Source organism: Rhinolophus sinicus, linkage group LG17, assembly GCF_036562045.2.
Source record: "Rhinolophus sinicus isolate RSC01 linkage group LG17, ASM3656204v1, whole genome shotgun sequence".
Lineage (NCBI taxonomy): Eukaryota > Metazoa > Chordata > Mammalia > Chiroptera > Rhinolophidae > Rhinolophus > Rhinolophus sinicus.
The window spans coordinates 17011248-17155426 of NC_133766.1; the positions used below are offsets into that span (position 1 = coordinate 17011248).

The 144179-nt window shown below is 44.7% G+C and overlaps 1 protein-coding gene and 1 long non-coding RNA gene across 3 annotated transcripts in view; one reads left to right on the forward strand and one right to left on the reverse strand.

Moving 5' to 3' along the window:
* ATF3 (activating transcription factor 3) overlaps window positions 1-1054 on the reverse strand; it is a 12922-nt gene extending 11868 nt beyond the window's left edge. The window contains exon 1 of one of the 2 annotated variants that reach the window (XM_074322158.1): window positions 846-1054. The gene's annotated coding sequence lies outside the window, so the exon portion shown is untranslated. Of the gene's footprint in view, window positions 1-827 lie in introns of both variants that reach the window. The other variant, XM_074322157.1, reaches the window with a different exon arrangement.
* A 43998-nt stretch (window positions 1055-45052) lies between these two features.
* Window positions 45053-106341, forward strand: LOC141569358 (uncharacterized). Its single transcript, XR_012492900.1, has 5 exons — window positions 45053-45164; window positions 59090-59186; window positions 87822-87946; window positions 90263-90297; window positions 105928-106341. It is a non-coding gene; the product is annotated as an uncharacterized LOC141569358 (long non-coding RNA).
* Window positions 106342-144179: the final 37838 nt, after the last annotated feature.

The following is a 144179-nucleotide window of genomic DNA, read 5'->3' on the forward strand; positions in this document are numbered from 1 at the left end:
CACCTTCGCTTCCCCCACAGCGGGTCTCTAGGTACGAAAAGCAGAGAAATCCGCGAACCCGCCAGAGGAAGAGCCAGAATCACAGGTAAGGGAGTAACGCGCGAGAGACTTGGGACAGGAAATCTCAGACCCAGGAGTCCGACACCAGCCTGTCCCGGAGCCCTCTCGGTCTTCCGCCCCAAGACAGCTACACGAGCGCTGGCCACTTCTAAACTTATCGCAACGAACTTTTCGCGCCTGGCTCCCTGCGCTGAACTTGCTGCCTGGCCCTCCCGGGTGCGCAGGGCGACTCCCAGCGGCCGCTCCCGCCACCTCGGTTCGCCTGTCCAGTCTCCATTCATTCCGTCCGGCCCCTGGCGCAGCCCTTCGGCGAGCCGCTGGCCTCCGCTGCCCTCTGCGGGACCTCGGGAAGGCTGGGCTCGGCAGTGCCAGTGCCCGGGCACCAGGCGAGGGATGGACCGGACAGCGAGCAGGAAGGAGAGCCTCGGACATCCCCGCGCACCCACCTTCCCACGCTCGCTCCCAGCCTTGTAAGAAAGTCACCAGGGCGGAGAGGAGCAGTGTTCCCAGCCCGGCAGAGAAGCGGGAGCCCCACCTCTCGGTCACCGAGAACCTTTCGCGCCCTGAGTCAAAAGAGAAAGTGAGTTCTTTGCGAGAAACTTTCTGAAGCTCCGAGAAGCAGCGGCGGCTGGGAAATATTCAGCCAGAGTTCTTTCGAAGCAGGAGGCTGGGGGCCTGGGTCGGGGGTGGGCGCAGGGGTCGCGGGACTGGTTACTAGCCGGGCGCAAAGGGAAGGAAAGCGAGCCACCCTCGCCGCGCTCACTCACTCGGCTTCCAGCGCTCACCTCCGGTCTCCACTCGGGGCGGCCAGGGTCTGGAGGGCGGGCGGGCAGGGTCGGGGCGGGGTCGGGATGCCTGTCGGTAGGGCTGGCGGGCAAGCACCGGGGACGCACGGCCGGCGCGCGGGTTGGCGGGTCCGCTGGGGCGGCGACGCCAGGAGAGCGCTGTGGAGTGCGCGCCTCGCTGTGTGCGACTGTGGCTGAGAGTGCGTTGCATCACCCCTTTTATAGCGCTTTGGTTGGCGCCGCGCCCGGATTACTCCAGTCTCAGGCTGACGTAATGCTATTAATAGCTTCCTCCGAGAACCAGCCGAACTAGGCAGGGCAAAGGGAGGAGGGATGAAGGCGGGGCCATCGGGGAGGAGGGGAGAGGTGGGGACTGGTGATGCAAGCTCCGGGAGGAGCGGGCTGGGGCGCGTTCACTCGGTCTCGCGCGCTAGGACACACACCCGCCCGCCCTCTCTCTCCATATCAGGACCGGAGTCGCCCAGGCTGGCCGCCAGATGTGCGTACTCGCCTCTGCGTGTTCCAGGCATGAGCCAATGGTGCCCAAGCCAGCGGCATGACTCCACCGCGCTGGCATCTCTCCCTCGGATAGGTTGTGGGGGAGGGCGCTCGTGGGGGAGAGAAGAAAGGGGTGGGTCCTGGCTGCAGCCCAGACTAGGTGAGGCTGGGAAACGTCCTTTCTCTAAAATCCGTAATCATTTTCTGGAGTTTCAGGAAAATACCCCCTCCCCTGCCAAGCGCCTCCTTCGCAAGTAGGGGGTGGGGTAGGAACAGTAGCCTTAGCCTCTGGTGAGGGAGAGGTGCCCAAAGGCACCCTACGGTGAACCCACACAGTTACCGCCAGGGATGACCTCCGTGGCGGGAACCGCGAGAAGTCTTGTGGGTTAACCCCAGCGCGGAGGGCAGCACTCTGCGGGCACCAGGCGCTCGCAGCCCCTGCGCACCCTACAAGAGTGCACAAGCGGGCCATCCCTGGAACCGGTTGGGAGCCCGAGCCCGAGGCGAGGGTGGGACCGTATGGGCTAGAATTTTTTAACAACCACAAAGCGTTTGAAATTGACTGTGAAACGAACAAGACCCTGGAAAGACGAGAGACCTGGAGAAATCATAGGCATCTCTGAGCGACCAAGAGTGGGGCTGAAGCCTAGAGGCCAGGGAGAGGAGAAGAGAGAAGGTGCTTTGGTTTCTGCGCGCGGGGCTGGGCGGGGGTCGCCTCGCTATCCCGCATTGTTTAGGGAAAAGCCCTCTTCGGCTTTCGCGTATTTTTCTGCGCCCAGAGCGGATTGGGCTGGGACGGAACCGCCTGGACTGGGGCCGCAATGACCGCCCCCGAAATGAGGCGCGGTAGCAGAAATTCCTTCCGGGAAATTCCTTCCAAACCCGGGTGGCGGGAAAAGCTGGGTCCCGTGACCCCAGATTCGAGCCGAGGCTTTAGCAGAACTGGATTTGAATCTTTAAAATGAGGTTTTGGTTCGTATTCCCCGACTTTAGTTGTCTCGGCTTCAAGAGTGGCAGAACCGGGACCTTCAAAACGGCCCATAGACGAGTATGTGTGGACGCCAGTGTGGCCCTTGATGTTTCTGAACCTGCCTCCCGCGCCTCCTTGCGCGTCCGTGAGGTGTGGGGGCACAGCTGGCGGCAGAAACACCTGCTTCCACCTGCCTCTTAGGAGAAAAGCGATCGAAGATCATAGTTTGGTAATTTGGGTAAGAACTACAGGGTCTCAGAGACCGGGTCTCGCTCGCCCGCAGCCCCACTCCAGCGCACCTGCAGCCCTCGACTGTTACGGTCATGATGGAGGGTTCAATCAGTCTGTCTGTCTCTTCTTTACACACACACGCGAGTTTTGCACACACACCCGGGAATCTATGACCCTTTCCGCAGCCCCTCCGATTGCCGAGCAGCCTGGAGCAGAGAGACCCTCAGAGCTGCAGATAAAAAACTGTCTCCCGCACCCGGGTTCCTCTCCCTCCAACCCGAGCCTCACACTAAACACCCCGCTCCGGCCCCAAGCTTTGGGCTTAGGACAACGCGGAGGGCGGCCTCGGAAGTCCGCTCCGTACCCGGAGGGTTCGGGAGCCCCGGGGTTCCACGCAGGATCCGCCAGGACGTTTCCTGACAAGGTTTCCAGCGGCGTCGCGCGGGAAGCGTGGAAGCGTGGGGCGGTTGTTTTGCTTTACTTTTCGCCATGGTAACGGCTCTCCCAGCCCCACCTTCCAGCCCCCACGCCCACAGCCCGGCGGTCCCCGCTCCACACCCGCACACCCGCCCTCTTGAGGAAGCGTCCGCTGGTAAACCCCGGGGCAAGCTGGCAGGTAAACCCCAGGCGTCGGTACAACCCAGAGACCCTAAAGAAGGGCGTCTGTCAATTTAAATGAAAGTTGTTTGGGATTCTCCACTTATCTGTTGTATCTTCTTAGCTACTGCCTGGAAGAGACTGCGCACCATTATAAAGTGAAACAAGGAGATGGGGGAAGACATGTGAAATCTTGATCCCTCTGGGAAACTCCTGCAGAGATCTTCAACCAGTTTACATTTAAACTATGAGCGGTTCATACACGCAAGCCAGAGTTGTGGAGGCTGAGTCCTGTCCTTAAGGGGAAATTAAACTTCAGGCGTAGGGTAAACAAACAGACCAGCGTGCACAAACCAATGCAAGAGAAGGGTAATTAAGACAGAGAGATTCACATCCCACCCACCCCCACCCCCGTTACCATCGTGCCTCGGGTTTCTCTTAGTCCTGTTTCGGTCTAATAATTCTTGGTTTTGAATCTCCAAGTCACACCTGGATAGAAAAGTTCTCAGCTATTCATAGGAGTCGGAACCAGCGGGTCTCTCTGCCTAACTCTCCCACTGAAACTCTAAAAGCGTTAAGAATCTAGAAACAAAAGTTAAGTCCACCCCGTCGTGAATGAAACGCTTATCTAAGGAAAACAAAAGGACTCCTGCCTGCCTCCCTGCCCCCAACCCCCAAGAGACCTGCGTGTGAAATGCCTGGCTAATCGCAGAGACTGGGGAAGTGGAAGGGAAGAGCCCCAAGGTCTGTGCAGCCCGACGAGTGAGCAGTATGTGAGTCCTGTGCGTCCTCAGTTTACCCTGCCCTTAGTTGTTGCCACCCAATGTCCAATGCGCACACACTGTGGCCTCTAGAGGAGCAAGAACCGCTCCCCAGACCAAAATGCTTCCCTGCACCAAAGCAAACAATGCCTCTGCCTCCTGAGAAGGAAGCACGGGCTCGGATTATTTAAAGGGTTCATCCTCAGTGAAAGAGGGTTAAGCAGAGACTTGAATATTGTTGAAGCTTCACGCTGGAGAACCGCCTGGGGAATCTACATTCAGACCAGCCTTGGTGTGTTTTTGCTGAGTGAGATAAGAATTGGAAACTTCATGCTGGGGCATGTGCGAAAGGAAGGGAAAACAGTTAAAAGGGGAGGAGATGGAACTAGGCAGCTAAAAACAGTCCACTCGTGGCAACCAAGTCTAAACACCAAAACATTGCAGGGAGCCAAAAAAAAAAAAAAAAAGTTCAGAGATATTTAAAGATTTTAGCAGTTTCTTAGTCCAGAGAACAGTTCCTTCCCATTCCCTCCTCCACCCCATTACTCTTCCAACATTGTGTTTGCTCATAAAGCTCTAGAGAGGCAAATTAAACACAAGTTAAAATCAGTCATGTAGTCAATTTTAACCCACTTCACCTCAGAAAAAGTGTGGGGTGGGCTTTCTTCTCTGTTCTGCTTTCCAAAGCCCACACTATAAAGTCAGTTGAATGAGGAGATTACTAATTTCACAGTCTTCAGAATGGGCCTCCTCAGGAAATGGGAAGCGTGGCACAGTGGGCTCTGAAATGTGGGAAACGGTAGTTTGATTCTGGATTCAGCACTTCGCACCTGTATTGCCTTGGATAAGTCATTTCACTCTCTGGGTTTGAGTTTCTTCAGCTGAAATATGGCACTAATAGTAGTACCTAACGCATAAGTTTATTGGGACGATTCACTGAGAATGGGGCACACAACCAGTCCTCAGCAGTGGTGTCACTGATTATGAATCAAGGACGGCTTTTGGGAGATACCCCTGAATCTCTCCCAGAGCCCATTCTGTCCCCTAGTTGTGTGACAAACAATTGTGGACGAAGTCGAGCTATATTCAAGAATGACCATCTTCCCAGGATTGGGTATAAGACTCCACACAGAAAATAATGAGAGTGGTCCCTGTTCTCCACTCTCAGCAACTTGGGGACACACAGAGACTCTCTCAGTGCAGGGTGGACCAATGGCCCAGTGCAGGGGAGCAGGGGATTTGTGTTCTGGTCTGGTTCTGCCTTTGATATTCTTTTATTTTTTTAAATAATTTTTTAAACACATTAAAAAAAAAACCTGTTGTATTTATTTAAGTGTATTTTTCCAGGACCCATCAGCTCCAAGTCAAGTAGTTGTCTCAATCTAGTTGTGGAGAGTTCAGCTCACAGTAGCCCATGTGGGGATCGAATTGGCTACCTTGTTGTTAAGAGCACTGCACTCTAACCAACTGAGCTAACCGGCCATCCCGCCTTTGATATTCTTGAACAAGGCACTTCTCACTCTGAAATGAGGGGCCTGGGCTGAGCTCTGAGGGTTTTGAATGGAGACCTTCCACTGGAACCATCCTGCAAGCCCCTGGCAACCTCTCCTAAGAGACTAGGAGGGAGAGAAGGCATGGGGGTTGGGGGAGGCACTGAACAAGGACAGACCCATTTCCATCATCTCTTTTCCCCTCCAAAAACTGGAGTGGAGAAATGTTTTCCAACTTGACTCTCAAACACAGCCTGTGGTCCTGACAACCTTCTCCGTCTTTCTCTCTCTCTCTCTCTCTCTCTCTCTCTCTCTCCCCCCTTCCTCCTCCTCTTCCTCAACATGTCCAAAAATTTTTACCCATGGACCCTTACTAGAGAGGAGGCTGTAAAAGCACCCCAGGTGGGGATTGCATCTTTGAGGACCTTCTCATGTGGAATCCATCTTCAACAGCCATAGACACCCACCTTGGACCACAGGACCAAAGCCCAGGTAGCAACTATTCCCATTTAAGAGTGGGGATCCTGGAGCCCCAGGTACCCAAAATGATGTCATAGCCACCAGAATAGTAGCAGGACTCGGGAGACCTGAGACCCACTGGAAAGTTTTGCTTTAGCCACCCGAGTGGCTCACACAAATCATAAATGCTTCATCTGTGTTCTAGTCTGTAAAATAAAAATATTTAATATCATCTCCACCCAAAAGGTTATAAGAATCAATGAGATGACAGATGTGAAAGTTATTTGAAAATAATGAAAAGAATCATACTTTTAAATATTCCTTTGGGGGAAATAATATATATATATATATATATATATATATATATATATATATATATATATATATATATATATATACTTTTTTTATCATTATAAAAGAATGGGAAATAGGCAAGAGAAAAAAAATTACGCATAATCTCAACCCTGTTAGCATTTCAGTGTGTTTCTATCCAGTCTTTCTTTTCATGCATATGCTTTTTAAAAACACACTTGTGATTTGAGATGCAACTTTGAAATTTGTTCTTTTGCTGCTTATTCTGAATTGTATGAAGTCTTTATTACCATCATTTTCCTCTCAGAAATATTTTGTCATATTGTGAAATGTAGCATACATACAGACGATTATAGACTGTATATCTTCATTTGAGTAATAAAATAAGCATCGAAAGCCCACCACCCAAGTTCAGAACTAGACCACCCCCTCCAGTACTTAGAAGCCCCCTGCAACCATTCCTGGTCACATCTGCCCCTCTCCACCTCCTAGAGGTAACCACTCTCCTGACTTTTGTCACCAGTGGAGGTGGCACGATTTACTCAGCCATTTCCCTACTGTTAGCATTTAGGTGTTGCCAATATTTTGTTAGAGTGTTGTATAAATTTAAATCTTTATTATGGAGAAAAGGCATCAGATTTCATCATTGCCCAGGTTGCTTTAAAGGGGCTAGAGAACAGGTCTTGCTTCCTATCTTCGAGTGCTACACGAGGCATCGTGGAAAAGGGAAGGACTGTGACTGCCTGTGACTGTGACTGCCTGTGCCTTTTCCTTGTTTCCTAACATCCAGACAAAAATAGCCTGCAGGCACTTTACCCCCACAGAGCATCACCTCTAATCCTTCCCCTCGCTGCTTTCCCATCCCCTCTTAGTTTCTCTTTGTCCAGTCTGCGGCATGGGTGAGTGGTACAGGGGCAGAAGAGCGGAAGCAATGCTTCTGCCGTGCCTTCTGGGCAAAATGCTCACTGTGGCTCATGAAGCGTCTCAGCTCTGAAATCTCGGTGCCAGCTCCGAGACGTGGCTGGCATGGGTGATACCAGTTCGGTTGCCACCAGAGCAGGTTCCTGGAGTCTGGTGGTGCTGATTCTCCCAGCAACAAGGCGCCAGAGCCGAAAGGGCCGTGGAAGTCATAGACTGCCATCAAACTGAGTGTGAGCGTGCCCCTGGGTACACTAGTGCCCATCAGAGCCAGGAGGTAAACAGAGGGGATCTTGCTGGAGTGTCTGCCTTAATTAATAAATGTTTTAAATATCATTTGATATTAAATATGGATATGTTGACTTTAAATATGTCACACAAGAATTTTTAAGGAAGGGAGAAGCTATCAAATACATTTTGGGCTTGGGACAGGCCGCTGAAAGTCATACTCCTGGAACCCTGGGGGAAATAGTGCCATCTCTTCTGCCTCTAAGTGTAAAATAAGATCAGCAAATGCTGTTGTGTAGCACTTGCTGTGTCCAGACTGTGGGCTGAGCCCTTTACATGGAGTCAAAGCCTTTGATCCTCATAACAACTCTACAAGGTAAGTACTGTGAACATCTCCATTTTAGCAATGCGGGAACAGGCACAGAGAGGGTAAATAATTGCCAGAAGTTGCACAGCCCCCAGGCAGCAGAGCGGGAACCAAGCCCAGGGAGTCTGGGTGTGTAATCACAGTACCTACTTCCTCTCAGCTCACGGGAAAACTTGGGAAGCTCTGGTGTGGCTCAGGGTCCTCATTTGATGGGTGGGGAGATTGAGCTGCGAGAGGAAAAGTGGCTCTCAGAATCTTACACTGAAAGGAACCTTAGCAGCCGGATTTCTGGACCCCCATTTTGCCCTCTGCCCCAGAAGATGCTCCATTTGGGAAGATGGGGGCTACGGTGAGGAGCAGCTGATTGAAAGAGCGACTGACATTTTGGGGGCTAGTGGCCGGCCATGCGTAGCATCACTGGAGCTGAAAAGGTGAGAGATGGAGGGGTAGAAACCAGGGATGGCTGAAAGAACCTTGGACCTGCACTCAGATAAAACAGGGTTCAAATCGCCACACTGCCACCTCCTATTGGGCTTTGGGTGAGATCTGAAACCTTAGCATCTCCTGTAATATGAGGATAATACCTATCTTACCAGGTAATATTGAGGATAAAAGAACAATGCACCCTCAAGGCTTCCACATAGGAGGTATTTACTAAACGTTACTTTTGTCCTTCCTCACGCCTTACCTTTGAAGCTAACAAGTCACAAAGAACATTCACACATCAGAAATGTCTGGATCCAGTGGGAAGCTCTATCTCTTAGGCTGACTTACTGATTTTTAAAACAAAGTAAAAAAAAAAAAAATCAATATGAGGCCAGGTCATACTCGGTAATTACTATTTACTGAGCACATACTACATGCCAGTCACAGTGGGAAGCACTTTTAAAAATATCCAGTATCTTATTTCATCCTTATAATAACCCCATGAGGTAGGTATTATTATTTCAGTTTTACAGATGAGGAAAGCAAAGCTCAGAAAGGCTAAGAAATTTGCTTGTTGGCACTTGTTTCAAACCCAGGTCTGACTTAACTTCAAAAGTTTTAAGCTATATTGTCCCCCAAAGCTTAGAGAGCTTTACTCACGCCTTATTTTTCTTTGGCCCTCACCTTTGTTGAAAATGGGCATGCCTGCTTTACCAAAGACTCATTGAATGCATAGAACCTTCTAGAGTTGACCTTACCAGGAAATTCATACTCCTGAAGTCCCAGAAGTTTCCCACTTGACAAACTCCAGATCCCTGTGCCCTCTGTGATACTGTCATGTCTGCCAAATTTGCAATTAGTCCATAATTTGCTTTAACCACAACCTAAGTCCTGCTATTGACTGAGTAAACTGAGTAGGGCTTTTGGGATTTTTATTCTGTTTCCCAAAATATGATGAACTGAAATCATCTGATGATGAGCTTGTACTTGAAACTGGAGTGCCTGAAGGTGGAATGAGTCACTGTGAATTTATACCTGTCAGTCAATCCTTCAAATGGTGTCCTGTTGCCAGATCCTGATTAGCCATTTTGGGGGTTACAAGGACAATCAGTATAAGAGGGAGTTAGTTTAAAATCATGTTTAGGTGGCATGAAATAGTATCCAGCACATAGTAGGTGTTCCGTAAACATCTTTATTCAGCAAACATTTAATGAGCACCTACTGTGTGCTGGGTCCCGTGTCAGAAGCTGCAGAACACAGTGGGGCTTCCCTGCCCTGCAGGTGCTCACAGCTCATGGGGAGACAGATTTTGACAACAGACAGTTACAGGCTGATGTAATAATGGCTCAAGTGGAGCAGGAAGGCTCTTCCCAGGAGAGCTGGCAAAGGCTGACTTTTGAGCTGGATGTTGAGGGCTCATCATTTTATGGGCAGGAGAAGAGGGAAGGCATTCCAGGCATAGACAGAGGCATATGCAGAGGCTATGGGTGCCAGGAAGACGGGGGCTGGGCCCTGTTCATTTCTATGCTGATTCCCATCTCCTTGCACTACTCCAGGCCCATGCGAGGCCCACTGTAAATGTGCGTGCAATGAATAAAATATAGAATTGTGAAAACCTGTAGCACATTTGCAGGATGGTGATGCAGCTGCTGAGCAGGATTATGTGGGGGGTAGGGAGCAGGAGTTGGGGTGTAGGTGGTGAGGAGGGGACAGACTGTGATAGGTCTTGAAGGTTGTAATAGTCAGTTTGGATTGTGTCTCAAGGACAAAGCAGAGAGGTGGGTCCCAGGGTCTTTGAGCAGTGGATGGACACAAGGAGATGTTGAGGAAGACTGCTGGGGCAGGGCTGAGGGTGGACTGGATGGGAGAGGAAGGTGGGCTGGATGGGACAGGAAGGTGGGCTGGATGGGAGAGGAAGGTGGACTGGATGGGAGAGGAAGGTGGACTGGATGGGACAGGAAGGTGGACTGGATGGGACAGGAAGGTGGACTGGATGGGACAGGAAGGTGGACTGGATGGGACAGGAAGGTGGACTGGATGGGACAGGAAGGTGGACTGGATGGGAGAGGAAGGTGGACTGGATGGGACAGGAAGGTGGACTGGATGGGACAGGAAGGTGGACTGGATGGGACAGGAAGGTGGACCGGGTGGGAGAGGATGGGCAGAGGCATCAGGAAGCAGCAACACTGGTTGAAGGCCAGATGAACTGAGAAGACAGTGGTCCAATTTCTGTCGTTCATTTAAAATAAAAATCATCCACAATGGCGTCCGATGGCTCAGTTGGTTAGAATGCGAGCTCTCAACGACAAGGTTGCTGGTTCAATTCCTGCATGGGATGGTGGGTTGTGCCCCCTGTGACTAAGATTAAAAATGGTGACTGGACTTGGAGCTGAGCTGCGCCCTGCACAACTAGATCGAAGGACAACGACTTGGAGCTGATGGGCCCTGGAGAAACACACTGTTCCCCAATATTCCCCAATAAAAAATTAAAGAAAAAATGTATCCACAAAACACAATGCTCTTATGTATTGAAAGTAAAATAGCTTTTTTTCCCCTAGATCTTTTCATTGAAAAATTCAAGATTCCTTCATTAAAGCTGAGCGCCTCTCATTTGGGGGGATGCCCCCACTTTACCAGTGCCCTAAGCGGTTGCCTGTTCGGCCTCGGGAGTGAAGCAGTGCTGCCTGTACTGGGGTGGGGGGCAGTGAGGTGAGCAGGACAGGATGATTTGGGGAAAGATCCAGGCGGCCCTCTTTGGATTTCGGCACCAGCTTGGTGTCAGGACAGACTGAGAAGGAAGGGGTCCCCTGTCTCAGGTGTTACAGAGCAGAGTTGGGGATGAGGTGGGGAGGGAGCTGATTGATATTGTAAGAACTAAGGGCTGGAAGAGACTAATAGGTTTATTTGGGGACAAACACACTGTTTAGCAGTGGGATGTCAAAGGAAGGAGTGGTCCCTGGACATTATCATGCTGGGGACATCAAAGTAACAGAGAGACTCAGAGGAGAGGGAGGAGAAGGAGGAAGGGTAGCCAGGCTGGTTCCTAGGGCTCAGTGTAGCCTGTTCTAGATTATTGGGAATTTACTGCTAATTACCAAGTACCATGTAAATCTGCCCGCACTGGTGCAGGGCTCTCATCTGTATTTTCCCTCAGGCATTTGACAATAATATTGAACCTAACTCAACAATAAGAAAACAAACAACTTGATTTAAAAACGTGGTCCAAGAACTTTAACAGACACCTCCCCAAAGATGATACACAGACGGCATGTAAGCTTATGAAAGGGTGCTCCACGTCGTATGTCATCACGGAAATGCAAATTCAAACAACCAACGAGGCATAACTACACACCTATTAGAATGGCCAGAACCCAGAACACTGAGGACACGGAATACTGGGGAGGACGTGAAGCAACAGGAACCCTCATTTATTGCTGGTGGAAATTAAAAATGATACAGCCACTTTGGAAGACAGTTTGGTGGTTTCTTAAAAAAACTAAGCATACTGTTGCTATACAACCCAACAATTACAGCTCTTGGTATTTACCCAAAGGAGTTGAAAACACACATATTCACACAAAAACCTGTACATGTACATTTGCAGCTGGAAGTAACCAACATGCCTTTCAGTAAATGAATGGACAAATAAACTGTGGTTCATCCAGGCCATGGAATATTATTCAGCACTAAAAAGACATGGGCTATCAAACCATGAAAAGACATGGAAGAAACGTAAATGCATATAACTAAGTAAAAGAAGCCAATCTGAAAAGGCTACATATGGTACCTTCCTCTCAGTTTTGCTGGGAACCTAAAACTGCTCTTAAAAAAAGGTAGCCTTAATAAAATAATAATAATAATGTTGACCCCAGGTAGCTTTCTGATAAAGTGGTTATGAGCAATGTAGTTGTCACCAAGTAATTAGGAGAAGTCAATGATCCTTAGCCTGGCATATTTGAGAACTCACAAAGTAAACACTCATTTAAATAAGAGTCTATTTTTTCCCCCATATGCTGCTACTGTTTAAAAAGATGTTTACAAAGAACATATAACTTAGTGAATGCTATAGGAGAAATATAAGTTTAAAAAGATACATACATTGTAAATATGGAACAATCACACTCAGTAAAAACTATAAATAAACAACAAATACATGAATAGAGAAAAAAATAAATTGCCATAAAATTTTAAAAGTGTTTCAGTTTGGTTGGTGGATATGTGGGTAGGTGATTTTTGTTCTCTATTTATATATTTCAGAATTTTTCAACTTTTCTATAATAGGGGCATGTTAATTATGAAAAGATGAAAGTGTAAACTTTATATTATCATGAAGGCAAAAACTAGTATCATCCAATGCCTTTCAAAGGGTATAGTTGCCTACTTTTTTCCAGTCCGGCCTCTGAAGGATATTAAGGACTGAGATTCCATCCAAATCAAATCCTAGCTTAATCATATCAAGCACTTTTTGAATGCCTACCATGTGCCAGGGACTGAGTGAGAAGGGATACAGGAAAGAATAAAACAGTTTCTAAGGTGGGCAATGGGATGACTAACTCATTCTCAATAAACTTAGATAATTTTTGTCCTGCTAAACCTAGCATTGACTGACATCAAAAAAACAGAAAGAAGTCCAAAGTGTATTCATCTAGAATTAAGAATATTGGGTACGTGGAAATGACCTGGGTCTTGGGTTCAAGTCCTGATTCTGCATTAAGAATAACCGTGGGTACTTTTCTGAGGGTCAGATTCTTTCTGTGTTAATCAAGGAACCTGTGCTACGGAGATGGCTCCAGAAGGCAGCAAGAGTCCCAGCTCTGCACTCGCTGTCCTAGGACATTGGAAATGGAGCTAGGAAGGCCTGCTTACTTTCTTGCAGTATGGATAAGCTGGGGGGTGGAGGGGTCGGGTGGAGTGGGAAGGGGGATGTGTTTGTGTGTGTATGTGTGTGTCTTTGTGTGTAGTGTAACTTAGTGCCAGAATATAACAAATTATCCCAAACCGGAAGCTTCTAGTATTATAAATTCTGAAATTCCTTACAGTTCTGTGATTTTAAGCTCTGTGTCCGCAATCAATGATGATGATGAAGACGGCGGTCATGGTGGAGATGTTATACTTTAAACGCCCCTTTTCTCCTGTCAGCATTCCCTTTTGACCAAGGGTTCTACAGAAGAGACATTGATGTACCTGGTCGCTGAGGAGGCCCCATGTTGTCTCTGTCTGCCTCAGACATACTTGTTTGGACGTACCATCTCTTTCCCTCCATTTCCAGCACAGAGTCTTAGGTTCTGTTTCCTGATCTGAAAAGTTGCCACAGCCACATAGGAGTGCTGTCAGGAGTAAATTAATTCACTTATTCATCAGATAGTTGTTAAGGACTTACTACCTGCCAGGTGTTGTTCAAGGTGCTGGGAATTCAAGAATGAACAAGGCAGACAAAGGCTCCACACCTGCACTTAGGAGATACCCAAACATTAATTTCTCCTCTTGCATTTAATTTAAATTGAAATAAGCCTGTGGTGGAAAGCCAAAGAGATTCTCAATTCAGAAGAATGAGCGTTGTCTCTTTAGCATGGCTTTAAAGAATTTGGGTGCAGAATGTTGACTATCAGCTCATGATCAAGATGCTGGAGGAAAGCCACCATCTTTCCCCCCGCCCCCCCTTTCATGTTGACCCTGAAAAAGGACAGGCTAGGTGAATGGGGACCGTGTACTTTCATTCTGACATAGAAAACTTTAGTTGTAACTTTCAGATTCCCCACAGCATACTTCTATGGCATGTCCTGACACGTAGAACCAAAGGAAACAGCAAATGAAAATGAAACAATGTTCCACCTGAGTCACTGTCTGTGTTTCTCTTTTATCACCAAAGCAATGAACTCCCACACAATTGAGGCTTGTTCTATTTAAGTTTTAAAACGTCATCTTTGTAATTAAAGCACCCTATTATGGCTATAAAGTAAACAATCGGAAAACACGTTCTTAGAAACATCTCTCTGATTCATAAATATTTGGGTGGTGAAGTCACAGAGGTGGAATGTTAACTTTGCTAACATGCGGATGATATAGATCAGCAGATGCTAATATTACACAGTGAAAAGTTAGCCTAAGTCTGCAGTGGAAACGGAAGGTGGAAAACTGGGCAGTTTTTTTTGGAATGGTCATTTGGAATAATGTAAGTTTAAGAAACAAGTAATTTTTCTAATGTTGTAATTCACTTGACTTGTGTTTATTAATTCATTCAAACAATATTTATCGAGTGCCAGCCTCCTGGCTTGGTACACTAGGTGCTTTTCTGTCTCTGTCTTTCCGGTTCAGTGGGGGGCCGCGTCCCAGCAGCGCTCATAGCGCTCGCCACTTGAGGCGCTAGTGGTTTCATTTTTCTCGTTAAGTCTTTCACCTCACTGCGTTGTCTATACTCATCAATCTGCTTGAAATTTCTTCCTCCTACCCCCACCCCCAGCCCTCTCCATTTGGAAAACTGCTATTTTATCTTTCAAAATTCAGTTCCAAAGTCACTTCCTCATTGTATGTAATGTAATGTTAGTCACATCCAGGATTAACTATGTAATTTGTAATTTAAGTGAAAATGCGGATCCCTTTGTTCAAAAAACATTAAGAATTTCAATTGCAGGATTAAACCAAGGGTGGGATCTTTTAAGAGCGGGACTGCACAGATGGCAAGCTCACGACGCCAGCTGTGGTCACACCTTTTCTGTGTTCCCATCATTCTTAGTGGATATTGTTTCTTGACCGTTCAGCATCTATCCACCCGACCTGTAATGGTTTCCCGGTTTTCCTCTGGGAAGGAAAAGCTATTCCCCTCACATTCCTGGTCCTTGTGTACTGAGTGACCAGTCAGAGCAAACCATGCCATGGGCCATGGCGATTGGTCCAGGAATGGGCTGTGGACCCAATCAGAGCCAACCAGCTGCTGGAAGCATCTCACTGGGGCTGCTGGAGACCATCTCTCTCACTTCCCTGCGGGACTTGAATGTGGGGGCTGTGAGGCAGGGCTGCTGGGGTTGCCACATGAAACGAGAGATAAGGGGCAGAGCCACATGTACCGTGCAGTTTTTAGTTATGTGAGCTAGTAAATTCCACTTTTTTGCGTAAGCCATTTTGTACTGGGTTTTCTGCCACTTGCAAACAAAAGAGTCCTACAGGAAACACATCTATTTGGTCTTTATATACCAGTTTTTTTATGTGTGTTCCCCCGTTATTCTGTGAGCGCCATGGGAGCAAGCAGCCTGTTTTGCTCATCTTACCATCCCTACTGCTTGGGATAGGGTTACAATATCCTTTCGTTTTTTGTTAAATAAATAAAATGATTGTGATAGTAGATGATAAAACAACAGTTGACAGTCTTATCTCCGTGAACCTGATTTTCGTTGTGAAATTTAACTGGTCTGTACAGTCAAGATGACTGTGAGCCTCTGCGACACTTCCATTCATTTCAGTACATGCTAAGCCCGACTTCCATTCATTTCAGTACATGCTAAGTCCGGGTGACCAGGCACTAGATTGACAGGTTAATTCTCCTCCTGGGTGCTGGCAACTCTCTCTTCTTTCTCCCCTGTTAGAGGCCTGTGAGGGGCTTCAGCCTACAAAGCACATTCACACCCACTAGCTCCTACGAATCCCATACAACCCTCAGCTCAGACCCGGGCAGGCTGGGTTTTCTCCATTTTACTAACCAGAAGTTGAGGGAAGAGTCTGAGCAGTTTTGTCAAGACCTAGAGCAACGCTGCCCAATATGCTAGCTACCTGCCCCCAGTGGCCCTTGAGCACTTGAATGTGGCTCATCCAAGTTGAGATGGGCCGTCAGTGGAAAATACACAGTGGATTTGGAAGACTTCATACAAAATAAGAAATGTAAAAGAGCATATTGCTAATTTTTACACTACTTACATGTTGAAATGATGTTTTGAATATATAGGGTTAAATAAGATATATTATTAAAATGAATGTCATTTGTTTACTGTTATTAATGTGGCTACTAGGATATTAAACATTATATATGTGGCTCACATTTATGGCTCGTATCTTATTTCTATTGGATAGCTGATATAGAATCTAGCCTGCTGGCTCCTGCTCTGTTTCTATCTATAGACCCAAGCTCTCCACCTCTCTCCTGCCACCCTCATCTGAGGCTCTTCTGCCCCATTGTTTCTGCTCTGTCTTCTCCCTCCTTGTTCCTCCATCCTTTTTCCCTAATAAGGCAAAATGTGTAAGAAGTAGACTGACTTTTTAAGTCTGTCACTTTTTTGGCCTTTGCTAATATTTAAGGGCACAAAATAAGCACATCAGATCTGAACTTTGGAAAATTGTCAGTTTTTTTGTGTTTTTTTTTTAGTTCATATTCTCTGAATCTTTATTTTTTTTAAAATAACTTCTCTGTATTTAATTTTAAAAGAAAAACAGTGAGCCCTGGCTGGGAAGTTACAATAAAGTATATTCTAGTCCTTGCCGATCTTTTGTTATGTTCATGAAGGTACATGTAGTCTCCCTGGCATGTGTCTGAGCCTCGTCCATCATTTCTCCAGCCCCCATCTGCAGGGTCTGCTGGCCAGCTGCTCTTCAGCCCCACCGAGCCCCAAGTTAGGGGAAATACATGGAATTCAACTCCAGGAAGAGAGTGCCATTAGACAGAAGGAACACTCATTCTCAGTAATAGCTTCGCCCTCAGGACAGGCTATCAAGGCAGGTGGGCGAGGATTCCTTTTAGGTAGATCTCTGTGGCTCTGAGTGGGTACCCATTTGTAGGCAACTCAAGGACCAGCTGGAAATAGGGAACCATCTTGGGTGACATCTGAGAACTTAAGAATTCTGGGAGTGGCTATTCAGCATCACAGATTGAGTAGAGATGGTGGGGGAGTTTTGAGGAGCCTATGGAACAAATAGAAGACAGTTCCAGGACTGCACATGGTGACTAATATAAATACAGACACAGAGAGACACAGACACAGGCTTAGGATCACTTACAAAGACTTAAGAGCACTTATTTTTAAATGCGACGTTATAAATGGATGGATCAGACGCCGCAGCACCAGAACTCACGGATCCATTTTATATCCCTGGAACTGGGACCACCAGACACCATGGGACTCTTATTGTGATGCAATAGGTGGCACACAGCCCACCAAGGGAATTGAACCTGAATTTTCCAAAGCCCCTGATCTGACCATTGGTTTTCAGGGAATTTAGGGGATAGAGGAAATAATTCAACAATGCTATGAGGCTAAATCAGCCAAATCCAGAATGGGGGCATTCTATGGGACAAGTTACTTCATTTCTTCAACAAATAAATAGCATGAAAAAACAAACAAGGAGGAATTATCATAGATTCAAGGAGACTTAGGGGACATAATCAACCAAATGCAACATGTGGACCTTGTTTGGCTCCTGATTCAGCCAAATTAACCATACAATGACACTTAAAGAGATAATTTTGGAAAACATGAAGATAGGCTGACTAATTAGATGCTATTAAGAAATTATTGTTAATTTTGTTAGTGTGCTGTGATTATTATTTAACAAGTCTGTAGCAGTCTTTAAAAGGAATGGAATTCTGATACATGCTACAGTAGGGATGAGCCTTGAAAACATTATGCTAAATGACATAAGACAGACACAAAAGGACAAATATTGTATGATTCCACTTATGTGAGGTCTCTAGAATAGGTAACTTTATAGAGACAAAAAGTAGAACAGTGGTTACCCAGCGCTATGGTGAAGGGAGAATGGGGGGTTATTGTTAATGGGTATAAAGTTTCAGGTTTAGATGATGAGGATTATTCTGGAGATGGATAGATGGTGGTGATGGTTGCACAACAATGTGAATGTACTTAGTGCCGCTGAATTGTATATTTAAAGTTGGATAATATGGTCAATTTTGTGTTATGCATACTTTGCCACAATTATTCAAAATAGTTAGCTGTTAGAGGTATATCCTGAGATGCCTGGGATTTGCTTTAAGATACTCCTTCCCTCTCCTGTGTGGAAGGATAGGTAAAATAAGATCGCCAAAATACCAATGAGGATTTATGTGCACATGTTTGAAATTTGCCATAATTAAAAAGTGTTTAAATGACTGCAACATGCCTGACTCTTAAGGGTAAATGAATACAGTGCAAATGTGTGTACAAACGTAATAGCTCAGCTGATTGAAAGGAGCCTGAAATGGACAGGGAGCAGGGCTGTGGAGAGTACCTGCATTCTCCATGACTAACCCATAGGCCATTGCTGTCTAAAATGGGCTTGATTTTTCAAAACTGCATCCCTCAATGACAGTGTTTTCCTGACCTCTGCCCTTGCTGGAACATCGAATGCCTTTCTCAACCCGCTTGATGAGCTTCTGGATTATATTTTCCCACGGGTATAAGTTAAGATATCACTTTAGAATTTTCCCTACAATGGGGACCTAGTGGCGATTATTGAATACAATTAAGGAACCTCTATGGAGCAACCAGATAGTACGGGCTGCTGGGAACTCTTGGGAGGGGTCTTTTCTGCCTATAGAGCCTGGAGAGGCTGCAGTGGGCGGGGGTCTCCTTTAAAGAAGACGAGTCTTGACGATATCCCCTTAAGAAGGCCAGGAAAGGCATTCCAGGTAGAAGAATCAGGATATAGAAAGGCATGGGAATAACAACGAAGTATCTCTCCCTCCAGAAACAGACAGTAGCCAGGTGTCCCTGGTGCAAGAACACAGAAGGGAAGAATATGCTGGAAAAGCGAGCTAGGGTGAGATTGTAGATGCTCTTATATGTCTTGCTATGAATTTCATTCTTCAACAAATTGAGAGCCTCCTGAGGGCCACTGTCTTTGCAAAGGTGGACAGTGTCCTTTTCCCTCTTAAGAAGTGTGGTCAATAGTAGAGATGATGAAAGGAAATGTACTATCCACAGCACAACCTGGGACACCAGCTTTGGGGTCCAAAGTTACTTGTTACACCTTGAATCTCTAATCTTCCTTTAAACCCAGCTTTGTGATGTGTGTGGGACCAGGGCAAATAAGAAAGACCTGCTTAGATAATAAAAGAAGATTCTAGACTATAAATAGGGCTTGGTCCAGGAAACCAGGCCCATTCTAAAGAGACATTTCTTACTTCTGTGCAGTCTCTCCTTATTATCTAAGTGGTTGGCGCACTTACCTGGTAGCCAACTGTAAGAGCCACAAAAATACATTATCCTGCCCTCATAATGTTGCCCATATCCAATGCTCACTTCGTAAGTCTCTCAGCAAGAGATCCATTAAGTTTATATTACCATTTAAAGAAGTGCCTGGAAAATGTGCAGCTTTTGAATGAATAATAATAGAGATTGCCACTGAAAAATAAACACCTGTAGTTATGGCTCCTGTGTTTACATTGAATTGAACTTATAAAAAATGTGTGCTTTTTATTATAATTATTTTAGATTTCATTTAATTTTTAAAACGTGTGCTCTTTAAATCTATTTTTCCCTTTTACAGTTTTTGAATTTGAAGTATTATATGCACAAGATTTTAAAGAATTCAGTAATATGGGAGTATATATCAAGAAAACCAACAGGGCTCACCCCACACTCATGCCACTTTCCAGAGACTATTACTTTCAACTGGCTCTTTGAAAAAATTATTTTAAAAAATTATTGAGAATGTTTTTAAAAAACACAACAATTTCTTGTTTTCAAAAACAGTTAGACAGTAAGACATTGTCTTACTTTGACTCACCTCCATAACATAGGAGGATTTAGCCTCCTAATTCCTGGCCCCCTGCTTTCTGATTTATAATTTAGTTCTTCTACTTGTTCCCTCTGTACACTTGTGTGATATACTTAATCCTCCATTTCTTCTTCCATCTACTCAGTACCTTTTGATTTCCCACTATGTAGGCTGAGATATTGGCACAGCGCCCCTCTTTCCATCTCTCCCCTCTACCTCCCATTATCTGCCATTTGTACCTTTATATCAAGAGTGAAAACATCTGCAATCAGCTCTGTCATCACAGTCAGGTCTCCCTTGCTTCGTGCAGAGGTGGATTTCAAGAGTGGAAAGCTGATAGACAGTGCTTGCATTATTGACCATGTGAATTTGGATTCCTGCGTCGCCCAGGGCCATGCTCCGATCATATTTCCTTCTCTGCCAGCTCCAAGTCACCACCTCTCTGCCACTTAAAGGAGAACACGCCAAGCAAAGCCAGTCACGTGGATTCTCTCTTGGGCTCAAAATGACGCAATGTTTCGGTTGGGTTCAAATTGGGACAGTCATTTTCTTTTAAAAATATAAATATGTCTTCATAGTCACAGAAAAATATCATAGCCACGTATTACCTGTATTTTTGAAAAGGAAATTGCTGCCCAAATATGAAGCCACCTAACATGTGGCATCATTTTGAGCATTTGAAGGAGGGATGATGCGGATGGTGGAGGAAGAAAGCTGAATCCAAAACATTCACAGTTAGACGTCAATAGATAGTGTCCGAAATGGAAAAATGAGCAGTATAAACACATTGTTTCTAAACATGGAGAAGAAACAGCTAAAAGAATGGAGAGTAATTGCTTTCGGGGAGTGGAAATTGGGTGGGGTTGCATGGGCTGGGAGACTGTTGATTTTTCGCTATGGAGCCGTTAGCATTGTTGGGCTACTTAGAGGTCACCTGTCTTGATTCAGATTTATAAGTCGTCCCTCTGGATTGGGGCTGTCTGTGAGCAGAGGGGGGAGTGTGTTGAGCATCCCCGAGTTCAGGATGTGCAGTCTCACTTAATCCCCTCGTTTTCATCCAAGTCCATGCCCTGCCTGGAATTTTCGTGTCCTGAGCCTCTCCAGTTTCAATTTCTCCTTAAAAGAAGATTTTCAAGGTGGGAGGGGTAGTTACCTGCCTACAGGGAGGAGGGGAGGCTGCTTGGGGGGGTCACTCCTCTTGATTCAGATTTGTAAGTAGTCTCCCTGGGTTCAGCTGCAGCCCTCTCTCACCTCCCACCGTTACTGGTGCCCCGAGATGCTGAGCCTCAAAGGGATCTGTAGAGAGACCTCCATTCCCCCTAGCAGGCACCTCGCTTGGACTCCTGCTTTGCTAAATTAATTACATGTGCCCCATCCCAGCCCCCCTTTCCATCTTCCACAATTCTATTGACATCTCTTGTCTGCTGTTATTATCCTCCTGTTCTTTTTGTCCTTATAAATTAATATAGTTTTAGAAATCTCTTTGGGGTTATTTTCAAGGGGCTTGTGGGGAAGCAGAATGGGGAGATACATGTATTTTCAAATAATTGAATGCATGAATGAACGAATGAGTGAATGAGTGAATGAATGAATGAACGGCTAATGCTCTGTTTTAACTAAAGGTGCTCCTAACTTTAAAACGGAAAGGCTGCATTTTATTCACCTTTTTCTGCCCTCTGCTGTGAGTTCACGTTCCAGGGTATTTACCTGTTGGAAATACTTTGTTCCTTGGCCAATGACTGTTTCTCTGAGCTCAGCTGTGGGCTTCTAAGTGTGTGGATTGGTCCTGAGAGGCCCAGGCTAGAGACTATGGTCTGCGTCATGTAACCCACCCCTCTGGCAGCAGCCCCAACTTCTGCAAAAGTCCATTGCCAGCCAGTTGTTTGGGATGCAAAACATGTTTTTCTATAGAAAAATATGATTTTGCATATTTTTCTATAGAAAAATATGATAAAGGAATGTTTTAGTTCCCAGGCCAGCTTTCAAGAATCTATTTAAATCTCGTAGGGATGAATATTCTTTGTTTCCTAATATACTCACCCCCAAATTTAGTGAACACCAATAATGTCTGACTTGAGCGTTATGTTATAAGATCCTAACAAACGCAATCTTGTAAATACATCACTTTGTTCAATTTTTAGCTTCCATTATTTTTAGCTTCCAAATGGTCATCTCTTTTCCAAACAGAACCCCCTTTGTTTCTTTTTCCCACAACTCACCTGCCCTGCCTTAAGAAAAAAAATGCAAAGTTTATGTCAGGGCCAATGAAAATGTTCATTTGTCAGACATTAAGTTCTAGAAGATGCTCGTTGCACCCTCGGAGCTCCTCTGCCCAGTGGAGGGCCAGCCATCAGAGGGAGTCGCTCACTGCTCCTTCCCAGCACTGCAGTGACGTGGATGAAATTGGGAATAATTAGCTCTTTGTCAGCTCTCTTTCGGATTCCTAAGGCTGTAGCACTGACATGAACAAAAAGGCACTTTTTAAGGCTTACCGCCAATAACTGTTGGTTATTTTTTGCCTTCTCCCAACATGCAAAGGTGGTTGCAGCATGTTGCCAGAGCAGCACTTCCTGTGTTTATTCTCTTGTACTGATTCACTTCCAGCTAGCAAAGAGCGTTGCTCTCACTCGAAAGGAGGGGATAATGCCTTTGCAGTGGACATTGGAAACTCTCACCAAATTAAGTTCTTTGGCACTTTCTCCAAGGTTATTCTGGGCAGGAATATCATCCAAGATGGCCAACTCACACTGATGGAGTCATTTGTTCGTTCATTCTTTCATTCACCAAATGCTCAATGGTGGCTTCCTATGGGCCAGGTACCGTGCTCAGGCCCGAGGAGGCCCTCCTGGAGTTCCCTCTGCACCTTGAGCAGCAGAGAGGAAGAAAGTACTGTGGCCGCAAGGGACTCTTCCCTCCCACTGTCCTCCCCCACCCCAAATAAAGTCCTACCAGCTTGGTAGAGAAGAGATTATCAGAGGGACAGGCAGGGGGGCTGCCTCTGTGGGTCTCCCCCGCATCTCCAGTCAAGCTCTGGGGTCAGAAGATAATAGGAACTCCATGAAAAGAGAGGAAGAGTGGTGGCGTGGCAATAGGGCTTGACCGTCTGTGGCCTCAGAGACCTGAATTTGAATCTAAGCACTGCCACTAGCTATATGACTCTGAGCAAGGGGCCTGGCTTCTCTGAGCTTCTGTTTCCTGGTTTATAAAGTGGGACCATACCTTAGCAGGTGGGAATGGGAGTAAAGAAATAATGTTATTTATATCACCAGCTCAGTGGTGTTGGTGTTTCCTCCCATTTCTCCTAAGTTTGAGTCTCATGGCAATGCCTGAATTACCTGCCTAAAATCACTCGGTCTCTTTTTTTTAGGTTAAAAAATGCTGCTTAATTTCTGTGCAGGGAGAGCTGTCAGGGGTTTTGACTGCTAGCTACAAAAATGTTGCAGACGGAGGCTTCCAGAATCCTCCGCGTAGGAGACAGATCTTTTCTCCCCAGCTTTCTTTCAGGCATTTCCTATTACCGACTTGATTCTCTTGGGACGTGCATGGCTAACGGAGAATCTCATGACCAGCTGAGTTTTTCTCCAGCGCTAATGACCGTGACTAAAATAGGACGTTATAGGGGAGAGCCCACACAACCCTCCCTTCAGAGAAGTTTGAAAGGCTGCACTGCTTTACAAGGGTGCAGTGGGTTTGAGGTCTGTTGGTTGGTGAACCTACTAGTCTCTATAAACCTCACAATGTGTAAGTGAAAACACAGTATGCAAGCTCACTGATACAGAATTTACAGGGTTTGGGACAGAGACTGGGACAGAGACCAGAGGGTGGTGCAAAATGAGGGTTAAAAGAAGTGAGGTGAGTAGGGCTACCAGATAAAGTACAGGATTCCTAGGTAAATTTGAATTTCAGATAAATGTCAAATAATTTATTAGTATAAGTATGTTCCAGGCAATATCTGATATACACTTACACTAAAAAAATTTTGTTTTTATTTCAAATTTCCATTTCCTTGGGCATTGTGTGATTTTATTTGCTACATCTGGAAGTCCTATATGTGCTGGGGAGACAAATACCTCACTGGTCCAAAAGAACGTTGTTTTTAGGCTCCTCTCACTCATTTTAGAAGCTCTCTCTTATTTGGAAACCAATGTGCTTTTTTATAAATTGCTTTTCTATATTCACGAAAAGAGGACTGTAAATAACATTCTATTAGCTGAGTTCTAATGGTTATGTTCTTGAAAATAGTGAAACTATATTTCCTTAAGAATCTGTAACTATATCCTTTATCTAGAGGCTATGTTTGTAGCAACTTCAAATATCAAAACACTGCCAAGCTTTTATTGTATATATGTGTAAGATATTTCACATGTATACATTAAGTATTCCACAGGGTGTTCAGTAATTGTTTTATGCTTTTAATTTGTATGGTTTACATTTTCAGAGGATAAGCCATATTTTGTTTGCCTCTTCAAATCATTAACAATTATACCATAAAGATTATTATGTATAATAGTGCAAATGTCTAAGGAATCACAAATATATTTTGCATTTTAAATTCAATAAAGCATGCTTCCATTGGCAAAAACAATGATAAGAACAACAAAACAAACCCCCTGGGACACCCATGAGAGAACCCGTCAGGTTTATGTACTTTACCCAGGGGACTGCTGAACTTTTCTTAGGTATCTACTCAAAATCAATTTTTCTAGTCATTGACCTTCTGAGTTCTTGGTTTTCTGGTTTTCTACTTCAAGGGAGCACTGGGGAGGTGGCTGGGCTTTCCACGAGAGGCACTCACCCCAAAGTGAGTAGGAGCAGAAACCCCATGGAAAGATGGGACCCAAAACTCAAAGGACACCACAGCCATGGGCCATTTCCTGTTGGGGACAGCAGACCACACACTGAGTTGTTACCATCACTGAGTTACTCAGGCATATAATAATGTTGTATGTCATCATGCAAAAACTAAATTATGTTCCGGGTCAAAAGTTTTGTCTTCCCATCCCCAGAAAGGGCACCATGCCACCTTTTAAAGTACATATGATGATATTTCTGAGGATTCTGGACAATGTCACAATTTTCTCAGAAAATTGGAATACTGCACATACGGGATTGTTATTGACTTCCAATATGTTTGCCCTTAGTAGTGAAACGAGAGTAAAGAACGGTTATCATATTTACATACTAAACTGGAAATTGGGAAACAGTCGTGAAAAAAAGAGGATCCTTCCACAGAGAGCTCAATATCTGTGGGGCGGAGGGATACAAGTAATTAATTGTATCTGCCAGCTTAGCCTAGGTTATGCTGTGGTAACAAGCAACTCTCCAAGTCTCTGTTTCTTAAAACAATGAATTTGCTTCTCATTCACACTACATATCCGTCAGGGGTGGGCTGGAGATCTGTTCTGTTATTCTCACTCTGGAGCGTAGGCTGACAGAGCAGCGTGTTGCCATCCAATCACAGAATGTACATTTTATAGAAGAGGAATTCTACGTTTAGAATGATTCGGTGACTTAGGCAATGGGGCAGAGAACCATCTTGAAACCAAGGTATTTGTGCTCCTACACCAGTGTTTCTTCCCTTCTTTAGATACAAATTTTCCTCTGTACTAGGCTGACCATTCTCCCGGGATGCGAGGAAACAAATCTCCAGGTTCAACTGCAAAGATATAGTTTGCGACTTGTTAGCCATCATTCATTTATTCAGCTACTATGTGTTGACACTATTTTATGCACTGGGTATACTGTGGTGACCAAAATATACACTTTTCCTCTTCTTATGGAGCTTATGATTTTATGGTGGGGGAGGTACATGGAATTGAGTTTCCAAACTTGAGAAGAGAGGCTGAAAAACCACTCTAGAGAGCTGCCTGGGCTCTTGCTGCTAGAATTTGCTGATTGGGAATGAATTAGTGACTGGATCTTCTGTGTCCCCATAATCACCATGCAGCAAAAACCCTGAAATGCCACCAGAAATTCTGGTTCAGGGTTGGGGAGCTGAAGGGCTGGGTGTAATAGTGGGGGAAGGGAGGGGTGAGTGCAGAATGAGGAAGAGAGAGAAAGAAAAAAGCAAAACTTCCACCTGAAATAAGCCTTCAGACCCAAATTCCAAAATACATGAAGAAATCTAATGCTAAGAAAGACAGCCAACAAAGTAATCAGGAATTTACTCCACATTGAAACAAATTTTATAGACAAGCCTAACTAAGACTTTAGAGTAAGGACATCTGAAGTGTCAAAAGAGATGGATAAAAGAAATTATTCAAAATTATAAAACAAATTAGGTAAAACAATATCAGGTTTATATATTATATTTTAAAAGAGCCAACTGAAAATCTCAGAAATGAATGACACAAACATTGAAACTTAAAATGTCCTGGATGAGAAAATTTCTGGACTGAATAAAGCTGAAGGGCACAGTAGTAAGGTGGAAAACGGTGCTGGGGAACATGCCCAGAGTCCAGGCAGAGAAGAGAAAGTCTTAAGAGGCATGGAGGTTTGATTGAGAGATACCAACCATCATCTAATAGGGATTCTGAAAGAAGAAAAAGGAGGGAATGACAGTCAGGCAATATTTAAAGAGATAATTGCTGAGAATTTTTCAGAATTGAAGACTTCAAATCGGAAGTACATTTGAGTACCAAGCATTGAAATAAGACTAAATCCTTATCTAGACACATGGTAGCAAAATTGCAGAACATTAGCGATAAAGAGGTAATCAAAAGTTAACAGAAATAAAAGATGGATTACCTACAAAGGAATTAAAAAATTAATTTGATAGCAGCCTTCTCATAGACGACAATATATTCCAGAAAGCAATAAGGATAATATGTTCAAAGAGCAGAGAGAAAGTAATTGTCAACCTAGAATTCGATACCCTGACAGATAAGGACATTTCAGACATACAAAGACCAAGAGAGTTTATCAATCACATACAATCACTAAAAGAACTACTTAAAAATATTATAAACATAATTAACTATTGATTAGAAAAAAATAACTATATATTTAAAAGGATGAAACTGTAATTCTGGAACAAAAATAAGATGGGGAGCAGAGTTCAGTAAGTATCTAGAAGGGCTGAGGCCCTTGTGGTCAAGACAACAGTGAATACCTAACATCTTAAAAATATATTCGGCAAAAACAAAATGAAAAATCAAACAAAAACAGGACAATAAATAAATGAAGTGATAAACAAGAAACTAAGAACAACAGAGAAACCTAAACTAGAAATGAGAAAATAATAAATATAAGAGAAAAAAATCAAAGAAATATTATTTAGAGAAGATGAATAAAATGGTTTTATTACAGAAATTAACAAATCCTGAGCAAAAGTGATTTGAAAAAAGGAATAAAAAACAGAAAATAGAAATAAAAAGGGGTTAGAAATAGATAAAATGAAGATGTAAAAATATATTAAAAATACTATTAACAACTTCATGCCAATAAATATGGAAACTTAGAAGAAATGAATCATTTTTAAGGAAAAATAACATTCTGGTCATTTATACAGATGAAACCAGAGTAAAGCCTTAGCCATCAGAGAAATTAAATTGTTACTCCAAAGGTCTCCTACCTCCAATGATAAGAGGACCAAATAGTTTTACCAGATCTTCAAAAAATAGATAAACACTGTCTAAAAACAATCAAACAAACAAAAAACTGTCTCAGAATGGGGAGAAAAAGGAAGAAGGTTATCCAACTCCTTTTCTGAGATGTAAGGACTGCACAAGTAAATTATAACTTAATCTCTTACATTTCACATAGACATAAAATCTTAAAGAACATATTGTGACCAAATAAGATTCAATCTGAAGAATGAAAGTATAATTCAAGATTAGAAAACCTACTAAAGTCAACAGATTAAAACAGAAAAAGGTTTTTCCTTTTTTAAAAAAAATTTGTAGTATCATCTTGATAAATACAGAAAGACATTTGATAGATTACAGCATTCATTCATGCTTTTAAAAAAATCTTTGCAAGCTAGATATAGAAGGCAACTTTCTTTATTTGACAAAGGCCATATATCAAAATTCTGCAAGCAAATATTATACTAACTGGTAAAATGTTAGAGTCACTTCCATTAAAGTCAGGAATAACATAAGGATATCAGTTATAAGCCTCTATTCAGCATTGTACTGAAAGTCTTAACTGATGCAATCTAAAAGAAAGGGGAGAGAGGAGTGGGAAAGAGAAAGGAAACTGTTCTTGTTTGCAAAAAATGTGATTGTCTACATAAAGAAGTCAAGCAAATTCACAGAGAAAGTCTTAGAGCTAGAAAGTGTTCAGTAAGGATGCTAGATACAAAAACCAAACAAAAATCCATACCATTTCTAAGAGTAATAACTAATTAGAAAATATAATAGAGAAAAAGAGAACCCTATTCACAAGAGTTAACAGAAATTGTGTGGCACCAAGAGATAAATTTGTGTAAGAGCTCTATGAAGAAAACTATGAAAGTATTATCGAACAATATAAAGAAAGAACTAAATAAGTGGAGAGAATTACCATGTTCATTGATGAGAATACACAATAACATAAAAATGTCAATTATTTCTATATTGATCTATAGAGTTAATGAAATTTTAATTTAAAAAATCCCCAGTGTATGTGTGTCTCTGTGTGTCTGTGTGTACACACACATTTATTTGTGTGTGATTCTTAACAAGCTAATTCTGAAATTCATGTGAAAGGGACAAGAATAGTCAAGACAATTTTGAAGAAGAAGAAGGTAGCAAGACTTGTCTTATTATATATTTGGGTATTTAAAAGACTGAAATGGTATTGGTATAGGGGTTAGACATATAAATGAATGGAACAGAAGAAAAGCCCAGAAATAACTTATATACATGAGGAAACTCTATATATACATGAGGAAACAACTAAGGTAGCATCACAAAGCAAGGGGGGAAATGGTGGGACTGGGACAGCTGGTTATCCATGTGGGGAAAAAAAGAAATGAGATTCTTACTCTCACCAACCTTAAAGATTAAAGACCTAAATGTGAAAAGCAAAAGTTTGCAACTTTTAGAAGAAAATGTGGGAAAATGCATTTATCACCAAGTAGGGAAAGATTTTTTATATAAGGTACAAACCTATAAACAAATAAAAAGGATATATTTGATTATAGAGGAGAAAGTATTTGCAATGCATATAACAAAAAATAGAAGACATTTTAAGAAGCAGAAATTACACAAGCTTAAGTTTTTTATCACAAGGCAAGAAAACTATTAATAATAGAAATTAAAACAATAAAATATAAGGACAGAACAAAAGTTAAATAAAACATTTAAAAATCTATAACATGCAAAAAAAAGTCTTGCATTTTGTCCCATAAATACAGAATCAGTAATTCTTTGGCTTAAAGCTCTATTATAAACATTATTGGTGATAAGTATCAAGCTTGATATTTCATAGCTATTTTTTTTAAAAAGTTAAGTTCTCAAAAATTTAGCAAAATCCCATTTTATGGGAATATTACTTAGAATTCATTTTGTTCAACCCCTCTGTTTAATATTTTAGGAATCTGGAGTCTTTACTAGGGCTAAGAGAACTTTCCCCATGTCTTACAGGTAGGTGGAGGCAGAACTGGACCTAGAAATCTATCTTCTGACTCTTGAGCTCAGTGTCTTTTCTGATAACTTTGTAGAAAATTTTTTTCTCTTAATTTGACATGACCAAAATAATAAAATATAAGATGTTATTTAATAAGTGTATGTGAAATTTTCCTATCATAAGATTGCATTGCAGTCTACTGTTCAACAGCCTCAAGTGTATGTTATGTTTGGTTTTAGTGTTTAGGCTAGAAATCCATACCCCCCCCCCCCATCATGTTGGTAATAAATAAACATTATGAAATGCAATGCAATTTTAGAAAAGCACTTTTCAGTGGTTGGTTTTGGGATGGGTTGGAGTCAGTCTGGGTAGCATCTGCAAAATAAAGTACACATGGGCTTCTTAACTGCTTTACATATCAAGAGAGGCTCTGATTGTACAGACTTTTTAATTTCTGTTGTTTTTAACTGCTATATGAAATGTGATCAGATTATGTTACTACTAACAGTTAATTAAAAAGAGTCCAACTGTATTAATTGACTGATAATATATGGATTAAATTGTCTTCATTCCCTTCATGTTTAGAAATTTTGCTTTGCCTGCTTGCTCACTTGTGTGTGTAAGCATTAGGGAAATAAACTGTTGTGAATACTGAAATCACAATCAAGTAGCTAAGGCCTTAAGTCATACATGATGCTAAGTGTACTACCTTTCTTCATAATTTCTGCAACTAACGTACCTTAACTTTGCTCAATCTCGTATTTACAAGAAACAAATTTAAGAACTGTATTGTGAGTGTGTGGTATGTTACCTTTAAAACAAACAAACAAAAAAAGAAATGATACTTGGAAAAAATATATATCAAAAACAGAAATTCAGGTCAAATAAAAATAATATTCTTAATTTATCCTTCAAGTATCTTAGCTCAGAAGTTCTCCTAAAGTTGATATTATCTGCTTTGGGAATTACATTTAGATTGTAATCATTCAAAATATACCATTTTGAAAACTAGTTTTATCAAAAAGAAAAGAGTGTTTATAGGGTATATCCTCAAGCTGTGATTTTCTGCCACCTTAAAAATATTCAAGTAATAGTTTTCCTAAATCTTTCCACATATTCAGTGGTTGGTATGTGCACAAATTTTTTTTTAATGATCTTTATGAGAGTTAGGGAAAGATCAATGTTTACCATATGAAAAAACTACAAGATAAGAAAATAAATAAATGATCTTTAGTTTCTAGCTTTCAAAGGAAATTAAACTATTGTGTGAATAAACATACTTTTTAAAAGTGTGAAAAAATTAAAGTGTAAATACCTAGCAGTTAGGAGATAATTAAAATAAGAACAGACCATATCAAAAATGATGAAATATTATCAAAGTGAATTGAAAGATGAAATTATAGTCTTTATGTCTCATTATTTTCAAAGAAAGGAAAAATTAAAATGTTCAGCTCAAGGATTATAAAAAACAACAACAACAATAAAATCCCTAAAGGAATCAAGAGAGAGAGAGAACAAAAGCAAAAAGAAAACTAAATGAATTAGAATATAAGAAAGTTCAAGTGCTTCTTTTAAAAAATAAACTAGACAACATTTAGAGAAAGTAAAGAAGGAAAAAAACAAAACTCTGTGGATAATAACATTATCAGTTAAAACAGGCGATCCAACATCAGATACAGAGATATTTTAAACATAAGAAAATACTTACAAAATTATAAGTTATAAACTTGAGAACCTAGATGAAATGGATAGTCTTCTGGAATTATATACATTACCAAACTTAGAAATATAAAACCTAAACACACTAATCACAGCTGAGAAAACCAGAAAGAGAAAAGAGAGAAAGAACTCCCTGCAGAAAAAAATTGTCTAGGCCTAAAATCTCTACAGGGAAAAACCTTTCAACTCTTAAGTAATAGGTAGTTACTAACCTTCAATAATTTCTTCAAAAGATTGAAAATATGGAAAGTTTATCTAACATACTTTATAGAGATAACCCTGATTTCAAAACCTGAAAGCAGCTCAAAGCAAAGAAATAATAAAATTATCTAAATTATGAACACAGAGAAGAAAATCCAAACACAAATAACAGAGTATCAGAAGAATAATCCCAGTTGGATTTAACTAGAATGAAAAGGTTTAATGTTTTAATGTTTAAAAAATCCAACAGTATAATATACCACTAAAAACAAAAATCCAAAAGATTCTCAATAGATGCAGAAAAGACATTAAAATTCAACAGCTAGTCCTTATTAAGATAATGATTAGAAATTCAAAGCTCCTTCTTAACAAAAAGTATTTATTTCAAAAAGTCCAAACCACCCTTCAGAATAAAATATTAAGACAATATTATTAAAATCAGAAACAAAACAGGAATATAGTTTATTGCCATTTTTGTTTCATTTTGATCTGGAAGTTTTGATCAGTGATGTAGGATGCATATAAAAATAAGATACATAAATATCAGAAGGGAGAGAACAGATTTTAAATTATTTGTAGATGATACTATTAAACACCTGGAAACTCAAAAGAATAATTCAACTAAAAATTATTAGAATTGATATGAGAGTTCAAGAAAACTGCTGACTACTCATATACAAATGAGACACAAAAGCCAGGAGTTTTTCTATATAGAAATACTATCCAGTTAGAAAATACAATGGAAAAAAAAATCAAATTACAATAGCAAAAATTAACAATGATGACATTGAAAACCTCTATTAAATGTCTTGTAATAGCTTTAATGAGAATGTGAAGGATTTGTATAATTAAAACTACAAAATGTTACTAAGAAATGTAGAAGAAAACTTGAATATTAAGTTCTATGGCAATGATGTCAGTATTTTTCAAATTAATTTGGATGCTCAGTATATGTTCTCAGCAAAATTATTTTCAGACATCATTCTAATGTTTACTAAAAGAATAATTAGGTATAAAGAGCAAAGAAAATATAGAACATGAAAAGAAATGATGAGACAGTGTTCCTGCCAGGTATTAAACCATTTTTAAAAGGCAAGTATTAATAAAATAGTGTGGAACTGACAAAAGAACAAATGTACAAATGTACAAATCATTTGTACAGAGTAGATATTTTGAGACTACATTATACATGAGAGTTTAATTTATGACAAAAAAGCATCATAAATCAGTGGGAATAAAATTATTATTTAATAAACTATGCTGGGTTAATTGTTTAGAAAAATATAAATTTAGGGATTTACTTCAAATTATAATCAAAATTACTTTAGAGGATAAATAGATGTAATTAGAGATAAAATACAAAACTTAAAATGAAACAAAAAAAACTAGAAGCATATGAAAAATGTTCAATAATTTTAGTCACCAAGGAAATGCAAATTAAAACTACAATAAGCTACCACTACACACCCAACAGAATGTCTAAAATTACAAAAGACTGACAGCATCAAATGTTGGCAAGGAAACGGAGCAACTGGAACTTTCATGTATTTTTGTGGGAGTGAAATGGTACAATCACTTTGGGGAAAAGTTCATCAGTTTCTTATAAAACTAAACATACTTTTATTCTATAATTCAGCAGTTCCACCCCTCGGTGTTTTCCCAAGAGAAATGAAAGCATATCCATAAGATGATATGTACAAGAATGTTCATAATGGCCCCAAACTGGGAACAGCCCAGGTGTCCATCAATAGAGGAATGGATAAACAAACTATAATATAGACACAAAATGAAATATTAGTCTTAGCAACAACAACAAAAAAACTCCTGAAACACATCAACGCAGTTGAATTTTTAAAACATTATGCTAAATGAAAGAAACTTTACACAAAAGAGTTTATTCTGTATGATTCCATTTAGATACAGTTCTAAAACAGACAAAACTAATCTAGGATGAAAAAACTGAAAATTGTGGTTGCCTCTGGGGTAAAGTGAGATGGAGGTCTATTGGCAAGTGACAATAGGGAACTTTCCGGAATGATGTTAATTTCTATATCTATTTTCACAGCTTGATTTAGCTATAATTCATATTTCATACAATTCACCCACTTAAAGTAATACAATCCAATGGCTTTTAGTATATTCATATATATGTGCAACCATCAATCAAAAAGAAACCCATAACCTTTGAATTTCTAAATCTTAGTAGGTTTATGCATTTGTCACAACTGACTGAATGATCCGTTTAAGATTTGTGCATTTCACTGTAAATGTGTAAAATATGTAAACTTTACCTTTAAAAGTTTTTTCACTAGAATAAAACATGAAATCATTTTCAAAGTTCTGTATGGAGAAGATCAGCCCTCAGAAAGGGAAATGTTTTTCAGATTTGATTACTTCTAATCTAAAAACCTTTGTGTGTGAAAAATATATAAACGACTAACATTAAAATGCAAATATCAAGCCAGACAATGAATAATATTTTTAAAAACTCATATTAGATAAGGAAATCTTTGTCTATACACTTGATATACATGTAAGACATTCTAAATCGTTGCAAGTATTAAGATACCAACAATTATGTGGGCAAAGACTCTGAACAGAAAATTCATAAATAGGAAATAAAAGTTGTTAATAAACAAAGGGGGAATTTTTTTCATCTTTACAGAAATTTAAGTTAAAATTATATCGGGATATATATAGATTACATATGTATGTATATATATATGTATCATGTATTGTATATCTATATCAAAGGCTCTGGATTTGAATACTCTTTTGTTTTCCTTTGAGAAATATATTTATTCTTCTCTGAGAAGAGATATTTAAAGTAAGTAAGAATGGGTATACACAAAGATTTAGCTACAAAAATTCATTATAGCACTACTTGTAATATTGACAAATAAGATATTACCCAAATGTATAACAGAGTATTAATTAAATACATTACAGTATAAAGTAAAAACATTAAATTAACTTAGAACTCTTATACAACCATTAAAAATGAGGTTATAGAAGAATATTTAATGATGTGGGAAAATGTTTGCATCTTGAGTTTAAAAAAAAAAGAAAAAGGCCAAAAACCTCCTGATCCTGTTAGGCTCAGCCATCTCCCTATAGCCCTTTTGTGGACACAGGCATTTAGCTTCCATCAACTTTCTCCCTTCCCTTCTTCCCCATTTCCCGTTGGAAGCTGTTCCAGGAGGAGGTAATAGGCTGGTATTAGAATTGGGGGAAAAAAACGAAACAATTTTAAAAAAGAAAACAGGAAGTGTGCAAAACCCTGTTTTGGTTAACTCTTTTTTTAATTGGGAAAAACACATGTGCACGTGATTAAAAATGGAAACAGTTAATATATGCATATAATGAAAAGTATCTAGTCCTTAATCAGTTTTAAAATCTCCTTCTAGATATATTTTTTAGAAATAAACAAAACACAAGAAAACAAGGCAAGAAAAGAAGGGAGGGAAAGAAAGATGGAGGAAGAGAGAGAAAAAAATAGAGGGAAGTGAGGAAGGGAAAGAGAAATAAAGGGAGAATATGGGGTGGGCGTGGAATTAGAATGAGTTTATTATGTGAGGGTTCTAAACAGCCAAAATTTATTTTAGAATATATGGTTAAACACTTGGATCTCAAATGTTCAGTAACCTGCTATTAACTCAATAACACTATTAAATGAATATTAAACTATTTATAAATATAAGATAAATCAGGATTAAAAAATGAGGAACCTTTTTACTTGGGATGCCTTAGGCAACAGTAACTCTGTCCAAACCAAAATAGGATTCCTAGCCTGACAAGCATTCATGTACTTATAGGAACAATGGAGCAGAGGATGTGAAATCAAGACTGTCCTGGCCAGGCAGCTCTGATACAAGTGGAGTAGTGGAGTTTTAGAACCTTAGACAGGCCCCCCGCCTGGATTTACCCCAATGGAGAGCATGCTTAGGGCAGAAGCACCAAATGACATCCACTGGGAACGCACACATTTTCTTTCCTGACATCATCCTCAGATGTTTGGGGTGGGACCACAGATCCTGACTCTCTTTTAACAACCATTTTGAATTGATTAGTCATGAATGTACTGGTTTATATTTACTGTTTGAAGTAAGCCTAACAATACTATTTTAATGGTTAGGGAGAGGAGAGATCAGTCAATCGAGGCAGTCCACAAAAAGCAAACCTGGGCCTCTCAGTGGAGGGCAGGTTAGGGTTTTCAGGGTGTGTCTTTCCCTGGGGGGCCACCCCTTTTCTCCATGATGCAAACGTTGACCATTCAAAGGTAATGTACTCAAGGAATGAGATTTGATAAAATTAAATTTTACAGCTTCATCAAAGACATTCTCAAGTGAATAGGAATATTTTTGTATGTGATTAAGCTTGGTAGCTTAACAGTAATTACCAATTTATATATAAGGGAGCTCATAATTAGTTCATGATTTTTCCTTTGTATATATGTTTTCAAAACGTTATTGACCACTCACAATGTGAGTGACTGCTTGCTAGAAGCTGTAAGAAAGTTTATAAGAGGAGAAGGGATGCTTGAGGAGGAAAGCAACATGGGAACAAGAATGAAAGGAAGGCGTTAACTTAGGGATGGAGGAAGCGGGGAAAGTAGACAGAGGCAGAAAGTAGGAATGGAAAGAACCAGAGAGCAGAGAGAGGATTTTGGAAAAGGCTATAGCTGTACTTGTAAGCCCTTATCAAAATCTAGAAATATGTCCTAGCATATACCCTGTTTCTCTGAAAATAAGACCTAGCCGGACAATCAGCTCTAATGTGTCTTTTGGAGAAAAGTTAATATAAGATTAACTTATATTAACTTTTATTATAAAAGTATTATATTATTATATTATATCATATTATGTATTGTATTGTATTGTATTGTATTGTATTGTATTGTATTGTATTGTATTGTATTGTATTGTATTATATTATATTATATTAGACCTGGTCTTATATTATAGTAAAATAAGACTGGGTCTTATATTAATTTTTGCTCCAAAATACGCATTAGAGCTGATTGTCCGAGTAGGTCTTATTTTTGGGGAAACACAGTAAAATCAAGTGCATGTTTTTCCCATGGAAAAGAAAAATGGCAGGATTAATTTTTCATGACTTCCTCTTTTCTTTTTTTCCTTTCAACACATGTCAAGAATGGAACTTTTGGTTTTTTTTGTTTTTTGTTTTTTTTTAAATTTTATTTTATTAAATGTATTGGGGTGACAATTGTTAGTAAAATTACATAGATTTCAGGTGTACAATTCTGTATTACATCATCTATAAATCCCATTGTGTGTTCATCACCCAGAGTCAGTTCTCCTTCCATCACCATATATTGGATCCCCCTTACCCTCAGCTCCCACCCCTCACCCTCCACCTCCCTTACCCTCTGGCAACCACTAAACTATTGTCTGTGTCTATGAGTTTCTGTTTCTCATTTGTTTGTCTTGTTCTTTTGTTGTTTTTGGTTTATATACCACATATCAGTGAAATCACATGGTTCTCTACTTTTTCTGTCTGACTTATTTCGCTCAGCATTACTCTCTCAAGATCCATCCATGTTGTCACAAATGGAACTTTTGTTTTTTAATGATTAATCCAGTCCAACTCATTTTTCCTTCACCGGCTTTCGTAATGCCCAGACACGGAGTTGACTTGTCATTGCACCTGCTGTGATCATTGCAGTTCAAGAAGCAGCAGGTGAAATTGAGCAGGACAGTTCTCCTGATTTACCTCCAACATATAAACAAATTAAAATGACTGCCATGCTTTTGAATGAGCCTTTTCTCAAGGAGTTTTCATCCAGTTTTAGCAGTTAGTTCCCGAGGATATGAGCAGTGATTTTTTTCCTTATTAGAGCTCGTACTTTCAGTAGCTGTGTCTCCAAGCACAGCCCCACTTGCTAAGCCCCCCTCCCCCACCCCATCCAGCCCTGGGCGGGGGGGGGGGGGGGGGGGGGCGGGGGGGGGGACTAAAGACAGGAAGACCAACTAAACAGAAGAGCGGAGTTCTGGTATTCAAAGCTCTTATCTCATTTGTTAATTCTGCAAATATTTACTGAGCACTTACTATTGGCCGTGTCTCCCAGTTAGTCACTGGGGGTAGAGTGGTAGGCAGACACTGTCCCTGCCTTCCCAGGGCTACCTTCCTGTGAGGTAGGCAGAGCAAGTGTTACTAATATTGCCAGTATGAGATAAGGAAATGGAGGTAAGGGAAAGACACAGCCCTAGCACAAGACTGGAGTCCCTCTCTGTTCTCCTGAGACGTAAATACTTGGCTCACTGTGCTCAGTGGCTCTCAAACTGTTCTTACTAATTCCACAAAGGAGCGTTAACAATGGACCACATGGGTTTCTGTTCCCCACCTTGGACATCATTTGTTTCTGTCCTTGCCTTTGAAGAAACAGCACATTTCTTCACACAACTTTAGACTATTGTTGTAATTATTAATACCGATAATACCTCAGCTTTAAAAAAGTAATTTGCTGAAGTCTTTAAATCCATCTTTCCCTAGAGTTGGGTAAATGAAAACAAAACTATAAAAAAAAAAGTCTTTCTTTTATAAAACGATCGGACATCCAGGTATTCAGATAAGCATGCTACATCTGGATCTCCCCTCGGGGAACTCTGAGGTCACCTGCCTTTCCTGTCTGAAGCTTTTTCAAAGGACAGCCCAGAGAGAAAGGGTGTTTTTCCTAGGAGAATTTTTCACTCATTTCAGCTGTTAGCAGCTGCTCTGTTTCTCCAGTGTGCTGAAATGCCCGCTGCTTTGTAAACATTCTCTCTAATACCGGCATTACTCATAGTTTGAAAATCACTTTGACTCCTGAAACATAATGATGTTAATGTCAGATGAGTCAGCAGGGCAGCACGCTGCTCCTATGGCAGCCGTGCCTCCTACCAGCCTCTCCACCCAGGGTCTGGGGCTTCAAAAGTAAAAAAAAAAAAATCAAAAAGAGAGAAACCCCCTTTTGGTGGAAGGGTACAGACATTTTGTCCATGACTCAAAGAACAGCTTCAAAGGTGTAGTCAATTTCATTCTCAGGAAGCATGAAAGGGAAAAGCAAAGTAAAATCCCTAACCCTATGTTAATCGATTTACGTGAAGAATGAACAAGGAATTTAGCGAGTTTCTAGAGGATTTGTGATTTTCCCGAAGGGATAAGTCGACATTGACCAGTCTGGTATTCAGTATACAGTTGTGATCTGTTATTTCCAGGACTCCTCCGGGAGGTGTTTTCACGCCCGTGGGAAGTACACAGTGCAGGAATATTACCGTGAGCATCCATGGGAAATGGGAGGCTGCTTGTTTACACAGGATTCCAGACCCTGGCGGGGCTCCCCCACTGCCCTCTTTGCTTTGGTGCTGTGCCCATTCAGACAAGAGATTGCAGCCACTCTCCTGGACTGTTTTCAGCATCATTTACAACCTCTCAATATGTCTCCCCTCCCAGAAATGGTGGGAAATGACCAGGAACTGAGCAGGACACGGTTGGAGTATTTCATAGCCTGGCTGACCACAGCCCTCACCTCCTCATGCTCCCAGCCCCGGTCACAGTCTGACCTGCCAATAAGTAACCCTAACTGTCCCCTTCAGCTCACCTTACCCCACCTTCCCTTCCGACCTCAGGGCATCATTTCAATGCACTTACATAGTGCCTCCAAAAAGGCTTCCAGGTTCATTGTGTCACCCCTGTCTCATAATAATCCATATTTTGGAAGTGGGAAAACCTTGTGAAGGTCACATTGTGAGTGGCAGAGCCACACACTCAGACCCCAGGTCCTTTCTACTCTGCAACAACACAACATCAAACCCACATTTAGAGGACAAGCATGCCAGTGAGGGTTGGAAGGATTGCAAGTGCACACATACTATTTTCACAGACAAAAGGAATAACCAAAATCTAAAGAGAGGCAGTGACTTGCCCAAGGTCACATGGCTCGAAATGTGGCACAAACAGTTGCCAAACTAGGTCTCCTGACCCCTGGTCCAGGGCTTTTTCTCTCTTAACTTCTTCTTCCTCACTCTGGACTTACTCCAGTTTAGATACGAGTCTGTACTTCCCAGTTAACCCATGTACCTTACAATGCTGATTCAAAGCATTCTATTCCCAAAGCACAAAGCCCCACAGAAATGCCAAGGAGGAGAACCAAATCCAGTGGCTTTCCATTATGATATGAATAATCAATACCCCAAATTAACGACGGCACCAATCAGTGGTATTGTCAAACTATGGCTTCTTGCTGGCTAATTTCAAAGACTGAGATAACATCATTGCTTCAAAGCGGTGCTGATCTGGCCCCATGGTTGTTATGTAACCTGTAAGAGACAAAATGCCTACTGCAACCCAAAAATTCTGCAGCACCCTAACTCCAGGCCTTTTCAACCCCCCTCCCTCGGGCCACTTCTTTGGGTGCCATAGAGACATCATGTGGCTGGTGCACAGAACTTCTCACTTTCCCATCCCTCTACAGGGCATGGTAGATATTCCCCCAGCTGAAGGCTTCCTGAGCAAACACCTTTCTCCCATGACATTTTTCTTGCTTGGCCCCAAAGACAAAAAGTCAAGACTCACATTTTGAGGGGAGATGCCGAAAATCCTTAGAAAACTGTGGAACATCCTATTGAGAGGAGACTCTGCCTTTGTCATGTGTTCCCGGCTGATTCTATTGAATTTATCCTGGAGGTATGGTTAGTCAACAAAAACTGACCCCGCCCCTGCCCCCTACAGCAACCAACAGCTGTTACTATATTGAGTGGCAATATGAAGTCATAGCATAGGTGACTAACCCACCAAGGCTTCCCTACGAGCCATCATCTAAATATGACAGCCTTCCATCATCCTGACCTTTTCACAGGAGAAAGCTGAGTGAGGGGCTTGACACTGCCTCCCAGGGCTCAAGTTCATGTTTGACCTTCTGCAGCCACCATCTCTGACTGAGCATTTGAGGACACATGCCCACTGCCACACACAAATTCCCTTTCTAGTAGAAGGTCACTTTACGCAAGACAGCTTTTCTCCACTGGCCTGACTTTGAAATGAGTAGCCATCAGAATGTTTAATAATCAGTCATTAGGGAGGAATCGAGGTGGGGGTTTGTGTATATTTACCATGCTGTATATCCCAGGTGCTGGGTTAGACTCTTTACACATAGTTTTTCATTTAATTCTCAAAACGCTCTGACGAAGGCATTACAGTCCTGTGGGTTGAGGAGAAACTGAGATCAGAGGCAACTTGCCAGAAGTCACAGAGCTGATCACGATGGGACTCCAATTCAAGTCTCTGTGACTCCACGGTGGACCAAACCTACATGCAGAAAGCTGCAATCACTTCACCTGGATTTTGTTAAAAATAGAATTTAATTTGTAGAGCAGTTATAGGTTCCCAGCAAAACTGAGCAGTAGGTACAGAGATTTCCCACAGAGCCTCCTGCCCTCACAAATGCACAGCCTCCCCTATTGTCTACAGCGCCCATCAGAGTGGTACATTTCTTACAATGGATGAACTTTTATCGACGCATCATTATCACCCAAAGTCCACAGCTTACATTAGGGTTCACTCTTGGTGTTGTGCATTCTACGGGTTTGGACGAATGTATAATAACAGCATGTATCCACCATTATAATATCTTACGGCGTATTTCCACTGCCCTGAAAATCCTCTGTGCTCTGCCTTTTCATCCCTCCCCAAACCCCTTGTAACCACTGATCTTTTTACTGTCTCCATAGTTTTGTCTTTTCCAGAATGTCGTATAGTTGGAATCATACAATATGTAGCCTTTTCAGATTAGCTTTTTTCACTTAGTAATACGCATTTACGAGTAAGTTTCCTCCATATCTTTTCATGGCTTGATAACGCATTTCTTTTTAGTGCTGAATAATATTCCATGGTCTAGATATACTGTGGTTTGTCCATTCACCTACTGAATCACCTGGATTTTAGAACTTCATTCTAGTGTGGTTTATATTGAAAACAGAGATGGCCACAGAGCCTGGTTATCCTCTTCTGGACCTCATACCTGCCTCCTCACTCCTGCCACCTACACAGCACCTGTGACGGGGGGAAGGACACCCCTTTGGCATCCATTGCTTATTTCAGCAGCCTGGGAACCAGCTATTCCTCCAGGATGAGCTCTAGGGCCGATCTATGGAGAGCTCACACATGCACACCTACTATAAAATCAGGATATTCCCTTTTCCCTCTGTGCCAATTATACTCTCATGCTTCCCTCCAGCCCCCAATACAGTCATTCCAAATATGTCTCACGAGCTACCATACAGGTTTCTCTCTCTCTCTCTTTTTAATTCCATCCATCTACCTAGCCAGCAAGTATTTACTGAGCACCTAATATATGTTGGTCCTAGATGTAAGTCCTTAGAAGACACTGAATGTGTTTACATAAGTTTGCATGCAGAGTTACGCCCATCACAACACCTCACTCCATTAATAAATACTTTTGAGGGGCCAGGGGTGGCAGCAGTGTGTGTGCTCATGGAGATAAAAAAGACAAACATAGTGAGGGACTGAAAATAAGCGTGTGAGACCATCTGAATTATTACTATCATCAAATTATAATATTATATTTATTATGTAACAGTATAATATAATTATTTTATTTTTTGAGAGTAAAGGAAGGATAAATTTAATCAAGGAAAAGAGAAGAAAGAAGCAGGCTACTCTGTAGACAGAGCAGCCTCACTCTTGCTGGGGTTTGAGCCTATTATTGGTGCCCCTTTAATTAGGGACTTTACATTCAAATTTGTAGGATTATTATTATGATTGTTATTATATTGTTTTATAATAATATTAATAATGTTATTAATATTATTATGAAAAACCCTTATATAGCACTTTCTGTGTTTTAGGACCTAAGTGCTTTTACATAAATGGTAAATCTACTTGTTGCCTGAAAAGGCTGTATAGGCTGAAATATAAATAAAGAAAGTTTCAAATACATTTCTGGAGGGCAGATCTATAACCAGTTATTAAAGTGGAGTTAGGAATAACCAGGGTGCATTCCTAACCAATGAGAATGATGTCATGAAGGCTGAGTGCTCTAATCCAGCCCAAGCCATCTTGGTGGCTCCATCCGAGGCAGGCACTTAAGTGGGACAGAACTCAGGCTGACCCAGCACTGATCTGCGGACCACTGCTCAGCCTCTGAGTTTCCACTATGTTGGAAGCCTGCCGAATGGCTTCTCCCCCATCCTTCCACCGCTGTCAGCAGCTGTGTGTGTATGTCCACCTCTCTCCCCCTGTAAAAGCAAAGCTTTGCTTTGTGTCATCCAGTGAGTCAGTGGCACAGTTGGGAACAGACCCAGGATTCCTGCTCATTTCTTTGCTGGGGTTGTTTGCTGGAGATCATAATCCTTCCACATTACTGGCCAGTTACATTTATGGCTCTTAACGATATTTAATGAGGCTTCTGGGATTAGAAACTGATGGGAAGTAAAGACTGGGAGATAAAAAATCAAAACCTGAAATGACACATAAGATCTGGATTACTGAAGGTTTAAAAATGGCAATCCAATTCATCGTGTCATTCCATTGGGAAATGATTCCTAGGTCTGAGGAGAAATAACCACCTCACCTATCTTGAGACTGAATAGGAGAGAGACGAAAGGGGAAGTCGAAATAGCCAGGGGTCCTCAGAAATTGTGTTCCCCAATTCTTCCCTGTGGCTTCATCTCTATATTTACTTCAAGTCCCCATTTTTCTTTCCTTCTATGACATGTTACAATTTACCATACACATTTATGCCCACATTCCACCTGAGACTTATAACAGAGGTGTGATCCATGGAAAGAGCAGTGGGCTGCAATTCAAGTGACTGGGGCTTTCTACCTAACAGGCCAAGTGACCCCAGGCAGGTTACCTCACCTGGACCTTACTTAGTCCCTTATTTATAAAACAGGGGCTGGCCTGGTTGGCTTGAAGTTACCATAGTGGTTTAAGCTCCCACGTCTGTGTGTCTAGCTCCAGTACAGAGAAAGAAGCCGCTGCCCCCACAGCTAAGGCTGCCTGTGGTTTTCTCCATTTCCTCCCAAGGCTGCGGTGGGGGCACATGCAAGGTGTTTGGGGACAGGCTCCAGAAAGCCTGGCAGAACAGGAAGAACAGTGGGTAGTGACTCCACTAGAGGGGACAGGAGCCAGGGGACACAAAGAAGAGAGCTCGGTGGTGGCTGGAGACTGGGTACAAGGGAAGAGGGGTCCGTTTTAAATGCCTCCACGAGGTGAGCCGAGGGAGGAAGGTACTCCTGGTAGACCTGGCATGTGTAGCCTGAGGTTGGGGCTGTGACTCTCAGCCAAGGACCAGTGATGATTGTCGGAAGATAACAGGGACCGCACCTCACCCACTTGGCTCCATTTCCAGTACACAGTCCCCATCATTTTGCTCAAAACTTTGAGAAGCTGTTGCCTCTCATTTGTTTTCGGCAGGACTATGCTATTCCAACTGGAAATTTTCTGTTGCTTTATAGAGAGGGGATAATGATGGAGGAGAAACACTTCTGCACTTGAGTAGAGCGGGCCCCTGATGTGCCAGGTGCGTACACGTTAGTTAAGCAGGGTGGTTGCTCTAGTTTCAAGAGAGGAAACACCGAGTCAAGGGTAAGGCCTGGCATGGCTGGGACTAGGGTGGGGTGAGTGAGGTGCCTGGAGTGCCCACCTTAAAGACTTGTTCTCAGAGTTGGGCAAGTGCAGGAAGTAGCTGAGAGTGAGCGTCCTCACTTGCCTTACCCTGAGGCCTGGCACCTCCTTCTCTGGGGGTCTTCTGGTGTGGAGTGGGTAACTTGTGCAGTGGCACTGGGCTTGTGTTAACAGGGAAAAAGCTAGTTCTAGGGGGACTCCACATATCCAGAATAAAACGTACATTTCATAGCCCAACTTGATCTCCAAAAACAGAGACCTGGAGTCCAACTGATCTGGGAATGACCTCCAGTTTGCCATTCCTTAGCTGTGTAACCTAGGGAAACGTACTTCACCTTGCTGTGCCTTGGTTTTTGTTCCTCATCTATACAATGGGGATGATAATACCAACCTCTGAGCTAGGAGGATTACACGAGGGGGTGTGGGAGGATAACGAAAATATCTGCCCTATAGTAAACCTCGGTACATTTTTAGTTCCCTGTGAGGCGGTGATAATGCTGAATGATCAACTGTTGGACAGGGTTCCTGCTTCTGGAAGCTTCCACAGGCAATATTAGCATAAGAGGAGATGTTTGGACACCAGTTCACAAATTTCACACCCAGAGAGTTAACTAACTTGTTTCAGGTCACACTACTGATGACAGAGTTTGGACACGGTCAAAAACAGTGATAAAAACGCCAAGCTGGCCCACGGTGATGGATTATATAAACAGTCAAACCACAGCCTTTATGCAGTAGCAGAGGTACAAGCATGAGAGGAGGGGCTGTAAGTGAAGGGGTTGGGAGTCAAGGGCCATGGAAAAACTTTTTGAGTCAGGATCACACTTTGGTTAATCAAGGAGGGCTTCCAGGAAGAGGTTCTGGGGTTTCAGAGAGCCTCCAATGAGGCTCAATTGCTGTCCTTTTTTCATCAGCTCAACAGTCAACACTTGTCAGTAGAAAGGGATATAAGACGGGCTCTGATTCTATGGATAGGTGAGTGGAGTCATCGCTCAGATCTTCCATCAGAGGCCTGGGCCCTTTAAGGCATGTGAACGTTCTAGGGTAACCCTGCGGCCTCCCCCAGGCGCGCTTACGTCATCCTTCAGGGAAGCGGCTGACGTCAGTGCGTCCTCAGCGGGTGGGGGCGGGGCCGTGACTCACCCGGACCGCGCCCCCGGCCCTGCCAGACAGCGGGCACGTGAGCGCGTACCGCGCTGCTTTCTAATTTTAGCTCCGGCTGCTCTGGTGGGGTGAGGCGAGGTAAAGACGAGCAGAGGGGACTAGGGGGCTGGGGGTGCGGTTCTCTCGGTCCCTTGGGTGCTCTCCGTGCGTCCTCCTGGAGGACGGAGCTGGGCCAGATGGCGGGGCCCGCGGGGCTACTGGAGGTGCAGGAGCGGGGGCCTCCCGAGGCGCCCCCTTCGCGTGAGAGCCGGCCCCGAACTTGCCTGCCTCAGAGTAGGCGCTTAAGAAACGAACCAGGCTTCCCTCCTGGACAGCGACTGGGTACTTGCTAGAGAGGGCCAGGGTTCTGGAAAGTTCCCTGGTGGACCAGGAGTGGTGTGGGCTACAGTCGGAACAGGAGCTGGGTCAGCGAGGGCTCGGCCGGCGGAATGGCCACGTGGAGCCCTCCCCGAACCCGCAGCCTCGCTGGCGTTGCCATCAGAGCGGGTTGGGGGCGGCTGGGACCCCCCGACTGAACCGCCAAGTCCGAATTGCGTTTGGCAGTGGGGAGGGAGGTGACCGTTCTAGGGTCGGGCCAAGCACAGGGGCCTGAAGGTCACCAGTTGAGGACCCAGCGCTGATGCCACAAAATCCAGGTGCTCCGTCCCGAGCCCGGGGCATACCAAGGTGACCGGCCAGGAACCGGATAAAAGCCAGACATCCTATGAAATCCACACTCACCCGATCTTTGCGGGGAGGGGGGGGGGGGAGAATTCTGGAAAGAACCTCTGTCAGCGTAAAGTGAACTGCAAGTTGGACTTTGCAGAGTGGGCTGCCCTGTCACAGTGACCTGCATTCTGTTGTTGGTGTGGTAGCCTCAGGTTTCACGGGGTTTGTCTCCATAGGCAGCTTATAAAACAACATTTGGGGAGCCTTTGACCTTGTTAGATGAAGGGTGTTGGATGTTACAAAAGAGTTAAATATAAAGATAAACAGAGTGTCAAATGGTAGGATGGGTACGTTTTTTAGTGGTTGGGGTGTTAAAATTTTCTATTTCAAGGCTCTGAAGGCTATAACCTTAAAAGAAAAGTAAAGAAACGAAAAGAAAAACAAACAAACAAAAAACTCCTCCTGTGCCCTTAGAAAGAAATGATAGAAAGTTGTGGAATAAAGATACTTTGGAGATTATGACATGAGTGAATAACAAATCTGTCAGCCCAAACGCATAAGTTTTCATTTGTTTTTCAAAAACACCACACTGGCCTTTGTACATTGGAGATTTTTCAGAGATAAATATGAAAGCTGCAAGTTTTTAGGGCTTTAGTCCTCATTCGGAATCCATCTTAACGCAGTTTAAATAGAGGACTGATGGTTACAATCTAACAAATGTTACATTGTTCATACAACAACAGAAATTTCTTATCCTAATTTTGTACAGTCGCTACCACATTTTCCTCAATGTAATGCCTATTTTGGGAGGGTTTTAACTTGGGCAGGTGTGAATGATGATGAATCATGTTCTCAAACTGAGCTAATTTCCCTTTGGGTTATTGTATGTGTATATGATGTATAAGAACTTTAACATGAAAGTCCTCATGTTCAAAAATTAAGGTTTTTAGTCCGGAAATTGAGTTTTTGCTTGAAAAATAGTTAACCTTGGAATGGGCCACCTGCATCCTGTAGTATTTCATTACAATCATCCTTGACCTCAAGTTGTACCTACTCTTTTTGAGCGACATCTGTTGCTCAGTTATTGTTCACTGTGTTGTGATTGTTTACTTACAGGCTAGTTTCACCCACTACACTAAGCTCTTGGGGCCCAGGCACTCGTGTCTTTATCTTTGTATCTCTGGCACCTGGAATTGTATTAGCATATAGTCAGAGCCACATTTTTTGGTAGCGGTTTGTTTCATTGAATAAATGTGGGTTACCAAAACCAGATTGCACGTTTTGGGAAGGGAGAGTTTTTTATAGTCAAGAGGATGAAGCTGCAGACGTAGATATCTGGGCTAGGGGAAAGAGTTTCCTTTTTTCTAAACCCACCCTAATACCTCCCCCACTCCTTCCTTGAGGAAGAAACCAAAGAACATAAAAGCAACAACCAAACTAAATTTTGGGGAGATCTAAGTAGTGTGGTGTACCTTTAAATTTAAGATGGTGGAACTTTGTCCTGCTCTCAAGGCCATAACTGTAAACCACACACTGGTATTAGTCAGGTTCTTGTCACAGAGCCGTTGGCTAGTCTTCATTTTCTTAAAAAATAGGAATTTCGGGACCTCTGCTGATTCTGTGAATAGTTAAAACTGGTTACTACCGTGTTTCCCCGAAAGTAAGACCTAGCCGGACCATCAGGTCTAATGTGTGTTTTGGAGCAAAAATTATAGTAAAATAAGACCGGGTCTTAACATTATTTTTTGCTCCAAAAGATGCATTAAAGCTGATGGTCTGGCTAGGTCTTATTTTTGGGGAAACAGGGTAAATGCAATGTTTACATTTGAACTAGAATCAGTTTCTTCTGCACAATGATACATCTTGCCGTCCCTGAGAGAAGATTGGAGGATATAAAATGAAGAGATTGTATTTATTCTCTTCCTTAGAAGTTAACCATTGTCAGAGGGGGACTTTTACAGTAAAGCTTTTCCAACTAGAACGCTTAGCAAACTGGAATTGATGCCACACTTAATTTTATGAAAGGCTAATTAATGACAACAGATTAACTTGCTCTCAGAGACTTCATTTTGAAAATAATATGTAGTATGTTACAGTGATTAATATTTTCAGTAATAACCTAGTACCTCTGCAAAATTCCTGAATCACAAGGTCCGTATTTGTATACCCTATGTTTGATTAAGTCAAGACAGAGTGACGTGTGTTTGGAAGATGTCTAACAAAATTTTTAGTAGGGTTTTAGTTCCGCTAAATTTTCCCATACAAAGAGTTACATGCGTGTGATGAAACACAGAAAGTAGCTCTCGTGAAAATAGGAGAGAAGACTAGAAGGAAAGAGCAAAGGACACTGCTGTTGGCTAGCTTAAGCTTTGACAATTCCTACTGACTTTCATACTGACTACCCTCCTCACCAAGAATACATATGTAGGCCCTGTTTCACCTGGATTTTTTCCTCAAAATAGAGCCCCCTATAATAATAATAATAATAATAATAATAATAACTATTGAGCATTATGTGCCAGGCCCTGTGCTGAATGCTTCATGGAATTATTTCAATTAATCCTAGTTGCAATCCTATGCTGACTGGATTATTAATTATTCATATTTCATAGGTCCAGGCAGGTTAAGGAGCTTACTTAAGGTCACATAACTTAAGAAACAGCCATGATTTTCAACCCAGTTTATATGAGGGTTCTACAGAGAAACAGAACCAATTATTTATCTTTCGCTTGATCGATCAATCGATAGATATATAGATACATAGATATATAGATATAGATATATGGAAAGAGAGAGAGAGACTTATTGTAAGGAATTAGCTCATGTGATTATGGAGGTTGACAAGTCCAAAGATCAGTACTGGCTGAGTCGGCAAGCTGGCGACCCAAGGAAAGCGATGGTGTAGTTCCATTCTGAATCCAAAGGCAGGAGAAAACTGATGTTCCAGTTCAAAGGTTGTCAGGCAGGAAGAACTCCCTCTTATGTGGTGGAGGGTGAGCCATTTTGTCTCTTCAGGCCTTCAACTGATTGGATGAGGCCCACCTACATTATGGAGGGCAATCCACTTGACTGAGTCAACCAATTCAAATGTTAATCTCACCCAAAAACACCCTCACAGACACACCCACAATAATGTTTGACCAAACATCTGGCCACTCTGTGGCCCAGTCAAGTTAATAAATAACCATCACAGATCTATTTGATTTCCAAAGATCATGCTCTACACATTATGTCACAGTGTCTCCCATAATGTCCCAGCTTTAACCCTGGGTCTTTTCCCCCCTCATCTGCAGTGACTGTCAATGTTCACACCTCACTCATACCTGACAAACACACCTAGTTAGTGCAGCTCTTCAAATACAGTAACCGACTCAGAATCCCCTTCCCCAACAGCACACACAGCACAGCCATTTCCTTCCTTAGAATAACTTCCCAGCTTTTTTTTTTTTTTAACTCAAGTTTATTGGGGTGACAATTGTTAGTAAATTTACATAGATTTCAGGTGTACAATTCTGTAATACGTCATCTATAAATCCTATTGTGTGTTCACCATCCAAAGTCAGTTCTCCTTCCATCACCATATATTTGATCCCCCTTACCCTCATCTCCCACCCCCCAACCCCCTTACCCTCTGGTAACCGCTAAACTATTGTCTGTGTCTATGAGTTTTTGTTTCTCATTTGTTTGTCTTGTTCTTTTGTTGTTGTTGGTTTATATACCACATATCAGAGAAATCATATGGTTCTCTGCTTTTTCTGTCTGACTTATTTCGCTTAGCATTATAATCTCAAGATCCATCCATGTTGTCACAAATGTTCCTATATCATCTTTTCTTACCGCCGAATAGTATTCCATTGTGTATATATACCACAACTTCTTTATCCATTCATCTATCGAAGGACATTTTGGTTGTTTCCATGTCTTGGCCACTGTAAACAAAGCTGCAATGAACATTGGAGCACACGTGTCTTTATGGATAAATGTTTTCAGATTTTTTGGGTAGATACCCAGGAGAGGGATTGCTGGGTCATATGGTAATTCTATTCGTAATTTTTTGAGGAACCTCCACACTGCCTGCCATAGCGGCTGCACCAGTCTGCATTCCCACCAACAGTGTATGAGGGTTCCTTTTTCTCCACAGCCTCTCCAACACTTGTTACTATTTGTCTTGTTGATGATAGCCATTCTAACTGTGGTGAGGTGATTGTATTTGCATTTCTCTGATGATTAGTGATATCTCATTGTGGTTTGTATTTGCATTTCTCTGATGATTAGTGATGTTGAGCATTTTTTCATATGTCTGTTTGCCATTTGTATGTCCTCTTTGGAGAAATGTCTCCAGGTCCTCTGCCCATTTTTCAATTGGGTTGTTTGTTTTTTTGTTGTTGAGTTGCATGAGTTCCTTGTATATTTTGGATATTAGCCCCTTATCGGAGGCACTGTTCGCAAAAATCTTCTCCCATTCAGTTGGTTGCCTCTTTATTTTGTTGATGGTTTCTTTTGCTGTGCAGAAGCTTTTAAGTTTGATACAGTCCCATTCATTTATTTTAGCTTTTACTTCCCTTGCCTTTGGAGTCAAATTCATAAAACGCTCTTTAAACCAAGGTCCATAAGTTTAGTACCTATGTTTTCTTCTATGCAGTTTATTGTTTCAGGACTTATGCTTAAGTCTGATCCATTTTGAATTAATTTTGGTACATTGTGACAGACAGCAGTGCAATTTCATTCTTTTGCACGTGGCTATCCAATTCTGCCTGCACCATTTATTGAAGAGGCTGTCTTTTCTCCATTGTATGTTTTTTGCTTCTTTGTCAAAAATTATCTGTCCATATTTATGTGGTTTTATTTCTGGGTTCTCAATTCTATTCCATTGGTCTATGTGTCTGTTTTTCTGCCAATACCATGCTGTTTTGATTATTGTTGCCCTGTAATACAAGCTAAAGTCAGGGAGTGTGATACCTCCAGCATTGTTCTTTTTTCTTAAGATTGCTTTGGCTATTCAGGGTCTTTTGTGGTTCCAAACAAATCTGATGATTTTTTGTTCTATTTCTTTAAAAAATGCCATTGGGATTTTGATGGGGATTGCATTAAATCTGTATATTGCTTTGGGTAATATGGCCATTTTAACTATGTTGATTCTTCCAATCCATGAGCATGGAATGTCTTTCCATTTCTTTGTGTCTTCTTCAATTTCTTTTAAAAATGTCTTGTAGTTTTCAGCATATAGGTCTTTCACATCCTTGGTTAAGTTTATTCCTAGGTATTTTATTCTTTTTACTGCAATTGCAAAAGGAATTTTTTTATTTATTTCTTTTTCTGAGATTTCATTGTTAGTATATAGGAATGCAGTGGACTTTTGTACATTGATTTTGTAGCCGGCAACTTTACTGTATTCATTGATTGTTTCTAATATCTTTTTTGTGGAGTCTTTAGGGTTTTCTATATATAGCATCCTGTCATTTGCAAAGAGTGACACTTTAACTTCTTCATTCCTACTTTGGATGCCTTTTATTACTTGCCTGATTGCTCTGACGAGGACTTCCAACACTATGTTGAAAAGCAGAGGTGCTAGGGGACAGCCCTGTCATGTTCCTGAACGTAGAACAAAGGGTTTTAGTTTTTCACCGTTAATTATGAGATTAGCTGAGGGTTTGTCATATATGGCCTTTATTATGTTAAGGTATTTTCCTTCTATACCTATTTTATTAAGTGTTTTAATCATAAATGGATGTTGTATCTTGTCAAATACTTTTTCTGCATCAATTGATATAGTCATATGATTTTTGTCCTTTATTTTGTTTATGTGATGTATCACATTGATGGATTTGCATATGTTGAACCATCCTTGTGCCCCTGGGATGAACCCCACCCGGTCATGATGAATAATCTTTTTAATGCATTGTTGCATTCGATTTGTTAGAATTTTGTTTAGGATTTTTGCATCTGTATTCATCAGAGATATTAGGCTGTAGTTCTCTTTTTTTGTGTTGTCCTTACGAGGTTTTGGTATCAGGGTAATGTTAGCCTCATAGAATAAGTTAGGGAGTACTGTCTCTTCAATTTTTTGGAAGAGTTTGAGCAGGACTGGTATTAGATCCTCTTTGAAGGTTTGGTAGACTTCACTAGTGAAGCCATCTGATCCAGGACTTTTGCTTTTGGGAAGGTTTTGGATGACAGATTCAACTTCGTTACTGGTGATTGGTCTGTTTAGATTTTCCAGTTCTTCATGGTTAAGCCTAGGAAGGCTATATGTTTCTAAGAACTTGTCCATTTCTTCTAGGTTATTGAATTTGGTAGCATATAGTCCTTCATAGTATTCTTGGATGATCCTTTGTATTTCTGTGGCATCCATGATAATGTCCCCTTTTTCATTTCTGATTTTGTTTATTAGTGTCTTCTCTCTTTTTATCTTAGTGAGCCTAGCCAAGGGTTTGTCAATTTTGTTAATCTTTTCAAAGAACCAGCTCTTTGTCACATTAATTTTTTCTATTGTCTTTTTGTTCTCTATTTCATTTAGTTCTGCTCTGATTTTTGTTATTTCCTTTCTTCTGTTGACCTTGGGTTTCATTTGTTCTTCTTTTTCTAGTTCTTTAAGGTATAACACGAGGTTATTTATTTGGGATTTTTCTTGTTTTCTGACATAGTCCTGTAATTATATAAATTTCCCTCTTAAAACTGCTTTCTCTGCATCCCAAAAATTTGGTAGAATATATTTTCATTGTCATTTGTTTCTATGTATCTTTTGATCTCTACTCTAATTTCTTCTTTGACCCGGTCGTTCTTTAAAAGTATGTTGTTTAATCTCCATGTATTTGTGTTTTTCCTGCTTTCTTTTTGCAGTTGATATCCAATTTCAAAGCCTTGTGATCAGAGAATACGCTTGGTATGATTTCAATCTTCTTAAATTTGCTGAGGTTAGTTTTATGTCCCAATATATGGTCTATCCTTGAGAATGTTCCATGTACACTAGAAAAAATGTATAGTCTGATTTTTTAGGAGGAAGTGCTCTATAAATGTCAATTATGTCCATTTCATCTAATGTGTCATTTAGGGCTGCTATTTCATTATTTATTTTCTGTTTGGATGATGTATCCATAGCTGTCAATGATGTATTTAAGTCCCCTAGTATAATTGTGTTTTGGTCTATTTTTTCCTTTAGTTCTGTTACTAGTTGCTTGGTATATATTGGTGCTTCCTGATTGTGGCATAAATATTGATGACTGTTGTGTCTTCTTGTTGTACAGTCCCTTTTACTATTATGAAATGTCCATCTTTGTCTCTTGTTGCCTTTTTCACCCTGAAGTCTGTTTCATCTGATATCATTATGGCTACACCTCATTTTCTCTGGATACCATTTGCTTGGAGTGTCAATTTCCACCCTTTCACTTTGAGTCTATGCTTGTACTTGTAGCTGAGATGTGTCTCTTGGAGGCAGCATATGGTTGGGTTTAGTTTTTTGATCCAATCTGCTACTCTGTGCCTTTTTATTGGTGAGTTCAGTCCATTTACATTTAGGGTGATTATTGATATGTGAGGATTTCCTGTCATTCTATCTTTAGTTTTCTGGTAAGACTGTGTCTCCATTGTTTCTTTGCCTTTTTGTTGTTGTCTATTATTTCTGTGTGGTGGTATTCTATGATGTTTCCCTCTGTTTCTTCTTTTATTACAGTATATATTTCAGTTCTGGATTTTTTTTTTTTGAGTGGTTACCCTTAAGTTTATGTAAAAGAAAGTTTGATATTTAGAGTATTCCATTTTCTTCAGCATGCCTACTTTCTCCATTCCCATATTCCGGTTCAGGCCTTTACTCTCCCCTTTTTTATGTTTTGGTTGCCTCAGATTGTCCCTATTGATGGTGGTCAAATAGCCTCCTTTAGTATTTCTTGTAGTGCAGGTCGTGTATTAGAAAATTCCCTCAGCTTTTGTATGTCTGAAAAGGTCTTTATTCCTCCTTCATATCTAAAGGATATCTTTGCTGGGTATATTATTCTTGTCTCATAATTTCTTTCTTCCAGTAGTTTGAATATTTGGTTCCACTCCCTCCTGGCTTGTAGAGTTTCTGCTGAGAAAACTGATGATAATCTAATGGGCTTTTCCTTTGTAGGGTACTGTCTTCTTTTCCCTGGCTGCCTTGAGGATTCTTTCTTTGTTGTTGATTTTTGACAGTTTCAATACAATGTGCCTCGGAGAAGGCCTATTGGGGTTGAGGTAATTAGGTGTTCTATTTGCTTCTTGGATTCGAGGATCTAGTTCTTTCCACAAGTTTGGGAAGTTCTCATTGACTATTTGTTTGAATATACTCTCTGTTCCCTTCTCTCTTTCTTCTCCTTCTGGTATGCCCATTATTTGTATATTGCTCTTTCTGATGGATTCAGAAAGTTCTTGTAGAGTTCTTTCATTTCTTTTATGTCTCAGGTCTCTTTCTTCTTCCATCCGTGTCATTTCCCGGTTTCTATCTTTGGTGTCACTGATTCTTTCCTCCATCTGGTCAACTCTACTACCTAAGCTGGCTATTTCATTCTTAATTTCTTCTATTGAGTTCTTAATCTCCAGAAATTCTATTTGGTTCTTTTTTAAAATTTCAATCTCTTTGGTAAAATATTCATGTTGTTCTTTGATTGTGTTTCTGAGTTCATTAAACTGCCTTTCTGTTTTCTTGCATCTCGTTGAGTTTTTTTTAGAACTGCGATCTTGAATTCTCTGTCATTTAAGTCACATATTTCCATGTCTTTAAGTTCATTTTCTGAAGACTTTTCACTTTCTTTCTGAGCTGTCTTGTTGCGTTGGTTATTCATGGCAATTAATGATTTATTATTTATCTTCTTAGACATCTACAGGAGTGGGTTCTATAACAGGTTGATAGGAAGAGGTCTTTCTTTTGTTTTCCAGTATGTGTTGGTAGAATGTTTGATTTTCTGTCCAACTGCAGCCTTTTTTTCTCTCTCATGCTGTAGTGTTATGTCTTCTCTGCACTATTCCAGCTTCTCACACAATGAGGGGGATTCCCTGGAAGGCGGGCTTCTCTTCTTAACAGTTCGCCTGCATCATAGGGCACCTCGTCCCTGTGGGGATGCAGAGAGCTTTTGAAGTTCCCAAGCTCTTCCTGCACCAGATTCAGAGCCGTATGTCTCAGCAGTTCTGTTTACTCCTGTAGGGATCTGCCCAGATAAGTGGGGACAGGGGCGGGGTGAGTTGTGAGAATTGGCCCAGAGCAATGGCAGTGACCACCACCACATCAGGTCCTACTTCCACAGCTCCCTCCCCTTTGCCGGAACTAGTTGGGCTGTGAATCTGTGTCTGCGGTCCACAGCTCTCAGAACAGCAAATATTCTGTTCTTTTGATCTGACACTGCTACTGTTCCACTTCTAGCACCGGGCAGGTGGGGACGGGGCGAGCTCTGGGAGGGTAGGGAGGGGGTGGCTAGTCTCAGTGCCTAAGGCTTCCATTCTCTGCTCCGCGGTGAGGGCTTACACCACCGTTTTCAGCCTTCTTCCCTCAGTCTTTTCTCTGACGTCTCTGCCGTGTGCGTTGGGTTCAGCCGTGTTATATGCTGCCCCCTCAGCCCTGGGAACCATAAATGGAGCCCTAGCAGTCTGAGTTCTTCCCTCTCCCACAGCTGCGGTAGCTCTGGGAAGCAGCGAGCTTAGAGCACTGAGCTAGGTCTGCGTCCTGCACCCATGGGGGCTCCATCTCCTCACTTCTCCCTTCCCACCTACCCTGCTCGCATAATTTGCCCACCTTTAGGTGAATTCAGTGGTGAGACTCTTCGTCTTGCCTGTCTGCTGTGCAGGGAGTCCTTTGTGAAACTATAGTTTTTCAATTTGTTGTAAATTCCAGGGGAGATTTCCAGAGGCTCACCTCACGCCGCCATTTTGATGATGTCTCTCCCCCAGCTTTCTAATTATACTTCAAGCTTTCTGATTTTCTATTCACATAACCCTTTGAAGTGACTAACCCCACATCAGCAAATCCTACCTGACTCCTTGTTCAGTACTCTTTGCTGACCTCTTTGAAGGGTTCCAAGCCCTGATGGTACAGTTCAGGGAGCCCAGGAACGTCCCTGCTCTGTCTTCTTAGCACTGGCCTTTCTGATTGCTTATTCTTGACTCTCACCTGCCATCACTGTCATTGTAGAACTCTACCCTCTCCCTCCACCAGAAGCAACTGTCATTGCAGGGACCTCACTTGGTTGAGTTCAGACTTGTCAACCCACCTCCCGGAGAATGCTTATTCAAAAACACTTCCGTGACCTATGTATTTTTAATAAATATTGTTTATTAAATTTATTAAGTTAGTTACAATTTTGGAAATAATAAAAATTCTTGAAGTAATTTTTGCCTAGTTGGCAATTGTGTTGCATCTTAGGACACCTTACATAGATACTGTGGATGTCATAATATCGCCTCTTCAGCAATTTTTTCAGGAACAGCCTCAGCGCATTTGTTCTTAGTGGGTTAGTTGTCCTTTAATATCCAGAACATATTCATTCGCAGTAAAGTAATGCTTTGAATACTTTCTCAGCCTTTCAGATTTTAACAGTTTTTTCAGTGTCATATATTATTAAGGATAAAAACATTAGAGAACATTAAAAAAACACATGGACAAAATCAGATTTTATTGACACTCAAAAGATACGGTTGAACCTGTCTAGCTTTTAAAACTGAAAATTTTAAGATGGGTTTTGGAAGATGGGCTTCATTGGGAGAGGACAATTGTTACAGCTAGTTGTCAGATATTAAGTTATCGCTTAAGGTATTTTTCATTCTTCTAAAAGTTAACTTACCAAGAACATGACACTTAAAGGGTATTTTTATTAAAGCCACAAGTAAAAATATACTCCTCTCCCACGTTAGAAGAAAATCAGGTGTGTATTTTTTGATTGACAGTGACATCTACCACAATTATATTACTTTAGTCAAGGCAAGAGAGTGCTCTCTGTTTACAGTACATTTGTTCCAGGGTTTCCAGAACTTGGAATTCCATTATGACTCCTAATTTAAATGGACTTGGTTGGCTTGGGTATGTCTGGTAGAATAAAAACAGGGTATGAAAGAAGAGACATCACTTAATTAACCCTCCCTGTGTTCTTAATTGTGTTGGTTTTTTTAAACCTAGTTTTGTTAAAAACAATCATTACTTTTCCTTTGCCTTTTTAAGACACCGAGTTACATTTATGTTTTAGGACACAATCAACTCTATCAATAATGACGCTAGCTAGTAATTCTTTGTCCCTAACTACAAGCATATTATGTAAGCAGAATTTATGGTAATAGTATGGAAGTTTAAATCATTAAAATTTTGAACAGACTTAGATAATTTTCTCTTTGAGTTTTTTAAAAAATACATAGCATTGCCTTAGCAACATTATGGTTATAATAAAGGTATCACCATACAAATCCTTAATTTTTAAAAAAATCTCATAACATTTTTATTATGCCCTATTTTAAAATATTGATACTGATATATTGAATTGTATGATTGCAAATTGGATTATGAGCATTATAAAATAAATGCAAAAAATTACTAGACCTCGTTCTCTCATGAAAAGAAAATTTGTTTTGCACCTAAATCATAAATTGTGTTTTAAATTTTATTTTATCTTTAACTGCGTAGTTAAGATTTCAGCCTTTCTGTTTTGTTTCTAAGTCATGTTTACTGAGGTAATTTACATGCAGTAAAATTCATCCTTTTAAGTGTAAACTTCTATGAATTCTGACAAACACAGTCATAATCTTTACCACAATCAGGTCAGAACATTTCTACTATCCCAGAAGGTTCACTTGTGACTCTTTGTAGTCAATTCCTTTCCTGAAAATAAAATTTTAAATAAAATTAATGAAATAAGACTTGTAAAAAGATGCCTAGCACACTGGCCTTGGGCCATTGTTGTAAACTGGATTATAACTTTACAGGGAAGGAAATGTAATTGAAACAAACTTAAGATTTTGAATATATTACTCTAAAATGATTGGGTAGAAGTGTTACAAACAAAACAAAGTGAAGGATTGAATTTATTATGTTTTATCACATCTCCCAATGTGTGTTTATGATGCATGTTTCTTCACCCTACGTTCATCTCCCCCGATATCTTGATATGATTAAATCCTTAAGGCATTTTCTCTTGCTGGCTTGTATTTCAGTCTTTTCAGTGAATATTAAAAGTGGAATTTTTTTTCTGCCTTCCTGAAATAAGCAACTTAAGGGCAAGGACCATGTCCTCATCATTTGTTTATTACCATCTAACTTTTCCGTACAAAGAGGCCTAAGTATTTGTTAAATGAATGAAATTTTCTTTCATTTGAATGGTTTCAGGCTGAGCAGAGAAAAATCTGACAATAACTTGGATTTTCTCAAACATTGAGAGTATTGGTCATACTAGGTTAAAACAACTTGGTGAAAATCCTAGTTTTAGAGTTGGATCTAAATTTGAATACCAACTTTGTCATTTAGCTGTGAAACTTCAGGCAAATTTATTTCTCAGGGTATCAGTGTTCCTCTGTAAAATCACAAAACAAAACAAAATGCATGTCCTATTAGAACTGCTGTGAGGAGGAATTTGAGGTTAAAGCACTTGGCACAGTGTCTTGCTCACAGCCCAATTCTTTCAACTTGAAATCTTCAGAAGTTCCTTTAAAACCTAATCCCACAGGTGTCCATGGTGGAAGAGAAAACTGTCTCTTAAGACTGCACGTGCAGGTGTCTGGCTCTGGCCTGTGGGCTAAAGGGGAATCATTACTCTCCTAATTTATCTTTCAGTTAATTAGACGTTTTCATTTATTGGGTTTTCTCAGAGGAAACAAAGAAGAGTGGCAGCGCAGAAGAGAAAGGAAACGATGAGGAAATTGAGAAAGGGAGAGATGTTTATTGAATAAATGATTGTACGAATGAATGAATGAATAGCAAAACACCAAAAAAGAGTAGTATTGTCCTATATAAGCCACCTTGTCATATGGCACCTATAATAAAAAAGGGAAAAAGTAAGGAAGTTTTACAAACAACACACAAACAATAGGTGTCTAAATGTTTTGGAAAAATAAAGTAAGAATGCAAAAGTTTCTTTTTATACATTGTTAATTTGTATCTATTACATAGTATTAAAGTTCAGAAAACAGTGGTTCAAAGTTGCTTGCTTTGATTTCCTAAAGATGTTAAATAATTTGACCAGTATGATGGTATTAGAGCAGCTAAATTATGAATATAATGAAACAAAAAATGCCACTTTTTTCTTCCCCAATGAGCACAGAAAAAATAATTTTCTATGCTCAGCCAAACTATCAAGTTTGAGAATAGAATAAAGACAATATCAAATAAACAAGATCTCAAAAAAATTACATCTCATTTGCTTTTGTCTCAGGAAGCTACTGGAGGGGGTGACCTATGAAAATGAGGGAATAAACCAAGAGGAAGGTGTGAGATGATGGACTCCAACTAGTTGTTACAAAGGAATAGAGGTAACTTTCAAAAATATTCATAATATGAAAGATTGAAATAAAAAAAATTGAGGGAGTGCAGGTGAGAGAAAAAATTAGATAAGAAAATAGAAGGTAGAAATAAAAAAGAGAGAGAGATGTATTCTGTGAGCCTCTACAGTTTCAAGAGTGGGATGGCAAAGCTGGCTGTTAAGTTTCCTAGCATCCAAAGCAAAAGGGAAAATGTTCTCAGTTGTAAGTCGTATAATGCTCTTATGATAAAAAACAAAGCAGTTGTTTCCCAAAAGACTTATTGTATATATTGTGAAAGGATCTTTTACTCTTAATTTTATCCCTACAATAGACTATTGTGTTTCATGTGACTGTTTCTTACAGTGTACCTTATGGCCCCAAGCATTAAGTGAAGGCAATTCTATAGTACTTTCCAAGGTCAACCAAGGGCATGTGATTAGCTGGTTAGGTTATTATTAATTGGCACCCCATTGAACTTCATGGAAGGCTAGAGGCTGTTGGCATGTTAGTCTTTCTATTATCCTGATCAATTTAGCTCTTGCCACACAGTAGCTCCCTTAAAGCCAAACAAGATCTCTTGACTACATTTGTCCCTGCTTAGGAGGCAGTTAGCAGCTCTGGTTACTGGAGCATGTTCATTTAGGGTCTCATGCCCCACCCCAGTGGCTCATCAAAGTATGATGAATCCTACCTTAATTTCTGAAAAAATCTTGGTAAATACACTCCTATCTAATGCACTACATTTTCAAAAATGTTTTCGTATCTTTAGACTGGATTTTCTGGCCCTCTTATTAATCTAATTCTGAATGTAATCTAGATATAAAACTTTCTGATGGCCCTGTTCCTTCAACAGGTAACATTTAGGATCGCATGTCCCTGAAATAATCTTTCATAAGGATTTATTTCCTACCACCAGGTTTATATTAATAATTAAGACTGCATTTGGTTAGAAGCTATAAAGTTTGGACAACTAACTAGAATTTTCAGTTGTCTATCATATATCATGCCCCCGACCAATGATAAGAATTTATTGTACTACCTGTGTAGTTCTCAGTTTTGAAAAATTCAACCCTTTATCCTTTCCTTTGATATATTTTCCATTAATAATAATTCTTAATGGAAAATGAAGTATAATTTTTATAACTCAGTGAGTGTTTGCCACTATAACTAGTTCACTAGTTATTGAATAATGATTGGAAAGAAATATATTTTTAACTGGCTTTTGAACTAACCTTTAGAAAAATAAAATTGTGTGTTATTATCTCTTCTGTGTCTAATAGAATATTTTTATTTACACATAAATGGCTAAATCTCTCCGACATTCTAAAATTCAAAACCTTAAGAGTAGTTTGTATAGTATTATTAACTGCTATTTTCCAGGAAGCTTATTAATAGGATTATTTTTCAAAGTTATAAACTCCCTGCGTGCCACTTACAGGTCAGTTATTACTATGCTAGCATTTCTGTTGTCTGTAATAAAAAATACTTGAAATCGAAGCCTAGAAAATGCCTTATCCTGATAGAGTCCATGGTAACATTTTTATTTTGACCTAAAGTAATTACCATATGTTAAATGAAGATGCAATGAAATAATATTTCCTCACAATTAAGTCTACATTTAGCATTGCCGTAAAATTAGATTTAGCCAGTTCTTTTATTTTTCATAACTACTGTTATTTTTTCATTCTTTTAAAAAACAGAAACATGTTTTTCTCAAAATTGATATGATTTATAAACAGTGGTCTCTGAAGTACTGAATGTTATAGTCCTATAAGTAGAACTGTCATAAATCTAGAAATAATTTTTCTGAGAAAATAATCACAGATGAAGAGTTTTTTCTTTGTAAAATTTTTTCCAAATTTAGCAAACTATTTTGACATTAGAAAATTCTATACAATAAGAATTTTCAGGAGTGACATCAGCAAGGTGGCAAAGTAGGAAGCCCTGGAGCCTTCTTCCCCACAAACACAACAATTCAGCAACAATTCATGAACAAATTAACTTTGTGAGAAATCCAGAAACTAATTGAAAGGTTCTTGCATTGTGGGCAAATGTGAAATCAGACTCACCAAAGGCAGTAGGGAGATTCAGGATACCCTCTCACCAGAGTCCCTGCCCCTCCAGCTCTGCATCATATAATCAGGGAGACACCCCCAGCTCCCAGTTTCTCCCAGAGGAGGGAAAAAGTTGTTTCAAGCATCTAACACCCCAGCTTTTCCAAGGGGGTTCCCCAGAGGAATGGCTTCTGCCTTGTAAGACTTGGAACTCTGATGGGTCTGGCATAATCTAGCCACATGTGGGAGAATGGAAACAATGGCATGGGCTAGTAGATATCATAGATCCTCCCTCCTGCTTAGCACCTCTCACTTACCCCTTGGGGAGGGAAAGAATTAATCCATGTGTCCAGAGCCCCAACTTCTCTTGGGCTGACCAAAGAACTAGAATCTGTCTTGCCAGGCATGGAGCTCTGTTGACTCTGGTGCAGTCTAACTACCTGGGGAAGAGTGCAGACAGTGATTTGGGCTGATAGATGCAATAGTGACCCCACCCCTGGCTCAGCACAGGGCAAGTGGACAAAACCACAGATTCTTGCTTCTCCCTGGGAAGGGAAAGAGTTGGTAGAGGCCCCCAGAATCTCTGGTGAGGATGAATGATAGGAATCTTTTCTTATGCAAGGCCAGCCCATGAAGATTGGGAGAGGGGCCTGCTTTGTCTCATGCACAGACACCGACATAGAGAGACAAGGAAAATGAAGAATCAGGCAAAGGTGTTCCAGAGAGCAAGATAAATCTCCAGAAAATGACCCTAATGAAACAGTTATTTACGTGACAGAGAATTCAAATAACTGTCATAAAGATGCCTACTGAGGTTAAGAGAAAAATGGCATGAACAAAGTGAGAAATTCAACAAAGACACAGGAAATATTAGACTACCAAACAAATCATGGAGCTGAAGAACAAAATAAATGAACTGAAAAATTCACTAGAGAGGTTCAACGTTAGACTAAATCAGCCAACTCAAAGACACATTACTGGAAATAATTCAATCAGATGAGCAAAAAGAAAAAAGAATGAGTGAAGAAAGCTTAAGAAACTCATCGGACATCACCAAGTAGATTTAATATATGCCCTATGGGAATCCAAGAAGGAAAAGAGAGGGAAAGAAAAAGGACCAGAAACCTTATTAAAATAAATAATGTGTGAAAATTTTACAAATCTGGTGAAGGAAATGGACATGATCCAAGAAACCCCAAAAAATACCAGTAGAGATGAAAACAAAGAAATCCACTCTGAAACACATTATAATCAAATTGTCAAAAGTCAGAGAGAATTTCGAAAGCAACAAGAAAAAAGCTATTTGTCATATACAAGAGAACTCCATAAGACTATCAGTGGATTTTTCATCAGAAAACTTGCAGGTTAAAGGGAGTAGAATGATATATTCAAAGTATTAAAAGAAAAAAAAGCCAATCAAGAATACTCTAATCAGCAAAACTGTCCTTCAAAAATGGAGAGATAAAGCCTTTAGCAGACAAAAAAAAAACCCCAAAAAACAAACAACCGAGGAAGTTCATCACCACTAGATGTGCCTTACAAAAAGTGCTAAAGGGAATTCTTCAATAACAACATAATAGCATAAGAAAGTATGAAACTTTGGTAAGTATATAGAGAAATACAGAATACTGTATTACTGTAATAGTGATTGGTAAATCACTTAATTCTAGTATAGAAGTTAAGAAATTAAAGTATTAAAATGAATATAACTTAAAAATATGTTAAAAGATACACAAGATAAATAGATGTAAATTAACATAAAGTGTGTGGGGGTGAAGTTAAAATGGAGTTTTTGTATGTGATTGAACTTAAATTGTTATCAGCTTAAAATATACTCATAAGTATAATATTTTATGTAAGTTGCAAAGTAATCACACACGCACACAAGCACACAACACACAAAAATATTTCTATAGGATTTACACAAAAGAAAAAGAGAGCCTCCCTTTTGCCGCTGCGGCCACAGCCCTGAGTATGCTCAGGCTTCAGAAGAGGCTTGCCTCTGGTGTCCTCCATTGTGGCAAAAAGAAGGTCTGGTTGGACCCCAATGAGACCAATGAAATCGCCAATGCCAACTCCCATCAGCAGATTCAGAAGCTGATCAAAGATGGGCTGGATCATCCAGAAGCCTGTAACGTTCCATTCTTGAGCTCAATACTGGGGAAACACCTTGGCCACAGGAAGGGCATACGGGTGGGCACAGGTAAGCGAAAGGGTGCCTGAGAAGGGAACCTGGATGAGAATTCTTCACCGACTGCTCACAAGGTACCGTGAATCTAAGATTGACTGCCACATGTATCACAGCCTGTACCTGAAAGTGAAGGGTAATGTGTTCAAACACAAGCAGATTCTCATGGAACAAATCCACAGGCTGAAGGCGGACAAGGCTGGCAAGAAGCTTCTTGCTGACCAGTCTGCGGTGCCTAGGTCTAAGACCAATGGGTACAATAACCTCATAGGTTGTTAGGAGAATTACATGAGGTCTTAGTTGTAACATGCCTGGTACATTGTTAGTGCTATGTCTACGCTTGTTACATAAATAATTAATAAAATTAACAAAAGAAGTTTTTAAAAAAAGAACTGGTCAAATACATTGCTTTTTTAGATCTTTGCTTTCTAAAGATCAGTTGACCAACTGACTATAATGTTAGCATGTGACACCAAATCTGCTTGCTGCCTCTACTTACTCATCTCCTCTTCTAGACGGTTTCTATGTTTGAAACCTTAGAGTTTAGGAAACATAGTAAGTGCCTCGTAAATTCTCATTGAGTGAATTTGAATGACTAGCAAATAACTACAAAAGGTGAATTATTATCACCAGTGTTTTGGAATGAATCATAAGGCTCTATTTACTCTTATCCTTTCTCCCACAGTCTCTATTTCATACCCTTGAATAGGCATGGTCCGTCTGTGTGTGTGTGTTATGAATGTTTCAGTGAGGTACCCACCTTCCCACACCCTCCATCTCTGTAACCTCAGATCAGAAAGATTTGAGGGATAGTCATAACTTTTGCACAACTTTCATAATGGAAGTGTCTTTACATAGTTTATATGTCCTTTAAACACCTTCCCTAAGTAAAGATATATGATTCCTTTGTATTGGTTTTACAATTTTGTACAGTTAGTAGAGGGAAAAGATAAACATAAAATCATTTTTAAAGGAGGATGTTGGCATAGGATGGGGTAACGTCAGACCCCCAGAACACTGTGTGGGAGGAAGAGCAGTGGTACAACCAGGCACTGGCTGGAGAGACCTGGAGTCTAAGCCTGGAGGTCCTCTGACAGCCACGAGACCTAGACTAGTCCTTGGGTCCCTCTCTGTTTCCTCATCTGGAAAATGAGGGGGCTTGGTGACCTTTAAGATTTCTTCCAATTCTGTGGTTCTATGCTTTGACTGACTTTTAAATAACAGAGTCACTCAAAGCAGAGTCACTCAAAGCAGAGTCACTCAAAACAGAGTCACTCAAAGCTTCATTGCCCAAACTGAAGCCTTAGTTCTTTTTTGATTTGCTCTTTTGTGCCTTCACTATATCATTGTGATGTAAACACGAGTTTTTCAGAATTTCCATTTTTCAGATGGGAGTCTGAACGGCTGACTTTGAGTCATGTGATGGATTGCCTAACCTCATTTTAGGCAGCGTCCTTGGATCATCATATGTTTAGGAGGAAAACAAGTTAGTCTCTAGAACAAAAGACCTTATTCTACACCACTATTATGTTGGCCCACTCAGTTATTCCCTAGTTTTTCCCGTCAGACTAAATTGAGTAGTTTCACTTTTAACATCACCCCTCTCCCCCACCCCCCCCGCACCCAACCTCTCTATCTTATTCACAAACAAACCAATGTTTTTTAGAACAACTGTAAAGTGAAAATCACTGTCCATGCTTCATGGGCTAAGCTCCTCTCTTAATTCCCTTTATCCTTTACAAGGAACTCTCAATTTCTGTTCCCTTTTCAACATTAGAGCACTCTCCTGGATTCTTTTTTTTTTTATTTTTTTTTTTAAGATTTTATTGGGGAAGGGGAACAGGACTTTATTGGGGAACAGTGTGTACTTCCAGGATTTTTTTCCAAGTCAAGTTGTTGTCCTTTCAATCTTAGTTGTGGAAGGCCCAGCTCAGCTCCAGGTTCAGTTGCCATTTTTCTAGTTGCAGAGGGCACAGCCCATCATCCCTTGTGGGAGTTGAACCGGCAACCTTGTGGTTGAGAGCCCACTGGCCCATGTGGGAATCGAACCGGCAGCCTTCGGAGTTAGGAGCATGGAGCTCTAACCGCCTGAGCCATCGGGCCAGCCCCTCTTCTGGATTCTTGATGTTCACCCCTGCACATTGGATCTCCACTTTAAAAGGGTCTGAGGGGTGGACCCCATTTTAAACATAAGACACCAGACATTCTCAACAGCCTACATACAAGGTCAGACAATTAAGTTTGCAAACTCATCCTAGAGGAAGTGCTACATACCTCATTGCTGAATATCACTATGGTCACCTTTGAAGTACTGCCCTTGGGAAGCTATGCACTGACACCAGAGCCTAGTCTACCCTTGAAAGCAATTTTGGAACTCTTTTTCTGAAATGGCCATCAGAGCTCTCATTGTATTACCCTTGATGTCCTGAATGTCATCAAAATGTCTCCCTGTCAATATTTCCTTTATCTTTGGGTAAAGAAAGAAGTCACTGGGGGCCTGATCAGGTGAGTAGGGAGGTTGTTCCAATACAGTTATTTGTTTACTGGCTAAACGCTCCCTCCCAGACAGTGCCCTGTGAGCTGGTGCATTGTCGTGATGCAAGAGCCATGAATTGTTGGTGAAAAGTTCAGGTTGTCTAACTTTTCCATGCAGCCTTTTCAGCACTTCCACATAATAAACTTGGTTACCTGTTTGTTCACTTGGTACAAATTCATAATGAATAATCCCTCTGATATCAAAAAAGGTTAGCAACATACCCTGTTTCCCCGAAAATAAGATCTAGCTGGACAATCAGCTCTAATGCATCTTTTGGAGCAAAGATTAATTAATATAATACCCGTATATTATATATATTATATTATATTATATTATATTATATTATATTATATTATATTATATTATATTATATTATACACAGTTTTATATTATAGTAAAATAAGATCAGGTTTTACATTAATTTTTGCTCCAAAAGACACATTAGAGCTGATTGTCCGGCTAGGTCTTATTTTCAGGGAAACACGGTAGTTGCAACAAGTTCATGAATTTAATTGTCAGCCCTCGTATATTAATCCTGTTTTTTCCAACAGAAAAATGAATGCATGTGCAAACAAATTCAGACAGTATAACACGTAAGTCTTTCAACTCCAAACCCTGAGTCCTTCTTCTCAGAAGTAATACTTTTGAGTTTTTTGCCACAATTTATATTTTTCAAATAAACCATATATCATCTGGTTTGAGCTACCTTCTCTAAATGAAAATTACTAGCTTGACTCTTTTGAGCAGTATACACATACTGATTTATTACCATTGTTGAACACCTTTATATGCTTTAATTTTTAAGATGAACACTAGGTAAAAAACCAAAATTATATTAGAAATGGAAAAGGATTAAAGGAGCACCAAACTGAAAGCCAAAGCTTGGTGTTGCTATGGATCTACTACCTAAATCAAGGAATCTCTGAGAGGGGTTTCCTCAGAAATTCTGTAATTCTGTGATTTTCTCCACCTACATCTGCATTTAAATAATAGAATCCTCTAGAATCACAATCATAAATCCATCTGATTCTTTTGTTATTGAAAGGAAGAAAACTAACATTTTTTGAGAGCTTAACACCCCAGATCTGGTGCTAGTAATGATATACAATTACCTTACTTAGTTTTTAAAGAACTTTAGGAGATAAGCTTGTTCTATGCGTGATGAAATGGAAATAGCTTCACGATAAATTGTATGTTTTATTAAAAAGGTAAAATGCGGATGAGCATGTATGGCATAATCCCATTAATGTTTTTTTTTCAACATTTCCTGTACATACCTAGAAAATTTCTGGAAAACTACATAAGAAAATGTTAACAGTGGTTGACTCTGATAAATGATACTGGGGTTGGGAATAGAGTCAGGAAAAAGATTTTTACTCTTTATTTTATATTCTTTTGCACTTAAAAAACAAGGGCAGGTATTAATTTATTAGGTTGGTGCAAAAGTAATTGCGGTTTTTGCAATTATTTTTAACCTCTTAAACCGTAGTTCCTTTTGCACCAACCTAATAGTTCTTATAGCCCCTTTAGGAGAAAGGAGTTAGGAGGAGATTTTGAAGAACTAAAAGAATCAGTATCTCTAGTACAACTTATTGTTTTCTTTATGTGGAAAAAAATGATATTAAAGTAGAAGAAAAAATAGTTGCCTACGTATAGATAAACCCATAAGGTTTTCTTTCAGAAGGGTGAGAGGGGAGATCCTACATTGTATTTGCTCTGCCTTTGGAATCTAACTTCCAATTTTTTTGGCAAATGCAGCTCAGAGATAAACGGAAGTGGCATGAAACAAAGACTTGCGTGTGCACTATGATGCAATTACAGTGATTCAGTTCTTGTTGCCCAATGTAAGACTTATTCCTTTCTTTATTCTTCTTTGCTTTGTGCAATAAAACGTGTTTTGCACTTGAATGAAATACCCTCAAGTATAAGAAAAAATTCTGAACCTCTACGTGGTACTCATATCCTAAGACAACTCTGAAACACAAAGATAATAATCCAAGTATAGAGTTGGCTGAAAGACATAGTTTTGGGGTTAAATAAAATTGCAGTCCCACCCTCTGCCCTGGATCCTGGGCTTCAGGGGACCCTGCAAACACACACATGCACGCACACACACACACACTGCACTAAAGAACACATGGGCAGCCTGTAAATCCTAAACATCTGCTGTAGTGACTAACACAATTCACATCCCTGGGAAGTACTCCATCACATCTCTTTGCTATGGAAGTTTTGTGAATTACACTGCCACCGTCAGTCAGACATTGTTTTGAATATAGGGAGGATTTGAGTGGAGGAAGCACCTAGGCAAGAGAAAAGACTTGCCAAAGTCACTTGTCAAACCCTTCTCAGATACCACTGGTATCTCTTCCTCTATAAGTACATCAGCCCTATTGGATAAGGTCCCCACTCTTTTGACTTTATTTAGATTGCCTCCTTCAAGGCCCTGTCTTCAAGTGTAGTCATACTGGGGGTTACGGCTTCAACATAGGAATTTGAGGGGGGGACACAATTCTATCACTACAGGTGTTATGAAGGTGTAGTTGTCAAGGTAGAAATATAGAACATGCTTTCCTTAACAGTTTGTTAGCTTGATTTACAACTATTTAGACGTATAGCATGTGGTCCTCTGTGTATACTCTTGCCCTTGACGCCACACGTGGAAGGGGTAGACCTACAACAAAGAAGCATATGCTGCCATTTGTGGCTAAGAGTGGCTTCCAATCAAACGTAGCCAAAGGAGTATTTGCAGAAGAATTTGCCAATGAGCAAAGCTGTCTTTCAATGGAATGATCTATATTGCGAGTAGTAAGCTCCCTGTCACAAGACCTGTAAAAGCAGAGGATGGGTGACCCAATGGCAGGAATGTCGGGAGGGAATGCCCATGCTGGTAGAAGGTTAAATGATCAGGACCCCTCCAACTTGAAAGTCCTGTAACACTCATTCTCTGGAAATATAGGCTCTCAGGTCTTCTTCTGTAGTTACGTGTCTTTTAGAAAGCAAAGTAGCTTTCTAAATGCTGGCGTCAGAGTTTTCCTCAGGCACTTAGTTTCTTCTGAACAGTCTGCATAATATCTACATAATCTCTTCATCCACAAAAGCTGTTTTCAAGTTGCATGTGCTTTCAAAGGTAGGTTTTTGGCATTTAATATTTCAGGTTAAGCTGTAAAACTGTTAAACAACAACAGCGTAAACCCAAGTGCATTACTTTCTGTGAGTGTAGTTCAGATAACCTCTAAATAAGGTATTTGAGTCAGATAAATCACAATCAGGAGGGAACATTACAACATAATTTTACCATTCTCTCAAAAATAGCTGATACTCAAATATAGGGGAACTGGGCAGTATTATTTACCAAGATCTAACTATGGAAAGGCTGTAGTTACTGATAGTCTTCCTTATCCCAGAGTGCTTTCTTTTAATGATGAGAATTTTCCAACTTTTAATAGGAAAAGGAAAATACGGGTTGTACTAATTGTAAAGTATGAAAAGACCTTAGTGGTAGGTCACCTAATCCTGTCAACTCATTGCACTAGTGAGCAAACAGACTCGGAGAAGACAGACTACTTGCCAGGGTTCTACAGCTAGTTATCTAATCAGGACTGGACCCAGGTCTCCTGCTCCCCATCCAGGATTTGCTTCCATATACTACGCAGCCACAGCCAGTTCATCAAACCACTTAGAACCTAGATTCCCAATGATAAGGATCAAAAGCACACTGGGTAGAATAATGTCCCTGTTTCTCAAGAAAACAAAAATTACCTAACAACATACTTCGTGTTGTGATGATAATTTCTTTTTCTGAGTTCTATTATTCTAGGTACTGAAATCACACAAACAGTCCAGAATTCTCCAACTAGAAGACCATGAGTAGATGCCATCAAGCTCTCCCTCTCTGTCTCGCTCCCTGCATCTCAGCAAGATGACACATCCCTCCATCCCTGTTCTTTCTGTCAGTGTTTATCCTTTCTTTATAAAAATAAAACTTATAGGCATTTGTAATCCTCTTCAGTAAAATGTTCTAATACATTACAGTATTTAAATCAGATAATTCTTTTTGAAGAGGCTTCCAAAGGAAGTCCCTTTAAGATAAGTATATATATATATAAAGAATATAGAAAAATTAGAAAACCTTCAGTGGAAAAAAAGGGATGGAAACCATAAAAGGTAACTTCACTTGTAAAACATAGACTGTAAGGAACTGAAACATGAAGGAAAAGGCACCAAAACTGGAACTTCGGTCAAATCCACCAAGAAGAGGAATGAGTCAGGGCAGTACGAAAGGTTCGGAGTGATAAAAGCAGAAAACCCCAAACAGGAAATGAAAGTCAAATGACAAAAGACAAAGGGAAATTAAGAATGATTTGTATAAGGAACTAGAGCAGGGGTGTCCAAATTGCGGCCCGTGGGCCGACTGTGGCTTGCAATCCGTTGTTAATTGACCCGCAGCAAATTCCAAAAATATAGTTTACTTAAATAAACTAGGTGAGGCAATATGTACGTTACCTCGAGTGTTACCTCGAGTGAGTGGCCTGGCTGTTGTGTATTTTACCACAAATGGCCTTTGGTAAAAAACATTGAAAAAAGTTTGGACACCCCTGAACTAGAGGAATAAAAAGGAAAATACTGCCTTATTAGGTGTTGGAGGGGGAAAATGCATGACTCACTCTCCTGCTCAACGCGGAGAAAGTCCAGGGGAGTCAGTGCGGCTTTGTGGGAACAGGTGGCCACCTGTCCCCCAAGAGGCCTCCCCGCCTGACCCTTGTTACTCATGGGGGATTATCCCCAAAGGCCCAATTTCCTGAACTGTAAGTTGAAGGTAGTAATAGTGCCTTCCTAAAAAGACTAAAGCACACACTTCAAATAACGCCTGGGACCTAGTAAATGCAGGAAAATGGTAGGTGTTATTAATGTCATTACAAAGTTATTAATCCACATTTTTATTCTTTCCTTATGCTATTAATTATTTATTGCAGATAGAGTATGGTAGTTATATGACCTTCGCATACACAGATAACTACCCTCCCAGTAGATAAAGCCATTGTTTGTAATCTGTTTTCATCAGCACCCTTGACAATGGGCCACTAGTGACAAATTTTAAAATCTCAAATTTATAAAAATGGAATAGATGCAGCTTAAGCAATTTCCCCAGTGTGATACAATAGTAAGTCAGTGACTTAGATGAACACAAGACCTGCATCTCAGAGTTCTGTACTCTAGCCAGGATGTCCTGCTAGGATAAAAAGAAGCCAGTTAGCTTATTTATAAGCTGTATCATGGAACATAATCCTATTTAATTATAGAAAATCTACATTTGCCCTGTGATACTAATATTCTTTTTTATAATTTATTGGGATAATATTGGTTAATAACATAAGTTTCAGGTATATAATTTTATAACACAGCATCTGTGTACTCCATTGTGTGTTCACCATCCAAAGACTAGTCTCCTTCTGTCACCATATATTTGACCCCTTTTACCCTCTTCATTCTCCCCCCAACACCCCTTCCCCTCTGGTAACCACTATATGTCTATGTCTGTGAGTTTGTATGTTTTGTTTGTTTCTTGCTTTCTGTTTTATGTCTCACATATGAGTGAAATCATATGGTTCCTGTCCTTTTCCGTCTGACTTATTTCACTTAGCATAATCCTCTTAAGAGCCATCCAAGTTGTTGCAAATGGCAGTATTTTATCATTTTTTATAGCTGAGTAGTATTCCTTTGCATACTCGTATATGTACCACATCCGCTTTATACAATCATTTTGGTCAGTGGACACAGGTTTTTTTCCATGTCTTGGCTAATTGTGAGTAATGCTGCAATAAAATAGGGGTACAAATGTCTTTAAAAACAAGTGTTTTCAAAATTTTCAAGTAGATACCTAGAAGAGGGATTGCTGGATCATATGACAGTTCTGTTCTTAAATTTTTGAGGAACCTGCATACTGTTTTCCATAGAGGCTGCATGAATTTACATTCCCACCAGCAGTGTACGAGGGTTCCCTTTTCTCCACATCTTCTCCAACTTGGCTTGTTATTTCTTGTCCTATTGATGGTAGCCATTCTAACAGATGTGAAGTGGTATCTCACTGTGGGTTTGATTTGCATTTCCCTTATGATTTGCATTCCCTAGTGAAGTTGAACATCTTTTCATGTATCTGTTGACCATTTGTATGTCTTTGTAAAAGTGTCCTTTCAGGTCTTCTGCCCATTTTTAAATTAGATTGTTTGTTTGTTTTGTTGTTGAGTTGTATGAGTTCTTTATAGATTTTGGATATTAGCCCCTTATCAGAAGTATCATTTACAAATATCTTCTCCCTTTTGGTTGGTTGCCTTTTTCTTTTGTTGATGGTTTCTTTTGCTGTGTAGAAGCTTTTTAGTTTGATGTAGTCCCAATGATTTATTTTTTTCATTTATTTCCCTTGCCTTTGGGATCAAGTTCACAAAAACTCCTCTATGACCAAGTTCCATAAGTTTAGTTCCTGTGTTTTCTTCTGTGTATTTTATTGTTTCAGATCTTACATTCAACTCTTTTCTTCATTTTGAGATAATTTTTGTGATGGGCTCAGATAGCAGTCTACTTTCATTCTTTTGTGTGCGTCTTTCCAATTTTCCCAACACCATTTAGTGAAGAGGCTTTCCTTTTTCCATTGTATGTTTTTGGCTCCTTTGTTGAAAATCAGTTGCTCATATATATGTGTGGGTTTATTTCTGGATTATCCATTCTGTCCCATTGATCTGTGTGCATTTTTCTGCCAATACCATGCTGTTTTGATTATTGTATCTTTGTAGTATAATTTGAAGTCAGGGAGTGTGATACCTCTGGCCTTGTTCTTTTTTCTCAGGATTTCTTTAGCTATTCAGGGATCTTTTGTGGTTTTAAATATTTCTTAAGAGGAATGTTTTATACTTGCAAACTGAAGACAGCAAAAAAAAAAGGGAACAGATGCATTTAATATTTAATGTATATTCATATTATTACAAAACAAATGATTCACAAGTTGATATGCTTATTAGGAAAACCTCCTGATCTTTCATACTTATAGTAAAAATGTATATATTTTATGTGGCCTTATTTTCTGTCCCTCTGCAATACTAATGTAAATGCTAGTAATTTTACTATTAATAGCTAATATGTGTTCCTGCTTCCTTAGCACACCCCTCCCTCCCTTGCAGAGTTCCAGCTCTCAGTTATAAGATATTGAATAGAAGAAGATATAAGTTGGCGAAGAGGCAACAGAGTGAGCATTTATCTATCCCAAATACTATATAGTAGGGACCAAAGAAGTCAGACTAGAGGCTGTAAACATCCAGACTAGGGGTTCCCAGATTTAGGGTTCCGTGCTCAGTAAATTCTCAAAAAATTGGGGCAATTGACATTGAGATGCCACCATTTAATTTGCCAAGTAAGGGCATTTAAAATAGGAACCACTACCATATACTAACAACATACTTTACTAAAAGAAAGGCCATGTAAATGTTAAGAAAAATCTGGTAGGAAAGACAAATTTCAGAGTAAAGGCAATCAACAAGAAGTGATAAATGATAACTTTCAAGTTTTTTCTCCGTTTGCTGGAGCCCAGTGTAAATTGACTGGCCTAATTCTGTGGCCTGGTCTTTGAGAGCTGCTCCAGGGACTTGCAAAGAATCCTGTTGGGGAACCATATAAATGTAAAACACAGAAATAACCAGGTGACGGTTATTAAGGGGTTACTCTATTCCAGGCTCTGTGCTAAGTGCTTTGCTTGCATTACAAGTGATGACCTCCTAGTCATGTAGATAACCTCCTAGTTATGACCTCCTAGTGATGCCCCTGCTTCTTTCTGATTCTAATCACCAGAAAAACCATTAGGACCCAAGATCTCATTGATGATCTGCTCTTTCCAAAAAACACGATCACTATATGAAAATTTAAAACTCCAACATAACAAAAGCTTGAGCAGCCCTTTGGAGGCTGTTGCAGCAGGATCTAGCCCCAAGTGGGATTCAATGTTCTTCTTTCACAAAAGGACAGAAAATTGCCAGGGTTTTTTGTGTTTTTGTTTTGCCACAAGCTTCTGTGCTGTAACAGAGCACTACTTTGACCAGTGTACTGGGTCTGGTCTGAGACCACAACAACCAGCCAGTTATGACAAACCCAAAATAGCCCTACAGTCTAAATCAAGACACATGGAGAGTGACCACCCTGAGTCACCCAGACTCATTTGTTACATACTTATTTTTGGATAACTTTGGTGGGGACTGAAAGTGTTTCATTTGCTGGTTTTTCTCTCCAAATAAGAATACAAAGAAAGGAACTAAGTCATGTGGTTTTGTTTAACTTTCCATGAATGTTGCAACTAGTATAGATGATATGATTCCTCAGCTTTAGAAAGCCCACGGCTAATTGATTGAGATGATGTGTGTCTCTGCCTAAACTGCCAAAAAGATCTTGGCTCGCAATCTGTTGTGTAAGAAAATTTTGCTCCCAGGAGTGCATGTTATTCCAAGATCTTCACTGCCACTAAGGGCAGCAAAACCCAAGTAAATGCGAGTGTTGATGTGGAATAGAATGTAGTAGAGCACTTGCTTGCCTTCTGTAGGCTTATTTCCTGTTTAAGATTTGGGTTAAGTTTATGTGTTTATAATTTACATTGTAAATCTTCTAAGTGTAAACATTTCCTCTTCGCAAATGTGTTCTTATTCTCATCCTTAAGAGTGATTTCCATGAGTACATGTAATCCAGACTCTTCACCATCATCTGGTCCTCCTGTCACTCCAAATTCCTGTCCTATTGTTCTCCTTCCATTTATTACTCTTCTCTCTGTTCTTGCAAAACACCACGGTCATTCTCACCTTAGGACCTTTGCATTTACTATTTCCTCTGCCTGCAGTGCTCTCTCTGTCATATTTACATAGCTGGCTCATTCTTGTCACTTAGGTCTCTGGTCAAGTATCATTCCATGGAGAAGTCTTCTCTAACCATCTTGGCTGAAATAACCCACCTCTATCAGTCAGTCACTTTCTAAAATGTCACCTTATTGTATTATCTTTATAGCACTTATGAATATTTGAAACTATCTTGCTCACCTATTGGTTATCTTACTGTTTACCTTCTCTAGAATAAAAGGCCTATGAGAACAGGAGTTTTTATTATCTGTTCCTATAGCCCAGCACTGGAATAGTGTCTGGCACATAGCAGCACTCAATAAATATTTGTTGAATGAATGAATGAATGAATGAATGAATGAATAGAAGAATTCACTAGCATTTTTATATTTTGTCACCTTTATTCCAGAGAGTCCATGTCTAAAAGATACAAAGGCTAATGCATGTTCATCAATTATCTTGATAATTCTATCAAAAAGATAGGCCAAATGATTCATAATTTATCTGATGTGGCTGTCTGTAATTGTTCATATCACTGAACAGTTGCCAAATCTCCACTTCACTTAGGTTTTATAGCTCAGTCTGAGAGAGCAAGCAGATAAGAACACAAATACAATTTTAATATAAAAAAAGAAGGTTAGATGCAGTGATTTAGGATAGACAAATACGTCTTAAAATAAAAATATTTAATTTAAACAAATAGCTAAAGTAATTATTATTTGTAGAGAAAAAGCTATGAAAAGCAAAAGGCCCATTGTTTTCATTCTTTCAATATTGTTCTGGAAGTTCCAACCAATGCAATAAGATAAGAAAAAGAAAGACATGATATAACTTATTTTATTTTATTTTATTTATAGCATGGCTGTGTGCCAATAAAACTTTATGTATGAACACTAAAATTTGAATTTCATACCATCTTCATGTGTCACACAATAGGATTCTTCTTTTTTTTTTATTGGGGAAGGGGAACAGGACTTTATTCGGGAACAGTGTGTACTTCCAGGACTTTTTTCCAAGTCAAGTTGTTGTCCTTTCAGTCTTAGTTGTGGAGGGCGCAGCTCAGCTCCAGGTCCAATTGCCATTGCTAGTTGTAGGGGGTGCAGCCCACCATCCCTTGCTGGAGTCAAACCGGCAACCTTGTGGTTGAGAGGACACTCTCCAACCAACTGAGCCATCCAGGAGCTCAGCGGCAGCTCAGCTCAAGGTGATATGTTCAATCTTAGTTGCAGGGAGCCCACCATCCCTTGTGGGACTCGAGGAATTGAACTGGCAACCTTGTGGTTGAGAGCCCACTGGCCCATGTGGGAATCGAACCAGCAGCCTTAGGAGTTAGGAGCATGGAGCTACAACCACCTGAGCCACCGGGCCGGCCCCTTCTTTTGATTTTTAACCATTTAACAATGTAGATCATTCTTGGCTCACAGGCCATACCAAAACAGGTGGTAGGCTGGATTTGGCCTGTGGCAATTATTTTCCAGTCCGTGGTTTAACTATATATTGTTTTGACATTTATTTGCTGGCAATTAGTTCACTTCTTCATTATTAAGTGAGAACAATAATACAAAATTTGTTTAAGGCTTTGTCTAAACTGATGATAGAACTATTTTAAAGTGGAGACAAATTATCTTTATAGATCATGATTACCTACTAGGAAAAATTAAGATAATTTTTTAAAAAGGACTAATAGTGGCATTCAGTGAGGGTCAGTTACAAAATAAGTACATAAAAAGTGATAGATTTCTTACAGCAGCAATAATTATTTAGAATACATAAGAGAAAAATAGCTAAAGAATGTCATGGACATTAATAAACTAGCTGCAATTTTTTTTATTTCCCTAGTGTCCAAACATGACATTAATCTTAGACTGCAGAATGTCTATGAATTTTAATATAATACTGTGTTTTCTTATGAAAAAGCATGACTTGTGACTTATTTGTTATGTTAACATTTGCACTCCTCCTGTATTTGTAGTTCTGTAGAAAACTATGTAGAAAACAAAAGGAAAGGGAGAAACCTCTCTTGAAGACTTTATAATCGTGTTGGAAAGAAATAATGTACACATGTGAAACTACTAGAACATTGTTTCTAGTAATACATATTTAGTAAATACTAAATGTATAGCATCAGTAATGAGAAGACCCCCTTTGCAAGTCGTATATGGAGCATTTACCATAAATATGATTAGAACTCAGTCATGACCATCTGTGCAAGCTATCAGGGAAAATAAGGCACACACCTTTATAATGATAAAGCAATTAGGCTGACCCTTGGAAGAAGAAGGAAGGTTTTCAGTGAATACTGATAAACCAGATGGCATTCCAAGTGGAGGGCATGACTTCAGGTAAGAAAGGAAAACATAGGACATGTTCGTGAATATGAGTAGTCCTGTTTGGCTGGAGGACAGGTATGCATGAAAGGGGAGTGAGAGATAAGACCAGGAGAGATTGGAGCTGAGGTCTCAGGATGGGGGTCTTGAATTCCTAATTGCAGAGTTTAGATTATATTTGTTGAGCCTTCAAACATTTCAAAATAAAGAAGCCACCTTAGGGCTGTGTTACATATTTGTCTGATGGCACACAGGCTGAGTTGAAGTGTGGAGAGACAGAGGATGGAAAGGTAAGGGAACAAACAAAATTTTAATATAAAAAGGAAAAATTAGACATGATGATTTAGATTGACAATACTGCTTAAAAGTATGTTATACAAACAGCTAACATGGTAATTACTAGTGAAAAAAATAATAAAATACTAAACGCAAGAAGCCGATCCTCCCCATTTAAAAAATATTGATCTGGAAGTGATCTACCAGCTCACTACCAGACCTGACCTAGTCTGGAGCAGACTTGAGAAACACTGCAGAGGTGGGACCGGAGGACTTCGGCACCCAGAACAGTACCTGGCTTTTCGTAGGTATTCAATAAACACTCATCAAATGAATGAATGCTTTTCTGTCCTCTTGTAAGTTCTCAGGGGTAAGATCTCTCTCCCTCCCTCCATCCCCTTTGTTTTTTCGTACTAAATCTCCAGAGTCTGGCATATAGTAGGCATTTAATGAATGTCACTTCAATAAAGGGTTGAGAGAGGTGGAGGAGTGAAAGATTATTCAGTCTTTTTTTTTTTTTTTTAACTTTAAATTTTTATTTGCTATCTTTATATTTTTAAATATTGACCACAAATTCAAACTTGCAAAGTGTGAAGAATATTCTGTTTTGTACTTATTTAAATGTTTTCTTTCACAAGTCTTAGGAATAGGGAAGTTAGGAGGTGGGGCTGTTTTGGGGCGAGGATGAATAGACACTTTTAAACTGATGCATTTGGAAGAGTAGGAGGGGTATCTAAATGACACAATCCAGCAGATGGTTGAAAACATGAAATTAGAACTCTGTAGATACATTGGGCTTGGGTTAAAGGTCTGGGAGCATCTGCGTAGAGGTGCTAGTTGAAACAGTAGGAGCACTCAACGTAACCAAAGAGGAGGTCTAGAAAAGCAAGAGAAACTGACTGGAGGACAAATGTTGGGACACACCTGTGCTTTATGTGAGGCACAAGAGGAGCCAACATGGGAGACGACGTCAGCCAGCCAGAGCTGAGAGGCACACCGGATTCCAGTCACTCCAAAGATGAGGGAAAAGCATTTTCCAGAGGCTAGTTAACAGCTGCATCCAATTCACTAAGAAGATTAGTGAGGACACAATTCAAGAAAAGCCATGACGTCTGGCAGTTCAAGTGAGCGCTTCAGAGTTTGCTTATGTATGGAAGGATTGGGGGAACTGAAATCAGATTTAAATGGACAGGTACAAGACAAAAGGAGTAGATACAGTTACTCTCTCAAGAAATTTGGTGGGAAAGGGAAGGAGGAGAGAGGAAATAGTCGTTGCTTTGTAGACACCCCACTATTAATTGAATAGTTTGCCCAATGTTTTCAAACTACACACCACGTCAGTTTGGGGTCTATCTGTCTCATAGCGCCCTGTGGTACATTCTGTGTCCGATGTCCAAGTCACCACGTGGTGGCTGACGAGCTCCTAAAGCAGCAGCATGGACTGGAGTTTGTAGAAGAAGATGCAGAAGAAGATGTAAGTATAAGGGGTAGCGAGAGGCAGCTAGTTAGGAGACACTACATACAAAGCAGCAAAGTACCACACAAAGAGCAGAGCCAGAAGTAGTGAACTTGATTCACGGACGTCACTGGCCCCTGTCCTGTGCCAGGCACTGGGATCCAGTTAAGGGATGAGTCTGGGGGCGAGTAAGGTCTCTGCTTAATGGTGGGGTGAGCTACCGATGGCTTCCATGCTGGAATAGTGAGGGGTGTCCCTAAACTGAATTACAAGGATGGTTTTATTGAGTCCAAGTGGGGAAGAGAAGGCAGTCTTCAACCTGTAGGACACATTTGAAGGCAGCAAAAGCATGAGGACCGCCTTCCTGTGGGCCAGTGACATCCCCTCCTGACTGCAGTGGAGGTGGAGAGTTTAGGGGAGGATGAGATTCCAAAAAGGACCCTGAACTCTATTCACTGACCGTGGAGGGAGCTAGCTACCCCTCCTGAAAGCCTGAAGAAAAAGTTTTTTTACTGCTTTTTTTGTTTTCCCCCCACTATTTCTGAGATGTAAGCGGAACTATGCATCTGTGTCATGATCACGCCACTGGTTAGGAAAAACATTTTCCACCAAAATGAAAAAATAAATAAATGCTTACAATCTATTATATCCATGTGAAGGGCTGTCTCAAGACCAGGCTCAGCTGGGCCACTCACCTTTCTGGAACAGGAGGAAGGAAATGGTCACCCACTCATTCACCCCCAACCGCGGGGTGGCTATAAACAGCCTCCCCGAATGCTGTCAGCTTGTGTCATCTTTGTCATGAGACCAGGGACTGTGCCCCTGAAAGACCACGTGACTCCAAGATCCTCTCCTGCCATTTAGTCCCCATCATCACAGTTGTAGTTCCAAAGAAGTTGGTTGAACTTTATCCTTGTTTGTATTAATATTATACCACCTGATATCAGACCCCTTTCTTAAGGGCCCCTTCATTTTTAATACTGGGGTTAGACGAAGGAATCTCTAAGATCCCTTCTGAGTTGAAAGACATTCAGGGCTGTGGTCTTGTCTAGTGAACTCTGTCAGGGGGCACTATTAGTTTGTGTACTCCACTGAGGAAAGTCTAAAGCCACAGGGAAATAAGGCTTCCAAAGCTTCAGGAAAGCATGGCTGTGAGGCATTGACTTTATAATATTCTACCAAGGGCTGTTATTTCCTCAGGATAAAACAATGGGAAGCAAGACGTGTGCTGAGATAAAACTGTGGGTCTAGGCAGTAATTTAGAGAACTATTGGGAGTTCCTTTCCCCTTTGATATTCCAGAATGACTGTCCTTCAATTTAATGCAATACTTTGTACATCTTTGATTGAAATTCTACCAATAAATATCAATTTTTAGGCAAGTGCTGGGGGCTTGAAAACTGAAATTGGTATGAGATAATCACCGAAGAGTGGCAAAGAATCTGGTCATATGACAAGTTTTTAATATCCATGAAACGGGTATGCTAACAGTTGCTATCTAGAAAAATCATTGACCATCCCAATGAAGGTGCCAGGTTAATGAGTTTTGAAGAATCTACAACATGACTTTTCTGTTCAACCTGGCTCTGGTAACAAACCTTTGGAATTTCTCTGGGGTCACTTGGGACTTTTAGTGTATAAAATCAAGGGTGGATATGGGCAAAGGCCTAATGTCCAGGAGCAAAAACAGTGTAGTCTTCTTAGGCATCTCAGCATAATCATCTCACTGGCCTCTGGAGAAGGGGCTCGCTAGGTGTGCGTGTGTTTCTGATCTTCAGTCTTACCTAACAATGTATGTCAAAGAGTCAAGAGCAGGTGGTGTAGTTTTGCTATGGTGATAATTAAGCACCCCGGAGATGGATACCAAGTAAGATTTCTTGTTGGCACCATTGTTTCTGGCAGTTATTGGCTCATGGCTCAGGTATGCAGGTTGCTGTGAATGAGATGAATGATACACTTTGTTCAAATTGGCCACTGTTCCGGAGTAGAATCTAGATTCCCTTAGCAAAGACTGCAACCAGGAAGAAGTCTTGCTTTCGTCTACAATGTGGCATTTCCTGATTCCTTTGTTTATTTTTTCTTTCTCCTTTAGGTGTACAACAAAACGTGTGGCTTTAGTCAACCATAGTATAAGGATTCAGAGCTCTCACTCCCTGTGTTTGGGGTTTCTCATAGTCTGCGTGTTTTACAGAGGAAGCAGGACCAGGGAAGGGCCACCCGCGAGAGAGAAGGCTGATATGTAGATGCAGCTAAATCTTCAACCCTCAGTTACTGCTGACCTTATGTTATTTATTTTCTCCCCTACAATTGGTGCTTGGAGTTTACTTTAACTCAGTTTCACCTGGATACAAATGTTAATGAGAAAAACTATTTCTAGACATAAGAATTTGAATTTTTCATGCAGAATATAAGCACTAATGGAGCGGTGGCAGGGGACAGGTTCGTTCTGAGTGAAGCTTTCCCTGTTCTCTTAAAAGAAGGTGACTCTTGGCTTTGCTCGGGTCACCTGATCAAGTCTAAAGTCCTGGGGTTTTGCCTTTCCACCTACTTCAGTATGAGGTTGCTAAACCCTCAGTAATGAATTCTAACAGGTTAGCAAACTTCTCAGACACTCAGTTTCTACCCGGGGAAAAGGGGGAATGAGGTTGCCGCTCTCGGGGGTATTATGAGAATCATGAGCTAAGATATCCGAGTGGCTGACACAGTGCTCCTCGAGACTTTGTCTCTTTGTCAGCTTTTACTTGAGCTGCTGAAAGCACTCTTTCTCCTGAAAAATGCTTGGGAATGCAAGTGCAGAGTGACGCATTGTCTTAGTATCATGAGGAATATGGTTCATGGGAAATGACTTCAGTTTACCGCATCTACTAGTAATCCTCTGATGCCATCGCAAAACAAAAAGCACATGACTCCTCGTAAGCCCGCTGTACCTGGAAAAGAAATTGGATTAGACCCAGAGAATCAGGCCGTAAAGCTAATCGCTCTGATCCAATAATGTGGCTCTGCAGAGTGGCATCATCAGCCCTGAGACACAGAGAGGAGGAGGGAGAGTGAGCAGCTGCCCAGCTCTCCAGACACTCAAGCCAATGAAAAATTCATAAGGAGATGCTTTATAGCCAATGTCTAATACCACTGCTGGGTCACAAGCTGATCTGAGCCAATCAATAGCATTCATCATCCTGAAAGGAACTAGTGATTGCATGTTTATGAGAACTGGGAGGTTCTCCAAGCCAAGGCCAGTTTCTGGTTACTTGGTATGTGTCACCCTTAAAAATATAAAACTTATTTTGGAAATGGAAACCAAGACCTTTTAAAAAATTATACAAGGGAAGGAGGACAGGTACTTTTCAAATATAGGGGGGAAAATGTTTGAATTCTTTTTTAAGTCAACCCACGGAGTAGTTTTCAAATTGAAGCTACTTTTTTGTTTGTTTCATTCTTTGGTGGCCATTCTACGTGATTTCCTTTTACTGTGCTCCAGAATTTTTTTTTTTTTTTACACTTAGCATATGTGTCAAACTCCTCCAAATACAAATAGAAATTTATGAGAGTGAAAGCATAAAAGGAAAAACAAATGGTGTCAACTTTATCATTATATATCACTAAGTTCCAGGTTCGTTTGATTTTTAAAAGCTTGTCAAGATCACAGGAATTTCACTTGAGTTTGAGGATCTGCCTTCTCTGCAGGCAACAATTTAAGGGCAGAGGGAGGCACAGAGAGCAAGATTAGCCTTAAGGGTGACGTGTGCAGAAGTCTGCTGAGGATTTAAGGGGAAACTACACCTCAGTCTGATTAGATGGGTAAAGCTCTGAGACGACTAGGGCTGTGTGTGTGTGTGTGTGTGTGTGTGTGTGTGTGTGTGTGTGTGTGTGTGTTCCAGGTGTGGCTAAATTAGCTCTCCCTGAGGTCTTTAAAGCAGAGTCCATTGAACGCCATCTCTCCCACCCTCACAAAAATTGTTTTCGAACAAGCAAATTAAACATCAAGAGATTACACGTGAAAAGTTTTGGAAAATTGACTTGTGAAGTAGGAAGGCAAGAGGAAGAGAGTCAGAAAGGGATAAGGCGTTTCATTCTCTTCCCAGTAATGGTGTCAGGAGAGAAGTTATGCTCTTGCATCTTTGTGAACAAATGAGATTTCTTTTAATGGTTGTAAAACTTACACAAGATCATTGTGTTTGAAAACTACAGGCAGGAAAGTACAAAATAAGAAAATAAAAATTATTCATAAGACTCCTGTCTGAAAAGCCCAGTTAACAAGATGGTGTGTTTTCTCCCAGGTTGATGCTAAATTAGAACCTCAGTGTGTATAGTTTTATATTCTGAGTTTTCCATGTATATTTATTTTGTAATTGCTTTTGCATGTCAAAATATTCAGATGTGCTATTTTATTGCCCAGTTAGTTGTCGTTAAAAGAGTGTGCCCTTATGTGCTATTCCTCTATTGACAGATAGGTCTTGCATTTGTAAGCCCCATCATTTTGTTCATGCAAGCACATAGCCCTTCTGTCTCTGTTCATTGAACTCTTACTTGACTGTTTAGTTCAGATGCCACCTATGCTGAAGCCTGCCCACTTCTCCAGTTGCATTTAATCACCTCTGGGAAGCGGAGTGGTAGAGAGAGGGGACTTAGAGGTTTGGGGGCTGACCAGCCTGGGCTCCATGGCTGGGGCAGCACTTACCAGTTGTGTGACCTTGGGAAGCTTTTTAACTAAGCCTCAGTCTCCTCACCTATGAAATGGGGATAAACACTGCCTTCCTTAGAGTGTTAATATAATGATCGAGAAAAAGAATATATGTATTATTTCCTCCCGTCTGCCCTTTTTTGGTTTTCTGGCTTTTCCCAAGACCAACTATAGAGTAGTGGTTAAGAACTTGTGTGAGCTTGAGCAAGTAACCTAGGCTTTCTGTGCCTCGATTTCTTCATCTGTATTATGGGCATAGGAGTACCCATCTCGGCATTCATACGTTTTTAGGGAGGATTAATCAGATGATTAACAAAAGGCACAAGTAGAAACACAGTAAATGTTGGTTCTTCTTCTTTTATAATCTTATAGGACCTCTCACGAAGTCACTTTCTTGTCATCACCAGAGTGGGAGCTCCTCTGAGGCTTCACAGTGGACAAAAACTCCCACTGTTGGCTGCCTCTTGGAGGCACTTTCTGGTGAGCCTGCAAGCAACCCGACGCCTGGGGCTGGGCCCTGCCTCACCAGTGGCCATATCCTGTGGAGGGCTCTGGCCACCCCGACTTCCTCAGCAATCCCTGCTTGATGGGTACTGGGAACAGAGGAACCCTTCAGAGTGAGGGGCCTGAGAGGGGGAGACCCTCCTTAACCACTGCTCAGCATCCAAGTGTCAGGCCAGAGGAAAGAAAGTTTGGCTGTGAGAGAACTGCCTGAAAATTGACTGAGGTAGTTCTCAGAAAAAGGCTCTGAGGGAGAGAGAACCTCAAGGAAAGGCCTTAGCGTCCTCATGCTCCTGGGGGCCTAAGCCTCTTGCCCGGAGGTCTCTTTCTGACAGGAAGTAGTAGCATCCTGGCTTTGGTGCCAGCAGGCAGGGTCACAAGGAGACAGTAGGATTCACTGGGAAACCAGGGTGTGGTAGCCATCATGAAGGGTGTCTGCCCTGCCCCCAGTGGCCATGTTGTATCCAGCAGTGGTTCCCTAGACCAGCGGTATCTGCGTCACCTGGGAATGCATTAGAAATGCGAATTCTCAGTCCTGCCTCAAACCTGCTCAGTCAGACGCTTGGGGAATGGCTTCCCAGCAGCCGGTGTTGTAATGAGCCCTGCAGATGATTCTATTCTGATGCACTCGAGTTTGAGACCCAATGCCCCACCGGCACCGTGCGGGGAGGAGAAGGGAAAGGAGAGAAGACCGGAGAGTATTCCTCTCTCCAGACCCTCTCTGAGGACTGGCTACGTTCCGGCGTGACATTCTTCTCTCCATTTCTTTTAGTTGTTTGAGCTGGTTTCAGCAGATTTCTGAACTAAAGAGTTCTGATAATAAAGCAGGGTTGTGGGGGCAGAGCCTCAGAAAGTAGTTTCCAGGCTCTCGGCCTCACGTAGACCGGTGCTGGCTCAGGTAGTAAATGGCCAACTGTGATTGCATGGCCATCAGCTGTGGCTAGTTGGCCGTCAGCTGTAACCAGTGAGCCATTGGCCACTAATATAACTGCTGTGGCTACACCAGCGAGAGAAGAGAGAAGAAGAGAGAGGAAGAATGGGGGCTAGCAAGAAGATGGCGGCTGGGCTGGCAAGCATGGATGGCGGTTTGAGGACAGTGTGGATCCAGCCTCCAGTGAGAGTATAGTGCCGCCAGAGAGAATATAGTGGTATGACTCCCCTACTTATGTCTCCGTGGGTGTTCCTTTTTGGCCTCACCGTATCCTGCGTTCTTGTATGGGGAGTGGGAGCAGAGACCCCGCAGGCCTCCCTGCATGACAAGGGTCCTTCAAAGAAAAACTGTAAGAGAAGTGAATCTTTGGGGTGCCTGTGGGGACAGAGCCAGGAGTGCAGTTTCCAGGCTCTTGGCCTCACGTGGAAAGGTGCTGGCTCAGGTAGTAAATGGCCATCAACTGTGATTGGATGGCCATCAGCTGTGGCTAGTTGGCCGTCAGCTGTAACCAGTGAGCCATTGGCCACTAATATAACTGCCATGGCTACGCTAGCAGGAAAAACAGGGGCTAGCAAGAAGATGATGGCTGAGCTAGCAAGCACAGATTGCAGCTAGCAAGCGCGGACTGTAATGGAGTGTGGATTGCGGATTCTGTGGCTCCTGCTTCCTGTGTCTCCAACCCAGCCGCCAGCGAGACTGTAGCGAGATGACTCCCCTATCTATGGCTCCGTGGCTGTTCCTTTTTTGGCCTCACCATATCCTGCGTTCTTATGTGGGGAGCAGGACCAGAGACCCCACATGACACCCCGCACGACAGTGCCCATGCCTCCTGCTTCAGCATCTCCCCTTTGGGTACCCCCAAAGCCCCTGCTCGGGAAGCCTAGTGGTAACTAGTGCCCCTCATCCCTCCTTTGTGGGCAGAGAGAGACAGACCGTGCCAAAGTGCTTTGTTACATGGTGTCCCTTAGAATTCAGTCCAAGGAACAAATCAGATATGTGCCCAAATATTTATGTACAAATATGCCCATATCAGTATTATTTATATAGGACCAACTGGGGGAGCAGTAGGGAACAACCCACATTGCTAAGAGTATAAGTCAAATAATTATGGCACACCCACATAATGGGATACTATGCAGCCAATTAAAATGATGTTTTCATTAAACAGTGTCAAGGGGGGAGTGGTATCAACGTTAAGAGATAAAAGACAGATACAAAATAGTATGTATAGAATAAATCCACATATGTGCATAGGAAAAATCTAGAGGTAAACACACAGAATGTTAATAGTGGTTGCATCTCTCGGCAATGGTATCACACAGTGTTTTTGTTCTTTATACTTGTGGTATTTTCCAACTTTCTTCTCTTTTTCTTTATTTTCTCTTTTGTTGATACTTTTTGGAGCTTTCTAATTTTCCAAATGAATATGTGTTACTTTTACAAACAGAAGCAGGGCAATAACGTTGTATAAACTCAGGTTGGTCATTTTACCCCTCCAAGTCTCAGGGTCTTGTACCTCCATGGCACCCCTCCAGGACCCCCACCACTCAGTGAGGAGAGTGTGATTATTGACAGCTCGTCTCCCCGCCAAAAAAAACTGTTCTTGTTTAATCTCTACATTCACCATGTTGTTTATCAAGAATCAAGTGGATCTAGTGGCTGTTTCAATTCTTGCTCATCTTTTGACCACCTAACTTTGACGATAGCAGTGACTAGTTTAGTTGCCATAATCGGAACAGGCTCAAATGTGACCACGCCAGACTGCATTTGCCAGACAGGTCTGGCAAGAAAGGTCAAAAAGCAAGGCCAGAGTGGGCCATGAATGCACAGAGGAGATGGAGAGGGGCCCAGCTGTGCCACTGGGGTTGGTCTGAGCTGGCCACAGAGAGCTCCACCGCGGTGCTTTGGTGACAGAACAAGCTCTGGCAGCCGATGTCCTTGGAGGCCAGTGGGCCCAGCTATGGACAAATTCAGGCAGCCAGAAAATCATACAATGGCCCAGCACAGTGCCTGGCATATAGGGGTTACTCAATAAGTATTTATTGAGTGGAGAAATAAATAATGTTGCATCATGGTCTCTGGCAATCACAACCAGAGGATGCCACCAGGGCCAGGGGTGGGCACAGACAAGCTTGCAGGGCAAGGGGACTGGGGAGTGAGCTCACCTGTGTACAGAGAAATGCTATAAAACAGTAGGGAAAGCAAGGGCCTTAGAATCTAATTCAGGTTTGAATCCCACTTCTACCACTACGGTGCTGAGTAATCTGGCAGTTTACCTATCCTCCCTGCACCCCCTTTTCTCCCAGACTACCTGGGAATAACTCCCCCCTCCTTTTGGGTTTGTTTTCTGATGCTTCCTTGGGATAATATAAGGCACGTGAGAGACAGATATAGATCTGCTCCAGTGGCTGAGCGCAGCCTGAGAGTGGATTAAGGCAGGAGCTGTCCTGTGACCTGGGCCAGCACCCGTGGGGCGAGGTAGGACATGCGGCCGCTCGCCCAGGAACTGGGCAGGTCATTGGCAGCAGGCTCTGGCCCTGGTTGGCAATGGAGGCTGCAGCCTCTGCACTGCCTGGCTCAGAGCTGGCCAGGCCCGGCCCGGAGGTGGATCCAGCAAATGAACTGGGGAAGCAGAGAAGCTGGGAAGCTGGGAGGTGAAGAGGAGGTGCTGGCTTTAGAGGCCAAGGAGAGGAATCAAGGGTAAGGAGGGGGCTTGGGTCCCCAACAGCATCCTCAGGCAGAGGATGTGGCTCTGCTCTTCTCTTTCTCATAGGCGAGCTGGGAATCTCATCTATTTGACGCCATGTCTCTGTGTGGCATTCTTACAGCTCTTTGCTGCGCGTGCTCCATGGTCACTCACACCTGCTCTGCCCTCACTGGTGTCACCGTGGGTCCCTAATGCCGTTGCAAGCACCCGAGGCCCCCAAAACCAGGTCATCTTCAGAGATGAGAGGTACTCACCCCTACACACACATCCCTTCTCTCACACCCACTGGCTCTCCTTCCCGGAGCTTTCCTGGCGCCAAGTCCTCCCCTCACATCTTTGGGTTTATCCTGACTTGGAAGGTGCAGAGTGTTCACTGTTGCCTGCTAATCCACCATCAGCACCTGCTGGCTGTTGCTGCACCCTCACCTCAAGCCCTCCCCCGCTCTTACCTGCAGGACTTGTGCGGCTGCTCTGTGTGCTTTTCAGCTTCCCCTGGTTGTTTAACCCCTAGTGGTCCTTCAGGCCTCAGCCTCACTGACTTTAAGGAAATACGGTTAAAACAAAAACATCAACCAAGTTAGCTGAAGAGTGATGGTGCATTTCATCATAATACACAGAGGGTGCCAAAAAAAATGCATATACATTTTAAGAAAGGAAAAAAACTGTATTAAAATTGTAATACTCGATATATACTGCTAATAGAAGTTGAATACAAGTCACGTTTGACTTCTGCAATTATTACAAGAGGTGCTCAAAGTGGTTACCATCAGTGCAATTTTTAAAAAATTTTATTGGGGAATATTGGGGAACAGTGTGTTTTTAGGGCCCATCAGCTCCAAGTCATTGTCTTTCAATCTAGTCATGGAGGGTGCAGTTCAGCTCCAAGTCCAGTTGCTGTTTTCAATCTTAGTTGCAGGGGGCACAGCCCACCATCCCATGCGGGAATTGAACTGGCAACCTTGTTGTTCAGAGCTCGCGCTCTAACCAACTGAGCCATCCAGCCACCCTACCATCAGTGTAATTTTAATACAGTTTTTTCCTTTCTTAAAATGTGTATATATTTTTTGGTACCCTGTGTGTGTGTGTTTCAGTTAATCCATCAATCATTCATTCATCAAAGAATCATTACTTCTGCTCAGATTTATAGGCATTGTACATCTATTGGCCCAGGGTGCCGCTGGTTTTAGTGTCAGCCCATATGTCCCTGTAGCAGGACTCTGTTTTTGCAGATTCATTCATTCAGTCAGTCTGCATTTCCATCTTTCTTTTGTATCTATTCAACAAATGACTGCAAAAGTTAAAAGGAGGGAGTCCCTGTTCTCGAGGGTCATGATGTGGTAGAGAACCCAGGCTTATGCCCACACCATCATGGCACGTGATCAGTGCCACAAGGAGGAAGGAAAAGCACTGCAGGGGTCAGACTCCATCACACAGCAGAAGTAAGATTGAACTGACAGGTGTGAACAGGTAAATGGGGCATAAGAAATAGGGGAACAAGGAAGCAAGCAAGGGAGGTTCTTTCCAGAAGAGGTAATAGCAGGTATAAAGGCTCAGAGATGCATTAAAACCTGGCTATGCCAGGGCCCAGGTCTGTGTGCCGGAGGCCCAGAGTGTGGGGAGTGCAGAGGGGCTGATGCTGGGAACCCCACATCCCTACACACTGCTGGCTGCTGCCACTTCATCCTCCACCAAATGGGGACCCTTTCTCCTTCCTCCCCCTCCAAGTCCTACCCTTTCTCAAGGCCTCCATCCTCAGGAAGCCTTGGACTGGATACCAGACAGATAGGCACTTAATGCCTGACTTCAAAGATTTCGTAATAAATCTCACCTTCCTACCAAATTGTAAACTCCTTGAAAGTGGGGACTATGATTTACACTTATTCTTCAATTCCTCTGGGCTGCAGCCTGGTGCTGCTGTGTGAGTGCTTGTTGAAGCAACACTAGCTGGGCCTGGAATCTCTAAAAGACGCAGTCCCAGGAAGTGCCCACACACCTAACCTTGAGCGATGCCTGATGAGTCTCTGTCTTCACACAACACCTGCTATGATGTTGGATGTGATATTTGTGGTGAGGGTTGATTAGATGCTGTTAGCCCGATTTTGTGATTCTTGAGAAGAGTTAAGTAATCATGTTACAAGGAATTAAAAAGGATTCCCATTAGAAGCGTTAATCAACCTTTGAATTTACTGCTAATTAAGTTAATAGAAAGTTCTAAATAGTTCTAATAGAAAAGTAAAAGATGTTAAGTTCTAAATAGAAAGTAAAAGATGTTACCATATGTGAAGTCCTGAACGTGTAGATAGAAGAACCAGGTCTTTGTTCCATCTCTACTATATATCAGCCTTGTGACCGTGGACAAATCATCTGTGCTCTATTAAGCCTCCGTTTCCCCCATCTTTAAAATGGGAATACTAATACCTCACAGGGTTATCATGACTCTCACAGGACTGTTGCAAGGATGAAATGTGGTAATGGATGTGACTTGATTGGTAATATGCAAAGTATTATTTAAAAATCAGAGAGCACTTAAACTAAAGTTCTCGTCCCTGTTTTTTTCCTCAGGATTCAGAATCCAGACACAGGCTCTCCACAGGGAGGTAAGTGAACTGCACTTATTTTAAGGAGAGAGTGTCCCTCGTCTCATATCTAGGAGATGTGCCGAAACCACCATCTCAGGCGACTATAGCTGTGGAACAGTTGTGTCCGCCTTACGTGGGATTGCAGGTCCTCTGGGCAGGCGTGGTCCACACCACGTAAGGTGCCCTTCCGTGCCCAGTTCCCCAATGGAATAGCACCACTGAGGAAGTCGCCTAGGCTCTGCTCTTGGAACATTCGCTTTTCCCCAGCAGAATGCTGTATTCCAGGCGGTCCTCTTCAGAAAGAGTTCTGTTTAGATTTGTCAGGGAAGGTGGTAAAGCAACGCAAACAACGAAAGTGGGCCCCAACCCAAAGACCCTAAAAAAGAGAGGGACTCTGGAAGGAGAGACAGCTGTGTCTACAGAGTGGGTACCAATCTAACCTGCAATCTGAGGCCTGGACTCAAAGACTATCTCTGACACAAACTGGCTGTGTGACTGGAAAACTCACCCAACCTCTCTGAGCCTCTAAAATTATGCCCTATATCATGAGCACGATAATGCCTATCTTCTGGGGTTGTTTAAGGACTACATTTGTATGAGTTTTGAAAAATGGAAAATGCCATATGATTATGGGCTGACTATAAATTTATCTGCCTAAAGAAATCATTCAGAATAACCCTTTGAACTACGCGTCTCTGGGCCTCCATGGGGCTGTTCGTGAAGGAACCTTAATCAGGCTTCTAGGAACCATCCTGAGGTCTGAAAAGGTAGCTCCCGCAGATGAGGGCTGTGCCATCAAGTGACCCTGGTTACACAGGTAATTAAAGGTCACCCCCAGGTGGTTTGCTGTTGTTTCCTAGGGACAGCCCCCTGGGGGGGAGCTCAGCTGCACCCCTCATGCCTTCCTGTACTCCATGCTTTATTTACGGTTCTCAAGCCTCTTCCACTTTCCCCATCTTTTTGGTTCTCCCAGCAGCCCCATTAGGTTAGCAGAACAGATAAGCCCTCCGTTCACTCACATACACTTTTTATGGATGATTTTCCCGAGGCTGCAAAGCTCAGGACAGTGCCTTTGGGCTCTGCAGCCTGGAGCCCCCAGCTTAGAAGGGAAGCTGGCATTTGAACCCAGGTTTCTAACAGCCTTGCTCTACCCATAACCCAGGCCATGAGCCCACGCTTAATATGAACCCTGTGGGCTGCAGCTTTGGGGGTACACAGACACCTTCTCCCCATTAACAAAAAAATCCCTGGCAACCCTGGCTAAACCTGGACACCTGCTTCTACCCACAGATTTTTATTTTCTTGCATTTGTTTCCAAGGGGACCAGTAGGCACTTGCTTGCCCCGCTTTGGTCCTCGCTTCCTGTGTGTAATTGGGGAGTGCCCTGTTGGCCCCTCGCTGTAATGAATGGGCTTCCTCAGGCAGCCGGCAGTGACTGAAGCCCAGCCAGCCTGTGGGCTGCAAGCCCACAGCTCCGAGCTCAGATGCAATTACCCATATGTCACAATGCTTGGCAACGTGACCAGAGGCAGCGAGGCCTTTTGTTCGTGTCATTGCCCTGTCAGCCGGCCACAGCTTCATTCGGCTGCCAGGTTGCTTGGCCTTTTGCATCACCCTGTCCTGCTCCCTCCTCCAGCCCCTAATGGTTAGTCCATCATCGCTGATTTTTCAGGGAAAATCAGGGTGTGCGTGTAAAGTTCCTGCATCTTCCCCATAAGGCAGCTTTGGGATTCTCACTATAGACAATGAAAAATGCTGCATGGTTTAGGAGGGGACTTCCCCCATTCCTGCTGGTGCTGAGGAAAAGGGACCACGTGCGGTGGACTTTGGCCCCAGCACCTGGGCATTCGGAGCTATATAGCAAGGGGGTTCAGACATTCGTCGCCTCAACACATTTTAACTAAGCACATACTATGTGCCAGGCCCTGGGATTAAAGCAGTAAACAATACAAATGAAAAGCCCTGCCTTATGGGGCTGACATTCTGAGGCAGGAGGGGGAGTGAGGAGAAGAGACAGGCAAATAAATTTAAAAATAGGTATGTTAAAAGATCCTATAAAGAAAAATAAAACAGGGAAGAAGAACCTGGCCAGAGGGAATGCTCGTCCCAGCACCCACCCAGGGCCTAGCCCAGAGTAGGTCCCTGGCTCTGATCTGGCCAGCTTCTCAGGGCTAGGTCTAATTCCCACACCCCCAGCCACAGCAGGTGGGAGCTGCTAGAATGGAAAGACCTTCTGGAATCACCCACCAACCCTGCTGGCAGGGGTACTCCCCATGAAGCAGATTTTACCCAAAGCAAGCCCTTCTCCCCAACCTTGCCAGAAAGTCCTCTTCTCCCATATTTTTTCTTCCTCCCTCCTCCAAATACTGACTGCCTGAACCCGGCCATTCAGATGTGCACAGTCCAGTGGGAAGACCAGCTGGCGAACAGACCATGACAGTGCAGAGATGCACGATCTGGTGAGGCTTGGGCAGGGGCCGCCCTGTGCTTTGTAGGCTGATAAGCAGCAGCCCAGGCCTTGACCCATTAGATGCCAGTAGCACCCGAGCCCCAAATTAGGACAACCAAAAATATCTCCAGATATTGCCAAATGCCCCCTTTTACAAATGTTACCCAACTTATTTGACCACGGTACACCTTTTATTTGGGGGGAATACCTATGAACACTGCAAGTAACTTACCTGTTCATTCTGAACACTCTGGGAAAGCCCTGTTTCTGGATGAAGCCCACATTCCCTACCCCCGAGTCCAGGCCCTTGGGATCTGGGTCCTGCCTGGCCCTCTGGCCATACCCCACACCCCATTGGTCTCTACTATTTGCTCCAGTAGAGCCCAACAGTTTGTAGTGCCTTATGTACACTCTGCATTTTGTCTTGGGCCTTTGCTTGGGCTGCTCCCGCTGCCCGGAATGCCCTTCCCACCTGTCGCCACCTGATTCATTCTTCAAGATTCCACTTGGGCACCATCTCCTGCGGGAAACTTTCCCTGAAGCCCAGACAGGGCTGAGCGCCCCACTTGGCGCCTGAGCTCCCAGAGCAACGGATGTCTCGGTTCTCCCTGCCTCTGATACCTTAGACAGGACCTATCGTCCTCTAGTCCTCTAGCCTGGGTAGTTCAGGGTTATGGGCCCATTTCTTCCACTCAACCTACAAGGCAGAGACTCTTGGCTTTTTATCTCGAGAATCTGGCAAAGTGTCTGGCACAGAGTGGGTGTTCAGTAAAGGTCAAAATGAATTGACAAGTAGAACAAACAGGTGGATCAGATAAAGGGAAGGAGGACAAGAGAACACAGGCTTAGGGGAAGGGAGGACCCAGGGGGAACACTCGCTTTCCAACACAGGAAGGGATGATTAAGTTGCTGGCCCCTCATTCCTTTGTCTCCTTCAGGCTAAATACTTCAATTGCCTTCACCTTTAATCTCACATCCATCTCATTTTCCAACCCTCTAATCATCTTTGTCACCCACATCCCTCCATGCCTTCTCCACAGTTTCCAGAGGCTGCTTCTGTGTTTAATGTGATGTGTTCAGAGCAGCAGGAACACAAAAAACCTGTTTCCCCAGAGCATCTTCCACTTAATTAGCTGGAGATTCCACAATTCCCTGAGCCTCCCCAGCCCCCTGGCCTGGCTGACTCTGGGCGCTGGCAAATTATTTCCACAGAGAAGGGAGTAGAGAGAATTAAATTGGTGAATATGCTAATTATTTCCTTTTCTGTGTCAGGGACTGCTCCACAGGGAAGCCAGCTTCTGTGTGTGGGAGGGTGGGCAAGATGGAGGTGTAGAATTTGGAGGTAGAAGCCCAGGGTCCAGGCCTGGAGAGGCTCAGTGCTCTGAGCTAGAGTGTGGACAGTCTGCCCTTGAGGAGACACCTCAGGGATGTGGCATCTTGGCAGAGTTAGCACTTTCAACTGTGCCGGGGTGGGATTGGGGTCCAGGTTCTATGCAAGTTCTAGGCTCTTGCATCTACACAATCCTAGAAGGAAGATATGCTCTCCATTTGACAGATGCAAGCAGAGCTTTGAGGAAACAACCCATAGATGAGGGGACAGTCCCAAGGTCAACCACCAAGAGGGAAAACACAGCAAGCAGAAAGAGGGTTGTTCCAAGACAGGTCTGTAACTCCCAGTGCAGACAGTTTCCGTTACCCCACAGCCTCTTGCTGTGGAGGAGTCTCGTATCAGTGATGGCAGAGGAGGCAGTGTGGGGCAGAAGCCCGTTAGCAGCTCTGACAGCCAATGACACAGGCCTGGTGTGTGGCCAGGCAGCCTTGGACCACCTGACCGCAGCAGTCCTGGCCAGCCCATTGGCCTCTCTAGTTCCGGTGTGAACCTCTGCTTTCTGGAGTCCTTTGCAGGGTCCTTGCGTCCAGCCTGCCTGTGTCCCCCCAACCTCAGCTCCCACGGGGCAGCCCTGGGGAGCCATCTAGACCCCTCTCCAACAGCCCAACAAACTCCTGCCACCCTGGCTTCTGTTTGTCATTGCAGCTGGTGGGTTTCGTCAGTCATTCCATCATCTGTCAGTCGCCTGTCAAGTATCTGTTGAGGGACAGGCACTGTTCTGAGTGATGGAGAAACAAAGAGGAATGGGGTCGAGCTCCTGCCCTCAGGCAGATTGCCCCAAGCTCGTGGGGGGATGGGGGTAGGGGCAAGTTTAGTGCAGGGGAGACAGGGGACACTGTGGGCTCCAGGGCCTGCTTTGCTTTTTACTGAAGTTCAGCTCCATTGCAGACACACACAGGAAGCTTCAAGGGGGGCAGTTCTGAGGAGGCTGCTGCCTGGGCTGTTGCCACCTGGGCTGCCACCCCCAGGATGCATGGAAGCAGCAGGAGATGCGTCTCACTGACCTCTCCACGCCACCACAGGAGGGCTCAGTGAGAGGCCTGGGAGACCCCGGAGGGAACACAGGGCCTGCCAGTTCAGCCCCTGGCGGTGGGTGGAGGTCATTCTGCCTGGATGAGGTTTCCAAACCTGCTCTGGCTGAGCTTTACGCCACACTGGCAGGAGGCAGGAGGTGGAGAGATTAATAACACAATTGGACATCCAGGTATAAGCTGGGGCAAGTGACCTGGCCTCTCTGCCTTATTTTCCTCTGTGAAGCAGAACCTGCTCTGAGCCTGTTCACAGGTTGTGTGTGGAGTAGAAGGGACACACAACGTTAGCATGGAGGGCACGTAGTGAGGGCTCAGTGAGTGACACATCGGCTGCCTCTCCGCTCCCTCCAAAGGAAGCCCTCTTTCTCCCTTCTTGCTCACACCTCCTTGGCAACTCTCCAGAGTCCAGAGAGTGAATTGCCTGGGAAGAATGCAGTGACAAAAATACTTGGTTGCATTCGGAAGTTCCCTGATGGCAGCTGGTCCTTGATCACGGGCTTCCCCTGTGAGCTGTTGTGTTGGAGAATGAACTTGGAGTCAGACCTAGGTTCAAACCCTGATCTGCCACGCCCCTAGTGGTGGTCTTGGGAAGTCACTCGAACTCTCCCAGCCTCAGTTTCTACCCCTGTCAACTAGAGATAACAATGTCTCCTGCAAGTGCTAGTTGAGAGTAAGTGATATCATGTAGGCGTGGCCACCTTTCTTATTCTAAAGGAAGAATGACCAGACACAGTACCAGAGGTGAGGACAACAGTAAGCCCGGTGAGGGGGTCACCTGCTGACGGGAAGCATGTGGCACTTACTGGGGCAGTTCTACCAGCTGCCTCACTTATGAGCACTTGCTCCGTGCCGGCGCCGTGCTGAAAGCCCTTTACCTAACGTAGTTCACTGAATCTTTGCAAAAGCCTCTCAAGTTGAGTGTTATCCCCCTTTCACAGATGTCGAAAGGAGAGGCTAGAGAGATTAAGAAACCTGCCTAGAGTGGCCCAGCTTGGAAGTGGCATAGCCGGATTCAAACCGCAGCTGTTTGCCACCAAGGCTGCCTGCTGGGGGGCGGGGAGTGAAGTGCAGGGTCTGTCCCAGCTGGGCCTGAGGGGCTGAGTCACTACATCCCTGGTCTGTAAAGCAGGCATAATCATTCCAGCTCCAAAAAGGAATGTGTGACTGACGTGGTGGTCCTCGGCCCTCTGCAGCCCTCGGTGGGGAACAGTTTATAAACAGACGATTACCTATTGGCCCTGCTGCCTTGAGCCAGGTCTCTTGCAATGCCAAATTCTTGGAATGGTTCAGTGACAAGTGTGTTAGTAGGAGGAAATTTATGGTGCCTTATTCAGAGTGAGTCACCGAATCCCTGTGCTAAGAGGCACAGGGGAAGGGGGCCTTCTGCAGAGAGGCTTCACTTGGGAACCCTAGCCCCCAGCTGTCCTGGATCTGGCTACCTCCCCAGGCCCCTGCCAGATGGTTTGCACCAGTGACGAGGGTAGGTGAGGGCAAGGGGGACGGGAGGCAGCCTCCAGTTGGGGTGGATTTGTGGAGACCTCACACTGGGCATGACAGGCTCCAGAATTTTCTTTCTGCTTGCCACCAAATTACCCAGCATGCTTTTGAGTCAAGCTCTAGGTCACTCCCTAGCTCTTTTCCAAGAGTTTTGAACAAGCACCTTCCCAGGAATGGGTCCGTCAGCACATATTTCACAGAGCTTGGGTGAACCTTCTTCTCTCTGCCCTTGAGTCGCAAAAGAAGAAGATGATAAAGAATTCAACTTCAAAGGAAAGAAGGCTTAGCTTAGCTGTTACAGCTCTGCTGGGTTTGTTTCTTTTCCATAAAAATGATACAATAGCACGTTCATTCATGAGAAAAGCTCCAGCCTTACAAGTTGACTCTTTTGGTCACAAATGTGACTGTATTAGAAGAACCAGTCAAGGACTAGCAGGTGATTTTCTTAGACAGATGTCACTGCAAGTCACCAGATAAGCTCACCTTTCCCTGTCTGCTCCTGGGTGCAGTGTGAGGGGTTTCTCTGCTGTACCCAACCCGGGAGTTAGGATGGAGCACACACAGGGGGTTCAGGACACGTGGACTGCCTGGCAGAGAGTACACATGCCCACAGCATGAACAAAGTGAAAACCAGCTCACTTCACTAGTAGTCACTTTTCCAGTCATGCAAATTTTGCAAACAGCTAGGCCAGCCTGGACGCAAACGCAGGCCACTGGGCAGCAAACGGAATCCGGCATGTCATTCGTCCCCAGCGGGAGAGCCCACGTGGCTCCTGCCGACCTACTTCAATTTTATTTCTCAGCCCAAACCACATTAGAAGCACACATGTTGGAAAGGAGGGCAAGCGTCTAGAACCGAGATGTTCAATATTTGGGGGGTTAGTGACTTCTCTGAAGATTTGGCGAAAGCTGTGATCTCTAGATCACAGAAAAATGCATATACACCCATGTGCTCCATGCAATATCAGGCAGTTCTGAGCCCCCTGAAGCTGACCCATGGAACCCAGGTTAAGAACCCTAGCTGTAGAGATAGGCACACCTGTAAGCTGACTGCGCGAGCCCTACAGAGCAGACACAGTGACTTTTAACTCTCCTGCCTGGTCCTCACTGTGTGGAGCAAACCCCTCCCCCCGTTCGCCTGTACCTGACAGGTGACATCCATCAGAATGGCCCTGTCAGAAGCCAGTATGCTGGTGCCTCCACCTCAGAACGCAGGATCTACACAAACACTTACTGAACACGTGACATACCAGGCACTCTTCTAGGTGCTTTATCTATTTTAATTCATTGGATCCTCGCAGCAGCCCCATGAGGTATTTATGTAAAGAGCCTGGACTTAAATTAGACTCTTTCTCAAATTCCATCTCCAGTGGTTCAGTTATTAGAGATGTGATATTTTCCCAGAAAAATCACTTATTTGCTCTATTGAATGCTGCTTTGTGTCAAATATTTTGTGCTAAGTATGGGTTTTACATGTGTTAATTCATTTATTATACACAAAACCATACCTTACAGTGAGGAAACTGAGGCTCACAGAGACTAAGTAACATACCTAAGGCAATAGGGCTAATAAATGGTGGAACTGGGATTTGATCCCAACTTCCTCCTGTACTAAATGCTTTGGTAAGCGTTATTAAGCTCTACTCCTCTCCTCAATGTGGGGTTATGCTGTATGTCCTTACAACTACCTGGACCATGGACATTTGATGAGCAGAACTTAGATTAATGTCCAGGATACAGATTCTGGTGGTGTGGGGTGACACAAGGAGCCTGGAAAGACTTCTAGGTAAAGGTGATGGATGGCTCTGCATTTATGTCTTCTCCCTCTGGCATTGATTTTTTTATAAAGAAGGCTGCAATGGTTTCTCCTATCCCTATACACGTACCCCTCCACAGTGGGACTTCGCCACTCCTCCCATCAAGAGAAAACTGACTTGCTTTGACCAATAGAATTCAGTGGAAGTGATGCTGTGTGACTTCTTACAGACCTTGCAGCTTCTGCCTTTAACCTTTTGGAACATTACCCTGACATCACCCTTTAAGGAAGCTGGTCAATCTTATTGGAAGATGAGGGGCCAGTGGAGAACTGAGACACCCCAGCCAACAGCCAGCACCAACCACCAGACATATGAACAAGGCTAACTTGTATTTTCCAGCCCAGCCAACTGCTAAATGGATGCAGTTGCGTGAGTGAGCCCAGGTGAAACCAGCAGAGGAACCACCCAAGCTATCTACAGCATCATGAAAAATAATACATTGTTGTTGTTTTAAGCCACTAAGTTTTGGGGTGATGTGTTATGCAAAATGGATAACTGATACAGTTATAGCTGGTAATTCCACTTCACTCACCCCTTTCCCTAGATAACCACTAATAGTGGAATTACAAAGGCCTTAAGCCAAAAGGATGAAGACAAGAAGAGAGAACAGCAGTGCAAAGGAAAGACTTCCAGACATTTCTGTAGATGAGCTGGTGGGGAAACGAGCAGTCTCTGATTGCATGGAGTGGAGAAAACCAAAATCCATGTACATACAAGAGAGGAAAATGATGAGAAGTGGACCAAGAAGCCCCACAGAATCTGCACGGGTTGGTGCTTAAAGGTACCAGGTAACTGGACACAGGAGTGAAGCCCAGGGCTACGAAACGGGAAGCCACCCCCGCTTCTCTTTCCATGGGAGAGATCTGAAGTTATTCTCTAGAGAACTTGAACTGGAGATGCTGTGGACTCCAGGACATTAGTCACAGCGGAGAGTGTCAGTGAGGTAGGAGTTTGAAAACTTGGAGATTAATTAAAAGCTTAATAAATGATGGACCCTCAGATTCCCTGTAGGCTCTCAGACCGATAGCAGCTAGGTGTCACTTCCCTTCCAGGCGGGCATTTGGAAGATTCTTCTCTGGAGAGATTGAGCTGCTTCTCACCCCTCCCCTGCTCCTCAGAAAAGACCTCCATAAAATACTATTTGAGGATTCCCAGTAAAACAGCCTTCCAGTCACCTGGTCACCCTCCTGTGACATCTGCTAGACTCTAAGCCTGCCTTGCTCTTACATGTGAAGGGTCACCAGACATTTGAAATGAAAGAGAGAGGTCCACATAACAGAAAAGAAGGAACTTGGAAGGAACAGACACCATATAACAAGCAGAAAAACCTTAAAATAATTTTTAAAAAAGAACCTATAAATTAGTAACCTTGGGAAAATATGACATAAAAATAGAATCCCATGAAAAAGGCACAATCAGGAAAGAAAGAGGTTTGGGAAATTTCAAATAAGAGAACTAAAATTTAAAAATCCAATAGAAGGTGCCCGGCACAATGAGCAAAAACACAATTCACACCACATAGTATCCAATTCTAGAACACAAAGGATAAAGAGAACATCTGGAAAACCCCAGAAAGAAAAAGGAATGGAAATTAGAAGGGCAGCAGACTTCTCCCCAGAAACACTGAGTGGAACACAAGGGAGAAATGCCATCAAACTTCTGAGGGAAAATGGTTTTCAACCCAGAATTTTATATTCAACTAAATGATCCATCAAAATGTGAAGGGAAAATAAAAACATATTCAGACATGCAAGACTTAAAAACTGCACTCCTCATGAAGGAGGAAGCCATGACATCAAGAACAGGGGCTCTAGCAAAGGGAATGGCAAAAGGAGGTCCCTGGGGGAGTGAAGGGGGAGGGGAAATGGAGGGGGGGAGGAGAGAATGTGGGCGGGCAGAGCCCAGCCTGAAGGAGTGGGACTGGGCATGGGGAAGATAATACGGCCTGGCTGAGTAGTGAAGAAGTTATTGCTAGGCCTTTGATAGATCCATTAAAGGAATTGGGGGAACTTACAATAAGTAGAAGAAACTAAGAAATGGGAAAGAGGGTAGGGGGCTTATTTATTCAAGGGGAAAAATGTATAAGAAATGAAATCTAGAGTAAAGAGTAGAAAAACGCTGCTGCTGAGTTGGTTGCTTCTCGGGAGCAGGACAGAGGAGCAGAGAGGGTTGGGCCGTGGGCCGCTGCTTTTTGTTATCTTTTAGCCCCATTTGATTTTTAACAGTGGGCATAAGTCCCTTCAATAATATAAACATTAATTTTTATGCAAAAATAAAGGGCATGGACGCTGGAGTTCGATTACCTGGGTTCAAATCTCTCTTTACTCTCTTACTGATAGCATGCCCTGGGCCAAGGCACTGCCTTCCCTGGGCCTATTTCCTTATCTGCCTTGTAAAACTGAGGTGCGGATTAAACATCATTTCTGTCAAGAGCTTGGCACAGAATCTGTGCTCAATAAATTATAGCCATTATGATTTGTAAGATTTCTGAGAAATTCTATGGTAGAGAATGGAAGCAAACTCCACTCCCCCCCGGGTTTGCAAGGAGTCCAGAAAGCCTGGGTAAATGTCACCCTTGAATTTGCCAGTAAGTTCTCCAGCTGTTGTTGAGCTGCATCCATTCTGCGGATTCCCTCCCCACCCGTTCGGTGTCTTGGTTATTAGCAATGTCCAATGGGTTAAGAGGAGCTGGGGTGCGGCTGAGAGCGGCTTTTCACAGAAAGGCCAAATTCATTCCCAGGGGCCTGCTTGTGGGTTTTCCTTCTGACACAATCATCCCATACAGCAAGTTGCGTCCGTGAAAAGAATCAAAAACAGCTCCAAGATGGTCATTCCGTGCAGAGCTGGGGGAAGGCAGCTCCAGGCCCAGCTGGGGCCGGGGACCACATTGGTACCAGGCAGAAAGGTCCTGCCCCCAACCTGCCAGGGTGCTGGGCTCAGAGCCTCCAACAGTGCCCTGGTTCCCTACCTTCCTAAGGGGGCCTCCAAGGAGGGCCTGAGGCTGAGCATGCTGACCACAGGCCTAAATATATACACGTATTTATTTAGGCAAATATATTGAATGCAGAAGAGTCTGGAGCGAGAGTCACCCTAAAATGTTAACGATAGTTCTCTCTGAATGGTGGGATTTGAAGTAATTTTAATTTCTTCTTGCTTACCTGCGTGTTTTAATTCTTGTACAATGATTATACATTCCCTTTGTATTTTAAATGAACAATCTCACTAATAAAGAACAAGGTGATGAGTCTGAACGGGGAGTGGGAAAGGCAGGAGGGTAAGTTCTGTGGCCCCTGAAAGACAAGTGAACTTCAGCCTGAGCAGGGACCGTGTCAGTCCCTGGCCAGCCACAATTGCTAGAATTCAGAGAACCCCCTTTTTGGGGGGAGGGGCGGTGTGTGCAGGCAAAGCAGAATGATGGAAAAACAGCTAAAGCTTGGCTAACAGTGCATGCACTGTGCCATTCTATAATTCATTTGATCCTCACAATGACCTCATGAGTTAGAGTCACTTATCATCCCCATTTGACAGATGAGAGACGGGGACGAAGGGAAGTTAAGCACTTGCCCAGGGAACTTGAACCCACACATCCAATTCTGGGGTGTGGGCTGGGAACCACTGGTCTATAATGGCAGGAGCAGTATAACTGTAATCCGAGAGTGAGAAAAATGCTCAAATTCCAGGGAGCATTCCTCCTTTCCTGAAAAAAAAAAAAAGGCAACATTTTATTTCCTGGAGGTCTTCCAGGTTACTATTACCTTACTGGGTCCCCTCCTCCTGCTCCACTACCTGAGCCCCCAGAGAGAGAGCCAGGTCGCAGCCATGAACTTAGAAATCAGCCAGTACAGCCTGGAATCCAGGCTCCCCTGCTATCTGCCAGGCATCCACCACCAGACACGTTTTGGATGCTTTCACAGTCGTTGTTGCTGAATCCTTACAAGGGTCCTTGATCCCCTTTCTTACTGTTTGTTTAGTGTTTCCCTTCCCCCATGTGCTGTGAGCTCCTGGAGGGGGACCCTCATGCGTTCAGTTGACTTCATCTCACCAATGTTTAGGCCTGTGTCCTGCACTTCGCTGATTATTTGGGCCCCATTTTGCCAGGAAGGAGATTGAGGTGCAGAGAAGCTAGGAAATGTGCTCAAGATCCCACAGCTGGAAAGGAGCTTGGGTTCTGACCCAGGAACTGTGGCTCACAGTGGCCCTCCTGGGAGTCCTGTGTCAAGGTACAACACGTCACAGACCTGTGGCAACCTGGGAGCAGCCATCCTAGTGGGCAGCAGTCGGGGGCAGAGGAGCGGGCATCTGGGCCATGAGAGGACAGCACACGATGAAGCCGAGAAGCAGAGTCACTGGCAGGACACAGCATGGAGTAGTGGTCAAGGGCACGGACTCGGGGCCAGATGTCCAGATTCTGGGCTTATTTAGTGACCACGTGACCCTTTGCAAGTTAATCTGAGCCTCAGTTTCTCTTTTGTAAAATAGGGGCAATACCTTATGTGAGGATTAACTGAATCTATACTGATGGAAAACTTAGAACAGCGACTGGCCTGTAATAGGAGTATGGGGCGGGGGTGGGAGTGGGGGAAGACGTGTGATAAACAGCTCTAAGCCGAGTAATATCTACCAGACTGAGCGTCCATGCTTGAGGATCCAGCCACCTGTACATTCCTGTGACAAAGAGTGAGGGCATGTGCAAATACGCACAGCAGCGGACCACCATTAGCCAAGTATCCTGTATCTGCTGCATAAAAATCCACCCCAACGTTTAATGGCTTCACACCATCACTACCTTATAGCTCACAAATCTGTGGGGCTACAATCTAGGCTAGGATCAACGGGCCATTCTTTTGTTGGTCTCACCTAGGGTAAGTCATGGGACTGCAGCCAGGTGGGAGATAACCTGGCGGGAGCAGGGGGTGCAGGTTGGTTGAGGGTAGGCTTTGTAAAACTCAGCCCCATTGACATTTGAGACAGGGTAATTCTGTGTTGTGGCGGGCTGTCCTGTGCATTGTCAGATGTGTAACAGCCCCCTGGCTTCTTTCCACTAGATTCTAGTAACACCTCCCCTCCCAATTAGGAAAACCAAAAGTATATCTAGACTTTGTCAAATATTTCCCAGGGGGGCAAAATTACCCTCTGGCGGAGAACCACTGGGCCAAGGGAACTCAGCATGAAGACTGGTCTTTGCTCCTGTGATTTCATCTTCCAATAGGCTAGCCCACTTCCTGATAACAGAAGGGGGGCCAGCAGCAGAAGAGAGCAAGCCCCAGTGCACAAGTGCGTTTCAAGCCTCTGCCTGCATCACGTTTGCTGATGTTCCACTGGCTGAAGCAGAGGACATGGTTAAGCCCAGGGCCAATGTGGGCAGGGACTCCATCCTGCACAGAAAGGGAGGTGTATAGGTCCGGAGCCATCACTGTAACCGTCTAGCACAGTAATTCGTCCACCGTGACACTGATGAGTGTCGCCAGGGTGCACAGTGCCAGGAGGGGAGCATGTGACCTCAGGCAGGTCTCTTTCTGTGAGCTCATCCATACAACGAGGGAGGGGCTTATTCGGAGTGGTCATTGGGCTCCGGCTCAGGCAGTGCTAAGAGCGATGGCTGATTTCATGCAGACAATGGGTGTCACTTCAGGGGGGCACTGGGGACTGGTGTGTTGGGAACTCTCCTTGGTTCTAGCACAACCCAAACCAGCGTCTGCTGGCCTTCCCGGCCCTTCCAAATGGCCCTTCCTAGACTAGAAAATCTGAGGTTTAAAAATAAGAACAGGACAAAATGTTTTACAGGCCAATGTGTTGTGATCCACAGGGCTTCTCCATGTTCTGTTAGTAAGGTCATGCCCAGACCCCATGTTTCGGTGGCTTACCACCGTAAAACCTTACTTAGTTAGCTGTCCAGTGGGGTGTTCCTGGTTGGAGGATCACCTGGCATGCAGGAGCCCACGCTGAGAGGATGCTCCTCTCTCCATACAGAGGTCCCAGGTCACCCTGGGCAATGACATCCTCCTGGCAAATAAGTGGGAAAGGCAAAGAAACACACGGAGGAAGTTGCCGGCCAGGCCTGGGAGTGGCTACCTCCCTCTGCCCCTGTCCCAGAACTCAGGGGACCTGGGGAGGGGCAAGGACTGGAAATGAAGGCAGCTGTGATCTCAAAAGGAAAGGGAAACAGGCCTAGCAGCCTCAGAGTAGTTTCTGCCACAAAAACACACTTCCTCACAATGTCCCACAAGGTTCCTGGAAGGAAAGGAGGTTTTCACATGTCCCCAGCTGGTCCTCTGTGGACAGCGACAGTAAGGACACGGGCCCCCCTTTGAGTCCAAAGCCAGAGCCAGAGCAGCTTTCCTTTGACATGTCACCTGAGTTAAATTATATACTATTATCTGCATATATATAATTTAATAATACATATATTATATATATTTGCAGACCCTGTGTGATGTCTTTTATTTCTGTGCCCTGGTTTTCTATTACCCTAATTTCTTGTATACTCTGAGGCAAGGCTTGGTTTGATTCTGGGGAATGTGGTGTGGCTGGAAAAGGCAGGGTGGGGGACTCCATTTCGCTTAGAAGCGCTCCCTTCCTCCCCTACTCAGGTTCAAGATGCCAGCACTGTTTTTGCCCCCTCCCTCTTCTCCCTCACCCTTTAAATTTGGTGTTAATTTCGACTGATTCCATCTCTTCAATACGCCCCACCCCAGCCTGCCTCCTTCATTCACATCACCGCTCTTCTGGTCACACCACCATTACCAATTCCAGCCTACCCTGCTCCCAGCCTTGGATTGGAGCCCAGCCCTGCTACTTACTATTATCGTGAGTTTCAGCCAGGGAGCCATGGCCAACCCCTGTCCTGGCTTCAGTTCTTCCTCCCTGAAAGGCGGGGCTCTCCAGGCTCCCCTCTAACTCTGATAGCTGTTCTTATAAGACGCGGCATGGACACAGCCTTCCTGGCTGATTCTTCTCTGTCCCCTTTGCTGGTTTCTTCTCATTTCCCAATCTCTAAATGTTGGCGCGCCATCTTGGGGTCACCCAGGCCAGTGGCTTTATGTGCCATACAGTATAGGTACCTGCTGACCGCTCTGAAATGTGCCTCTCCAGCCCAGACTTTCTCCTGAACTCCAGACTCATCGATTCAATGTCCCACTCAACTCCTCCACTGGGATGTGTAATAGGCGTCTCTCTCCTCACGGGTTCCAGACTCAGTGCCTCATCTTTCCTCCTCCCACAGTTGTCTCCATTTGAGTTCGTGTCAATTCCATCATTGCTCAAGCCAGAACCCTTGGAGTCACTCTTGGCTTCTGTGTCTCTCAAACTCATGCTCGGTCCATCAGCAAACGCCTCCACATACATATGGATTCTGACCACTTCTCCCCATCTCGCCCCCTCCCTGCTCCAAGCCACCACCGGCCCTTGTTTGGTTTGCAACAATCTCCTTAATAGTCTTTCTGCTTCCACCCTTGTGCCCTGCAGTCTATTATGAACTAACTCAGCAGCCAGAATATCCTGTGAAGAAAAGAGACAGCTGAGGTTCCGCCTCAGCTCAAAGCCCTCCGGTGGCCCCTCATCTGAGCTCCTGCCGACTCCACTTCAGCCTCAAACACACCAGGCACCCTGCCACCTGAGGCCTTGCATTTGCATCTCCTTTGCTAGGGCCACTTCCCCCAGGTGTCTCTTCCGGGGCACAGCTCACTCTATGTCTTTATGCAAATACCACCTTTTCAGAAAAGTCTTCCCTCACTCCTTAATTAAAGTTGCACCTCTCTCCATTCCCTGTCCCCCGCTTTTTACTTTATTTTTCTCCTTGACACTTATCACCATCAAATATACTATGCATTTGATTTCTTTATTTTGTTTATTATTTGCCTCCCTTAACTAGAATGTAAGTTCCCTAAGGGTAGAGATTTTTATCGGACAGCTAGTAAGTGCTCAATAAATATTTGTTAAATGAATGAATGCTCAGGAATCGATGGTCCTGGAGTATCTGTGTCAACTTTTCTGACGACTACCGTTGCACTTCACCAATGAATGAAGAGCAAGCCTGAGATCATCAAGTTCAATTCCTCCTTCAGTTGAGAGACACTGAGGTCTCGCAAGGAGAAGGGGATCCCAGGACATCACAGCACACTGACTTTAGAGCTGGGGTTGGGCCTGTTCCTCCCCGTCTCCCAGACAGAGCCTGTCCTCTCTGGTCCCCCCGCTGCCCATGGCCACAGGTCACTCCATTCTGACAGCAATTTCCAGTCTTCTGAGCTGTAAAGTCAGAACAAGGGACCTACAGAAAACAAAGAAATGAGGTATGGGGTGGGGGTATTTTTAGCCGTGTTGGTTTCTAAGGGCACATATACAGAAATGTCTATACGTATGGCTATATATAGGTATAAAATCAGGAAACATGTTGAGTAGTGGGCCAGCTTTTCTGGAGGTGGCTGAGTGTGACTGTTGCAACATGGACAGTTTCCAGCCAGAATGCCTGATTCCAAGGAAACTGGCCCTGCTGAGTCATCTGGAAGCCTCACACCTCACATGGGGGGCTTCAGAAAGCCTGAGGAGTGAGAGCTTCCTTTTTCTTTTCCTCAATCAGCCAGAAACATGTGAAACTCCAACGCCCACCCAGCTCAGTGACTGGCCAAGGCTTTGATGGTCAACACTCCCCAGGGCCGGATTGTGCTCTTTGGGGGCAGATGGGGATTCTGATGGGGGAGCCTAAGCAGAAATCGAAGATGAATGTTGGATTTCGGTTTTTGGTCTGAGCAACTGAAAGAACAGTGGTGCTTTTTACAGTGGGAGAATGAAGGGAGTAGAGTGGGGAGTTTCTAGAAGAGGAAGATCGCTTCCATCCAAATAAGATTTATAAAACGAGGCAAAAACAAAGATTAAGGAGACGGTGTAGTCCCGGTCCTAGAACTCAGTGCCTGAGGGAGAGAGACTCATAATGCCAATACAATGTATAAAGTAGCTTCCCACACGCAGCTGTGGGTGTGACTCCGGGGAAGTTGGACGAAAAGGAAAGGTTTTTGTTCTGCTTTTTTAAAATAATTTCAGACTTACATAAATGTTGCAAAAATAGTACAAAGAATTCCCAAATACCCTTCACCTCGTTTCCCCAAATGTTAACATCCTACAAATTTACAGTACAGTCATCAAAACCAGGAAATTGACATTAGCTACAAACCTCACTCACATTTCGTCAATTGCCCTCACTAATATCTTCATCTGGTCCAGGAGCCAATCCTGGATCACACGTAGCATTTAGCTGTCATAGTTTCTCAGTTCTCTCTAGCATGGGATAGTTTCTGAATCTTACTTGTTCATGACCTTCACACTTTTGAAGAGTACAAGCCAGTTATTTTGTAGAACGTGTCTCAGTTTGGGATTGGAGGGTGTTTCCTCAGGCGGTGCATTTTGACAAGCACACCATGTAAGCAATGTTGTTCCTTTCTCAGTGTGTATATCGATACGTTGTGTTGTTATTTTGACTCTAATCACCTGGCTAAGGTGGTGTCTGCCAGGTTTTTCCACTGTAAAGTTACTGTGTTCCCCTTTGCAATTAATAAGCATCTTGTGGGGACAGAGCCAGGAGTGCAGTTTCCAGGCGCTTGGCCTCACATAGAAAGATGCTTGCTCAGGTAGTAAATGGCCATCGACTGTGATTGGATGGCCATCAGCTGTGGCTAGTTGGCCGTCAGCTGTAACCAGTGAGCCATTGGCCACTAATATAACTACTGTGGCTACGCTAGCAGCAAACGGGGGGCTAGAAGGAAGATGGTGGCTGAGCTAGCAAGAGCAGATTGCAGTTAGCATGGCGGGTCGCGGACAGTGTGGCTCCTGCTTCCTGTGTCTCCAACCCAGCCGCCAGCGAGAATATAGTGGTATGACTCCCCTATCTATGTCTCCATGGGTGTTCCTTTTTGGCCGAGCCATATCCTGCGTTCTTATGTGGGGAGCGGGAGCAGAGACCCCGCAGGCCGCCCTGCACAACACATCTCATGGGGAAATACTTTGAGATTATGTAAACATCCTGTTTCTCATCATATTTTCACCCACGAATGTTTCTTTCCATTGATGATTCCTGCTTAAGGCAGTTATTACTGTGGGTATTTGCCAAATGGTGGTTTTCTATTTCTACCATGCCTTCTAACACTTATTAATTGGAATTTTGTTGTAAGAAAGAGTCGTCTCTTTTCCCTTATTTATTTATTCAAATATTTATGTCAGTAAAGACTCCTCATTTCTTGTTTCACCCTTATTCTATATGCTATAATCTATTGCAATCATTACATATTTTGTTGCTCATATTGACTTAAATTTGGCCATTGGGAGCCCCTTTATGTTGGCTCTGTGTTCGAGAGGAAAGTTTTAAGCTGGGTCATAAATGAGGCAGACAGGAGAGAGAGGAAGGAGGAGAGAGGGGAGGCTTCCAGGCCTGAGGAAGCCCTGAGGGCAACCATGGCCGTATACCCAGAGCGGTCTGAGGATGCTGGCTGGCCTCTGGTGGGGCTGTTCCAGATCAGGAGGGCCAGACGATGCAGCCACATGCCTTGCGCAGGTGGAAAGACCTCCCCTGAAGGTGTCCGACCCCCAGCAGGACTTCCCCAGGGACCAGTTCTCTGGAGCTGAAGCTGCTATAGCTGTTTCCAGCATGTGGGCTGTTAATGCATCTGCCTGGATTTGCTTAAGAGGGGCACTCCAGCATCCCCACTGCCCCCTCCAGCCGCTTCCTGCCGGCCGCCAGATTGGCCATCACCCAGGCTGTGGTGTCCCCACCGCTCAGCCAGTGACAGAAAGCTGTTCCCTTGACTTTCCTGCGTGAAGGGCTTGTATCAGGGGAGGTGGCGAGGGTCTCAGGGGTGTGGAGTGACAGAACCATGTGTCCTAGAGACCATCTTGGTGAGACTAACTTTTTTTTTTTTGACTGATTTGTTGTCATTTTTTCAATTCAGGGCCCCTGTGAAATTTTCAATGGATGCTCAATAGGTAAAGCCAGTGGGAGTGGGCAAAGGGGGCAGGAGAGTGGCAGTGGGATGACATCGGTCTGGTCTAGGCCCCTACCGACAGGGATGGAGCTTGGGCCCCAAAGGGAAAATGACTTCTCTAAGATCACAGGGACAGTTGGTGGCCAGGCAGGACTAGGACCCAGTGTCTGGAATCCTCATGTTCTCCTGACATTCCACATTCCCCATCTGCTCTGCTTCTTGTTTATCAATGACTCTGAGTCCACAGTCTGGGTTTACTTGTCCGTTTTCCTTGTTCCCCAGCAGGCAGAGGGATGGAGGCTGTATTCTCGCACATGAGCAGCTCTAACCCCTCATCTGCAGGGAAGGGGAGCTGGCCTGGGTCACTTAGCAAGTGTAAGGCTGAGGTCAAGTCCAGACTCACCTTGTGACCTCTCCTCACTGGAGGCCCATGACCTCACCCAGACGCAGTGCTCAAGGAAGGGCTGGAATTGGCCACCATTTCTTCCTTCTCCCCTTCCTCTTCTTTCCGTTCAGGATTGGAAATGGGGCCCATTTTTTTTCTTTTAAATTTCAAATTTAAAAAAAGAAGTTTCAAATTAAGCTTAAGGATAGGTTAAGTTTTCACATGATTCAAAATTCAAAAATTGCAGAAGTTCTTATCCTGTAAGAAGTCTCCTTTCAGACTCTGTCCTTAGGACATACCCTCCCTGGAGTCAGTCGCCATGGTTTGTTTCTTGTGTAGCTTTCCAGCGGTACCTTCGTCAGGTTGGCAAACTTTTTTCTGTAAAGGTCCAGATAGTAAATATTTCTGGCTTTGCAAGCCAGAAGGCCTCTTTCACACTCTCAACTCTGCCATCTTAGTGGGAAAACAGACGTAGACAATATATAAATGAAAAACATGGCTGTGTTCCAATAAAATTTTATTTATGGACATTGAAATTTGAATTTCATATAATTTTCACATATCACAAAATATTACTCTTCATTTTCCCCAAACATTTAAAAATGCAAAAGCCATGCTTATCTCATGGTCTGTACAAAAGCATAGTATTTCGATGTACAGATAAACCAAAGTGCATTTAAACAGTGTCCTGTTGATGGGCTCTCAGTCTGGTTCCAGTGCTTTGCTGTCACATATAATGCGGCAGTGAAAAAGCTTGCCCAGGTATCAGGTCACATGCAGATGTGTCTGTAGGATAACCTTTGAGATGAGTTTGATTCAATCTGAACAGCCTTCTCCTCCTCCCAGCTCCTCCACCCCCTTTCTCATCCCTTTCAAGTCTTCATCTTGCCCCCTGAGTACCAATCAGGTAACATCACATGCACTAAGAGCTTCACAGACACCAACCCTGGTCCATCTCTGCAGAGATGCTCTAACCCCCCTTCTGTCCCCTTGACCCTGCCCCAGGCCAGGCACCCTAAGTGTTTCTTGGACTCAGGCCTCCTACTAGGTCCGTTGCTTTTACTCTCTCCTTGCTCCAAGCCCTTCTTCAGGGAGACCCCAGGGGGAGGCATCAAAGTCACAAGTCTAACCCTGCTCATTTCACAGATCTGTGCAAGGAAACCATACCCTTTAGAGTGGTGTTTATGACCCGCACCCACCATGATCTGACCTCTTCCTATTGTAGCTTAGGGACTAAGAGAGCAAACCTGAGAGCTCAACGTCTGAATCCTGGCTCTTCTCAAAGGTTTGACATTGGGCAAATGGACTTTTCCTTGGTGAAAGCTTACTTTCCTGACCTGTAATATGGGCAGAATAATACTCTTATTGGGTTGTGGCAATTTGCAGAAAGTACTTAGAACAGTGCTGGCACATATTACACACCCAGTGCATTATTTTGACTTTTATATTCAATCATAGCTTTATCTCCCACACTCAGCACCCAAGTTTCACTGCCTCAGGCTCACAAGACTGTAACCCTACTAGACTGTGAGTGTTTGGGAATCACTGCATGCCTGGTGACCCTGCTGTGTCCTGTTCCCACTGCTCTTTCAGGTGGGCAAGCCCTCCCCAGCCTGCCCCCTTTTGAAATGCTGCTCAAGTCCAAAGCCCAGGTCAGCTTCCCTTCAAGACCTCAGTTGCCTCCTCCATTGTACGTATTTCCCCATTCCTCTCTGCTTCTGTGATTGCCTTTCTGCAACCTCCCACACTTGTGTGAGAAGCATATATGTTTGTGCCATTCCTCAGCTAGATTGTCAACTCCCTGAGGACAAGGCCTGGGTCTTTTTCATCCCTGAGTTCCCCCCAGCACTTAGCACAGAAACGTGCATGTGGGAAGTGCACAGTAAATAACTTTACATATAACTGCAACTTGAGCCCGTTGGGGATGCAGACTGTGGACATGTGAAGAAATGATTGTACTGCTCAAGGTGGGACTCATTACTTCCCCATGGTCTAGAACCCGTCACTTACGAACAGAATGGACTAAGTTTGCCCCAAACCTCAGAGGTGGGTTGGAGGTCTGCTGGCCTCGGCTCATCCACTCCCTGTCACGCTCTCGGCTTCACAAATCCTACTGTCCTGCAAACAGTGTTTGTTCTGCAGTCAGCATTCGTCTGCCTTTCCTTCTTCCCGCAGGATACATACCAGGGGATGAAGAGCCAACTTGCATGCACGACCTCATTAGCTTTGGGGTGCAGACATTCTGTGTGAATCGGAACTTCCTGCTTCCCCCATGGGGTTCCAAAAAGTCTAGCTTGTTAGGCTACTTTGCTTCTGACTAAAATCTCTCTGAATACAGTTGTGACCACATGTATGACTGGAGTTCAGAGAAAAAGGCAAGGCCATCAACCCACCTATCCATAGGGACTCCATTGGGCTACATGTAATAGAAATCTTAACTGGTTTTTCCTCCCTCGTGGAACATAAAGCCTGAAGTCTGTGGCCCATGCCTTCAGTATCCCAGCCTCTTCCTACTTGTTGGCTGTGCCGTACTTAGGAGGTGACTCCATCTTTAGATAGTTGTATGATTCCGACATGGCCACGGTGTTCCAGATGTCACATTCACATTCCAGACAAGAGAAAGGGGAAAGATAGTAAGGGACCAAACGGCATGGTTGAATCAGCCTTTTTAAAAGAGTTTTCTCAGAAGTCCCCCTTGCGACTGTCATTTACATCTCATTGGCCATATCTGTGGTCCACGCTCACCCTAACAGGGGTCTGGGAAGTATGGTTTCTTAGCCGAGCAGCATGCTGCCCCAAAATAAAATTGGGACTGTGTTAGCAAAGAAAAAGCAGGCATTGGGGAGGCTGTGGGTGGTGGGTGAGCTGTCTCTGCCACAGTTGGGATAATCATGGAAGAAATGGGCCACGGTAGGATCAGATAAGAACTTACCACATGCCAGGCACAAAGCACAGGTGGGGGAGGGGAGGCTCACGTGTGAGAGGGCAGTTCCAGTTCCTACTTTAGAGAGAAGGAAACCAAAACCTAAAGCTATGCAGTAACTCATTCTGGGTCACACAGCTCATATGTAAATGGCAGTCTGCATTCAGACTCCAGAATCCACCAGGCTCCGTTCCCCCTGCCAGGCCCACCTCCCCACTCTCAGTGAGTGTAGAGGTTCAGAGGTGGGGAAGCCCTCAGTGTGTTTCCAGAACAGAACCCTGACAGAGCTCGGAAGGAAAAGGGACTAGAGAGTCCCAGATTGCTTGAAGTGGGAACTTTTGAATGTAGAGATACTGTATTTGCTTATGGGTTAATTCCCAGAAGAACTTAGTCTGTTTTATATTTTTTAAAAAAAGCATTAACGTGAAATAAAAGTTGAAAAGTCAAATAGAAAATTGAGGAGACATGTTTGGGGGTTAAGAACATCTTTTGTTGGGGACCCTAGAGACAGGGCAAGGGAGAGAGTGGGGGGCCGACCGTAGGCTAGGGGGACGAGCTGGGCTGGGAGCAGGTGGGTCTCTGCTCACAGCCAGGTCCTCCCCAATCCGGGCAGCAGCCAGCAGTAGGCCTCCCGTCAGGAGCGAGGTGGCGGCGGGACGTGTGAGGAGAATGGCTGGGCTGCTTTGCGTCCTGGGAAAGTTCTCCCCTGGGCGAGGGTCAGTAGGGGCGCTCTGGTAACCAACCCTCTGGCTCGGGCCACATTCTTGCCCTCCGGGTGCCCTGTGTGGCTTAACAAGTGGAAAGGAAACTCCAGTAACCCCTCCCACTTGGATGTCCCTAGACGCGGGAAATCCTAGGGCCTCGATTCCCCCCCCCCAGATTTGACAGCTCTGGGTTTAGAGGGTACCGAGGCGCCAGGCGCCGGGGCAGCGGCTGTGGCCGAACGCCCCTACTAGGCAGAACCTGGGACTGCAGTTACCTGCTAATTTTATTAACATGGCTATTATTGCTGCAGTCGTCTGGTTGTAGGTGATGGCGCCGTTAACTAAAATCTGGAATATAAAAGAAGGGACAGGTTGGTGGAAGTGGCAGGGGAGTCTGGAGATAATCAGTTATTGTCGTTTCAAAGAGCAGATGAAGCCCGACCCTGACCTCAATCAGTTCATGCATAATGTTTGAAAATGGGAAACAGAACAAATCATATTCCAGCACTGCGTATTTATCAGGAAACAGGGGTCTGTGAAGCCCCCAAGAGGTGCCCAGCATGACTCTAATCTCTCTGACAAATATCTGAGAAGCAGAGTAAAAACCACCTAATCGAACCATTAGAAATTGTGGCAAGTGAATTTCCTGGACACCTGAAAATGTGCCAGCCCCGTACACTTTAAGCACTTTTTAAAAAAATGTTGAATATTTTGGATAAAAATCGTCTTTAAACGCACCATGCTCCTCCTTGGCTTCTTGGAGGGTATGGAACACTGTTTCACTGCGCACATCTCCTCTGCTGTCCTGCGATAGGACGATGGCCCTGGGGCCTGTGGGGTGGGGGTGGCTGTTTGCTTCCACACTATATGGTCCCCGGGTGCTATTCTGTGTTTACATCTGCCTTTATATTTGTTCTAGGTGTTCCCTGACTGTCAGACTTTTTTGTGCTAATTTTCCCTGCTCCTTTTAAGCCCCTCTTCATTTTATTGCTTCTAGTCTGTCCTGTGTTTGAAGACCAGACATAAATGATTCATTTTTTATTGGGAATTAAGGGGACTGTTAAAATTTATCAAGTGCTTACTATGCGCCAGGCATTTTACCAGCTGTCTTGCAACAATTATTTCATTTTTCACAACAGCCCTGTGAGTCGGGAATTTTTATAGATGTGTGGACTGGGGCTCAGAGAGTTTAAGCAACTTGCCCAAGGTCACACAGCAGCTAGTGAGTGGCAGGGCTAGAATTCAGATGTGCTGTGTCTAACACAGGGACTATCCATGCTTTTCCCTCTATGCCTCACTAAATTTGTATGCTGTTCCCTATTGCTTGTTCCTGTGTTGGGCTGTGATCGTTTTATCTTTCTCAACAGAACATAAGCTCCTCGAGGATAGTAACCTGGCTGCCCATTTATGTATGTGCACACCATTGCCCAGTGCCAGGATTCCACATGGTCAACAGTTGCTTTGCAAAGAGTGAGAGCCTGGAAGATCGGGGGCAAGAGAATGAAGTGAGCCCATTGCCCTCTCTACCCCAACACCTCATTCCTCCCTGTTACCTAAAACTTTCAAGTTGCCACCAGGTGTTTGCTCAGCATTTGCTGAGCAGAATGGTTTGTCTGCAGAAAGCCCAAATCTTCTCTTAGCTTAAACCAGCTACTGCTGAAGCACCCAGACCTTGGGCCCCTCTGGGTTGGGAGAAAGTAGTGGCCAGCTCAGGCAGCCTGCCTCTCCCCAGGGACCGACATGGAGGTCAGATGAGACATCACAGTTCAGTAGTGGAAAGCTGATGTTGGGTCCAGGATTTTTGCTAAAGAAATTCTAGAGCAGGTGCCTCTGAGGAAACTTTCATACAGAGCTTCTTTCCTGAAAGGAGAGTAACTGAAATTCCAGTGGACCCGACTTTCCAGCCAAAGCAAGAAGCAGGCCAGCAGAGCCTGGTTCTGCTAAGTAATGCTTGCTCTGAATCTTTGCTCTGTGACTAAAACATTGAGGAAAAAAACTGTCCCGTCACATGACTTACGGATTCACTGTGACAGGACAGTTTCTGTTTGTGTTTTGGTTCTCTGTCAGAAACTCTTAGCTCAGTGGGGAACCCCCTCCCTCCCATGTGACCAGACACAGGGCTGTGTCACGTGACCACAGTTGCCTGCGTGCCAAGCATTTCTCCGGGTGACATCACACCCTTGCTGATTGCCCAGGTATTTCACGGCCTCCCAGGGCTGACACAGGATTTGCATCATTTCTGATACTTGGCTCTTGATTTGTTTGTCTTTGGTTAATCGTAAATCTGGATTGGGGTCGAAGGAAGTTGTTGAGACAACCAGACAGCAAACAACATATCCCGCAGAGAACTTGGCTGGACTTGGACCTGGGTCTTCCAGCCCATCCCCCGCCCAGGAGCCATCTCAGGTTTTTCTGGGCCCAGACCTGAGGCAGAAAGATTGCTAGTCCAGCCCCTTTTGCACCAGTCCTGGGACTTACTTCAATCGGAACCTGTTTGGACCAGCCTTGTAGGCCCAGGGCCAGGCGCTGCGGAGCCTTTTGCTTTTATGCACCAGTTTCCTCGTTTCCCCTCTTCAGAGCACCCAGGCCAGAACACCCGGGATTCCCTCCTTCCCTCTGCTCTGGCCATTGGCCTGGAGTCAGAGCTCAGCCTTCCCACCCTCCCATTCACCTCCGGTTCATGTGCTAATCACTTCACAGACCTGTGGCGGGCCAGGGCTGAGGGGCTCTGCAGAGATCCCCCAACCCCATTGCCTTATGAGAGTGGAAACCAAGGCTGGCAGGGTGACTTCTTAACCCACGTCACTCACCCACCACCTTCCAGTACACCTTCACCTCTCTGGCCTCAGTTTGCCTGTCTGCCAAGGATTAGGAAATGAGCCCATTCTTCCAACTTCAGGATGAAGACAGGGACTAGCTGGGCTTGCAGAAGGGCACATTATCCCATTGCTCCAAAGGTTCTCAAACTTGAGCTTGCATCCAAGTCCCCTGGAGGTCTGTGAAAGCAAGGGGTGTGCCTCTTCCTCTCCACCTCCAGGGTTTCTGATTTAGTAGGTCTGGGGTGGGGTCAGAGAATCTGCATTTCTAACAAGTTTTCAGGTGAGGCTGTAGTGGCTGCTTCGGAGAACCACTGCTTTCACAGAGCTCCTGCACTCAGCTCTGCAGGTCACCCCCAAGGGGTGAGAGGCAGTGTGCAGGAGCTGGCTCTAACGGGCTCCGGGAAATTGGTAGCTTAAAATTAACCATGAGGGGAATATTGACACCTCGGAAATCAGCAAATGCTACAAACCAGAGCTTTCTTCCCCAGAGAGTTGGTTGTTAAACATTGACCAGCACACCACTGGGTAAGAGGGTGGCCTTTCTCTTCCTTTGCGCGCTAAGACTGGGGTACTGTGTGCCTTAGAAACTAGACAGGAAAGATCAGTCAGAATTTTCTGTGTTTCCTCATCTGTAAATTGAAAACAGTTATAGCATATACCTCACTGGGGCAGAAGAATTAAATAAGAAAATACATGTGAATTCCTTAGCAAAGTATCCTATGTAGAGTACATGCTCAAAAGTATTATCTATTGTCATTAAAATCCTTTGGATTGTAGGGATCTGTGTATTTTCTTCCTATAAGATTAGTGCACCATTCTTCCTCTCTGAGGCTCCCCCACCCCCCCTTCCCCAGCCCCTGGGTTTGTACATGTGCCACCCCTGGCCTGGCCATAGCAGCTTACACTGGATGCTCTGGGGCTCTCAGAGTCTCTTTCTGAGGAATGTAGACCTGGAACCAAGAGCTGGCCTGTCACTCGGCAGCTCCAGGTCAGGATGGCAGGAGGTTCTGCCAGCAGCCAGAGGGACTGAGGGAGCGCTTCCAAGGGAAGGGGCGGAACAGGTGGGCAGAGGCGGCATGAGCAGGAGGTAGAGAAAGAGTCCTCAGGACACCCTGCCGCTGCCTCAGGGCTCCTCTAAAAGTTCTCCTGCTGGCCTGCCCTGGGACTGCACCCTCACAACCAATGTCCCCCTTGGCTTAAGTCAGATCAGGTTGGCTTCTGTTAGTTGTAACTTAAGTTGTGTCCCAACTTACTGGCTTACCTCCCTCTTTGTGTACCCCCAGCTCCTCCCCAGCTGCCCCAGGCAGGCATAGGGTCCAGTGCCAGCTTGGCCTTGCTCACTGTGGGTCTTGGGCAGGTCTCTGGCCTCTTTTTTTCAGTCTACTCAATGAATATGAACTTGGGCAGGAGCAAGCCTCCTTGTGAACTTTCCCCATTACATGAATAGAAGTGAATATTTCCCACATTAGCTACTCAGTATCATTTGTCACTGCTTAACGCCCGTCAGCAACTCCCTGCAACTCTTGGATTGAGTCCAGTCTCCTTTCAGGGACTGGAGGTGCTGTGTGAGTCTCCCCTTGCCCCTCTGCAGCTTCCACTCCATCCCCTTCCCGTTCACACTTGACTTTGAGCCATATCAACCTGCTGGCAGTTCCCCCCAAACCCCCATGTTCTCTGTGGTTTCTCTCTGCATAGAATAAAATTTCCCCAAGCCTATAGCCAACTACTAACCATTCTTGGGACCTCCCCTTGAACGTTGCTTCCCCTGGGCCGACTTCCCCAGCAGGGACCTGGCTGCCCTTCTCTGTGCCTGTAGCCTGTACATGTCCCTATTGTCACAGCATTTCCAATGGCCTCCTTGGTCCTCTGATGCACCGTAAGTTCCCTGAGGGCGGGCACCAGGTGTCAGCCCCTCATGTTTCCCCAGAGCCCACATTGTAAGTGCTCGGTGAATACGTATGTAAATGTTGGCCTGAGGAAAGTGGGCTCCAGAAGACCCCAACCCTTACGACTCCAGGAGCCATCACCATTATATATGATGACCTCTGGGAAATCCAGTTTTCCGGAGGAAGGAAAGGGAGAGGAAGGGGAAGGCAGCCCCCCAGTGGGTCAGGTAGAGGTAATTGATGAATTTGCACCTGGGTGATTACATAGGGAGCGCTAATGGAAGAGACGGTGCAGGTTGAAGGAATGGTGAGGTCAGCAGGAAGGAAGTAATGTGAGGTGTAGGTGATGAAGGTGCAGAATCTAGAGAGGAAGCAAAGAGGAGAAAGAAGAAAGTGAGCCCTGTTATTGGGCAGAGCGGAGCAAACCCCCCTTCCAAGCCCAGAGCTCGGGCCATGCGTGTTCCCAGGAGGCACAGGGCCCGGGCTCACGGACTTGCCGGTGACTGGGCCTCATGATGGACACAAGGGCCTGACCTCAAGGAAGTCCCACGTGGCCTGACCTAAAGGAAGCTGGTGGGCAAAGTTATGTCAAATAAAATTCTGCAGGGCTTCCCCTGCCCTGGTCAGCTGGCTAATGCTGCTCTCCAAAGCCAGCCATGCTCAGACGCCCTGAGAAGGAGTGGGCACAGTGCCCGGTGCCAGGTGAGATGTCACAAGGCCTTCAGATTCACCCCCCACCCCCCGGCTCCAGGCAGCTTCCTCTTCGAGACCAGCCAGAGGAACAGGTGGTCACCTCCCTTGGGCACAGGTCCCAGGGTCACAAAGCCTTCATAGCGTTGCTCCAGCTCACGGACGTCATTTCTCAGTTACCGCGTAGTAGGGCTACAGTTTCTCCCACACTGTGGAATCCTTCCAACCAGTTGGGCCAAATGGAGGGGTTGGGCTTCTGGTCCATTGAATTCCCGGCCCAGGAAGCTATGGTGTGAGGCTTCCTTGTAATTTGTAATATATTTTCAGAGCTACTCAAGAAATCATTTAGACATCAGGACTTTCATAAATGATGCTACTAAAATTGTATGCACAAACGCGACGCTAAGAGAGTGTAGAGAAAGCCTACATTGGCCTGCCTTCCCCAGCAACATAAGATATAGTTTTACCCCTAAGAAGCTTATAATGGGTGGGAGGGTGGGGGATAAATGTGCATTTAAAAACAAAATGCAGAGAATAATTAAATATTAAAAGGTGGGGATGCTTGCTGATTACGACTGTCCTGTAATGTGGCTCAGGGAGTCAGTTCTGTGTCAGGGAATTCACTGCCACCTGGGACCAGCGCTGGGCCTGCAGGGAGCAGGACTTGGATCAGTGAAGGAAAGAAGGGAGGGGTTCCAGGGATGGAGAATTGCACAAGTAATTGCCTATAGAGTATGCTGGGCAGGAGGGGATGGACTGACCAAATGCAGGACGATAAGATGGGTGAGAAAAGGGGCGTGAAAGGAGGGTGGTTGTCAGGAGGTGGGGGCAGAGGGCAGTTATAAAGTCTCTGCACACCCAGCTCCAGGAATTGGGGATGTTGGAAACGGCAGAAGGAAGACATGGTGGGGAGGGAGCTGAGGAAACTTGGGGCAATTGCTGGATACCAGCAGGCCTGGGAGGCCGTTTTCCTGTGGGGTGGCTGCCTGGAGAGCTGAGGGAGCCTCTCCTCCCTCAGGCCCTGCCCTGGAGCAACAGGGACTCCCTCAGTGCTGATCAGAGATAGTCCCCCACTTCCCTAGTAACCAAGGTGGCCACGCTGCCTCAGGCCCCAGGGAGGCACTGTGGGGCTTTGCCCAGGGAAGGGCAGGATTCAGCGCTTCCACAAACATTCTGGGCCAGCTGTTCTGGGTGCCTATGCGAAGCACCATAGGGAAATGGAAATAAGTGAGGCCGCTTCCTGCCCCCCAGGGACCCACAGTCTCAGGGAAGAAAACTCGGAGTCACAGCACTGACGGAAGCCAGTGTGGTACATACTCACAGGCCGTGGGGAGGGGTGCGGAGATGAATCCTGCCGCAGAGGACTGGAGAAGTCGCCTCTGAGGAGGGCGTGGGTTGCACCAACTCAGAGAATGAGGGTGGACTCGGGAGAAGATTCTGGCGAGAGAACAACCGGAGCTCAGGCACTGGGACTGCAGAGTATGCCATCTGCCCACAGAAGGGTCAGGCCACCTTTGTGGGGGCAGAGGGCCAAGGGCTGGCTGGTCCCAGGCATGTGAGGGAGGCTGAGGACAGAGGTGGGGAGGTTGAGGCTGATGCTGGGTGCCAGGTAGCAAGAGGCCTAGAGAGAGAAGGGCTTAGAGCAGGGGTGTCCAAACTGCAGCCCGCGGGCCAGCTGCGGCCTGCGATCCATTGGTAATTGGCCCGCAGCAAATTCCAAAAATATAGTTAGTTTACTTAAGTAAACCAGGTGAGGCAATATGTACTTCACCTCGAGTGAGTGGCCTGGCTGTTTGTGTATTTTACTGCATATGGCCCTTGGTAAAAAATGTTGAAAAAAGTTTGGACACCCCTGGCTTAGAGGGTAGATTCAGGGACTCATGGCAGCATTCGGGGAGTCCCCTCGCTTGATCTGAATTTTAGGGCATACGGAGGACTAGGTCCGGACCCGCACTAGCAGTTGGCAGGCCAGTGGGGGAGGCTGGAAACAGGAGCTTCCGCTCGGTGGGAAAATGCTTGAGTCCTGTGGGAGCAGAGGATGGTGTGCTGAACTCTGCCCTGGACCTGGAGGTGGGCTGGGGCTGGGGAGACATTTGAACTGGGCTTGGGGCCTTGGGGTGGTGGGACTTCCCTGGGTTGGGGGAAGAGGGGTTTCAGGCCGTGCAGTTAGCATGACAAAGCGGGTGATGCCAGAAAAGTACAAGGCAGTGAGACTATCAGAGTGGAGTGGCTGTCGCTGTGGGCTGTGTGTGTGTGTGTGTGTGTGTGAAAGAGAGAGAGAGAGAGAGCAGTCTGGGAGGTGAGGCCGGAAAGGAAAATTGGGGCTCACTCTGGGAGGCCTTCACCTGCCCTGCAAGGGGCCTGGATGTCACTCTTATGCAGTGAGGAGGAGACCAAGGGTTACCATGCGCACAGGGAAAGTGAACTCTGACCGCTGCCTGGAGGAGGAAGGAGGAGACAGCGGCAGGAGGCAGGGACGAGTGAGGAGGCTGGCGCACGGGCCCATTACAGCACCAGGTCAGTAGATGAAGGGACCTGGACGCCAGCAGAAGTCATTCCTGGGCCACAGTGCCCAGGGGGGTAGGAGGGGTGACCAGGAAGGAGTCGAGGGTGGCAACAAGACTTCCTGGTTATAGAACTGGGTTGGGCCATGAAATAAGAGAGGAAATATAAGAAGGTAAATAGGTCTGTGGGAGCAGGATGTCAGTCCTGTCTCAGACGTTCTGAGTCTGAATTGCTTGGGGCGCTGCCCAACAAGAAGTTGAAAATGCTGGAAATTAGGGCAGAGGGAAAAACCTGAGAAACATCAAGACTTGAAGAGTAGGTTTAAAAACTTGAGAAGAGAGTATTCATGGAACTAAGACAACATCTAGGACAGGACGTGGCTACAGTGGTCATGTACAGTGGTCACGAGCAACGTGGGGGAGGAAAGGAAAGGGAGACACTCACTTGGAAGGAAGTTCACGGGACGTTGGCAACAGTCTGAATATAGAGAATGCCTTTAACCCTGGACTAACGTTGGTGCTTTAGGGTAAAGTAGGCATTGGGGGAAGGGGAGTGAGTTTGGATGTGAACCTTTCTAATCTTAGCAGGGGTGGGACATTGTCAAGATGTTTGAGCCAAGTGCCCAGTATGCACTGAAGGAGTGAGAGGGAAGGCGAAAGAACCGAAAAGAGGCTGGCGGACAAGGCAGAAAGGGCTGAGCCTCTAAGAGAATCTAATCCCCTGGCCCCAGCTGTCACCTGTGACCCTCACCAGTGAGTAAGCGTCACCACACTCAGCTAGGGCTTGCTGGAGAGTTCTTGTTCACTCCACCAAACCCCATCCCCTTCCAGAAGCCGCCTCTCCCTCTCCTCCCTCGCTGTTTCCAGATGACTCCTGATGTTCTCTGGGACCTAACAGGACTGTCCAGGTGAGTGTCCTGCGCCCAGCATACCAGGGGCTCTCTGAGCATGGGGACCCTTCTTCATGTTCTCCACGTTATCAAGGACAGGGCCCCCGTGTGCCGGGAGCAGGCACACCACGCGACACTCAGTCTCCTAAACAGACAAGTATACCTGACATCCCGTTTCTTCCTGGCAGGAACTGAGCCAGATGCTATGGGCATGTGACCGCCCCAGACTTCCAGGTTGGGACATAGTCATTCAATCCAGGTGCTAGTGTAACTTTCCCCTGGATATTTACCTGATCGGCTCCAAATAGGTGAGATACCTGGGATTCGGGGTGAAGGGTCAGGAAAGGCTTGTTTTTACCTATGCAGCCCCCCTCTCTCAGAGGCCCCATGTTGTCACATGTTTTCCAGTTCCTGTGGTGACCTAATCACAGAGCTAGGATTTGTATTGTTCTGGGGAGAAAAGGCAAGGGCCACGGAGTGAGGACTGACGTCTGTCCATGTCCATCAACTGGGCAGCTGAGTCACCACCACGGTCTGGTGTGTCCGTGGAGTCACTTCCCTGTGGTTGGAGGTTCCCGCTGGTCTTCCCTCTTTGGCAAGAGGCTGGTACCCGGTCTGCGTCTGTCAGCAAGTGCAGGCAACAGGGCACCCCTGGGCACTGCAGGATGGAAGGGACGTCACTGAAGGGGATACAGTTCTCCCTTCAGAACTTACAGGGCCAGGGACAACATTCCCTGTCCTTTCAGAGGACACATGTATATTCACAGAGTTTCTAGGGACATCTAGCTATTGGCTTATGCTGTGACCTCAACTAAGCCATCTGACTTCTCTGAGCCTCAGTCGCCTTCTGTACCAAATGAAGAAACTGGCACTGTCTCATCAGCTTGTTATGGGAGAGAAATGAGACTGTGCCAAAAAAAAAAAAGTGCCTAACACCATATACCTAGCTTTCTACAAAGCCTCCAGTAAATATGAACTGACAGTTATTGCTGATTGGCTAGATGCTGGCCATATGTCTCTGGACCACCTGGAAGGTGGAACAGAGGGAGCTCCTGCCGCTCGCCCAACACATGTGCTGGCCACCTGTCAGGCAGCCACCCCCATCCGCCACCATTAAGAATTGCAATAAGAAGCTTCAATTGCTCAGACACAGAAAGGAAGAGGACAAGAGAATTAATGGGTCAGCAAGGCTGTGGGGACAAAGAGGCAGTGAGGCAGACATCCCAGAGAGAAGGCGCTCAGGCTGCCCAGGGCTGCTCCAGGCTTCTAACAAGTCCCTGTTCTGCGGCTGTGTGTGATGGCTCAGTGCCTTCTGATGACAGCCTGGCTTTCTAGATGGAATTCCCCACCTGAGAGAGGGTGCTGACAGTGAACGTGGTTCTCGGGCTCACTCAGTGGCTATATCCTCACCATGATGGCTGTTGCAGTGTGACTCACCCCACAGCCCAGTCACCTCTGAGGCTTCTAACCAACTCAGGTTGTGGAAACCCATCCCCTGGAATGTGATGACCACAGATGGGTGCTCCCCATTGGAGAGGAGTCCAGCCTGCCCCAAGGGGAACCCCATGAGACACCTACTTTGCAGTCATCTGATGGCCCCCATGGCATGTTCCATGCTGACCTCTGCTAGATGCTATAGCCAGGCCAGCTGAGAGCTGCCACCACGGGGTTGGCCCTAAGTATTGCTTTTCAGACTGGGGTGCAAGACCCGTAAATGGGTCCTGGAACCAGTTTAATGGGTGGGATGAGCATTCTGAACAATTAGAATAGAATCACATATATCAGAGGGCCTTATGGGGAGTAAGGGTGAGTGTAATTTCATGACTCGTGTGTGTGTGTGCGCGTGCGCTTGCGCACGTGTGCACTGCATGGATACAGCAATAGAAAAATGGCACATTCTGATTAGGTCATTTGAGGGGCATTTAATAAAGGGACGATTTATGAAGATATGGGCATGGTGTAGGAAAATCACAGGGGTAGTGCAGGGCCAGGGCTGGGAACTGTAGGGCTTAGTTATCACCCTTCGTCTTGAAGGAGGAAGGGGTTTCCAGAACTTGGAGACAGAGCGAGTGATGTGGAGAGGACGCAGACAGGAGCTGTGATCAGCCGCAGAGAGAGCAGGCCAGCCAGCCTGTGGCAACCCGGGGGGCGATAAGTACTTACCCTCTCTCCTCTCCCTCCCTCCCATGTCCTGCTGGGGCTGCCCACTAGCTGCCCAGGGAAGCCTGAGGGCAGGGGCCAGACGGGATCCGTGTGTGCTAAACATCCAGTACATAATGTGTGCACGGGATGCAATGTTAAAATACACAGTATTTCTTACTGGGAGCCTCAGTTAATGAAGTTTTTAAAACCCTAGACACATGTGTGTGACACTGCAGCTACTGCCAGGAAGAAGCCAAATGTGTCTGAATGGCCCCAGGTCAGGGGCCCCAGCTGCTGGAAGAAGGTTTTGGGTGTGATGCTAATGTGGGCAAGAAGCAGTGGTGCCACTTCCAGCAGACACGTTCCTCATGCCCCGGGGAACCACCTCTGCCTGATGCCAGACAGACAGCGGGCTGAGTGCAGCCCACAGTGTCCACAGGCTGTGGCTAAGGTCAGGGGAGGGAGGGAAGGAGAGGCAGAGAGGGTGGGAGAGAGGAACAAAGGGGCCTGTGGTCAGTGCCGCCCACATGCAGTTGCCTCAGCTCCTCAGGAACAAAGGGCAAAGTTCTATTTCTAGAGCCTGTGGGAGCAGGAGAAAACGACGGTCTTGATTTCCACAGTCTTGCGGTTGGCTCGCTAATCCTTGGGCTCCGAGGAGCTGCTCTGGACCCACACAAAAGTGTCTCTGAGCCTCGTTTCCACAGCCCACACTGCTGCTGAGCCCAGCACGGCTTGGTCACATGCTGGGGACCTCACGTCTTCCTAGGCAGTGTGATCAGGCTCCAAGGCTGACGTTCCTGAACCTCAGACCAGTCGCCACAAGCCCGGCTGCCACCCACCTGCAGAGACCCAATCCAGAGCTGAGGGTGGAAGCAGTGCCACACTCACCGAAAGCCAGCCCCAATTCCCAGAAGAGAGACTCTTCTGGAAAGGAAATAATATCCTCTAATGATTAAAAAAAAGAAGGATAATATCAATGTTCACAATAACGGGGAACTCTGATTTTGCCCTTGTTTCCTTGGTCAATAAACAACACCACTGCCCTTCACAGACTGGGTTCCTCCTGGTTTATTCATCTCTGCTTAGGGCGGAGGGAGTTAATAAGGTGGAGAGCATTTTGCCCTTTGAACCTCCTCCTCCTTCAGAATATCTTCATTTTGGCCACATTCCTGTTATCAGTAATGGCTGGGACAGAGTCTCAAGGACAGAGTTAAATGTGGCTCCCAGACTATGTTCTCTCCTCCACCCAAACCAGCAGGTTTGGGGTTGGACCATTAAATTAGGCTCCTTGACCCAGTTCCAACATGTGTATGGGAGGGGTCCCCACACCTCCAACAAGCAATTCTCAGACACCAGCAGGGTGTCCAAGAATTCAACTCAATTCTGACACTGTCTATTAGATATAGCGTCAGATTCCACAGGTTGAAGGGCTTAGTCCTGCAAGACTGCCCTCCCACACCAGTCACAAACCCAGGCTGTTGTTACCTGTGCTTCTGACTGGCTGGCTATAAATGGCAGGTTCCAAAAACCCCCTCCAACTCAGCATGCAAATCGAAAGTGCAGAGTGTCGCCTGTGCTTCTGACCAACTGCCTATAAGTTGGGGGTGCCCACAATCTCTTCCTTGGGTTCCATTAATTTGATAGAGTGGTTCATCGTACACAGAGAAACACTTGCTAGTTCACAGGTTTATCAACTGTGGATATAACTCAGGAACAGCCAGATGGAGGCGATGCATAGGGCAAGTTGTGGGGAAAGGCCGTGCAGTTTCCATGCCCTCTGTGCCACTCCCTGAATCGCCACGTTTCACCAACCCAGACGCCTTCGGAACCCAGTGCCTTGGGTTTTTATGGAGGCTTCATTACATAGGCATGACTGATTAAACCATTGGCATAGGTGATTGATTCAACCCCGAGCCCCTCTACCCTCCCCAGGACTGAAAGTTCTGACCCTCTAATCACATGGTTGGCTTCCTGGCAACCAGCCCCATCCTTAGGTTCCGTCCAAAAGTCACCTCATTCACATAAGAGACACCTTTGTTGCTCTCATCACTTAGAAAATTCCGAGTATTTTAGGAGTTCTGTGCCAGAACCGGGCGAAGAACAAATGTATGTCTTTTATTATAAATCACAACATCACAACCCTGACATTAGATCCTGAAGATACTCCATAGAAATGTCCTGCCAGTGTCTGATTTTTAAGCCAACCAAACAGAAAGCTTAGTGTTTGACCATCTCCCTCAGAGAGAAGCGGCTCTGCCTCTTTGACTTCTTTTTTTTTTTTTTTTTTTTTTTTCAGATTAAAATTAAAGTTTAATAACACGTATATCTCACGTACACATGAGAGAGACCCAGGAACACTGAGAAACTTGCCAACATGGCAGAAGCCATCACCTTAAATACCACCTTCAGCTAAAGACAAAAGATGTTGTGAGTGGAGAGTCAGTTATGGGAGGTGACCAAGAAAAGCACAGGTAATTGTTACTCAGATTTAAGTCTTTGACTTTGTTTTATCCTCATGCTCTGCACCAGTGTCTGGGCTGTGATAAGGGCTCCGTTAAATACATACGGGGTCAAGGAATTCATCAAACACTCATTACAGCTAAGTTTTTCAATGCGGAAAAAACATGGAGAGCTAGCTATGACTTTCAAAATTTTTATTTTTTTGGCAGTGAAAACCTTGATTCCAAGGAAATAAAGCCCCAAAATAAATTGTGAAAAGGAGCACATCCAAATAAGGCTGCCAGGTTTAGCAAATAAAAACACAGGACAGGCAGCTAAGCTTGAATTCAGAAACATAATTTTAAAAGTATATCTCATAATGGGATAGGATATACTTATACTAAAAAAAAAAAATCACTGTTGTTTGTCTAATATTCAAATTTAACTGAGTGTCCTGTATTGTAACTGGCAGCCCTCACCCAGGCCTGTGCACCCACAGGACTTCAGGGGTGACTGGGGCTGTGCAGTCGGTTTATGAACCACTGTTTTTAGGAAAAATCATGACTGTCCCATTCTGCTTTCCTTCTCCCATCGTTGGAGCTGCTTTCGCTCTGAGCAGGGCTAAGGCCTCCTTCCCCAGCCACACTCCCTGCTCCTTGGTGTCTGTGTGGACCCCAGATTGGGAGGAAAGGCTGCTGCTAAAAATGGACTCAGTTGGGGCGGCCTCATGGCTCAGTTGGTTAGAGAGCGAGCTCTGAGCAGTGGGGTCACTGGTTCGATTCCCACATGGGCCAGTGAGCTGCACCCTCCACAACTAGATCCAAGACAATGAGCTGCCGCTGAGCTTCCGGAGAGGCGGCCGGATGGCTCATTGGTTAGAGCGCAAGCTCTCAACAAGGTTGCTGGTTCAATTCCGGCATGGGATGGTGGGCTGCGCCCCCTGGAACTAAGATTGAAAATGGCAACTGGGCTTGGAGCTGAGCTGCGCCCTGCACAACTAGGTTTAAGGACAATGACTTAGAGCTGATGGGTCCTGGAGAAACACACTGTCCCCCAATTGTGGGGACAGAGCCAGGAATGCAGTTTCCAGGCTCTTGGCCTCACGTGGAAAGGTGCGGGCTCAGGTAGTAAATGGCCATCAACTTGGAGGAGGCCATTGGATGGCCATCAGCTGTAACTAGTGAGCCATTGGCCACTAATATAACTGCCGTGGCTACGCTAGCAGCAAATGGGGGCTAGCAAGAAGATGGTGGCTGAGCTAGCAAGAGTGGATTGCAGTTAGCACGGCGGGGTGCAGGTTGTAGATTGCAGAGAAGTGGACGGCAGGTTGCGGATCACGTGGCTCCTGCTTCCTGTGTCTCCAACCCAGCTGCCAGCGAGACTATAGTGGTGTGACTCCCCTATCTATGGCTCCGTGGGTGTTCCTTTTTGGCCTCACCATATCCTGTGTTCTTATGTGGGGAGCAGGAGCTGAGACCCCGCCTGTCACCCTGCATGACCCCAGTATTCCCCAATTAAAGAAAGGACTCAGTTTCCTGAAGTGACCGAGTGGTTTTTACAGATCCAGGTAACTCAATTGGCAGTGAGCGTTTATGACAAACAGCTATGCCAGTTCAAGCCCAGCAGGATGCTTCACACCTCGTTTCCACATCCCTGACACACTGCTGCCGGATCTGTGCAGGCTCCTGATGGAGCCACAGTTGCCTGCCTCTTGCTCCTCTTTGTTCCCCAACCCTTTCCTTCTGGGGCGAACAGTGGAGCAACCACATCCAAACCAGTCATCTTGGTTCTGCTGGGTGACCCTGGTGACCCTGGTGGCTTCAGTGAAACCCATGCAATGATGATCAGGCAGATGCCGCTCCTGGCTCTCTCTTCACTCGTCCTCTTAAAAAAGGAATGAAGGGTCTCCTTAGAAAATCAAGTGGGCTCCTGAATGCTTTCCAGAATGAGCTCGCTCTGGAGGGAGCAGGTGAATCTCAGTAGAGGATGTCTGTTGAGTTTTGCCTGCCCACATTTGAGTTCCCTCCCTGGTTGGGGGGATCCACCAGTGTGTGGTCTTACTGGGAGGCAGACAGTCAATTCTCTAGGCCCATGTGTGATGCAGGCTCAGCCCAGGGGTCACTCATGCTCAGAGCTTGTGTCTCTCCAGGGAGAAACAGGCAGTTAGAGATGACACATAGTGTGACAGAGGAGTCGACAGGGCAGCCATCAGTAGCACTGGTAGCAGCACCCCCACCGGCGTCCTAACCAGACTGAGTGGCTGTGACTATGTTCTCAGTCACATTTCCTGAACCTGGTTTGCCAGGCTTCTAGTCCATCCTGTGAACCATCCAAAATCCTTCCCCGTCAGCTTGTTCTCCGCTTGAGTTAACCTGGGTGAGTCCCTGCTGTTTGCACTCACAGGTAAGACCCCCCACAGGCTTTCAGGCCTCACACTCGCTGCCCCCCTCTCCAGTGTCCTGGTTAGTGAAGAGCCCCTAGTCAGAGACGTGATGACTCTGCTGCCAGGACCTTCCCCCAGAGCTGCCTGGTCCCACGCTTCCCCAAACCTGTGGTGCTTTCTAAAAAGTATAGACACCGGGCACCAGTTCTCCTCCTGGGGACGTGGTATAAGATAGCACAACCTACCACGCTATGTGCAGTAGCCAAAGAAGAGATGAGTGTCACTTTCTTGGTGAAACTGATGTTAAAAGCCAGTTCATAAATTACCACGTTTTTCCCCCTCTGTCATGGAGGCCAGCAACCCTTCAGATGGTGGCCACTTAGTTACGCTGGGGCTTGGAATGAGTACAAGTCATAGGAGAGTCCCAAACCAACCCAAGGTGATCACTTGGAGTGAGCAAACAGGAACGAAACTCTTGTTGTGTCAAGCGACTAGGAGGTTGGGGTTGTTTGTTAACTGTAGCGGAACCTATCCAGTCCTGACTGATACTGGCACTGTCCCAGACTTCCCGAATCGGAAGTGCCATGGGAGCCCAAGCTGAGTTATTTTACCAAGTCCCACAAACACGCTTGTGATTTTGGTGGTCAGCCAACTTTGGGAGCCCGCACTTTGTTCCACACTGAGCCTGAGGGCTGGCCCTACACAGCCTCATAATCGAGACTGTAGTGAGTTCAATGGTGGCTCCCCAAAAGATATGTCTATGTCCTAATCCCTGGAACTGTGGATGTTACATTATTTGGAAGAAGCATCTTTGTAGATATAACTAAGTTAAGAATCTCAGAAGAGGAGGTCACCCTGGATTATCCAAAACAATGACAAGCGTCCTAATAAAAAGGAGATTTGAGACAAAGAGACACAGGGGAGAAGGCCATGTGAAGATGGAGGCAGAGACTGGATGCTTCCCAAGGAATACTGGCCTCCACCAGAAGCTGCAAGAGGCAAGGAACGAAGTCTCCCCTAGGACCTCTGTAGAGAATGTGGCCCTGCTGACACCTTAACTTCAAACTTCTGGCTTCCAGAACTATGAGAGAATAAATTTCTGTTGTTTTAGGCCAGCAAGTCTGTGGTAATTTGTTACAGCTGCCATAGGACACTAGCAAACTCAGTGGATGGCAGGACCTCCTGCCAGGATCTACCCTCAGGAAGCTCCCACTCTCGAGGGAAATTGGAGGTGCATTGGAGAGGGTGGCCAGCGGGGCAAGGCAGCTGCAGCTGGGCTGACTGCGCTGCTGGAGATGGTTGAGCAGAGATCTGGAGTGATCCACAGAGAAGGAAACGGAGAGTGTTTCAGAAAGAGACTGCGGGGTGTAGACGCCAGGATGGGGAATGGGCGAGTAGTCTAGTCTCAAAAAAACAGCAGAAACTCTGCTGAGGATGGTTGAGTGGGACGGGAAGGCTAGCGAATATGGCCTTGAAACCTAAGCTGGCGTTCCTTCATATTGATATTTGTAAAGTGGGAATGATAATTTGAGAATAGCCTATGATTTCAAATTCAACCAAAACAGTTAAATTCAAAATTGTATCTATGCCCTGACCATAACCACAAATATACATACATATATACATACATACACACACATACAAAGAGAGAGAAACTACACAAAACATAAGAAAATTATGAGATAGACTTAGGAATTATTTTTCTTTCATTTTTTTATTGTTATTGAAGTTGCAAAAAATTAATAAGCAAAACAAACTCAAAATGAGAAGTTTGGCTTCAGTACGCAAATAGTAAGGAGCTATGAATGTTCTTGAGGAAGGGTGGGGTGGGATGGGATGGGGTGGGGAAAAGGTAATGAAAATAATCGTTAAGGAAGGTAGTTGGACAGCCCTGTGCATAAAGAGGAGCGAAGGTGGAGTGGCAGAGGCCAGGAGACCTGCGAAGGGGCTGTGCGACATTCCGGGAGTGAGGTGTGGCGAGACTCAAACAGCAATGTGAGTAAGGACAGACCGAGCAGAACAGAGCGGGGCCTGCAGCCAGGCAGGTGCGTCCCCAGCGCTAGCTCAGCAGCTGCAAGTGGCTGCCAGGCCCGGTGCTCAGCTGCACTCTACTGCCCTCTAGTGGCCAGATCCAGAAGCCGGTCAAGCCTTTTCAGCTGCCTCCTTGGAACAGTTAACGTGAGAGCCCTGTGGAAGCACGGAGAAAGAGCTCCTGGCTCTACAGTCAGGGAAAACTTCCCATGGGGCACGATGCTTCCACTGAGCAAGGCAGTTCTTTACAGTGGAGCCAGCCCATCTGGCAGGGCTGTGACAGGCAAGGCACTGGGAACAACGTGGGCAAAAGCATAAAGGCTTGAGACTATATTGCATCATCAGGGAATGGAAGGTATTTGGTAGGACGGAAGAGTAGGTTTGGAAGAGGCTGAAGAGGTGAGCTGAGGCTGTGCCTCGAAAGGAGTTCGAAATGCATGGCAGGCAGTAGGAAGCCTTCCAAGGGTTTATGCTGGTTTGTAAGAGAGGGATGAAGGAAGGTAAGTAACAGTCTCAAATTTGCACTTTAAAAAGATTATTCTCAAAAAAGTGTGACATATGGAATATGGATAGGGCTGGTGGCAGGGAGACCAGTTAGTCCAGGTGACAGAAGCAGCGAAGGCTCTGAGCTAAGCAATGTCCGTGGGGATGGAGAGAAGATAACTCACCCATCCTTTCCTTGTTTGTTCGTTCAAGACATGAGCCGGGGACAGTGTGTGATGCCGGAGTCACAAAGCTGCACTCGGAACCCCAAAGCACCCCCACAGGGTAAAAGGAAGCCGCTGACCTGCGCACACATTTTGAGCCCCACAATCTTGACAGCAATTCAGAGAGACCTACAACAACGCTCCAGGGGGTCTTTAACTCTGGGCTTTGCAACAATTAAGTGAGAGGAATGAATGCAGGCTGAGGGCTTTTGCCTCCTACAGATTCCCCTCTGAGTTCACTCCGTGGGCCTTTGCAGAACTAGAGAAATGGTAAAGCCACCTTGTCCAGCTGAGAGCATCGGTGAGGGCTGAAAGGCAGTTACCTTGTGTTGTAAAGATGGGCAAAGGAAACAGGTGACCAGGCAGAAATGTGATTTAGCTAATAATGGGTCTTCATACTAATTTGTGGAGTGCTAATGAGCCTGAAGACCACATTTCCCCCCACCCCTGCTTTGGGTGGGGGTGCTTTGAGTCCTGCCTTTGATCTCTCATGGTGCAGGGATCTTCATTGCCATGTAGCATCTGCAGGTTTTACCACCCTCCACTCCTTATACACTACGTAATATGAGCTGCCCTCTGCTTTCTACTGACCATCGACCATTGCTGGCTAGAGTGAGAGCCTAATTTGTGTGAGCAAGTCAGCGGTCTTCTTGTTCAGCATCAACAACTGGCATGTTGATCAGCTCACATCCCTAAAAACTAAATACTAGTATGTCCCCATTTTACAGTTGAGGAAATTGAGGCATGGAGATGGGACTCACCCACAGTCACACAGCTGCGGTGAGGAAGCCAGGATTGGGAGTCTGGCTCTCAAATCTATGCTGTTAACTGCTTGCTATTCTCCCACTCTTTGTGCCGATCACACAACAATGCCCAAAACCACTTTGGGGAGCATTTTGCATTTAACTGTCCTCTATCCTGTTCACCACCCTCATTCAACCTGTTTCACACTCCCTGAAGGTCATTTTATGGCTAAATAAATCCCAGTTAAATATTAACTCTGAAGAGGGTCCTGAAACCTCCCCTTTTGCTCGGCCTCACGTTTGCCACGGCATCTGCGTTTTCAGGTTCATGGGTGCAGACTCCCCTGTAAGACTAAGGGGAGGGCACAGCCTCTGATCTGGGGAAATTTATACCCCAAAAGTTATCTAGTTGAGCTAGATAAAGTATTCAGGCAGACCTTTTCTAGCTGTCAGCATGGCCAGCTAGTGTGTCGTAAACTGTGCGTTGCCACACAGTTTAAAGGGAGCCGTGCAGGGCTTTCTGCCTTCAGACTAAACAGACAGGTGTGGGCCAGTGGGAATGGTCAGAGCTGGCTCGGCTTTAGGGGGGAAGAGGGTCCTCCTGTGCTACTTAGATGTGTGTCCCTGGAGCATTGTTTTACTCTTCTATAAATGAGAATGGTGATGATCTGAGATATGTCAGTTCTCAGGTTTATCGCTAAGATGAATATGAGAAGTAGTTTGGAAACAGCTACACTAATGTTCTGACGTTGTTATTCCTGTCCGTGGTGTAACTGCACGTCCCCTTTTCGTGCTGAGGATTTTACTAAAATCCGCTGTGATGGAAACCGATACAACAAATTGGGGCATTCATACAGGTTCCTGAAATCAGACAAGTCTTCTGAGCAGGGGTGTCACTGAGACTTACTCTAGTCCTGGCGAGACTGGGGGTCTGCATGGGAGAGGAGGAAAGGGAGTGGTCTTGGTTCAGATCTGGCAACAAAACAGGGCTTGGCATTTTTCTGAACTAGGTGCCTGCCCGCCTTGGTACTCAGCCAGTGTTCAGGTGTGGTGCTGCCATGACTGGGGGCCCCACCAGAGACCTCCCTGTTCTGAGTGGATTCTGGCAGTGTCTGGGGAAGGCCTGGGTCAAAGTTCAGTCATGGAGCCGGGATCTGGGTTCAGGACTATCCTGGGGGTTGCCAGCACCTCCCTTCCATTTGAAGAGATTTCATAGGTTTGCAGTTTTAATTTAACCTCGTACCTTTCATCCTCTGAACAAGTCATCCCAATTATGATCTCATTTTTAACTGAATAGCAAAATAAGACTCAGAGTGATTTCCCTAAAGACCCACGGCCAGCTAGTGCCAAGTTGGGACTAGACCCCAGGTGCTGGAGCCCCGATGTGGCCCATCTCCCATGATGTTTGGAGACATAGTGTCCCAGGACTGGGGCAGGAGCCAGGGTCAGACCTGGGCTGCTGCCAATAGCTCCGTGGACCAGAACCTGGCAGTTCCAAGCCTGAAGACATGGAAAAATGTCTTGATGGATTAAAACAGTGTCTGGTGGTGGTATGCAGGAAACATGTCCTTTCTTTTATTATAGTTTGCTCTAATGATCAGGATTTTTTGCATAAACAACCTTTACATCTATAATCAGACAAAAAAGTCACATTATTTTTCGGGGGTGGGGTGGGTGGAAATTTGTATGCGGCCATGCTCGGGCCCTTCGCCCACTAGTAGCAGCTGCTCTTGTGGATGAGTCTCTAGTCTCGTAACACCTGCACCCCCCAATACTCTTCTTGATGATGGTTTCATGGGTTCCAACCTCCAGTTCTGGTGGCTCGGTCCACTTTCTGGCCATGATAGCTGCCCTCCCCATCCTTCAAAACTTTGCTCTCAGTTCCTTGGCAGAAGATTAGGACATCACATGGTGACTAGCATTTTCTGAATCACGGAATGGAAAGAAACAATACACACAGAGGCAGCACACAGGGCCTGTGTTGGGAGCCTAGATAACAACATGGCATGGGAAGTGATTCATCCTGGACGAGGGCAGTACAACGCTCATCTTCTCTGGTGACTAATGGGGCTTCTCAGACAGAGGGCAGCCCCAGGCCCCTCCCAGGCACACCACGGAGCGCAGCATCTGGGGCTGCCAGGGGCTGCCAGAGAGGTGTCTGGGGAGGGAGCAGACAGTGGCTGGAGACAGAGAAGGTGAAAGAATGGAAGACCCAGGTTGGGGGAATTAGGGGAAGGAAGTAGGTAGACAGCTATGGGGAGGCTGTGGTCAGCCTCTCCTGAAAACTAGGAAACAAGCTCTGATTTCTCCACTCCACACACCAGAAACACACCCCAGAGCCCACAAGGTACAGGAGACACGTCAGAATGGACCTAATAAATAATTAAGATGCTTGGGTGCTTACCAAGCCCTTGACATGTGCTATCCCACTTCACCCTCCCAACAGCCCTATGAGAACATCAGTGAACCCATTTGCGGATGAGAAAATTCTGTGCATAAACATAAACTTACCCAAGGTCATATAACCATTAATGAGAATTCTAACCCAAGTCATCAGTTTCAGAATCTGCACAGAAATGCTCCTATAGTCCAGGCACTGCCCTTCACATACATTATGTGGTTTAATCCTCACAGCAACAATACAAAGAAAGGATTATAATCCCCATTTTAAGGATGGGAAAATTGAGGCTCAGAGAGGTTAAGTATGTTGCCTGAAGTCACACAGCTGTTAAGTGGTGAAGTAGGGACTCACCCAGGTCTGCCTGACTCCAAAGTCCATGATCTTTTCCATGACATCTGTGTTCTCATCCTTTTCTGGGGCAGTGTCCCTTTTTCCTGAGTCTTCTGCACCCCCAGCCCCAGCCAATTGGATTGGCTAGAGCTTGACTTAATCATAGTAGCCTCTTGGTTGTTCTAGACAAGGGCCTCCCTTGTTGGAGAAGGAGGGGAGAGGTTGTGCCCAGGGCTGATGGGACAAGGTCCCCAGGTGGACTTTGAGAGTTTTGTGCAGGTGGGAAGGATGATGGAGGGGGTGCAGAGCTGTCTGGCCAGCAGGTCCAATGGCACTCACCTGGCTGTTTATCAAAATCCCGTTTTAGAAAACATACAGGCCAGGAGCAGTAGCGGTCTGGGTGAGGGTGTGGAGGGTGACTCTAAGGGGCAGCAAGGGCTGAGAAGCCGTCACCACACCCAGTGCTACACTTCACCCATGGACCACCTCCCTCTGGGGTCAGCCAGAAACTAGCAGGTAAAAATGGGATCCCAAACTCCCAGTCCGCAAACTGTGTAGATAGATTAGACATTGATTTTTCTTGGCTGGATTAATTGCTATTGTTTTTCTCAAAGTTGATGTGTTTAAGTGAGGCATGTATTCTCTAGTTTGCCACAGGCCCCACCATTCCCCATTGCCTTGTACCCTCCCATTCAGTCACGTTACCATGTTTCTGTGGCTCCTAAAGAGACTGGAGTTTGAGATTCTTGAGATAAGACGTAATTTGGTGTCAGCATGTAGCCTGGGATAAAAATACATTGCCTCCTAGACCAAAGTGAGAACACTGAATCACTGGGAAGTTATAGTCAAGTCCTCATTGGGCAGCTGCTCCTGGAACAGAGTTAGTTGTAGCCAGAGCAGAGCCCAGAGTTTATTGCAGTTTTCGCTTCTCTGGGACCTGGACCTTGCCCTGTGTATTAGTTTCCTGTGGCTGCTGTAACAAACTACCATAAACTTAGCGGCTTAAAACAATATCAATTTATGATGTTACAATTCTGGAGGCCAGATCTCCAAAAGGAGTCTCACTGGACTCCTTAAATTCAAGGTGTCTAGGGGACTGCATTTTCTCTGGGGAGAATCTGTGTGCTTGCCTCCTCCAGCTTCTGGAGGCCATCTGCTTTCCTCGACTCCTGCCCCTTCCTTGCAGGACTCCAGCCAGGCTTCTGTCATCACTTTTCCTACCACTCTCTGACCATCCTGCCTCCCTTTTACAAGGACCCATGTGATTCTTTGTGGGGCTCATGTGCATAACCCAGGATCCTCCCTATCTCAAGAGCCTTAACTTAATCACACCTGCACAGTCCCTTTTGCCATATTCACAGGTTCCAGGGACCAGAATGGGTCCATCTTTGGGAGGTCATTATTCTCTCTGTCATATTCTAGTACAGGAGGGCTGGGAGTCACGGTCAGAGGGCAGCAAGACCAGGGCTCCAGCGGGATGGGCATCCTGGGTCCTCCTAGCCTGGCTGGACCACAGCCTAGACCCACCTGTCCTGTCCCAGAGCATAGCCACCCCACACAACCAGTCATCTGAGCAGAGGCCCAGGCAGCACACTTCCAAGCTTTGCACCCCAGGGCCAATCTCTGACCCTGGCAGCATGACCTGCCCTGTTACCCTCAGCTGTATGCCTCCCCCAGCCTAACACGGGGGTCACCCAGAGTCTTCCTACCCCCCAAGGGAGTGCATCATAGAAGACCAGCCCTGGTGTCACAGAGATGGGTAAGATAGATGTCGTGATCATCCCCGTGTAAGGAGGGGGAAACAAGCTCAGCACGGCCCGCACTGTTTCAGGCAGTTCTGGCAAGAACAGAAGCACATGCAAAACGGGCTGAAGGGTTTGATGAACAAACTACATACAGAAATGTGGGCAGAGTCGGGGAACCAACAAGGGCTGGTGTTGCCATCCGAGGCCTGATGGGACGAAGAAAGGGGCAGTTGCCAGGATCTGGGTGTGTTGTAGCTGTGGGAGAAAGCTGCCTGTGAGAGGCTGTGTGTGCGTGGGGGTGGGGGTGGGGGGTCTTTGGGAGGGAAAGCAGTCAATGCCATAGCCCAGCCCAGTAGGGAGGGAGTCGCGTCTATGGACACTGGGACCTCACTCTCCTCTCATCCAGCTGAATCAGCCAGAGGAGCGGGAGAAGTTCACCTGTGCACTTCCCAGGGCCCAGAGCAAAGCTGGGAAGGATGGGGTGAGCTGGGGATGGGGGGACAGATGGAGAGCAGAGCAAGCATCTTCCTCTAGGTTGTAGGATCAGGGCAGAGCTGGCTTCTCACTGGTTCTTATTAACACAAAGGAAGAGATTTCTAGCAGGGGACAGACACCTGGAGACAGTTTGGCTTTTTGCCTTTCAAGTGATTTCATGCTGCAGAGTCCTTACTCCAGCTTTCCCACCAATGCCCCCGCCCCACAGAAAGCCACCTCTGGCTTCAGGTTGCCCACCCAACACCACTGCTGGGTGTGAGCTCAGTTAATCCAAACCGGACCTCGTTTCATCTGGATCCAGGCATATCTAGAGAGCAAACTCTGCAGCCAACAGTACCTTATAAAATCAAACCGTGTAGCTCACATCGAAGAGCTGGCTCGAGATTACCTGTTACTTTGGGTCATTTCAGTCAGATGCCCACACTTGTGGAAAAGCAAGCCGTGAGTCTGTTGTTTTACATGCTTGGAGTTAAGAGTTGGGGACTGTCATGGGGAAATGCAGTGTGAAAACGCCCAGACCCATAGGTAGGACATGTAAATAAACATCCTTGGCCTTCCCAAGTTAGGGATTGTTTTATTGGGCCTGGCTTCAAAGGGGGCCAGAGGCCGTTGGTGGGGAGGGAGGAGAATCTTCCTTCTCTTGGTGCGTTTCATGCTGGCATTGTTTCTCCAAGTAGGGATGACTTCCGAACTCCTGGTGTTCAGGGCTGCCTGGGACTCACTGCCACCCTCATCCCCACCCCCCACCCTCAACCTCTGCTACTTTGTAATGTTGACAGGCCTTCCCTGGGCGGACAGGTGAGGATGCAGGGTGGGATGGGAAGAGGAACAGGCTACAAAGGGACTGCACGTCTGCAGCTCCCTCCTGGGACCTGCAAACCTGTTATTTCGCATTCCTTTGGCAGGTCACTAACTGCCCTGTGCCTGCTGATCTGCCACCTGCTTCTTTCCCATCTCTCGGAACATTTTTCTACCCCACCACTAACGTGAGCTTCTCCTATGTCCAAACTTCCCATCTTCCAGGACTCCCACTCAGCGGACAGTCCCGGGCCAAGGAGGCCACTTATTGCCCCGCTTCCCCTGGGACGAAGGCTGGGTCTTGTACCCGTCCTGGACTGGGGCAGGCAGGTTAGCTCAGCAGATTGAAGAGTTGGAATAAAGAGATCCCGGGGTGACTGACAGGCCGATGTTATACCCAGCAGAAAAGCCCCGCTGTGCCCAGAGCCAGTCACTGGTGCCATCTCAGGGTGCCCAGGGACACTCACTCCATTCCTGACAAAACCCCGAAAAGACCCACAGTATCTAGGAGGGTGGGCCTGGCTGTGACCTCCCAGATGAACCCCTGCCCAGTTCCTGTCCAGCTGGGCTCAGGAGCACCAGGCCAGGAGCTGCCCCAAACGCCCAGGGCTGCCCTGGCCGTCATTCTCACCTGGGGACAGTCCCCAGAGGCACAGCAGCACCTTGCATGTGGACAGCACTTGACAGTTTTCAAAGCACCCCAGTGTGACCCCACAAGGAAGGCTGGGCACAGGTTAGGAAACAGGCACTTCCCTGGGGCCCCCAGGGTCCCGTGCTGGTGTGGGAGCCAGAAGCAGAGTGTGTTTTCGGACTCCGAGGCAAGGGCTCTTTCCTTCAGAAGGCGGGACTTCCTGGTGTTGGTCACACATCTGGGATCCCCAACATTCTCTCGTCTGAGAGCCAAGGAAGCGCCGGTCTCTTGTTCCCAGTCTTCCCACTTGGCTCTCATGAGACTCTTGGCCCTGAGCAGCCCTGGGCACTGCTGTCCCCAACTAACAGCAGACAGTGGCCTCGGGGCTGGAGTCGTGCAGTGACATGTCCACTGCGGCACCTCCCTCCTCCCAAGGCCCCTGCTTGAGGACCTGGAGGATCATTTGAACAGAGGAAGCTGTAGGCTTAGGACAGGCTCAAGGTTTGCTAATCTTTGAGGTCACAGAAGCACATTCTTCAAATGCAAGCTGACCTAGCGGCCCAATGCAGTTGGAAGAACAAACCTAAAAGTGACTGCCATGTGGTCAGGCTGGGCTCTGCTTCCCCCGCACCCCACGCCCCAGTCCCATTCCTGACCTAGGCAGGCAACCCCTCCCTCCCAGGCCCCACGGCCATCTGCAAGGAACCCCATGTCACTTCACGCACTGTTTTTATAAACCCTCCCAAAGTCCTCCAGGGGGAGCTCTCCCTGCATTTGGGGGCTGTGCCTGTTCTGGTCCAGTACCCTCTCTCTGCTAGCCAGAGCCCAGAAACCCCATTTGGGGCATCCCCCTCAGTACGCCAGGCCGTGGTAGGAGGATGACAGGGAGTAAGGGGCAAGGGACAGCTTTCTGATTCTTCTCCCCTAGAAATCCCGCCTGGAGCCCCCCCAGTGTCCGTTCCCCTGGAGCTCCAGGTCGGTTGGTCAGGGCCGTAGAACAAGTGTCCAGAGGGAGGAAAAGGCGAAATGACTGTGCACATGAGGAGCTCCTAGTCTGATGGGGAGAGTGAGGGTGTGCGTGCGCACACACACGGACACGCGTGCGTGCTCAGTAGCCAGTCCTAAGAGGAAATCCCATGTAAGCAAGCCCAGATGCCTCCAGCTGTGCAAAGCAACACAGCCTGAAGAGTGGGTAGCAGGAGTAAAGGCAGCGGCAGGGGGGCAGCTCAGGCAGGTCAATCTGGACGTCCTCAAGGGAGAGGCATGCAGGGAGAGAGGAAGATGCCTGAGGCTGCCCCACTACCAGGAAGGCAGGTGATACACCCCAACCAGGGCCAGCCAGGCCCAAGAGAATGCCAGGCAGACCGTGCTTGGTGCCCAGGGTGGGGTGGGGGCCCTTCACGCAGGTGTTCCCGGAGGTGGTGGTTTCTGTCCAGGTGGGTGAGGGGACAGTGGGGGCCAGGCAGCCAGCCAGAGGGGACCCACAAGCAAAGTCATCAGTTTGGGGAGGAACCAGCTTGTACCCAACCCCTGGAACATAGTAAATGTTAAATTAATGAAGTTTGAGTGAAAGGAGGAAAGGAGATAGGCACGGAGGGAAGGAACGGATCCGTTTTACTGAATAATTTCATCCTTGAGGGAGGAAAAGAAACAAAAACAATCATCAATAAAGTTTTTTTTTCTAATTGAATAATTTTACTGAATAAACTGTTTCAAGCTTATAAACATGAAACCCTTTAAAAGAGACAGTGAGATGAGTTTTGGACAGATGAGTGCAAGGAGCTTCCTGTCCTGTGTCACCGCTCCTGACAGGTTCTGAATAAGAGCCTCACCTCCCGACCCCCATCACCTTCCCTGGAGCTGCAATAACCCAGTGACAAAGGCTTCCTAGAACAGTCACCTCCTCTCCCACCCGCATAGCTGGGAGCCTCGTGAACTAGACAGGTGGGCAGGACCCTGAGCTTCCTGTGAGGACAGGCCCAGGTGCCCCGGCAGGCAGTGACTCTCAGGTCTGGAATGCAAAGCTCTCAGGACCCCCCTTCCCTGGGGCTCAGCTCAGGGGCCTGCTATCCCTCACACCTCATTCCTCCCCAGTGCAGGAAAGCCCTTGTCTACCTGGGAGCCTGTACGAGCCATCAACCACCTGAGGCCACTCCCAACACTGCCTGATGGGACAGACCCATGTCCTCCTCTGAGCCCTAGGCTCAGAGCTTCCTTGGAGCTACAAGGTTTAACTGTGAACGCTGTTTACCACCTTTCAGAACTGGCTGGGTCAGGCCCTTTGCTGTCAGATGGCAAACCAGGGGATTAGGTCACACCAGGGTGCTCTAAGTGCAAGAAGGCTGTGACGTACCTTACAGAAAAAGTACGTGCTTGGAAAGCGTCATTCTCGTGTAAAAGGTTATGTATTTACTGGTAGGCTGTATCTTCTGGGCCCACCCTGTCGGCTGCAGCTCCTTTGGCTGGACTCAGGGGGAATGGGCAAACAAGAGTGTCTGAGGCAGGGGTGGGGTGTGCAGTCATGTGTCTGCTCTAGGGTGGGAGAAGGGCGTCCCAACAGACCTGGGGGCCTGGCACAGAAGTGAGAGCTAACAAAGCCATGCAGACTTTGGCCTCAGCGTCAGGTCTAACATGGCCCTGCTATATCCTCGCCCCCCCTTTAAACACAGTGAAACTTCTGCAGAGCTGCTGGGGGCTCCCCGGCCCCTGCTCATGACCTTAGGGGATGGCCCTGATGGAGCAGGCAGCAAGTGGAGGGAGGCTGTGGCTGTAGGACACCTGTTCCCTGGCCTGCCCTCATAAAGCACTCCCCCCTTCTGGCCCCATCCCCAGATGTTTGCACCCCTTCCCCACTGAAAACAGTGATCCTGGCTGTTACCCACCTTACAAAAGACAGACTGCTCCCACTGCCTGCCCAGCACACCTGTCCTCACACCCGTTCATGTCAGGGTCCCAGGAGGAGCAGAGGGGACCCCAGTTCTCACAGTCTAAAGCCCTGAGCCCTGCAAGGAGGCTTGCTGGGCTGGGGGTATGGAGTTACGATAAGGTCTTGGGCCTGAGCCCCACAGTCACCACTTTGTCTAATTGGTGTGAAGTGGGCCTCTGTGACCCAGGCTGAGAACCAACTCACCCCACTTGCTTTCTGTGGGGAAACCACATTCTGAGTCCTGAACCCCCAGCTCTCAGAGACGTGAGCGTCCAAGATTGGTGGTAACTCGGGTGCTGAGAAGAGGGCACGAGTCACAGCCCAAAACCCATGGTAGCTGCTCTGCTGGCTTTGAGGCCCTCTGTGGGCACCACCCCCAACTGCTCTCCGGAGCCTCCAGAACAGCTCTCTCACCCCTCTGTCCTCTGCAGCTTCCGTCACCCTCCCAATGTCTGCTGCCAGGGACCATAAGACCCAGCACATCGCTGGGCAGACGGAGCTTTGAAAACACAATTGATCGTCACTATTCTTGGATTTCCTATTTGCAAATCACCTACCCACTGAAACTTGTTATCCCCAAACCAATACTCGGGGCTCTTTCATGGTCCTTCATGGATATATGCGGCATGGCGAAAATTTGAGTTGTCTGAGCAGACAGTCCCCGCTGAGGTCACAAGGTGACGCTCTGCCTTCTCGTTTCAGCTCACACACTGGGAACAAGTGTCCTCTTCACAGTCTAGTTAGTGCCATGCTTTTCAAATTCCTGTGCTTTTTGGTGGTGGTTTCGCAGGGTGGTGCTGAAGGGCTGGCTGTCTGCTATTCCTCCACACGAGAAGGCTGTGCTGTGCGTTACGGAGAAAAGATGAGTGTTGGGCAAGCTTATTTCAGACACGCATTGCAGGGCCGTGGGCTATGAGATCAGCATTAATGAACGAACAATATGTATTAAATAAAGTGTCTTTAAACAGAAACAAACACAGAACAAGGCTAGGTATTGATCAGTTGCCGAAACGTTTGTGTCCGGAGGCTAGCGGGAGGCTAGCCCTGTATTTCCCAGAGGGACAACGGTTCAACATATGCCAGTTCAGTGTTCCCAGAGACTTTATAGAACATGGCTACCACGAGGAATGAGAATCAACATACGGGTGTATTCTTGGGCCCACCTGGATCCAGCATATCAGGCTTTCCTGGGCATGGGCCCTGGCAGCTGTGTTTCTCAAGGCTCCACAGGTGATTCTAATGTAGGGCCTGGGTGGGGGCCACGAGATACCCCAAAGCACCGAGGTTAGACCTGCTGGGCCTGGGTAGTCAAGGTGGCGATCTTGAAACAACCTTCTCACATAACTGGGAGGTGATGTGCATGTAGTGTGACGTGGAGAAATGACCGTAAGATTGACTAGGTGTTAGGGATCTGAAGTCTGGGTGACCACAGGCAAGTCATCGAATGTTCACGGCCTCCATTTCCCATCCATCACATGAAGATAGTAACCCCTGTGCGTGGTGGGGTTTTGCTCTGACATTCGGACGTGTCTTGTGGTCTGAGGTGCCAGAGTCCACTGGCATCTATAGAGGAAGAACTTGTCCCAAGATAAAAGGTAGATGATCTTGGCCAAGAGTGACGAGCACATTCCTAGGGACAGAAAGGAGGAGAGACAGCTTTGGGGACCACTGGGTACTGGCCACTCAGGTCAGCCTCTAGCCTTAGGAAGGCCACTTGCCCAAGAATCTTGGTGAGACCCATGGAGCTCAGGGCCACCAGCGCTGGAACTGACACGTGGCCCTGGGTAGAGGCAGGACATATCACCTCAAGGGAGGGCACCGTGTACCGTGGCTGTCTGGCTCCGTCTGTGGGAACCGTACCTACATAGGCCACATCCCACCCACCCTGCCCCTCCCTGCCCCCTGATGTCACACCTTCTCAAGCTTTGGGGTCACTGAGGGCAGCTACTGCAGATGTCACCTCCAGAGTTGAAGCTGAGAGGCAAGGACCTAGCTCCTGAACTCAGGTAGGATGCTTCCTGGGACGATTCCAGAGGAGAAACCCAGAGTCCCAGGCAGGCACGAAGCCCCAGAAAGACTGTCAGCTTCTGTTAATGTGACCATTTTGAAGCCCAGACTTGCATGGCTGGGGGGGTCCCAGATGTTTGAAAATCAACTGAGCTGGTAACTATGGAGGA